The 139,240-nt window shown below is 36.9% G+C and overlaps 3 protein-coding genes across 3 annotated transcripts; 1 reads left to right on the top strand and 2 right to left on the bottom strand.

Moving 5' to 3' along the window:
- The first annotated feature begins 20,894 nt into the window (after positions 1-20,894).
- LOC121432005 (NFU1 iron-sulfur cluster scaffold homolog, mitochondrial-like) lies at positions 20,895-32,149 on the top strand. The gene is made up of 7 exons (XM_041629815.1): positions 20,895-21,044; positions 25,470-25,600; positions 26,384-26,519; positions 28,182-28,366; positions 29,157-29,260; positions 29,782-29,916; positions 31,364-32,149. Exons 1-7 carry the CDS (start codon positions 20,980-20,982, stop codon positions 31,439-31,441), a joined length of 834 nt encoding a protein of 277 aa, XP_041485749.1. The 5' UTR covers positions 20,895-20,979; the 3' UTR covers positions 31,442-32,149.
- Positions 32,150-39,360: 7,211 nt separating this feature from the next.
- Positions 39,361-100,889, bottom strand: LOC121432067 (tyrosine-protein phosphatase non-receptor type 13-like). The gene is made up of 46 exons (XM_041629898.1): positions 100,636-100,889; positions 96,154-96,301; positions 93,902-94,083; positions 93,154-93,312; positions 91,604-91,699; positions 90,626-90,731; positions 89,261-90,010; positions 88,760-89,001; positions 88,150-88,224; positions 87,482-87,656; positions 86,673-86,835; positions 85,167-85,455; positions 84,262-84,447; positions 83,735-83,808; positions 83,267-83,358; positions 82,208-82,455; positions 81,644-81,966; positions 81,213-81,289; positions 80,247-80,414; positions 77,989-78,216; positions 77,099-77,514; positions 76,083-76,538; positions 75,088-75,181; positions 74,098-74,394; positions 73,354-73,620; positions 70,608-71,738; positions 69,325-69,536; positions 61,219-61,311; positions 59,442-59,939; positions 58,564-58,722; positions 55,903-56,618; positions 55,257-55,545; positions 54,457-54,588; positions 53,678-54,217; positions 52,659-52,826; positions 51,731-51,822; positions 51,196-51,371; positions 48,813-48,971; positions 46,982-47,106; positions 45,710-45,988; positions 45,294-45,384; positions 43,359-43,567; positions 42,723-42,857; positions 41,297-41,515; positions 40,625-40,687; positions 39,361-40,207 (listed from the first exon to the last, which is right to left on the bottom strand). Exons 2-46 carry the CDS (start codon positions 96,281-96,283, stop codon positions 40,148-40,150), a joined length of 10,839 nt encoding a protein of 3,612 aa, XP_041485832.1. The 5' UTR covers positions 96,284-96,301; positions 100,636-100,889; the 3' UTR covers positions 39,361-40,147.
- Positions 100,890-104,264: 3,375 nt separating this feature from the next.
- Positions 104,265-116,183, bottom strand: LOC121431981 (hydroxyacyl-coenzyme A dehydrogenase, mitochondrial-like). Its single transcript, XM_041629784.1, has 8 exons — positions 115,972-116,183; positions 114,285-114,413; positions 113,415-113,572; positions 112,587-112,713; positions 111,703-111,792; positions 109,700-109,772; positions 106,046-106,162; positions 104,265-104,765 (listed from the first exon to the last, which is right to left on the bottom strand). Exons 1-8 carry the CDS (start codon positions 116,086-116,088, stop codon positions 104,644-104,646), a joined length of 933 nt encoding a protein of 310 aa, XP_041485718.1. The 5' UTR covers positions 116,089-116,183; the 3' UTR covers positions 104,265-104,643.
- Between the last annotated feature and the right edge of the window lie 23,057 nt (positions 116,184-139,240).

Genomic DNA, 139,240 nt, shown 5'->3' with positions numbered 1-139,240 from the left:
ACTATTATTATTCTATTATATTATTATTATTCTATTATTAATATTCTATTGCTATATAAGTAGTAATATATATATTGTTTCCCTTTTCCTTTTTTTAAACTGTACCTATAGCAAGAATGTCCGTTCTTATTGATTTATTTCCTGTTTAAGGATAACTTATGATTATTACATACTGTTATTTTAGGGAACTTGCCTTGTAACAAGCTTTGCTTTTTTTGCATGTTCCCCCCATATCCAAATCTGTTCATTATTATTATATGCTTTATCGTTCAGTAACATCAATTGTGTAATTTGTATGTATGAGTTATATTATATACTTTGTGATATCATGGATATGGAAATAAATGAAATGAAAATGAAATGAAATATCTTGTTTACACGGAAAAGACTTCAGTCTTTTTAGTTATACTGTAGGACTACATGTCCAGCAAAAATTAGCTTTTAGCAGAGGTGGCTGATCGGGGGAAATGTGGATGAAAATATCCCCCCCCCCGGCATTGTCAAAAGCTTGCAAGATGCTAATGACATACCTTTTTTATACTCTTACAAAATAAGTAATAAGGAATCTACTTTAACGCAAGCACGAAACGCGCGAGTTGAAATTGTTTAATAAAATTTTAATGAAAGGGAGAATTTTTCGCAACCATGAATGCTATAAGACACCTAAAAAGAGGACAGTTTACGAAACTTTTCTCATAATAGTGTGAGCGAGATCGAAGAGCTAGCAGGCGCTGTTTTAGGGGCCGGGGGAGCTTTGGGGACTAATAATATCCAAGTCCTTCGGAAGCGCATAGATACATTCAATGTGATATGCGCTATAATGAACTGTATCCTGAACAAGATTCGTATGTATAGATGGTTATGTTCTATCATTATCGAAAAGGGACCTGTTAAGGACTGATTAAAGTTACCCACGACGAAGACGGTATATTTTTTTGATATTCCGACCTAAAAATGGTAATTCTAAGCACTTTTTGTGTTAATAAATGGGATAGATATGTAACTAAACAATTTATATGAGCGCAAAAAAGAGGACGAAAATTTAGATTTTAGACCTAAAAGCGGGACACTCTTAAAATGCGATCGTGAAGCGTGCACATGAGCAGACAATTATTGATATTCTGATGTGAAACTGGATAATTTAAGTATACAGGGTACATTTTAAAGAACATGTAGGCTATCGCGCATGTTTTAGATTTAGACCTAGAATCTGGGCAGTCTGGATACAATTTTGTTTAATGGAACATTATGGAATACACGACAATATGAACTTGGCAAATCAAACAATGCGACCACGCAGCGCAGCGTGATATGCTGATATGTAGACCATAAAACGGACATTTTACAGAGCACTTCAATTTGTAAATGAAAAAAAAAATGATGAAAGCTCGTTGTCCGAGCTAAAAATGTGTTTTGTATATTGACTTCAAAACTTGCTTCATACCATCAGCCTATTGAGCAAGATATGAATCTCATCGAACAGGAAATTCTGGCGCGAAGTGCAAGCAAAACTTTTATATAGTAACATGAAAGTTTTTTTTTGCTGGTCTTCCCCTCTCATTATTTCATTCACTCGTCTTCCTCCTCTTATTTTCCTCTTCTTTTTTGTTCTTCTGTATTTTCTTCTTCTTATAGCACCTTTTTTTATTCTTTCTCCCTCTTTTTTTTTTGCTCGGTCAATTTTTAAGGGGGGCACTTGGGGGCACACCAAATATCAGGGGGGCACCCCAGGCCCCCAGTATAGCTACCCCACTGTAAAATGTTCTCTCTCGGTCGCTAAACGTACGCTCCCTCGCAAAACATCATCAAATGAAGAATACATTATCTCTCTTATAGTGCGAGTATAGAAAGTCAATGATCTCCTAAAATATAGTAGACTGTCTTTTTCACCAAAAAAATAAACTGCCTATATACTATACCCACCATGCACGATACTAATGCCAAACCTGTCGCGTTTTGGTCAAATGCGCTCCAAATTTTTGTCTTTCAGTAAGTGTTAAGCTCTATCTCCATGACTATCTGATTAAGGCTAAACTTATTGAAAACATATAAGTTAGAGTCAGGATTGCCGATCAATGTTTCAGGTGGCGAGAGGAGAGGGTGTAAAGACAATGTCCAAATTTTTCGGCGCGCTCTGCGCGCTAAATTATAATGCAGCATTTTGCACGTGAGGCACACCGATTACAATTTTATTTGTTTAATCATGTTAATAGTATTCACATGTCAAGTCTGGACTGTCTGGTGGTTTTAGGGCGCTTTCAGATGTTATGTCAAATACATTTTTTCATGGATTCTTCATTTTTTCATTTTGTCAGAATGATCGAGCAGGGCAAATCGATATGTTTGCCGCATCCCCAACATTTTCATGGCGATCGCCCCCTGCCCCTTCCCTATGATAGAAGCAATATGCAGAATGATTTGACACTATTCTCTGTGTGTACTTTTGTGTTATACAGGGCGGTGACCATGCTTGGGTCGTATTATTTTGCAGCCTTGCATGCTGAGTACCCCATTCAGTAATTGATGTTGCAGATGTTTATTTATTCATTACGTCCATACAGCTTCAAATGCTAGGTTTCACTTCAGAAAATTTCTCCCTGGTCACCACAATCCCTCATAATATTTCTAGGGGTGTCACTGACATAAACTCGGCCATCTCCTGCCATGTTCTATTATATCTTTGTACGTTAAAAAAAACACCTGGAGAGAGTAACACAAACACATTTCCTGATAACCAGTCCCCCCCCCTCCCCCCTTATCGTTAAATGCTCTCATCTACATCTAATACCATTCAGGCCCTGCATACTACAGATGAAAATTCTCAAGCATTATGAAAATGTTTTTTTTTTATTTCGCTCGGTCGCACGCTCACTCACATGATATTAGAAATATATATTTTTTACAGGAGGGGGAAGGGGACTATATAGCTGCTTGGTCTTCAGGCTGGTTCGCTTCGCAAACCAGTAGCAGATCCCACCTCACGAGCCATTCAGAGTCTGCATAGCAGACTAGCTGCCGACGGGCATCCCGAAGGCTTACCAAATATGATTTTCTTTAAGAACGAAACATAAAGGCTGCACTTTTATATTCCATTCATTTTCCTGTAATTCATCTTTAAAAATCATTGCTGTGTTTTAGTAACGGATTGGCACCCTAAAGTCCAAGGCCGTAGGCTGGTTTGAGCATCGGGAGGTGCACACCCTGGGCAGGTGGAAGTGGAAGGGGGGGGGGGGGTCTGTTACACCCACAAATGTAATAATCGCCCACAAATGTAATAACGCCCACAAATGTAATAACACTTTACCCACAAATGTAATAACGCCCACAAATGTAATAACACTTTACCCACAAATGTAATAATTTTTGATCGCCCACAAATGTAATAACACTTTACCCACAAATGTAATAACGCCCACAAATGTAATAACACTTTACCCACAAATGTAATAATGCACTTTACCCACAAATGTAATAATGACTTTACCTACAAATGCAATAAATTTGAAGTGATTTTGGGCGAATTCGTTCTAAACTTATAATGCGTTCTGGGGACCGTTTCATCAACATTTTTGTCTGACAAGTTGTCAGATCTGACATCTTTCCTTGATTCTGATTGGCTGAGTGGCACTGTTACTATAGTAACTGTCGGATAAAATGGGACTTGTCGGATAAAACGTCCGACAAGTCCTTTCATGAAACGCTCCCCAGATAGCACAAAAGTTCAAAGTCTTTCTTACAGACCCGGTTAATGAAATATTACAGTACAAATCCAAGTCTTTTTCCAGACCCGGTTTTTCAAAATTATAATATACGTCCAATGTCTTTTTACCAGACCCGGTTAATTCAAAAATTATAATGCAAGTCGAAAGTCTTTTTTTTCAGACCCGGTCGTTTCAAAAGTTATAACATACGTCGGTGAGGGGTAAAGACAACACTCTAAGCCCAAGCATTTTAAGTGGGTTTAATTTTGAAGATTGGTCTCAGCTGTCATTTTTTTCAATATTTCTTTATCTTTTAAATAACCGGGTCCAGACGAAAGACTAAGCATAATACTCGTGTTATTCCACAAGAATAAGAATATGAGTCTTTTGTTTTTAGGATTGTTTAAATCATTTTTAAATCACCGGGTCTGGAATAAAGACAACGCTCTAAACATGTGCTTTTCTGCATGCATGGTCTTAATTTGGAGGATTGTTGGTTCTTAGATTCGTTGTTGGGGGTTGAGTTTTATTGATTTTTTTATTCCTGAAATAATTGTGTCTGGAGGAAAGTCGATCTTCGACAATCGGTCTTCATGTTGTTCCACAGTAATTAGATTATTGGGTATTCGTTTTAGAATATTTGTAAAAACTATTTTATTTTTCAAATAGTAACCAAGTCTGGAGAAAGGATGTCTGCTTTACCCACGCGTTATTACAATGTTTTGTAGGGGTAGTAGTATTATTTAAAAAAAAACATATTTTTACTGGGTGAAACTTTGGAAATCTGGTCTTAGATTCGAAGTTTTTCCGTTACTTTTTTTTTAATAGCCGGGTCTGGAGGAAATAGTACGTTTTAAAACTCGTGTTATTCCACGAGAATAAGTATAAAAGGTCTTATGTTAGAAGATTTTTTTTCGTAACTGTTTTAGGTCTGGAATAAAGAAAAACACTCTAAACCTCTTTTAAAACAGGTTCTTAGGTTGAAGGTTTGTTTTTGTCTTAGATTTTGATTTTTTTAATTCTTACTATTAGCGTTTTTTTAAGAAAAAAATGGTCGGGCTGAAAGACTACGCTATATCCAGCATTAATAAGATTATGGGGTCTTTATAACGTTTTTAAACTGTTATTCATAATGTTTAAATAACGGGTAACCGGGTCTGGAGAAAAGACTACGCTTGATTCTCAATTTACTCTTAGTGCATATATTCACAATATACACCGTATAAATTGAAACAGCAACAAATACATTAATTCCACCAGTTTTAATTAACTGGGTCTGGAGAAAAGACTAAGCTCGATTCCCATTTTTTCCACAGGAATATCATTATTTTTAAAATAATTGGGTCAGGAAAAAGACTTTGGACTTATTAAAATTCTTGAAACAACCGGGTCTGGAAAAAAGACTTTGGACTTATATCACAATTTATTAAACAACCGGATCTGGAAAAAAAAGACTTTGTACTTTTATTATATTTTTTTAAACAACCGGGTCTGGAAAAAAGACTTTGGATTTATATTATAATTTTTGAAACAACCGGGTCTGGAAGAAAGACTTTGGACATGTACTTTGATGTTTTATTAACCCGGTCTGAAAAAAAGACTTTGCACTTTTGTGCTATATGAACGCATTACTATAGGAATTTTGTTTAGAACGGATTCGCTAAAAATCCCTTCAAATTTATTACATTTGTGGGTAAAGTCATTATTACATTTGTGGGTAAAGTGTTATTACATTTGTGGGCGTTATTACATTTGTGGGTGTTATTACATTTGTGGGCGTTATTACATTTGTGGGTGCAACAGGGTCACATCTTGAGGAGATGGAATTAAAGTGGTATGGGGGTATCCCGGGTGTATGGTTGAAAACAGAAGAAGTGGTACCAATTTCATTTTGTTTGCCAGTGTCGGAGCTCCATAGTGCCTCAGCGGAAGGGTGCACGTGCGCGCAGTGCACCCTCAGCCTACGCCCTTGAAGTCGCATTTTGATACCCCTATTTTTAAGAACAATTTGGGTTCCGTACCTCATTTTGGAGTCGATTTGATGCCACCGCCCCCCCCCCCCTTCCGAAGATCAACATCAATTCGATGCCCCGTGAGAAAAAATGTTGAATTAAAAAGCGAAATTATATAGCGCCCTAGCTAATTATAACCTATTTAATTTGGCGCCCCGATTTTAAGACCATTTTGCACCACCTCCCCAAGCTTAAAGGAGAATGAAACCATTGGAACAAGATAGCTTGTGTGAAAACAGAAAAATCAAAGAAACAGATCAACAAAAGTTTGAGAAAAATCGGACAAATAATGAGAAAGTTATGAGCATTTGAATATTGCGATCACTAATGCTATGGAGATAGCAAATTGGCAATGCGCCAAAGATGTGTGATGTAACTTGTGAACAACTCTCCCCATTACTTTAGTATATATTTCACTTGAATTGCCTCTTTTATCACATCTATCCATAGATCATGTGTTCTTTCTACATGAGGGCAAGTAATACATATTTTTCAAGAAAACATCATGGATAAAGAGTTTGTATCATCATAAGAAACAGCAAAAAGAGACATTTTGAGGGTATTTTATAGTCCACTAAAGGGAAAGTTGTTCATCAGTGACATCACACATCCTTGTCGCATTGCCAATGGGAGGATCTCCATAGCATTAGCGATTGCAATATTCAAATGCTCATAACTTTCTCATTATTTGAGCGATTTTTCTCAAACTTTCTTTATTCTTATTCTATGAATTTTCTGTTTCTACACAAGCCTATTTGTTCCAAAAGTTTCATTCCCCTTTAAGATTGAATACTGTCAGGACTGCTTGGCTCCAATCAACCTCAAATCAAGTTCATGCAGGGTATATATAGCTAACCCTGATAGGAGACATGGTCGTAATGACGTCATAAAGTGGTCGTCATTGCGACGCCATTGTGACCACTTCCAACGACAAGTTTACTAGTTTGCATTTTTAGACCAGATTATGACGTGATTGCGACGTCATTTATTAACCAATCTACGAAAAGTAAATTTATAATTATTATGATGTCAATTAAATTTATTTGTCAAATAACGACGAGGAAATTTACAATTTTATATGACCAGCTTATTACGTGATATGACGTCATTTATTAACCAATCAACGATGAGTATTAGCTTTACCGGGTAGCGATAGATCGGGTGTGGGTATTTATACTCCCAATCCCCTAAACGGCAACTACATTAACTAATATAAATTTGCAACCCTAAATGGCGTAACCCATGAGAAAAGCCACCCTAATTAGTGGTGTTAACAGGGAAAATCAAGCCCCTAATTCGATACCCTAAGTGGCGTAAACATATCAGACTCGATTAATTTGATACCATACTGATTACTGATGTTAAATTGATGTTACATACAACAGGTATAAATTCCCGGCATTATTTTAAAGTCATTGCAAGTAATGCCAGCACATTTTTCTCTCAATGACACCTCTCATAGCGACTTTGAATAGCCATCTTTTAGCCCTAATTAATGAATGCAAGTGAAAAATGTTGCTTGCTTTGACTGACTGATGCATCACTTACCATTCGTTTTACCAATTTCATCAAAGCTTGATAAAATGGAATCCATACCAGTTAATGTGTTGTAAAATACATACATTAATTAAACCTGTATCTTCTTCTTTTTTTAAATTGATAATTAAAAAAAAACGATCTAACTCTGTGTGCTAAAATTTTGGGACACCAAACATGTCAAAATTTTGTTTACATTCATATGCTTACTGTGCTCTTCCCTTAATTTTTGACGCTCAGACACTATTTATCCTCCCCAGACAGTTAATAATGGTTTGAGAGTTAAATGAGCTGCTTTATTGAACCTTATAAGGTTAAATATTTAGGTCACAAATGGCTAGTTAAACCACAACTTTAGACCAGAGTTTACCCGACTTCAGAATATGAGCCAGCGTGAGGGCAAATGCTGCATTTATTAATAATATAGGGTATTTATATTGCGCACATATCCACCTTGTTAGGTGCTCAAGGCGCTCCTATATTACCCGGCTAAGCTAGGCGTTCATAGCGCACGCAGCTTCTAAAGGAATCTCTTCCTACTGGTACCCATTTACCTCACCTGGGTTGAGTGCAGCACATTGTGGATCAGTTTCTAGCTGAAGGACATTACGCCATGGCTGGGATTCGAACCCACGACCCTCTGTTTCAAAGTCCGAGACTAATCCACTGGGCCACAACTGTAGAGCGCTTAGTATAGAGACTTCTGATAAAGCAAATGTTAAAGGTCAAGTCCACCTCAGAAAAAATGTTGATTTCAATCAATAGAGAAAAATCAGACAAGCACAATGCTGAAGATTTCATCAAAATCGGATGTAAAATAAGAAAGTTATGACATTTCAAAGTTTCGCTTATTTTTAACAAAATAGTTATATGAACGAGCCAGTTACATCCAAATGAAAGAGTTGATGATGTCACTCACTCACTATTTCTTTTGTTTTTTTATTGTTTGAATTATACAATATTTTAATTTTTACGAATTTGACGATTAGGACCTCCTTGCCTGAAGCACATAATGTTAAAATAATGGAATTCCACGCGTTCAGGGAGGAATGAAACTTCATTTCACATGACAATCACGAGAAAATCAAAATATTTCATATTTCAAACAATAAAAAAACAAAAGAAATAGTGAGTGAATGACATCATCGACTCTCTCATTTGGATGTAGCTGGCTCGTTCATATAACTGTTTTTGTGAAATGAAGCGAAATTTTGAAATGTCATAACTTTCTTATTTTACATCCGATTTTGATGAAATTTTCAGTGTTATGCTTGTTGAATTTTTCTCTTATTCAAATCAAGTTTTTTTGGGGGGTGGACTTGTCCTTTAAGCGTTATGAAAGCAAGTGTAACAATAATAATTATTATCATTACTATTATTATTTTTATCATCATCATTATTATTATTATTATCATTATTGTTATTAATGTCACCACTGGCGTAAATCCCGGGGGGATGGGGGCAGTGGCGGACTGTGACCCGGAGGAGACAAAGCATGGGGGGCACAGCATTGTTCACAAACAATGCAGTGCCCCCCAATGCTTTGTCTCCTCCGGGTCACGGTCCGCTACTGGATGGGGGGATATTTCCCCCCACTTTTCGAGGAGGGGGGGGGCTGGCCTGTACAAACATCCCCCCACTTTTTACGAAAGAAATGAAGAAAAAACACAAGAGATGTTTTATCGGTGAAAATTCTTCCTAAAATACCGCTTAACAAATAAAACAATATTATTGAATCATAAAATGCAAATAAAGAGCCAGTCCACCATTTCCAAACGAAATACTTATGTCCTTATTATTACATCGAAGAGAAACCCCAGTTTCTTCCGATTCATCAATGTTGGGGTCTTTGGATAGGGATAAAGATGGAATGTCAAAAAAAATGAATGTAATCTCTAATAAAACCATTAAACCATCATGGGGTAAAAAAAGACAATAATATTGGAGGGATACAGGGGCGTAGATAGCGGGGGGGGATGGGGGATGCATCCCCCCAGAATTTTAGGTGGGGGATGGTGTGTACAATCATCCCCCCCAGGTTTCTGTGGGGGAAGAAGCAAAACTATACAGTAATAAAGCAATGAATGCTAGTTAAAATCAATCAATAATAAAAGCAGTAATAATCATAACGTACAGCAATGACAAACATGATCAAAATTGGACTTTTATTCAGAGTCAATCATCTTATATGCATTTACAACTTGCAAGTTTTAAGTAATAACAACTGTCTTGCGTCGTCATATACATTTAAGGATCGTTATTCAGAGTTTCACCAAGTACATTTCCTTATAATAATTATGTATTTGTTAAGGAGATAAGTTCAAAATATTTCATTACAGATTTAAGAAAGTGTCGCTTAATCACTCCCTTTCAGAGCAATTGCTTTCATAACACATTAACACTGTTCAAACGAATTAATAAGAAATTACCTAGTATACACATACACTGACCCTTTTCCCTGCTGGCCATGTCCTCAACCCCTACTTTGCAAAGGAAAGGTGAAAATTTTCAGTCTCTTAGGAGCGAATTAGTATCGAGCGTGTTATCTGATACTGCCATATGAAGCATTAGTATGCCTGTTTTTCCTTCATGTTGGGCATTATAATCCTTTACTGTTAAGGACTGTTTTGCATAACTATATTGGGTGAAAATAAACGTCTTCCAGTTTCAAGAAGAAGTAAGTCGAGGTGCAATGTATTTTGGAATTACTTATACCAGTGATTTCTGTACGTGCGCATTCTTCTAGGTTTGAAGGTTATAAACTGTTACATTTCCTTACCTATGTTTTTATCATAATCATCATAACAAGGTACATAATAAGAAATGAATCGAAATTATAACAGGTTACTATCTATACAGTTTACTTCCGACAACCCGGTAAGGTTTATTTCATTTCCATACTTAATTCAATCAAGCCTTTGTAATCATGGTAATTTTAAACAGAGTGTGCTTATCATTTTAGTGTCCGCATATCTGCACGTGGATAAGAAATATAATGTTGAGCTTTTTTTTATTTTACCCCTATTACTATAATTGTAATTGATATTTTTTTTAGTTATTTGGCTGTTTATTTGTTTATTCCTTTAGTTGTTGATTCATTCGTTTGATCATTAACAATATCGCTACTTTTAAAAGAGTATACTACTATACTAGTAAAATAAGGAATACTAGTTATTCTAGATCATGTTTAGCAGGACTGACATCCGACAAATGACATTTCTCTTATGATCATCTTTACTCATTGTCATTAATCAAACAAAAGATTACTGCCATGAAAAATGTGCAAGGAAGTTTGTTTATTACTGGATGCCCTGTTTATTGCTGAAAGCAAAGTGATTAAAAGACACACGAGATAATCCATGAGGCAGATCGTGTTATTTTGTTATCTTTAACTCGTCTGCTTTGGCCCATGATATTTTGTTTTTATCGAGTACGTTATCTCCTTCATTCTTTATATTTATATATTAATTATATATATATATGTGGGATCATCCCCCCAGGTCTAAGGACCTGTCTACGCCACTGGAGGGGTATTTGCCGTGTGGCCATACAGTGGCGTAACTACGGGGGGCACGTGTCCCCCCAAAAAAAAAAAAAAAAAAACGGGGAAAGGGGAAAGGGGAAAAGGAGAAAAGAGGGAGAAAGAATAGAAACATAGTGGGAAAGATGAAACTATTATTCATTATAATGTTGTATTATAATATAATTATGTTATGTTACATTACATAAGAAACATTTTTTATCATAACTTATGAAACAATTTGCCCAAGGCCTACGTCTTCATTGTTCCTGGTGCTCACATAGTCTGTTTAACGAGATATATAATCCTGTTATACACTTAAACATCCCGTTATCAAATAAACCAAATATATTTCCTAGCACTTGAGTAATCATTGTTTTTTGTAGTGAAATATGATTCTTTTTCATGACTCAAAAAGTGATTGCCCCATGTTAAGGTCTTCGTATATATGTTTCCTGTCCATGATTACGTTCGCGTGGATTGGTGAGATATGTCTGCTCTTCATGAATCCCTAAAATCTTTCCTTAAAGGACAAGTCCACCCCAACAAAAACTTGACTTGAATAAAAAGAGAAAAATTCAACAAGCATAACACTGAAAATTTCATCAAAATCGGATGTAAAATAAGAAGTTTCGCTTCATTTTACAAAACAGTTATATGCACATCTTGGTCGGTATGCAAATGAGGAACTGATGACATAACTCACTCACTATTTCTTTTGTATGAAATATTTTTATTTTCTCGTCATTGACATGTGAAAAGAAGTTTTATTCCTCCTTGAACACGTGGAATTCCGGCCATTATTTTAACATTTTGTGCTTCAGGCAAGGAGGTCCTAATCGTCAAATTCGTAAAATTGAAATATTGTATAATTCAAACAATAAAAAACAAAAGAAACAGTGGGTGAGTGACATCATAGACTCTCTCATTTGGATGTAACTGGCTTGTTCATATAACTATTTTGTTAAAAATAAGCGAAACTTTGAAATGTCATAATTTTCTTATTTTACATCCGATTTTGATAAAAATTTCAGCATTGTGCTTGTCTGATTTTTTTCTATTGATTCTCTATTGATTCAAAAAAACATTTTTCTGAGGCGGACTTGACCTTTAAAATGTCCCTTCTTCTGATCTGAATATATCAAAAATGTTCAGCTCGCGCTTCGCGCTCGCATCATTTGGTTAATGATATACGTATGGTCCTAGTTAATTCCTACAAAGAAACCTTAGAATGCCCCACTTCAGGTCTGAATTATTTAAATTTTCAGCTCGCGCTCGCAATATTTGATTAGTGAGATGCGTATGATAATCATGATTGCAATGACTACAAAAAGTGTTTCATGTGTTCCGATGTAATTCTAATAAAATCAGCAAGCGCTTGGCACTCGCATTAGATGACTATGGTGAGATATGCATACTCTTAGTGGATTCGTAAAATAGGTTCCTTACAATCTCGCTGTTTGGGGTCAAAATATACGAAAATTTCAGCTCGAGCTTCGCGCTCGCATTGTTAAGCGAGACAGGTTTCTATCATGATTACACAAATTTGATTATAATGTCCCTTTTTAGGTGTGAATATATAAAAATTTCAGCTCGCGCTTCGCGCTCGTATTATTAGATCAGTGAGATACATATCCGTTTAATGACATTGTCCTTAAAATGTCTCTATTAGGTCAGTATAACTGGCAAATGAGCGCGCTCACTCAGTGATTCAAAAATTGTGCTGGTGCCCCCCCCCCCATGCCGTGACCCACGGTACGCCACTTATCAATGACAATTCCTTGCAAAAAATGCCAAAAAATGCCAAAATATTTCAGTCATCCCCCCACCCATCAACACGGATTTACGTCAGTGAATGTCACTCAGTGTAATCGTCGGTAAAACTGCAATCCCGTCGGGAAATGCAGGGAACATGTACATATTTTTCATTACAAATTGATGTATGATTGTATGAATTATTAATGTTTACGAAAAATGTAATGAAATGGGAGAGAATAAATGGAGCAAAAGGGAAAGAGGGAAAACATGAAGGAAGAAAGCAAATCAGATACACAATCTCATACAATCATGTTAAACAGTGCTTTCAAAAATGTTCTCTCTTTCGGGACAATATAGCTCGCGCTTCGCACTCTCATTGGTTGAGATACACTGCATGTTATTTACTTATTTAAAAACGTGCTTAAAATATCAAATTTTATATCGGAATATCAAAAACAAAATGTTGACCAAATAAGATATATTGGAAATCCAGGGCTATATAGTATTGTTAAAGCATAATCTTCTCAATTTCACTTGACGGTGAAGCGGCAGGAGTTAGTACTCACCTATATATACGATGGTTCAGCACGCAGGCGATATACTACATTATTAAGTTCCAGTTTCTGTCGCATTTGAAGTGCAGATGTGATGCAATATGCGTTGTTCAGTTAATTATAAAACAAGGGGATATATAAGGAGGTTAGATTTTTCAATATGTGAATAGTGGTGGACTGGTAGGATGAACACATAGGGGGAAAACCACTGGGGAAAACCAGTTTGAACAAGCGTGGTGTGCAGCGCCGCCCGTACATGACAACCTCAGGTATATACCCTTTAAGTCCATAAAACCAACAGTGGCGGCACCCAGGCGGGAAGGAGGCATTTGCCCACAGTCAGGATCGTTGCCCAACCCCCAAGAATTTTGAAACTGAAAAAATGTATAATAAATGTTGTCATAAGCATTCTTGGTCCTAATGGAACTGTAAAGTGCTCCAAAACAGAATTTTTGGCTTTAAATTTTGAAAATTTCCCGCCCAGTAACTGTTAGCTCTCAACAAAATATTTGAGGTCATTATGAAATGAGCTGATACATTGAACCTATATTGTTAGAGATTTATGTAACAACTGGCTTTCTATAGTTAAACCACAACTTAAAACCAGAGTTTAAATTAAACCCGACTTCAGAATACGGGCATAACAGTTTACTGGGTTATGTATTCAGGCAAAGAGAAAATGTGGGGACGTCGCCACGTCGTCTAATGTCTTTCAATCAGAGGGTCGTGGGTTCAAATCCTAGCCATGTCGCGTTTTCCTTCAGCAAGATACTTAGCCATATTGTGCTGCACTCGACCCAGGTGAAATGAATGGGTACCCGGGAGGATTAATTCTTTGAATGCACTAAACACCTTAAGCAGTTGGAGCTAAAGCAAGGGGTAGTGCGCCATTGGATAGGCAACTTTAGATAATCGGCGCTTTATGCTATTATGCATAATATCATTAAATAGATATCAATATTATATTTGTAGTACTTGGAAGCTTTTCATGAAAGAAACAATATAATTAGACATTTGCCAATCAAATTAACTTTCACGAAACGTTCTCCTAACGTATCCAAACTTTCTCAAACTCCTGACCCTATAGATGCAACATTTTGATTACGACAATGTAATGAATGATAAAACTGACTTTCTGTGTACTCGGTCAAGTCTACCCTAGAAAACAGTTGATATAAACATAGAAAAACTTTAAAGTTTCGCTTATATTCTCAAGACATTTCTATGCTCAACTCGGTGGTATGCAAATGAGAAAGTCGATGTCACTCACTCACTATTTCTTTTTTCCCCGAATTATTTGAATTATACAATATTTAATTTTTTACGAATTTGACAATTAGGACCTCCTTGCCTGAACCACAAAATGTTACAATAATGGAATTCCACGTGTTCAGGGAGGAATGAAACTTAGTTTCACATGTCAATGACTAGAAAATCAAAACACATTCGGCAAAAAAAAGTTCTTGGACAGTTATAAAAGTTAAAATATTCCATATAGATATTTGATTAAAGTCAAATTATTGTATGTCTATAAATGAGACAATATTCCTCTTCCAGTATGACATGACATTTTCATGTGAACAGTCATGCATGGGTGGTCAAATGCTTTAAACATGGACCTACAAGGTCCATGCTTTAAACAATAGCAATGTCAGTTAAATAAAAATTGCAAGAAATTGGCCAATCAAATGCTAATGATCATGGCCATCCTGTAGGCATATACATTCAACAATTTCAACATTTGAATCAAATGCTTAGGGATGCATCATGAGATGCATGAGATGGATCATTTGGACCCTCACTTTCAAGATAATGCTTTCCAAGCAGAGCGCGTGCTGGAGCAATAGGAATGCAGTCTGGGCAGTCATTTAGACGAGTGGCTCGATATTCCCAAGTTCCACCAACAACAATTTCAAATTTGAACCGCGGTATTTGGCTACTGATGAAGTTAGGGATGGTCGACCTAGGGCCACCACCCCTGCAGAAGATAGGAGGATAAGGATGCTTGCACTGCACCAACTCTCGGATCTGAAATTCATCGACTAACTTTGACTTCAAATTCCAGTGGAATAGTGATGCATCCAAGGTGGATATTTTTCTCCTCTCTTTTAGAGTGGTATTTGACTCCAAGTTTGCTTTTATCGTTTAATTGATATTAATGCCACAAAAACTTTCACAACTGAAAGAATGACTGATCGTCTTCTTGCAATTTCCTTTTTACTAACATTGCTATTGTTTCATGCCTGTAACCCGCCATGCACTGACTGATCCATTTCTTGCAATTTTCTTTTATTGACATTGCTATTGTTTAAGGCATTTAACCATCTATGCATGACTGTTCACATGAAAATGTCATGTCATACTGGAAGAGGAATATTTTCTGTTCATGTTGACATGCAATAATTTGCTTTTAATCAAATATCTGTATGGAATAATTTAACTTTTTCAAGTGTCCAAGAACTTTTTTTTTGCTGAGTGTATTTCATATTTCATATTATACATTTATATACAAAAGAAATAGTGGGTGATGTCATCGGTCTCCTCATTTGCATACCGAACAGGATGTGCATACAACTGTTTCGTGAAATTAAGCGAAACTTTAACATATAACTTTTTTTTACTTCCGATTTTGATGAAACTTTCAGTGTTATGCTTGTTTTAATTTTCCCTTTCTATTCAAATCAGCTTTTTGTTGGGGTGGACTTGTCCTTTAACACTATACATCATCCTTTTTTTTTTTGAGTGACAGAAAAGAGAAAAGGAGGGAGAAATGGAATTTAGTGTATATTAAAAAAAGGAGGGGGCGTCAACTCCATGTCTCTACATATAATATAAGGCTATAGACCAGTACTGCTATAGACCTTTATTTCCATTTTGAAGGGAAAATGACGTCACATTAGGTCGATTGTCTTGCCCCTCCCCCACACCCACATCAAAATACCCTGGCCCCGCGCCTTTGACCATAAATCATTTGTTCCGTGAACATTTCATGAAAATCGCAAAATTTTCCGTAAACATTACTTTTCTAGAACATTCTGTAAAAAAGCAATGAATATAAAGAAGGACATGATCACGCCATTATCAAGGGAAAAAGAGCGCCATCTCGAACAAGTTGACATCAATGTCATGTACTGGCAGACTGGTAAAGTTGTTATAAAAAATGTAGATTTTAGAACGTTCATAAAAACAGTGATACTGACATTAAAAAAGCGAATAAGCGAGAATCTCGTTTGACCGGATCTCTATCGACAATCTACTTCTGATTAAATGAATTAATTAAATACAGAATAATGAAACTGCGACTTGTCTAAAGTCAAACGGTTGTGACTCCCATGAACGGTCGCCGAAGATTTTGCAGATTACTTTGTAAGCCTAATTGTTCCCGATTATGTTTCGAAGATCTTACTTTAAGAAAACCCATTGCTGATTCATGGGCAGTGTGACACGTCATGTCTTTATCATGTTTACGAAATTTATCATATTTTAAAGAGTTTTTTTAATGATCTGATTTAATATTTCAAGTGTTTGTGATGTGAAAGTTTTAACCAATTCAAAAACTAATTCTTTTCTTCCCGCGCAGTGAGTATTGAAAAAAATATATCAAATCAACTCAAAGAATCTTAATGTCCTTCTTCACTCAGAAAAATGATTATAGGGTGCCCAAATTATATTGATGTAAACATGACAGCATTTCAAAGCTAGGAAGAGTCATTATAATTTATGACCCTCAGAAGTAATTATCAATAATGACGATAGGGAACTGATTATAGTGGCAAACGTACAGAGCCAATCGTCATGGCAAACCAAAATTAGGTAATCATTTTTTAAATGTTAACTGGAATGCAATTAATTTTGTAAATATTTATAGGGTATTATAGGCCATATGACGAGGCTTGACTTGAGTATATATCATTTCGATCATTAACATGATTTGTCAGTCCTAATTTTTTTTATATCAATCGTGATATCAATAAACGAATGTTCCATGGTCGAATGACTAACCATACGATTACGACAAAGTATGAAAGGAAAATATTTGGAATGATTTCCGACTTTGGCCAATAGGCCTATATATGCATGCAGGCGCGACAGGGCAAAGTTTCTGTCGGCAAATTTCGGGAATAAAAATTCACATGCATGATCAATGAGCATTAATGCAAATATTTCTTACCCGAATCATTGCTTGCATGAGGATGTTTTGTTGCATTGTCAGTATACTTTCCATAAAATGAATGAAATCCAAAATTAACCCTGTAAAGCCATGGTTCCTATACGACAACGTGAAATAGGAAAGTATATTCCCGTAGAATTTTGCAATATCTGATTATATACTAACAAAGCGAACCCGGTTCAATGACCAATGACGTAACGGGAAAGCTATTTCGCCATTTCAAAACCTCAACTGAAACCGCCAAAATTTCCAGGAAAATTTCGAAATAATAACTGTAAAAAATCTAATATTTGGCAACAGATTTGAATAACTAATTTAATACAAGGGACATTAAGATATTTGTATTTCGATCAATTTTTGATGGCACAAAACACACCATAGAGATCTCTTAATTGTGACATGTAAAGAGTTAACCACTATGTCCACAAAATGCGATTGCGAAATGTTTAGCGGGGCTTCCCCCATAGCTATGACAGTTGCCAATATATGGATACTCACAAATTAAGCGATTGCCTAATGGACATGATTATAGCCCGCCCGTACAAAAAACATTTTTCTTCTCTAAATATCAACTTTTTAGATTGTCTGAAATGTGATATATTTCCTTATCGATAAGGCTATTTCATTTGTCAGTCTCATTAAATTGATATGAATTAAAAGAATATGCATATAATGCGAGATATGTCATTTATGAATATGCATTAGGCTTGTACTGCTATATTGGTAATTTGTTTTCACACATTGTACTTTATAACCATGATATCTGATGAGATCAAACACAATTATTGGCAAATCAAATGCGTGCATGGACATGTATAGATAGCTACATTTATATATCATAATAATGCACCGTCCCAATGTATTTCAACCTCAAGCCCCCCCCCCTGCTTTCTCCCAAACTCCTCCGGCCCTCATCCATCTTTCTATGAATAGACTTTGGTAGGCCTTTTTAAGTGTTTCTAGTATTAGGATTACGTACTGTGGTAAAAATAGGAATTATACACAATTCTAAAATTTGCTATATATTCTGGCAACGTCATATGCATTGATAAAAACGGACTAAATGTTATGGAGAATTAAACCAACGTCATGCCAATTAATAAGTAGGATACATACTTTTTACTCGAAAATTATCGTTTTGAATAATTGATGAATAATTTATACCGAACGCTGCATGTTTTGTATCTGAGCTTCCATCACTCTATAAACCGCTGGTTCAAATTTTAAGGACGTTTTTTATGTCAATAACTCTTACTAATTTTAAAGTTTTAAACAAATTATTCACAATTTTATAAAAGTTGTTAAAAATTAAAACAATTTCAAAAAGTTTTGACATTTGTTTGAAGGTTTAAAATAACTTGTTGTTAGCGTGACGGACCTTTTGTGTCTTTTATTGATAAAACCTTTTTTTAAAACTAGACTTGGTCATGACAATAACAATTATTATGAAAGCATTTCACATTTTCATGTGAACTAGAAATGTGACATTATATTTCATGGACTCTGTGATTATGATGATTACAATGGTGATGATTGATGATGGTGGTCATGGTGATAATTATGATGATGTGATGATGATGGTGACGATGATGATCGTGATGATGATGATGATGATGGTGATGATTATGATGATGATGATGGTGATGATGATAATGATGATAATAATGGTAATGATGAAGTTGGTGACAACGACGACGATGATGATGATAATGATGGTGATGACGATGATGATGGTGATGATGGTGATGATGATGATGGTGATGATGGTGATGGTGCACGATGATGATAATGATGATGATAGTTATTAATTGGTAATGATGATGATGGTGTGGGGGTGGTGGTGGTGATCGATGATGATGATAATTATTGTGATGATGATCTTGGTGACGATGATGATGATGGTGGTGGTGGCGGTGGCGGTAATGAAGAAGATCACAATATGAGGAGTAATGATGACGAAGAATGGCGAAGACCGATGAAATTGAACAAAATGGGGAAAATTACTCACAGGTTAATCTTACCTTAAAATTATTTTGGAATATATTGGTCTAACTTCCTTGATGATTTACATTCCACTTTCTGTATATTCCACGGTACATTCCAATATATAATTCGTGATATATTCGAACCTCAGTATATATTCCACGGTATATATATTTCGCGATATATTCCACAGTAATATTCCACGGTATATCCCAATATATATTTCGCGATATCCACAGTATATTCCACGATATATTCCAAATAGTTATTTAAACAGGATATAAAATACAACAGAATGTAAATGTTTCCTATATCATGATCGTAGTTTATTTTCACTATGATTATGTAATCATTATTTTAGGTGATCGTATATAAAACAATGACTGTATAGTCGAAGTAGTCCCTGCGATAAGCCATATCTAGTCAAATGTCATCGATAAATCTTTAATATTTCCGAGAAGGAACCAGGATACAAAATCCGAAAGGTAAAGTCTATACGACATGATTTTAATTTTCCGGGAAAGTTCGGGGAAAATAATATTCCTATCATTCACGACCTATACTATAATTCCTATCGACAAGATTGTTTTTATACTGCCTATTTCATGGTTGCGGTGATATATATGCTACTTTAATAAGGAATTGTTTTGTGAAATAAGAATTCTAAAAATAAAATAAAAAATGATGAAGAAATTGGCAAATAGAATTGATCGATTCAGGTTTAAAGGAATCTGTAGGCCTATGATGTCAGCATATGACGAAGGGACAACGTGCAATGGAATCGAGTCAACCCGGATGCAAAAATGTATCGTCACTGTACGTGGCAGTTTCAATGATCATCATTCTTCCTTAATTTGAAAATTCTCGGGTGATTTGTTTTGTTGTTGTTCCGGGATACTGGAGGAGAATGGTTGGTGGGGGGGGGGGGGGGGGGCTGTTTAGGTGTCAGAACCAGTGATCTCCCCCACTAATATATTGGGGTGGTCATGTTGATTACTGACCTTATATTGTTTATGGCATTGACTTCTTACGATTGCATACTTGGTTTATTTTTTTCAACTTCAAATTTTTATTTTCATTTCCATCATTCACATTATAAACAGATACAAATCAAACATGCATTGTATTTTGTTGAACATGAAATAAATGAAATGAAAAAAAGGTTTTCATGTTTGTTACTGAAAATACAATTTTTATGATCTTTCTTTAACTGGATTATAGGCCTATGCGCATTTACATTTTCAGTTAATTTTTATGCCCTATGCGATCTCACAAATATTATAATAATTTGACATCCTGCATGTATAGTGGCTTATATTCAGCCAAAATAAACAAATAAATAAATAAATATATAAGTAAATAAGTAAACAAAGAAATAAGTGAATAAAACTGAATGAATAAATAAGTAAATAAATAAATGCATAAATGAATAAATGAATGAATAAATGAATGAATGAATGAATAAATGAATAAATATAAATAAATAAATAAATAAATAAAAAAGAGGGGCAGAACATGGGTTAGGCCTTAGGGCAAGATTGCTACAAGAATCTGGGAGCGCCGAGTCATTTAACGTGAAAGTAGCTATATATTTTGAAAACTTTTATCATGTACTTCAATCTATATTTTCCTTCATCTTTTCTTTTTGATCTTGTCATGACGTCATCAAGAGAATATTATCGTTGTTGATTGCGTAATCTCGTCGATTTTTGCCTTGCCAGGGACACACACAAATGCAGATAAAATGTCTTTTCAGCGACCTCTTTCTAAAATCGTCCGGGTCAATGCAGTTTTAGCACCTTATATCAGGTATAGTTGAAACAAGAGTCTATTCTTGCTATGTGATTCGATTTTATAGCTCTAAACAGATTACGGAATATGCCCTCCACTTCGGCCTACACTCTACAGTCCCACACGTTGTTGTCGGAGTTTGTTATTTGTGACTTTAGAATGGCTTCAGTTCACATGATATGGCACCTGAGCTGAGCCGGTCCTGCGTGAAAGACAAAGCAAAAGCTCTTGTCTCCGGAGTGAACTGCCTCTCATTACTGCCTTGTGGTGTGTGTGTTCATGGGGGGGGGGGCTGCGCGGCTGGGGTGTTTAGTTTTATGTCAAATGGTATTTTTGCACTTGTCATAACCCCCACGGATAGCGACCTGGGGTGGTATTCTGAGATCCATTTTATCTCAGATAAAATAAAATATTTTATCTCCGTTAAAATCAGTGCGATAAAATACCCGTAAAATCTCTCCGAATTGGTATTCTGAGAACAATTTTATCTTCATTTTATCTCTGTAAGACACACCTACTTTTTCATCAATATTATATCCAATTAGTAGCTACATGTATATTACATGATTTTTTTTTTAAAATACAGACAAATTATACATCACTTGAAAGGTTTTTTCAAGACAAATTCAATGGTGAAGACCAAATTACAATTGGAGCACCATAACTGAAGATATGGCCTCTTAAAGGGACGCTATGCGCAGAACTTTTCTGCCACCCAAGACAAGTACCCATTGGGTGGCAGATCTACAGGTACTTGTAGATCTAAGAAACTTCCATACTTTTTTTTCATGTAGGTTACTAAGTTAATTTGACTAAAATGCAACACAAGAGGTGATCTTGTAGAGCATGGCTGTGTTACCTTCATATTTTTCTTATTCAAACAGCTTCTATTTGTGAAAATATAGTATACAAGAAGAAAGATAACAAATTAGAATAAGACAAGAGAAGTGCATGGGACGCTTTGCGTTGTTAAAAAAAATTAATCAACTCTTGGGGGTCTCATTCCTCAACAGACTTTAATCAGAAAATAAAAATGAATGTCCCACTATACTTCCCGGTATCTGTAAGATTTATATCATTCAAAAGTAGAAAATTAAGTTTTGCAAGTAAATTTTTTTTTCTTTCTGTTTGTCCATGTTCACTCTGTATTCTGTATAATTACCATGATGTCTCTTTTTGTTTGCAGATCTGAGAATGCGAGATCAGACAGCTGGAGCTGCAACAGTAGCTAGAAATGTACTCCACTGCTTAGAATTATAGAATATATTAACATTAAATATATTGGAATATATAAAGTTAAAAAGCAAGTCTCTGACATCTGAATTTCTACTACATTTAAAATCACATTTACAAAATAATCTCCCTCCTAGTAAACATAATAAAACAGGGACCCATTATTGTGTACATCATGTGAATTGATGAGACAGCTTATTGATATGATGACACAAAACAACAGAATATAGATATAGTCATGTATCTATTCATTTTAATACCAGTACCAGGCAGCAGTCAATGCATGGTCTGCGCCTGTACACCATGAAAAAAAATGAGACGAATTAAACATGCTTTAATTCCCACCTGTTTTTTTTTTTTTTCTTGAAATATTAAGTTGAAATTATCATTAATTTATCATCAATACACATAATTCATGCAGAAATCAAATGCACAACTTATCACCTACAACTAATTTCAATGGGTTTAACAATAACATACATGCATCAAGTACCACACCCACGGCCACCACGCCCACTCACTCCTTTCGGTCAGCCATGGCACCAAAATCACACTCTAGGCGGCACAACATGGGCTTGCATTCGCCTCTTGCGCAGCTATGCGACACATTCTTATACATCAAAATTAGATTTTCTGATACAAATACACTTCAAAGAATTAATTTATATCTGATATTTGACTGTTCCCTGGGAAATTTTCTGTTTATACGGCTTTGAAGTAAGAAAATAGAAACACGATTTACCTTAAGTGTCCAAAAAACTCCTTTTTGTAACGAAAAACATTGCCAACATTGAACTGAAATCGTCACTAACTTGTAGAAGAAAGTCTGCCGATTTTAATGATACATAACACATGGTTATTTGATGCCCCTAGAGGGTGTCAACAAGTAAAAGTAACTTGCAAGATTAACCCGGTTCTTGAGTCATATTTTCCAAAATGGCGACTTCCATCGTGCGACGACGGACAGGTGGTGCTCTCGAAAACGGCCTTAAAAACAACATTTTGGCGATGCAAATGTGAGTAAATTGACTAGAAATAAGAAGTTTAGATATAATAGAAAAAGATCGTAACATTTTATGAAAAAAGGATTTGAAATGTTGATACACTGGCTCAATGAATTTTGCCCATTTTGTGTGTTGGCAGAATAGGAAATGTGTTAAACGCGAACCCGTTGCGATCGCTACAATTAGAAACGCGCTTTTATAGCTCTCTCGTGTCACTCAACCAATTGAAGTCCATTCCGCCAGGAGGTGTGGCAAAGGGGACAGATTGCGTCAATTTATTGACTTCAAAATACGCTTGCACTATACGCTTGCGCGTCTTTACAAAGATTTCTTTTTAACAAAAAGAACAATACTCTCATCTTTTTCGAAGTCTCTGTCGCATCATATGAACCATCATTTCAAAGACAATATTAGTCTTCTAATTTCTGGTTGTACAGGAATAGCGTTAAGGTGTTATTCTCAATAGATATGTAATTTTTATTCATTTTCACTTCAACATTTGGGGTTAATTCACCTAGAAATATTGGTGAATCAACGTCGCGGAGATAAAATAGCCCCTACCCTCTTTCAAGTTTATTTTATTTTTTCTTCAAAGTAACTGGGGCGCAAGCACATCATCCGCCTTGCAATACCCAGATACGCAATGGGTATGTCTACGCAGGCACTGTTCTGTTGCGTATCATCTAGTTACGTAGGATAAAATTTATATGCGAGATAAAATTGTAAATTTTATCTCAGAGATAAAATGTCATCTCGAAATACCCATTTCATTTTAAGAGAAAAAATGAAATATTTTAAAGATAAAATGACCTCAGAATACCACCCCTGAGGCTGAGCTGAGCGGAGGCTCATGCTTCTTAACTGGAGAATTCACAATGCCAAATTCACAATGCAAAATACAAAATGACAGTTGTTCCTAATCAAAATTATATATTGATTTGGGTTACATTAGAAGCCCATTTTAAAAGGGTACTTGTACTTGTGTGAGCAAATTTGTGTGTCAGTCACATTGCTGCTAACGAATCTCTTAAAGCAGAAATGTAAAGAAAGAAAATTGGTCTCCCAAGCATCACAACACTTTGATCAAAGAGTGAATAAGCTTTGGTTCTATTAGGAAAAAGATGTATTAAATTAGATTAAATTCAATAAAAAAATAACAATACAAATTAATATAATGCAATATTCGAAACATATCAGTGGGTGATAATAAAAAGCTCATATTGGCTTATTGAAAATGAGAAAAAATGAACGAAGAGAAAAAATGAAACAAGCATTATAAATTTATCCTGAAAATTAGATGTGAAGTAAGAAAGTTATGTTAAATTTCACAAAAGAGTTGATGGTGTACCTGTATGCACATTATTCATATGCATTTGAGGGAACCAATAACAATTGCCTTTCTTGTAATGTCTACAATGAAAGTTGTGATTTATATGGCATCACCCACTCACTATTTTGGTATTTTATTACATGAAATGTTTGATTTCTTTTCTTCATAAAAGTGTGCAACTAGGTTTGCTCCCTCACTGAACATTTAAAATTGACATTTTTCTAACCGAAAAGGTTTGATTGTGAATAAATGATGAGCTTCCTTGTCAAATCTGCATAAAATAATGAAATAAAAAAACAAATAGTGAATGTGTGACATCATTAAAGTTCTCATTTGCATAAAGGTCAGAACTGTTTTGTCAAAATAAAGTGAAAATTTTAGACGTCTTAATTTACTTATTCTTAATACAATTGGTATTAAATTCTCAGCATTATGTTTGTTACAAATATAATATGATTATTAGTATTTTTCGTTTGACATCACCTATGCCTGTGACCCGCAGGTGTCTTCTCCCGATAAAACTGGGGGATTGCAGGTGGACCACTACACCAGGGTTTCCCCCCTACTCTTATACAAATAGTGCAGTGGGTTCTTTACGTGCAAAGGTGGTGACTCTCCTCAACACGGGGCCGACATTTAACGTCTTATCCGAGGGACAGAGTATTTTCCACTGTAACATGACCTGCATCTATGGAACCGGGGAGAGACGCTTACATACAATGCACTGGCGTCAGTCATCTGCCCGGGATGGACTCGAACCCATGGTCTTTGGTTCGACAGTTATATATTTAGTTGAGGTTGACTTGACCCTTACTCATTAATACTGTATCTCCTTTCCCTCCCAGAAGAAATCATTCTGTCATATTTTTCCCTTAGACCCTCATCTCGAGCTCACCATGTCCTATCGACCAATCAGGTAGCTGCTTCGTCAAGAACAGGGCCATGTAGAAAGCAGCTTTTGAGAGATACAGCAAACAAGTATGCTATACACCCCCAGGTTCAACATGGTGAGTGTCATTTACTTTAATAATAATAATATATGTGATTTGTAATGTGCCAAATCCACTTGGCAGAGTACCCAAGGTGCAGTGAAAGAAAGAACGAAAGAGAAAAAGTACAAATAATAGTAATAGATTCAAGAACAATTAAGAGCAGGAAGCATTGTATAGAAGAGTCTGACAGCAGTGAAATACTGTTTGTGTTCACCCACTAAAATAGGTTACGTGTAGCTACCTTTCGGGAGGCAGCTGCGTGTATTTAATATGGGGTCTCCCAGATCCGAATAAAAAAATCCATTATCTGGATTGGTGCTGGTCCCAGTGTGTCCTGATAAGAGAGGTCGGACTGTATGATAACTGCCAGGATTTGTTTTTCTGCTGAATAAAACATCTAAATCCTTGTATGAAATGCTCACATGAATGGCTAAAATGTTGAATGAATTATTCTATTAATTGTGGATATAGCAATTGAAGTAGAAATGGAGAGATAAATTGAAGGTGTAGAATTAGGGGGGTAATTTTTGAAATAATATGAGACAGTATTTGTTTTATTCCTTGTGATTGAATGTAGATTAAAACACTTTAAAATGTACATTTTGAATGTAGATAATCAGAATTCAAACTACAATCAACTTTCACATTGTGCCTACCGGTATTTCCCATCAGCGTTCATCATTTCTACATTTTTCTAAAGCTGGATTGCATACTTCTCTGTTTGTATAAATGTATGCGTGCTTGCGTGGACCAACAGAATAATGTCAAAATCTTGAATAATCTTCTTCCTTGTCCCAGCCCGTACAATGTTCATACAGACCCAAGACACACCCAACCCAAATAGTCTCAAGTTCTTACCAGGCGTTGAGGTGTTGGGAACGGGCACCAAGGACTTCCCCAGCGCTATGAACGCCCATGGGTCTCCTCTAGCCAGGTAAATACTAAATCATTGCAAACTTCATCTGTGTCAAAACTGCAGGCCTATATATTTTGAACTCTGGTTTAACTTTGTGGAGCGTTGTGGCCCAGTGGATTAGTCTTCTGACTTTGAAAAATTCATCCACATTGTGCTGCACCCAACCCAGGTGAAGTGAATGGGTACCTGGCAGGATTAATTCCTTGAATGCATGAGTGCTGAAAGGCAGCTCGAGCTAAAGCTGGGGTAATAATAATAATAACCACGGGCCTCGGAATAGAATATTTCTAGATAGATAGTGCTATATAAATGCCTATTATTATCATTGTTAACTTTCACAGACAGATTTTAATTCCTGAGTGCCAATGTCCTAAGTTTAGCATCTGTTGTACAAGAATCACATTACATGTGTGTTTAGTTATAGTATTATAATAGTACATAATACTGGCTAGTGTGATTTATTTATTTGATTCATTTGTTGATGGTAAAAGCCCTATCCAGCTACTAGGCTGGATTACAAAGGAGCTGTGCAAAAGAACAACTACCCCCCAGAAAAACGTGCATGTCAATGAAATTACATATTGTACAGAACTTAATTCAATAAAATTACCAATGACACAGAGACGAAGAAAATTAAAGGTAAAATAAAATTGTGTACACGTAAAATGAAACAAATGATCCTAACATTTATTGAAATATTGCAATGTATACAAATTTATATACAGAGTTGCTAATTTTCCGGATTTTTCCGGAATTCCGGATTTTTTCCTTTGCTGAAAAATATTCCGGGAAAAAAATCGATTGTCAAAGTGAAATCCGTAAAAATTTCCCCTCCAAATCTTGTCACGGAGTTCGCTACGGAGAGCGCAATTTCAATTTTGGATGGCCAATTTGCGCAGACGGAAAATTATTAGCGTTGTGCGCAGCATGAAGTTTAGCTGGTACTGTACTTGCACAGTACGCGCGAGCAATACATTGTAGCAGTTGCAAACGCCGCTCTATACCCTGCAGGGATACGGGTGTCAGCGCTATCCATTCGGGCGATCGCCCGGTAGAACCGCTCGAAGCACGGCCCGGTGTGGCTGCAATTGCCTGCTGCTGCGTGAGTGATTGGTTGTCTGCCGCGGGATTTCAGCTGAAAACCTATTTGCTACCATGAAATATGTGTTCTCTGGTGCGTATTCATCAATTCATATGTGTGAACTATCCATCATTTTGATAGAAATTGTGATTTATGGATTTTCAATAGTATAGGATTGTCTTGTTGATGAGTACAGAGAGTGAAAAAGGGCACCCCAGCTGCTACATACACCCGTCCCGAGTCGCACCCATTGGCCGCAGCATATTAACCCGCAGCAGGTTGACCCGTACCGTAATGAGTACGGGTTACATGATTTTTTTTTTTTTAGCACCTTTCTTGCCTATGATATGAAGTTTATTATGTCATTAATTATTTGTTATGTACTACTGTAGATTAATGATTCAGCCCTCTAAAGAATAAGAAAACGTTCCAGCTTCAGGGGGCTTCGCCCTTGACCCCGCCAGGGGCCCTGGGCGGGCCCCTGGACCCCGGCCTGGGTTTTCAGGATTTTTTTGAGCTATCAGTTAGCATCTCTGTATATATAAAAACCTTTACCATAATACCATATAACGTAATATTTTTTTTATCTTCCTCTTAAGGCAATTATTCAGGATAGAAGGCATACAAAGTGTCTTCTTTGGACCCGATTTCATCACTGTCACGAAGATGGATGACGATAATGTCGACTGGAGGGTATTAAAGCCAGAGATCTACGCCACCGTCATGGACTTCTTCGCCTCTGGAGTTCCTATCCTTACAGATGAAACAGCACCAGCAGACACAGGTAGGTCCTCAGGTAGACCTAGCCTATAACCTAGTCAAAGGCTGCAGGTATTTCCTTTGCCTTTGCTAGACTGACGCTGTTACGCAAATTGTCGACCATACGTCTGATGCGAAAGACTAGTCACAGTGGCAAAGCAGCCACTGCCTATACACTTTGATCTCGCATTAGTTCTTGTTGTTTTTTATCGAAGACTGTCCGGTGGCAGTTTTTCGTAATGAATAATTTGCATCGAATCATAGTCAATAAAAATGTATGTATAGTCTTCTGCATCAGACGCATTGCCGACGTTTCGTGTATTAAACAGCTTCAGACTCGCAAAGGCAAAAAACTGCAGCCTCTGCCTAGACTAGGGGTATTTCTTAATTTGCAATCATAACTTTGAAAGTTCCTGGATACAGTTCATGAAACGTGGACATACATGTATGGGTAATCAAGTATTACTGCTCATCTTGCACAAGTCTTAGGTCACATGATCAATGTCAAAGGTCATTTATGGTTAATGAACAGTATTTTATTATCATGTTTAGTGTTTTTTGTAAATACCGTAATTATTTTATTTTTTTCAAAGTCAGCACTGCTGCTACCATTTATTGAATTGCGGAATTGTTTGTATACAGATTCAAACAGTTACTTAATAATCTTTGGCCTGTTTATTCAGTGTTATGTAGACAATCAAGAGTAGTTTGAACATAATTCTCTGTTTCAAAGGAAGCCAGTGAAGTGAGTTTAAGAGTGGTTTTGGTGGATGATCTTAAGAAATTAATGTGTATATTTCCTTGACCTACTTTAGAGATTCAAGAGGATGACGATGAGACGGTGATGATGATCAAAGAACTCCTTGACACGAGGATAAGACCGACTGTACAAGAAGATGGAGGGGACATAGTCTATATGGTGAGAAATTGAAATTGCTTTTTCGTTAAATTTCAGGGAGAAATGAAAAAGAAAGAAGAAGCAAAGTTGGGAATAAAAGGCAAATAAAAACAATAAAGATTAAAAAATGAACTGTAAATGGGGAAGTGTAAAAGAATGAAATAAAGGTTCTGACATAGCAGTCACATGACAAATAAAACATGGAAGAATCACGGTGTACTGGTTACAATTCTTTGAATTTCTTTCAATGAAATGGTTGTGGGCCCAAATCTGGAAGGAAATCAGATTGTGACTGCTCCTCTGAGCTCAATGAATTTTAATGATGCATATATCATTTTCGATACTTGAAATTCTTACTGCTAACCCATTTCATGTAACAAATAATGCACAGGTTGAAATTTCTGACTCTTTGTAGCAAGCAGGTAAAGCAATTGTGTTTTGTTTGTCACAACATTGTAAATATCCATAAATTTGCTGCGTCAAAATAACATGCTTTCATCTGTACGTTATTTTATGCTTTCTGTCTCACCTTCTCCTTGCAGGGTTTTGAGGATGGTGTTGTCAAGCTAAAGCTTCAAGGAGCCTGTACTAGCTGCCCTAGCTCTATCGTAACCCTCAAACATGGCGTCCAGAACATGTTGCAGTTCTATGTACCGGAAGTCCTCTCGGTGGAAGCGGTAAGATTCATACTCTTGCTACATTCCATTTTTATTCTCTCACCTGTGAAGCAGAGTGAGACTATAGGCGCCGCTTTTCCGACGGCGGCGTCAACATCAAATCTTAACCTGAGGTTAAGTTTTTGAAATGACATCATAACTTAGAAAGTATATGGACCTAGTTCATGAAACTTGGCCATAAGGTTAATCAAGTATTACTGAACATCCTATTAGAGTTTCATGTCACATGACCAAGGTCAAAGGTCATTTAGGGTCAATGAACTTAGACCATGTTGGAGGAATCATCGAAATCTTAATTAACCTGAGGTTAAGTTTTTGAAATGTCATCATAACTTAGAAAATATATGGACCTAGTTCATGAAACTTGGACATAAGGTTAATCAATTATCACTGAACATCCTGCGTAAGTTTTATGTCACATGACCAAGGTCAAAGGTCATTTAGGGTCAATGAACTTTGGCCGAATTGGGGGTATCTGTTGAATTCCCATCATAACTTTGAAAGTTTATGGATCTGATTCATGAAACATGGACATAATAGTAATCAAGCATCACTGAACATTTTGTGCAAGTTTCAGGTCTCATGATTAAGGTCAAAGGTCATTTAGGGTCAATGAACTTTGGCCGAATTGGGGGTATCTGTTGAATTACCATCATAACTTTGAAAATTTATTGGTCTAGTTCGTTAAACTTGGACATTAGAGTAATCAAGTATCACTGAACATCCTGTGCGCATTTCAGGTCACATGACCAAGGTCAAAGGTCAATGAACTTTGGCCGAATTGGGTGTAACTGTTGAATTACCATCATAACTTTGAAAGTTTATAGATCTGATTCATGAATCTTGGACATAAGAGTAATCAAGTATCATTGAACATCCTGTGCAAATTTCAAGTCACATGATCAAGGTCAAAGGTCATGTAAGGCCAATGAACTTTGGCCATGTTTGGTTTTTTTGTTGAATAACCATCATATCTCTGTAAGTTTATTGGTCTAGTTCATAAAAAGTGGACGTAAGAGTAACCATGTATCACTGAACATCTTGTGCGAGTTAGAGTAGTTTTCAAAGTCAGCACTGCTGCTATATTGAACTGCGTGATGCAGGTGAGACGGCCAGAGGCATTCCACTTGTTTAGATATTTATATTTATATTAAATATGTTATATAATTCTTACTCCCCCCCTAAAATTATATGGAATTGAATAAAGAAGCAAGGATTATTCCCTTTCAAGTATCATACATGTACATATGAATTTTCAAGTACAAAAAATCAAGGAATGGTTTAAAATTATATTTGGGTTAGGTTGCCATGGCACTTATACCCTGAAACAAAAGTCATTTTATCTGAAATTATTAATTCATGTACCAGAAGATCAATAATGATATCAAACAGAATTAGAATTTTTTGTTCAACCTGAAAATAAAATAATTTTATTGCCAATTTGCAGGTGGAAGATGAGCAAGACGACGTCTCCAACGAACAACTCAAGAAGTTAGAGGAGAAGATTGGAGATGTTCCGACCTGAAAGTCTGAAAGAAACAAAATCTTTCATCACAGGCAATCTCATCCCTCAAGGATGCCAGTCTGTTGTGCTTCATCAGTACATCTATACATGTGTGTGCTGTTAGATATATGAACTGCACAAAAATATTATCAATTGGTGTTTCAAGTATTTCACTTTTTTTAATATACATCTATTGACCCACAGGGCAGTGTTCTTATAGCCATGGTTTAGTTAAACCTGGGTTAACTTAGACCACACTATTGTGGAGTGCCAGTTGTCTACTCAATCACCAAGTAAACATTATTATAGTCCAACAGCAAAAGTTGTCAAATAGATTTTAATAGCTGTGTCATGAAATGAGAAAAATTGGAAAATGGGAAAAATAAAATGAATTTTGAATTATTGGTACGTTCTCTTTGCAATGAGTACGGAAGAAGTATTATGAGACCCAGCATTTCATAGAAGTTTGGTCTAAAATTCTAGTTTTGACTAGGGTTAAATCTTGGCTTGATTATTAGAAAACCACTCAAAGAGGTTGAAGGGGTTTTCCCTCTTCAACTTGGCAACAGTTATTTATATTGTAAATTCTTACAAACTGTGGAGGAAAGGAAATAAACATGAATCATTACAGGAATTGAAATTATGACAGTTTATCTTAAAGGACAATTCCACCCCAACAAAAACTTGAATAAAAAAAGAGAAAAATTTAACAAGCGTAACACTGAAAATTTCATCAAAATCAGATGTAAAATAAGAAAGTTATGGCATTTTAAAGTTTCGCTTCATTTCATTGCACATCTCGGTCGGTATACAAATGAGCAACTGATGACATAGCTCACTTTTTCTTTTGTATTTTATTATATGAAATATGAAATATTTTTATTTTCTCATCATTGTCATGTGAAATGAAGTTTCATTCCTCCCTTAACACGTGGAATTCCATTATTTAAACATTTTGTGATTCAGGCAAGGAGGTCCTAATCGTCAAATTCGTAAAAATTGAAATATTGTATAATTCAAACAATAAAAAAACAAAAGAAATAGTGAATGAGTGACATCGACTCTCTCATTTGGATGTAACTGGCTCGTTCATATAACTATTTTGTTAAAAATAAGCGAAACTTTGAAATGTCATAACTTTCTTATTTTACATCCGATTTTGATGAAATTTTCAGCATTGTCCTTGTCTGATATTTCTCTATTGATTCAAATCAACATTTTACTGGGGTGGACTTGACCTTTAAAGAAATGCATATTTTTAAGTTATATGTATATTTCTATCCCATTGCCAATTTAGAGAGTATAATGATTAGCTTATTTTTGTTCAGGATCTAAGGCGTAAATGTTTTCATGGGAGAGAAAAAGCAAGGTAATCCCTGTATATTGAGGGTGTGTTTATGCTTCCATTGCGCGGACAGAATCAGCGTTTTCAAACGTTGATTCAAAATGCCGATCGTAAATGTGGTTCTGGGACTGCTGTTTGTGCTGAACTTTTCAGAGGCGAAATCACGATCTCCAGCTGGCTTCGCATCGTAATTTTCGTTGAGCAGGAAAGCGAGGTCAAATTGGCTGCGCCCTTTTCAAAAGTTATTTTTTGAGTGTTGTTATGGGGGAGGTACGTCGACTGTTATATAAACGAACAACTATTTTAGTCATTGCATTGAGCTTCTTGATATAGCGATCTAATTTCCACCATGGTGAGGATAATAGTAAGAAAACTAAAGAATATTAAGTATACAAAATAAGAAAATATCTATTTGTTTATGCTATTGGGGCATCTGGCAATGTCTCCTCATTATAACTCATGTTCCAGTGGGGTTTTCGGTGTAAATCCCTCAATGTTCATCGTGATTTCAAATTGGAACACATGCAAAACAAGGGGGATGAGAGGTAATTCCATGGAGGTAACATGCGACCATTGAGCAATGCAACTGTATTTCCCCATTGATTTTCATTTCACCGGAAGCATGTACCAAATGACGTCATTTAAACGCTTTTACAATCGTGGTTCTGTTTATACTTCCCCAGAAAGCCTGAATCTGGTCAAACAACTTTTACAAATACACCGTTTTGTGAGTTTACGATCGGCGTTTTGAAACGGCGTTTAAGTGTAAGTAAGCATGGAAGCAACCGTGTTTTGGACTAATCACGTTTGGAAATGCTGATTCTGGCCTGAAAAGGGGAAGCATAAACACGGCCTTAAAATGATATGAACTGTTGGATGCAATTTGGAATTATCAATGATTCAAAGGCAATTCTGTCAATAAGAATGAAAAATTTTCACATTTGCGGCTTGTTTGTATTCTTGTCATCAGAGGCAGATGTTAGATCTTCGCTCTGAACACTTTATTGATTTCCTTATAAGAATTGACGAAGTCCATCTCGTGGCAAAATGGAGTGAAATGGGAAAATGTTACTTGAACTTGAGCCCATCGGTTGTATGTTAATATCCTGCAATTTTACCTAGAAGTTCCAAAAATGAAAAACTAAAAAAATCATCAGTTTAGTGAAACTACTTGTTTCATTTTTTCTTGATTTTGGGCTTAGGACATGCTTATATTCATACAGTCAATTGTATGATCATTGTTTATTTGATAATCAGATTGCAGGTTGGCAGTTTGATGCAAGCGTCAAATCTAAAGCCTGGGTTACACCGGAAATGTATCAGCTGTGAATCCATCCGAATACACGTAATTCAGGCAGAATCAGAAGTATTTTGTTCTCCCTCTGTGAATGCGAACAAATTTGGGATGGATTCAGGAACATTCGTGGAAGAATTTGGCTCGTTTTAAATGTTCAAAACAAGCAGGATACCCTCCAGAATACTCCCGAATGTGGCCACAACAAATTTCATTCGGGATGTACTCGCATGACATTCGGTTGGATTAGGGGAGGCATATGGAGTATTCTGGGAAGGTTAGGACCTATTCATATCAATCAGGGAGTAACGGTCTGAGCTTGGTGCATACGGCCACATAATTCCAATTTGGGTCAACAACATTCCGGTCGTAATTCGGTTGTAATTGGAGCAATCGGGCCACATTTGGCTCGATTCTGGGCACATTTATCTCGATTCTTGCCACTATTAGGGTGGAATTCGTCTTTATTCGGGATGGTCATAATTGATTCGGGTCAATTGGGGAGTCTGCAGTGAATAGGGAGGGACCCATTTGCCTCTGTTTGGAGAGCTCCCCGAATCAGAGACAAATAGGTACCGAATCTATCGAATTCATCCAAATCGGGCCATATTTTCGGGCAGAATCAGTTCAAAATTATTCAGAATTCGGCTTTGATGTAACCCTAGCTTTAACCCTCTTGCATCATTAAGCTGGTACAAATTTGGTAAGACAATCCCGTGGCAACACTTTTGGTATACTAGTCAATGTAGCGCAAAATGAAAATTGCTGCCGAGGTGTTTCTTTTATACTAAAAAAAAAATCATCTTAACAACATTAACCTTCTATCTTTCATTAAACACATGACGACTTTCACTCTTTATCTTGAAAAGCTCAAAATTCTTAATGCTCACACATGCTCACACATACGCAGGCTGGAGTCTATGGAGTCTACATGTATGTGTTGCATCAAAATCATTCAATCTCCAACAGGTCAAGATGTTGAAATAACAAAAAGGAACACATTTTTGTTTGTTTTTCCCTTCGGATAAGATATATTTGTACCTTTTGGAAGAAATATTCACAACCCTTGTTTAAATTCATACCACATAAAAAGATTGCATACATTTGTGTACATAATCTTTCTGTTACCAGCCATATATTATACATGTGACGCACAAGAGAAAGGCACAGGACAGTTTCATATATGTACCGTGAATAAAGGCTTACATAAGTTATACAATTGAAAATCAATGTATGATGCATGCATGCCAACCTCTTGTATTAAAAAAATTACCACATTGAACAGAAGTCTAATTTCAAGTAAATTGAAGGTTAATATCTTCTTTAGAAAATGTAAGAAATGAAGTAAAAGTATCTTAAAAACATATCGTCAATTTGTCATATCGGCAATCTTAATTAATTTTGCAACATCATACTTCAAGTTGGTCTGATGAAATTGAAATAGTTGACGTGTACAAAAATGACATATTTCAAGAGCTAATGCATGGATTAGAGATCTTATAATTATACAATGATTACTATACAGAATCCAGTATGCTAGAGTCACCTAAAAAAAAAACAAATAAGTGATATTGAATTACACTGCTTCGTTCGATATCAAGTACATATCATTGGTTCAAATTGCAACCCCAAGCGACATACATGTACATGTATGAAGTCTGATGCGCACCAGCTATTACACAATGGAAGTAATTAAATTTTGTAGAGATGGATGGCTTAAAATCGCTTGTAAATAAGAGTATGAAATAAACTTTGCTTTTAATTGCATAAAGTTTCAATGGGCCTGTTATTCTAAATTTCAACAATATAAAGAATGATGGTGATGACAGTGTTACTGCTGATGGTTGAATTGATGATGCTGAATATACTGATGATAATCATGATGATGATAACTGCGATGGTGGTTATTCTTTTGATTGTGATGATGATGGTGTCAACAATTAAAAGTATAGTGGGAAAAGCAGTTTTTTCTGCATTTTTAATCAAATAAAGGTCTATGATTAATTGCTTAAAATACAAGTACTACCATACTGAAAACATCCGAACAAAATCAGAAGACAAAGCTTATACTTTCAAATCATCAACTACCTACAGACACCAACAAAATGGGTGGATGAAATTTCATACAGTACACTTTAAAAAGGCATTTTGAGTATTCACTTTCAGAAAACCCCGAAAACCACTAAATAAATATAAAATCAAGTGTGTACAGTATACGTACATGATTCAACATTTTAAGTACATGATAGGAGGTAATGGCATTTGCTGCTTTCAAAGACTTACAACACTTCAAAAATAAATGCAACCATTTACATAGAGATAGATTCAGAAAGTGAGAAAAACATATTGTACATGTAAATTGGAGCAAAATCTACTTCATTCATAAACACATTGTGCCTTACGCAATATATCTATGCAATATATCAATTGACAGTCTTGCTTTGGAATTGTAAATTTCTATTATTTTAAAATGATTTTTCAGCCAGCTGTGTCCAAATTACAAGTAGCATCGCAATGCTGGAATAAAGACATCGTAATTATATAAAACAGGCTAATTTTAATATTTAGCAACCCTCCCTACTGGCAATCACCAAATATATTCAATTTTTAGCACTCTGGTAATTTATACAAATGGCAAAGTGGTACTTCCTCGAATAAAAAATATGTACACCAAACTTACGAAAACTGAGCACAGATATCAAATATACGTAATACATATTATGCTTTACATGGAGCACTTTGAATGTTGTACAAGCATGCAGTATATAATAAATAGGTAAATACATTACACCATTGGAGCACTTCATATTTTACATTGTATAAAATTACTCATAATAAATACATGTAAATGCGATTCAAGGAGCACTTTAATTGAATGATACACTGTATAAAACTGGCAATGCAATGTTGTACTCTATAGTATCCAAGAAAAACACAACATAAATGTAAAACATTGGTAAAAAAAATCTGAGCATATAACATGAATACATACAGCAATGCAGCAGTGCAAAGCCTTAAAGCTTTATTATCAAAAATGTGTTTTGCCTATGGAAACAATATTTCACAATCCTACAAGCTCAGACTCGCAGAGTCAAGGAAATAATCATGAAATTAACATAAATTCTTCAAGTACATACATGTTTGTGCCGATACATAGACTTACATGTATTCTGCATCGGTACTCGACTTTTTTATTGATAATATTTACAAACTGTTCATCCCCTCTTCAATATCACTTGAAAAATAAGATAAAATTATCATTAAAACAATATTTTGATTATATACATACAAGATATTCAATTTTGTCAGCCATCTAAACATAACCATACAAAATCAGTATAAAAAAAGTTATATCTACATTTACAGGTGAATTTGTATTCCTTCATTGGATTAATAACAACAATTAATAAATACATTTGTATAAAAATTCAAATTTGTCCAAATCATTTTTACATTGCTAAATCAATCATATATTAAAATGCAAAGATGAATGAAATAGAATAAACACAAGGACACATGAAATACTTTCAGAAGAAATGAAATGAATCTATAATGAACTGAATAAAAAATCACACTAAAAAATTGAGTTATTCAAATCAAATACAAATGGATCTGTTTAAATTGAAAATAACTTAAACATTATCAAAGGTGACCAAATGCAGCACTGTAGTCAAGAACTGTTTTTTAAGTTGTCTTGTGATTTGTTTGCAATCCTCTGGGGCCCCCTTTCGCAAAGCCTGTTATCAAACTACTGTAATAAGCTACTGAAATTTCATTGGCCAATAGCAAAATTCTCATTGATTATAAGCATTTGTTATTGATAAGTTTTATGAATTAAAACTTCATAAATTTCTTTTAGGTAGTACTGGTGTTCATTATTTAGCACCTGATGACTCATTAAGCACTTAAAAAGATTAAAAATTCCTCTCATTATGATTTTTAATGTTTTGTTTTGTGTAAATTGGGTCACAACAATCTTATCCTATAAACAGAGCTGCCAACCTGAAAAAGAACATTTCAGTATTTTTAAAGCTGAAAATCAGTATTTTGATGATGACATCAGTATTTTCAATGAAATACCATAAGACAACACATAAAACGGAAACTTAAGAAATCAGTATTTTGCATGAAACCATCAGTATTCTTCTTATTTTTCAGTACTAAATACTGAAAATCCGTACTACTTGGCAGCTCTGTATAAATCATTCTTCTACTTCCCCTATATCATTCATAAAACAAATGAAAATAGTCTAAAATGTAGCACAGGTCTCCTTTCCGAGAAGGATGTGGTCAACTCGTTTGAAGGAAAATATTCTTAGAAGGTTCCATGACATTTGCTCCAGTGACAATTTCTCCGATGGAAAATCTGCATGTTAAAGGTATTGTTTAACTTTGTGAGCAGCCAATTTAAAAAATTTCTCAAACCAAGATGAAACATGTGTACAAGTGCCTGTATTAGAACTAATAAACCCTGAAAACAACAATTATTGAGAATGAAAAGCTAAAACTACAAGGCAAACCCCGATTTTGTAATTAGGCGTCTTATAGACACTTAACATAGTACACATAAGTGTATGGGATGAAATTAAGATGGTGTTTCTGGTCACTTTATATTTCAATTTTTGAAGCACTAAATAATCATTTTCGAACGCAATTTTTTCTGGGCTTCATTTTTGGAACATATCACAGACAAAGGTGACAAGTGTGACCTTCTAGTTCAGATTTTTTAAAAGTCAAACCAATGTTAACCAATCACTTTAAGCCAATCATAAACCCCAACTTCCAAAACTAAATAAACCCTAATCCTTATCTTTACATTATTCTGAACCATAAACTGATTACATTAAAAACTCTAACCCTATGAGATATTGAAACCAGAGCAAATGTCGCAGGATCATACGTTGTGTCACCTCTTAAAAATGCATTCATCGTTATATGCACGCCTGTCCCTGCAAAAAATATATGTGCAATAAGGCAATCAAAGACCAGTATTTTTTTATGCATCTTTTCATTTACACAGGGATGCCAACCATTACGGGACATTAATGACGTGTTCTAATGTAAATTCAGTATTTACTTTCCGATTGACTGAGCAAAACACTTTTTGTTAACTTGTTTTGTCTCGTAAGAAAACATTTGGTTCAGCTTTTTGGTTATTCACATTGTAATTTCTTATCTGATTAATATTTCGTAATGGTTGGCATCCCTGTTTATGGGCCGAGTACCAAACGAGTTCCCTAGCATAATAATTAACCCTTCATGATAACTTTCCTGTCAACTAAAAAAAGGAAGTTGCACAAAAGAAGAGAGGATCAAAACCAATGTTGCCTTGGTAGTTACCATTGATGACAGAGTTCACAATAACACTATTAAATTTTGTGCAACCAGCACCAATTCAAAAGTTACTGAATGATTACTGTAAATGGGGTAGAACCATAATCTGAAAATAGCATTATTGTTGATGTATTTCCCATTTAATAGAACTAGTACACTAGTGTGAGTCTCTGAAGATCAGTTGCTTGAGCAGCAGTCTTAGAATCCAAACATCTGGGTTCATAATCTGAGCCAATTTGCTGATTCCCCGAAGGTATTGATCCTCATCAGCACGTCTCGCAGAGAGGACCCACAGCCATAAGTCCCTTGTTGCTAACTTAAAGCATTCATTCCTTCTCAGCAGCTTAACTGAGTTGGATTGGACATCAACTCCGCCCTAGCTGAGAGAGACTGCAGAGTCGACGTTAATCATTTTCAAGATAAATCCTCATAACCAGGCCCCTTGGAGCAAACTCAAATCCATGAGTCCTCTGTTGCTCACTAAAAATCATCTACTTTCTCTCAGCGGCTAGGTTAATTAAGCCATCAAATCAAACTCTTCTAGCTAAGAGAGAATACGGAGATCGAGGCACTCATCTGGGCACTTGACAAGCACAAACTTGTAGGATGATATTCCAACGGCAGTCTGTACTAATCGGGAAGAAGTACAGTAGAACCACCAATCATTTTACATTCCTTTGTCCAGCAACTTGCCATAAGAACACTGCATCATCATCAAGATTCATCATTGATCATCTCTCCCTTTCTCCGTTGGTCATGTGGTCACACTTTTCAGAGCCTCAAGAGCAGCTTTGTAACAGAACGTGTACTGGTCCTGTAAAAAACAAAGACATTGCAAAATTTTGTCAATTAAGTTTAAGTTTTGCTCTTGACGATCAAAACTGTTTCAAACATTCAGTCTTTATAACTTGAAAAATGGACAGATTCAGATTCATTCATTTATCGGTCCATATTTAAGATCATAGAAATTGGCCCTCCGCAGGTAGTACATACAGAAAGATGTGATAGTTATCTCTCTATTAAAGGACAGAGAAGGGAGAAACAGATGGTATGAAATATAACTAAAAAGTAATCAAAAGTAACATGTAACAAGAGAGAGGAAGAAAGAAACCGTGCAGAGAATAGAGCAAAATAAATGGGGAGTGGGGAGAAAGGTAGAAATCAAAATTGTGCAAAAACTCAAATTTTTCTTTTTCAAAAGAGAAATATACATGTATATAATTCAAGTTACCTTTGTTTGAATCATGCCCTGTCTCTGTTTCCGTAGACCCTTGACAATATTTAGTACCTTGAACTGTATAACAAAAAAAAAAAACGGATTAAGAAGTAAATAGCATGTTTAAATGGTTACCCGCACCACAATACCACAGGTGACAAATGCTCCTTCTTCATTTTTTAATAATAGTAATAATAATGATATTCAGATTTTATACAGCGCAATACATCGGGACGACATGTCTAAACGCTTTAGAGATACATTATTACCCCGGTCATCAGATTCAATCAGTCATTCCTGCACACAATGTGTGCACATCCTCCACTCCCTGGGGAGTATTCCAGTCAGTCGCCGGTGAGGCGCACACAGTACTGGACAAGCTACAATGACTTTCACATCCTACCGGGTACCCATTTAGCACCTGGGTCGAGAGTGGCAAAGTGTGGATTAACGCCGTGCCAAAGGACGCCAGACCGCGGTGGGATTCAAACACACGACCCTCTGTGTACAAGGCGAGAGTCAGAACCACTACACCACGGCTCCTCCACACAGAAGTAGAGTAATGTCTATTGTTGTGATAGGCATCTTGGTTCAGAATATTCTATAATTCATTTACTAATACTAAGTGCATAACTTTCTAATTAAAACATGACCAAAAAGGAAACGTCATGAAGACACTCCTCTCACCTCCTCATCGTGTTCTATGAGCCCCAGGATGACGTCGATGGTGATGAGGGTACCGGTCCTTCCGATGCCCGCACTGCAGTGGACGACGATGGGGAGGCGGTCGTCGTGGATACGCCTCATGTGGCAGGCATAGCGGAGGAGAGGGAGAGAGGTGGACGGCACGCTGTGGTCTGGCCAGGTCGCAAAGTTCATCTGGGTCACGTGGTGGACTTCACTAGTCTGGAAGAAAGTTGAAATAAGGCAACAGAATTTATAGGTTTAATAATCACAAAAATATGCTTGAAAGAATTGTAGAACAACATAATTGAGGGCAGTGGAAGCTGTCTGAAGGGAATTCTCCTCAGAAGGTCAAGTCCAGTCTGGACTCTGGGAACTATCCTTCCACAAAGTTTTACTGGGCCCCATCTTACAAAACTATGGAAAGCCAGCTACACCAACATCTATAATGCATACAACTGTTTTATAAATATAATGTATATTCTGACACGTATCACCTTGACCAGTCAATGAACTCCTTAGTCTCATGGAAGGAATGTGAACATTTTGTATCCAAAGAACTATGCCATTTATGGATGTCCATAGTTGAGATTAAGGAGGGGCCCGCGTCCTGAGCATTCAGATCAATGCAGTGATGCATTTCAGACCGCCAGCAATCAAGAATTTCAGTGTGGAATTTAGTCACACTGAAATCTTGTGACACACCCCTTGGTGTTAAATGCCCTTTGTCCATCCACCATTTACTGCCGTGTATTCGGGATCGGTATTATTTTAGAAGGGAAGCTTAAATGAACATCGATGATGAACTCTGAAAAAAAGTCATTTGCAGTTCAAATCTTAAGCACTTATTCAAAGTTTGAGTATAGTTGAAAAGATATTAATGAAGAATCAAAACACAGCAGGTATAGGATACAAATATTCAGAAGCATTATATAGTTGATGTCTAAACTTTAAAGTCTTGAAGTCAGTCAGTCTATCTGCATGAGTGCGGGACTTGTACAGTATGTACAGTTCGTCTGTATCTCTGTAGTCTCTCTCTAATAATCAAGAAGACTTATTTATATCATCAGTTTTGGGGGTGTAACAATTTAAGGTGGGAGTGATCTAAACTACTTCTGATTGGTCTAAAGGTAACGGTCTATCAAACTTTCTCTGGTAAAAGGGGTGTGGTGATGCTCTGCGCGAACTGAATGGGGCTGGAAGTGTGAGTCATACTCCTTATAACTTTTATTCCCTGAAGTTAGATGACATCACTGAGGGTTGGACTTTTATGGTCAGGGTTTAAAAGTTAAATGGTATTGGGGGTTTTGGAATTCTAAGATGACATTGGGGGAGTTTGTAAACAAGTGAAGATGAATGACTGAAAGGTTTACAGGAAGTTAAACTAAATACTACATAACATTACGTATGTGCAAGCTTATGACTTTACCTCTGTGTCGATCATAAGTAATCTCCTGATGCTGAAGTTCTCAAGGTTTTGATAATTCTCAAGCCTCACTTCAATCCGGTCGTAAACCATCAGGGGCGTGTTGGCCGACTCTGGCCAGTAGCGATGACACTTCACCTGTATTAAACACAGAGGAATGAAAATATGTCATGCAGACCCGATAATCAAAAGCAAAACCAGACTATGGACTTGAAATAAAGTAGTAAATACCCTTTACTTTGAAGTGCAATTCCATGAAGAGTGTATGTCTGGCCCCCACAGATGGGGAACCTCAGTGAAATGATTTGTATCTGTTTTCAAGATCATGTGGTAATTTCTAATACTCACATTATCAAAGTTTCAGTAGTTTGTGGTGTGATGTAAAAAAGGAGCAAAATGAGGGTTTCTCTGATCAACAAGGTTGATTATTTTACAGCATTGCTGTTTTATCACCAGCGCAACAAATCGGTAGAATCATCAACGTCACAACCATCATCATAAAATTAATTCATGCCAACAGAAACTTCAGCATGCAACTGCAGACTCAGAGTGATCAAAAGAATGTTTTGAGAACAAGTTAAATACAGACACAGCCGCAATTCAATCCTGTCCTGCACTATAAAGACTCCATCGTCTTACCTTCCCGCTCTCGACGTCCATTGTTACCATGGCGATGACATCTGCCCTCTGCTCCCAGACCATCAGCCAGAAATCCTGGGTGGTATTAGGGAGGGGTCCCTGGCAGGCGATGTATTCGTAGGTATCCTTGCCAACCTGTGTCTTGATGTGGCTGGCGTTGATGTAGTCCGACGGACCGCTATCCTCCAGGATCACTCTCGTCTTGTCATCTAGAGCAAAAAAGGAGGATGTATTAGCTAGAAAAACACATAAAGCCTAGGTATACTGACTCTATGAAAGGCTTGTATCCTTATATTTACCCACACTGTGCTGCACTCAACCCAGGTGAGGTGAACTGTGAATGGGTATTCAGCAGGACTAATTCCTTGAATGCACCAAGTGCTGTAAACAGCTTGCTCAAGCTTGAGCCGGTGTAATAATAATAGTGTACCTCTGGATAGATTATTGCTATTTAAATGGGTCTATATAAATGCTTGTTGTTATAATCACTTATTCAGCTGGGATTAAATTCATACTCCGGCCTAAACTTGTGATTTAACTTTGGATAGCCAATTGGGAGACTAAACTCCAATAGAAAGCAATAATGAAATAGTTTTGCCATGATCAATAATTATATAATATTGGATGGCCTTGAGGTTAATACAAGGAAATATTGGACGAGCTTTGCATAAATATTGGACGAGTCGAAGACGAGTCCAATATTTTGCAAAGCGAGTCCTATATTTCCTTGTATTTACCGAAAAATGGGACATCCAGTATTATGATTATTATTCATACAGAGAATTTTAGTAAATAATTTTTAACTTACCCTCCCGCCCTGAGACTCTGACTCTGCTGTATGATGGGGGGACCTAAAGCTACGCACTTTGTTTTCAAACAATAAAAACTGTCCCAATTTTAATATTTCAACAAATTACATTTCACTAATTTGTGGCAAACATTCTAAAGATCATTAACCAAGTAGATAATATCACAAAACTCACTAATACGAAAATCCCGTCGTGTTTTTCGAAAACCTCTTAATTTCGCCGCCCGATGTAGAAGGGGTCCTAAAGCTACGCACTCGATTTATCATGCAAAAAATAGTATTTCCTGTGCCTCAATTTCTAAAATATATTCAAATTATTATAGGATAAAATGAAATTAAAGCGAATATAACTCCAAACTTCCTAACAGTTGTTGGTTTTCTCTGCATTTAGAGATTTACTGCAGCCTCTGTGGAAAAAATTTAATAGGAATTGTTCATCACTCTGCAGTCACAGTTCCACACACAGTGCGCATTTGCCATTGAAAACTGCATGCGCGCGCGATGAGTGGTGCGTACACTTCGGGAATTCCCCTTCTAGTCGTCCAATATTTTCAATATTGTGTCACCTCGGAAAAAATATTAGGCGAGTTCAACAAACTTTTTAAGTGTGTCGAGTGCACCAAAAAAATAACACTTGTATTTGGGCTCTAAAATTGTCTGTATGGATAATAATATAGAATAAACACAATATACATAAAAAAACATGAAATAAAACAAAATTTGAGATTTTTAGCTTCCCATAATTTTAGAACAGCGTAAGACTTCATTCTGAAGTCGAGTTTAACTTAGACCATGGTCTAACTCTGTGCTAAAATTATGGGGAGCTAAAAACTCAAAAATTCTGCTTATACTGTATATTTCATGTATTTCCTATTTTGTTTTCATAATGAAGAAAATATTTCAGTTATAATTCTGAGACGGTTATAAATGATTTGATTGTCATAAGAGTTAATGAATTGAACATGCACTAATGGAGATTTGTGCCCCAATTGGGTTTCCATAGTAAAACCACAACTTTAAACCATGGTTTAATTTAAACCCGAATTCAGAATACAGACCCATATGTTAAAAGTTTAAACTGGACTTCAGACTGAAATAGAAACTTTACAAACAAAATATGAACTTACATGGTAGGACATTTCTGAAGCGATTCTTGTCCTTGTTTTGTGCCTTCTTTGCTTCTTCACAGTTGTCTATAGCCTTCACCTGACGGAGTGTCTGTAACATCAATACATGTAGATATTGCATAGAATTTGAGTGATTTACATAAATGAATGCATTATCCACACCAAATTCAAAGATACTCTCAAATAATCAGAGAGCTCATATAGAATATCTCTCCTCAAATCAGTCAAATCAGTAATTTTTAGATGTAATTCAAAGATTCCAAAACCTCACTGCATACAGTGATTCTTGGGTAGATTATAATGACAAATTTAAAACGTAATTAAAACTCATGCTTGAAACTACATGGATCTTTGAAAATACATGTTTCTATCTGTGTCTGAATGGGGCATAAATCCTCCCTGTGAGAACTACCCACCTTGAACTCCTCGGCCGGATCCTGCTTGTCAATCTGCTTCTGGATCTTCGCAATGCTGCTCCTCAGACTCCTACCCGAATAGCGCCCTCCCTCGATTGTTGTGACGATAGGCATGCTTTCAAGCTGGGCATCCGTGATGTCTTCTAGGATTTTCGTACTGGGTGTCCCTCGCATGGCCCCGTTGGCCCGTTCGCCGATGTCGTCATCATCAAGCGGTAGACTGTTGTCGGTACCCCAGGAAAGCGAATCATTGTCGCTCTCCTGTTTGCTACTTCGCTTCTGAAGAGAACAGAAATAAAACAGCAAGAACATAAATGTAAGAAGATGCATACCTGTAAAAAATTATAATGTACAAAATTTGAGATCTGTCTTGTCATTTCTAAACACAGATTACAGGAATTTAATTCGAATATGGTAGCAGTTCATCTATGGATAGACTATTAAAACATAAATTTAAGACATGAATCTAAAATAAAACAGGTTCAATTTATCAGCTCATTTAACTGTCCAGTTGCGCATTCTTTCTGCGCACTCTTTCTGCAACGGGCCCCTGGGGCCCGTTGCAGAAAGAGTTGCAATCAATCACAACTCTAAAAATCATGCGCAACTTGATTTTCAACCAATCAACAGCGCGCATTTGGTACTTGCGTTTGATTTTTTGACTTGCGTTTAAACGCAACTCTTTCTGCAACGGGCCCCTGGGTTAGGAATGATAACTACAAATAGCTATCTTCATCATATAGAATATAAGCTAAAGGGAAGAGCACAGTAAAACATAAGAAACATACAATGTAAACAAAGCTTTGACATCCCCCCTCCATAATTCTAGCACAGAGTTTGGCCATTGCCATTGAGAATACAGGCCCATGTTATCTCTTCTTCTGTTGTTTTTAAAGTGCCATATTACAGAAATAAATTCCAGTTGTGGAAATATACTCAAAAACAGTTTAATAAAGTGTTTGTACAGGTATCAATAACTCTTATGTTGCAAATGGTTCTGGTTGCTGAGAAATTTACAAAACAAGCATGGAATTCTGCCAGATGTAGGTCTTTTTCCAAGCAATGATACTACACTGTCCCACATGTACTTATCTGTGTTGGCAATCTTGAGTGCGATTTCATGACTTAAGTTAGGTTCATGTTAATGTACCAGAATTAGATCTGCAATAATATAGTTAAAATCAACCATCTATTTTAACTTTTTTGAATACTTCCTAATGGAATTCTTATTTTCCGCAACTACATTGCTCAAGCTTTAAACTTGTTACGAACCTGCAAGGCTCTCCCTAATCTCTGAGCCGCCAGAAGACTATCGGACTTCTTTCCTGCACCTTCTGGGCTCTCAAGGTCATTGGGAAGGTCAGCTGTGGAGTCTATATCGCTATCCGTGTCTTGTTCTATAGTGGTAGTATTGTAGATATATATATGCATGCAGATATAGAAGTGATTATAATGTCATAAACAGCAGTATATGTATATTTCTATATACTATATTCTATCTTTAACATGTATTGAACTTCGTGCCTTACACTCTTTATTATTAAACTAATTTAATTTCTTGATTTTCTATAATTGCATAGGGACATTCATTGAAATGTGTTATGGGTTATAAAAGGAATATTATCATTATATCTTGAAATGCGTTATAAGAGAACTAAATATTATTACTCTATATCGAAATGAGCTAAATATAAGATCATGGTACATGTATCCCTACAGTACCAGCAAAAGATTTATATTCATTTGCAGTGACTGTTAAAGTTCCTAGAAGAACTGTGTCAGTAACATTACCTAAGTCAAATCCTTTAAAGACCACTTAAATCTGTTTGATTGGGGCAAAATTTGACTAAGAAGCTGTAAATCAAACTTGTATTTATATATTCTGGTAGGAACATGTGTTTCAACTTATGGAAGATTATTCGTCTTAAAGTAGCTCATCTTTAGCAGAGCCTACTACATGTATGTACTGTACAATCCAAAGTGAGATTCTGATGGACGAGTTGCAAAGGTACGTCTCTTTGGCAAAAGAATAAATGAATGTTCAAATCAGATTGTTCTCACGGTTATAAGAATTCATTATCAATCTGTTTATTAAAGGAATAGGCAACTGTTTTATCTAAACATGATCTAAAAGTGATCCATAAGTTTTGGGATGGGTGAAAGAATTTACTGTGGGGCATTTTTATGATATTTAGAGAGATGACCCTTGAAAAAATATTACACTGTAAGGAATTGCTCTTCAATCATTCTCAAATTCAAATAATGATGCCCCCACAAAAAATAACTAGAAAAAAACAAGAAAAAAAAACAGATGACAATAATTTGGGTAGAAGCCCATTTAAACATGGCTTTGAAAAAGATTAGCAATATCATTAGTGCACACAGTTGTACAGGATATAGAAAACTTTGAAGAGGCGGGAAATTTAATTAATGACAAATACCGGTAGTTGCGGACCAATCACATTCTTTGAAATAGTACTAGTAAGTGCAAATAAAAGCAAATATGTGCAAAATGATCTGTCCATATTGGCATTAACAATGCATCTACTGACATCATTACACATGATCATGATGTTCTAATTAAATGACTATTGAGTCTAATACTAGTAATCAAACATAATTCCTCTGATAAAATGCAAATAATCATTGACATGTGTTTAGCTGCAACGCGACTTGTTCAATTTTAAGACCTTTGCTTGAATTCAAATGAATTTAAGGTTTTTTTTTGCATGCAATGATTATATAAGACAGGATATTATCACAACAGAGTCAATACAATGTTGTAATTTTTCTATGCCATTTAAAACCCTTTTTGAGGCTTTCTTTCAAATACAGAATAAGATGTTTTCATTGTCAATGATGCAATAATAATATGTATGTAAATTCAGTTGGTAATTTTGTTTATTCACACAAAAAGATTTGCAAGTTCTTATACAAACACTGTATATGTATACTGCATATTCAGTTCACCATATCTGAGCAACAGTATTGCTAAATTTTGCCACATCTTGTCTCAATTGAGCTTACCAGTACATATATAAATGTAAGTTGTGAAATACACGTATTCCCTAGAACAAACGCAACAGACGACAGTGCAAATTACCTGGGTAGCCCACCCTGAACTCTGGTGGGGGCGGGGTGATAGCAACGTCACCAAACGTGCGGGTACTGTGCAACCCTGCCAGACTGAAGGGGAGGGTGAATGACAGGGAGGAGTCAAAGGTCACACTGTCGATGATGTCGTCATGGTCAGAGAGGTCGTCTGTGAGGTCACAGGGGTCGTTGGAGAGGGGTCGATGGGGAAAGGGAAATGACGAAGGGGAGGGAGGACGGTTTGATTTCGGTCACGTAGATTAAATGACAAGATTCATTACCATAGCAACAGAGGAGATTGACAGTCAAGGTCGGGTAAAGTCAGGTCAGGAAAGGTCAAAGGTGAATGTGGGTGATTGCAAAAAGGAGGGGTAGAACTTAATGTTGGTTGTTTAGATAACATATCAAAAATAATAACCATCATTATGATGGTAAAAGATGAGACAAAAAAAGGTTTGTTTTATGAGGTCAGGACAGGTCATCAGGTCATAGGTCAAAGGTGAACATGCAAATACAACACAGGTGAAGGGTGCAAGGTGTAAGGTTAGGACAAGGATAGCACAAGTGACAACATGTGAACAGGTTAGGTGATGAACAAGGAAAGAAATAAAAAAGTAAAGTTTTAACATCATATCAGAGACACAAATGCACAAAGATCAGACTGAAAATAAATCACAAATATCAAAATAGTTACATTATTAAGAGATTACAGGATACTAGTACAGATAACAAATCTAAAGAAGATAGTGAGAAAATTTTTGTGCAAGAAAGATAAGATAAATATAAAGAGCCTTCTTTTAAGAAAATATTGATTTATTTCTAATGCTTTACATTTATTTTTATGCTTTATAAGCAACTTAAAGGTATAGGAATAATGAAGTAGGCTATTAAGTGTAAGGCTGAAAAGGTTATACATGTAGATCCTCATTGACTGATCAGTCTCATCCATTCTACCAAAGCTTGGACAAATAGGAATCTGTATCTCATATCTTCCATGTTATGTACTTAGTCATGCATCGTGTGAGTAAGGCCTGTCTCACACTACGCGTTGGTGCGACATGATTTTTCAAGAAATTGCATTTTGAATTAAATATGAAAGCTCCAAGAAGTATAATTATTTCATTTAAAGTTTGGCATATTGTTAGTAAAAAAATCATATTTTCACTTTGAGGCAAGCCCTATGGTCGGAGTAAAGTCCAAGTCGCAGCCGATAATGACATTGTTACGATTTAGAAATTAATTTGTTTTTATTCATTCAGGGAGGCTCTAACTGAACTGATAATGACGTCATTACGATTTAGAATTGAATTCATTTTTATTCGTTCAGGGAGGCTCTTACTGGTATGAATTTCAATTTCAGTAGTCCTTACGCCTTCTGAGCTCTGATCCGTAATATTTTATTAGTTGGAATATCCATATCAAATGTTATCACAATTAATTTGAAATTTAGATAGCAACGAATCCCAGAGTGTGAGAAGGGCTTAGGATATCAATAAAAAACGAGATTGTTCTTTCACATTATGATAAATTTGAATTGTAATATTCAATGAATATTTCATATTAGCCGTCGCAATTTGGATTACCTCTATTTTGATCCCCATCGTAGTTAAGTATTTTATAACAGGAAATCAAAGAGAAACAGGCTAGTTTACACATGCAAAAATAACAATATAACAAAGATTGACAAAAGTGCATGCAATATTAAAGGGCAGAGAAAACTACCCACGAGTATTACAACATGAAGGCACAACTCAAGAAAAACAAGGAGAAAATGATAATCAGTAAGTCTTCATCATGCATTTGTACATATCAAAACGAAACACAGACATGGGCCCTGCCTTACAAAGCGTTGTGATAGATCCAATCGATCTCAACTATGGAAAGCCACAGACATCATGTATAAAAAATCATGTCCATTCAAAAAGTTTTGTAAATTTGAAAAAAACATGAATGTCTTCAAATCCAAATTAAGAACATATCAGTTTACATGTAGCTGGAATATTCATTTGCTTTGCAGAAGTCAGTAATAAAGGGCTTCTGAATATGTACAACTGGAAAGATTTTGTATAAAATGTTGCGCCTTTTAAGTTTTGGCCTATTGTTATCACAAAGGCAAGCACACATGCTACCTAGAAGGAGAATCAGTGACACTGATGGCATTCCATAATTGCGATTGATTACTTCAATCGCGACTTGTTGTGAGACAGGGCCCTCAAAAACAAAGAGAAACATCAAGTGTGTGCAAATAAAGGAAAATGGTTGAAAGTAATCTGGTCATCTTTCATTTCACGTATGAAATAGCTACGACCTGTAGTTGTGCATACGTAGGAAGGGGATTAACTTTAATCTCTATAACCACCCAGTGCAAATTTGTGGTGTGAACTACTACCCACCGTGTGGCTTCCTGAATCCAGCATCCCGGGCCGATTCGGTGTAGGATTCAGCAGGCGACAGCTCGGCATCGCTGTTCTCGTCCTCCTCTATGGCACGGGAGAGACGATCTTGAACTACAGAGGGCGTCTGTCGTTCGGTATCCGTTCCGATCAGACTTGCTGGTCGAGAAAGCTGGCTGCTCCATTGAAAATACATATGAGTAAAAGCAAAATGATGAAATACAGTGGCTTTATCCATCAGTGATATGCATGGCATGGAACACGAAGAATCTTTGCTATTTATCAGATCAGTGACTCTCCTACATGCATATGCATACTCAGAACATGATTGAAGTTAATCTATCACATGGTAGAAGTTGATTGATCAATTGGTTTTTAATCATTGCCTTGCAAGAATGAAAATGGGAAAGAAAAATAGACGGATAACCCGAACAGGTGCCTCCGGCAACCACCAACAGAGGGGAGAGGAATATACATGTATATACATCACTACTAATACTTTTTTACTAACTTGGCAACACTCTTCATTACTTACCCTGTTACAGCAAGCCTGACGACGCCTTTACTTTTCCTCAGGATTGTAATGACCTTGTTCTGTGTCATTCCAACTAGACTCTGTCCATTGACCTGGAAGATAATAATGATTGTTTGTTACTCGTGATTATAACTATTTCATCATAATATTCATGACAAATAAGGTTTATCATCGCCTCATCAGTAACCATAATCACTATCAACATCATCACCACCACCACCCACACCACCACCATCATCATCATCGTCATCCTCATCCTCCTCCTCATCATCATCATCATCTTCCTCCTCCTCCTCATCGTCGTCGTCGTCGTCATCATCATCATCATCATCATCATCATCATCATCATCATCACCACCACCACCACCACCACCACCACCACCACCACCACCACCACCACCACCACCACCACCACCATCATCATCATCATCATCATCATCATCATCATCAACATCATCATCATCCTCCTCCTCATCATTCTCCTCCTCCTCATCATCATCGTCATCATCATCATCACCATCATCATCACCACCACCACCACCACCATTACCAACACCATTGCAATAGTCATCATCGTCATCTCCATCATTACAATCATGAACATGAATGATCAACAACACCAATATTACCAAAACTACCACCTACATTATTACCACCACAATCACTAACTGTTATCAACATCACCAGTGCCATCAGCAACACATATACCTAATGTCATTTATAAAAAAAATTTCAGTCAATTATGATAAATTGATGAATCGTTTGACTGCCTTTTTGTATATTAATTATATCTGTATTTTGTCAATTCATAATTGTAAAAAGCATAGAAAACTACAATAGTTATTATGCACTTAATAAGTACACTGTACCCTCTATCATCATTATTCTCATTGATTATGAGAAATACAAGAAAACATTAAAATACTACCTGCAGAAGCCTGTCTCCAACTTTGAGCCTTCCATCCCTGCAGGCTACACCGTCAGGGGTGACGGTCTTGATGAAGATACTGGTCTTGCCTCCCTTCTCGGCTCCCACCACACTGAAACCTAGCCCTCCTCCTTCTGGCTTCTCTAACTCTATCCATACTACACCACCCTGTAGGAGAGAAGGAAAGAGAAGGGGAGAGAAGGGAAGAGAAGAGGAAAGAAGCAGAGAGAAGGGGAGAAAAGGGGAGAGAGAGGCATAGAGAGTGAAAGGAGGGAGGGGGGTGGATTAAATAAGTTGAATATATTGTGTCTTTCTTATGTAACAACACATTTTATAATCATACACCTGTTTTCCAACAGAGCTATTGAGTGTTCTGACCAACGTTCTTACATTCCTCTCTCCCTTCTTTTCAATCAATTGCAGTTTTCCCTCACACCACCCTCTTCCTTCTTTTTTATTTCCTTGTTGATTTACTGTGAACTCATGAACTGCCATCGTAATTTCACAATCTGACATGATATATTATTGAAGGTCATCAAATCATATTTCTTAATAATGATATGTATTTGTAGTTATTAATCTCCTATAAATTATATTTCAATAAGCTTGTGGCTTCCATTTTGAATATTGGCTTTATTTCTCTCAATAAATTGATTGAAATCAAGTAATATATGTATCAAATCGTGGTCTGGAGACATAGGCCCATATTCTGAAGTCAGGTTTAACTTAAACTCAGGTTTAAAGATGTGGTTTAACTATGGATAGCCAATTGTTACATAAATCACTAACAGTAGATATATCATATTTCAGCTCATTTGGCTCTCAAAACATTCATAATTGTCTAGGAAGTATAAAAAGATGATTGTCTTCACCATGGATGAATCAGGAAAGAGCACAGTAAACATAAGAAACATACAACTTAATAAAATTTTTGACACTTTTGGCTTCCCATAATTTTAGCACAGAGTTAGACCATGGTCTAAGGAAACCTGACTTCAGAATACAGGCCACTAACTTACTTCTCCTATACTGAGGTTTCCCCCTTCACTTCCTTGGGCCGATGGAGGCCTGCCTGTTGGAGTCCCGATCCTAGCCGATGTTGAGAACTCACTCCCAGTGGGCGATTCCCTCGCATCGTTCAATGACATCTGCTTCCGGAAGTTACTCAGTGGAGACTTGATACCCCTCGGCGAGCCCGAGGACGGGTCATAGGCCGGTGACTTGCCTGACGGGAGCGGAGGGAGATGGGCGAGTTCCGGCTCTACCTCTGGTTCGGTGGAGTCGTGGCGGAGCCTCCGCGGGGAACCGCTGAATTGCTCAGGCGTTGATAGAGTCTGTGGGGTGGTGGATGGCGAGAAGGCCTCGTCGGAGCCAAAGCTGTTCAGGTCATCGTCAGGCTGGTCGCTTGCACCATTGGATATAGAGGGAGACGGGGCATCGGTCACAGATGATAAAGCCTTGACTGTGGATGGAACGGTGCTATGAGAAAGAGGGCTCAGCGGAGGAGAGGTGATGGAGGTAGGAGATGTAGGTATGTCATTGGGACTGGTAATGGATCGCTGGAAAACAAAAGAAAGAAGCCAATAAATATTCCACACCTGTACAGCTCAATCAAATAAACATCTCTATGGTGCCTTTGGATATTAATTTCTAACCTTTCATTTAAATTTTTTTTATAACCAGCTTGATGGGAACTGTTTAAGAACCGGAACTTTTCTCTATCTACTGTTATCAATAAACTTTTCATGGTTTTAGTTTCCTTTAATATTCTCAGACCAATTAGGAATTGAGAACTTACAGTGGAGCTCTTTCTTTCATTATCGCTTGACGGCCGAGGTGTATATCCTCCGTGACTCTGTTCTAGATCCTTCATGATGTCACCGACCTCGTCGAGTCGGCTAACCTCCTCTCGATCGCTCACAGACAAATCCTAAGCGAGAAGAAATGTGGGCTTGTTATGGTGGGGTCCCTTGATAAAAGGCAGCCAACAAAGATCATATTTATATGTGCGCTTTGGTAGAAACTAGAAATTGATGGGTACTACCATGGTAACAATGCTCAATAACTAATCACTACCAAAAAGTGTCCACAAAACAAAACTATCAGTTGGAATGTTATCATCAGATCAACAACCACTGTTCGTGACACAGAGCTCTGGGCTTATTGCCTAGAAGTGACTACAGTCGAACCTGTTTTAGCGACCACTAATCTATAGTTCAAACATGTCTTTGATAGCCACCAAATTGTCTCCCATTTAAAAGGAAGATGTGCTCCAAAACAAAACTATTAATTGGAATGTTATCAGATCAACAACTGTTCATGACACAGAGCTCTGGGCTTATTACCTAGAAGTGACTACAGTCGAACCTGTTTTAGCGACCACTTCAAACATGTCTTTGATGGCCACCAAATTGTCTCCCATTTAAAACAATAAAAGGAAGATGTGCTACAGGAACTTGTCTGTCAAGGTCACCTGCCTCCCATGGCCACTTTTCTGTTTCGCTTGGCAGGACTTAATTGACAGGTTTAAATGCATTACAGAAGATCCAACAATCAATTGTACGTTGAACAACAGCCAATCAAAAGCAAAGAACTCACCTCCCAGTCAGATTCTTCTTCGGACACATCACCAAGATCAAGGTCGAAACCTGCGGGAGAGACCTTCTTCCCTCCCACCTTCGGTTCCTCGCCCTTGGGCGTGGCAGGGAGGGTTAAGGGCACACCAATCTCTTTAACAGGCTCACTGGAGTCCGTCATCCATTCGTCATCATTATCCCCATCGGCCGAAGGGGTGATTCTATCATCATCATCTCCCGTCTCAGATGGCTCGAGGGTGGATGTTGTAGAGATTGGCCGCTGTCGTCTTGGTTGAACTGGGGTCTTATTTCTGAAGTGGTGGCAGTAGTGTGGGTTAGAAAATGAAAGAGGATATGCATGCAGTGTGATATAACTTCAACATTTATAAACTATGGTGACCTATTATTTGCTCCTGCAAGATTTACCTCTGCCTACCATACCATCTCTCCAAGTGTAATGGGTAAGGGTATTGGTTGTGATATGTTTTTCAATCCAGATTGCTATAAGATTTTAGATGAGGGTTTGGGAAAGGTTTGCGGAAGGGGCCTATGTTTTGGTTTCCAATGGGAGCACTTGTAAGTACAGCAAATGACACATGGATTCTTCCTACAATAAATTGTGAAAATTGTTGTGAAAATCAGTTATGAAAAGAGCAGCATTTTCTTACCGAGTTGCCTTAAGTTCAACAAGAGAGGGCACCCTTGCAAGAAGGCTCTTGGCCTTCTCCATGCTGATTCCACTAACAGACTGATCATTGATGAAGTGAATCTGATCGCCGACTTGAACGCTTCCGTCTTGGGCCATTGGAAGGCCGCTCACGACATCTTTTACAAACAGCCCTGACCCCTGGTCCGTAACCTCCAACCCCAGCAGTAACCCCAGTTGACCTTTGTCATTCTTCTTGATGCGTACTGTAGGTAGGTCCTCGAGCCGTGGCGCATCCGGTAGTGCGGACTCTTCCCCATCTCCTTCATCCACGCTGGTTTGCCGAGCATTCTCAAGCTTTGACCTCGCTTGGAATGCCTCTCTCAGGTTCAGATTAGCCGCTGGTGTCATGGACTCTACAGATGCTACATCTGACCAATCATCATCGTTCTCACTTGCGGATGGCAACGTTGCACCATCCTCGTCACTGCCATCATCCTTTGCTTTTGCAAGTGCTGGACTAGCTTCAACATCTACTGCCGCTTCAGGAACAATGGCATCTTCTTTCAGTGCAGGAGAAGCAGTGAAGTCAGCCTTGACTGGTTTTGTCGGGGATGGAGTGGCCTCGGCGGACTTGGGCGATGGGTGGACAATCTTCAGAGTGACCTCTCTAGAGGTCATACGGAGGAAGGAAACTGCATCGAAGTGGCTCATTCCTTTCATACTCCGACCATTAACCTGGAAACACAAGGAAAATATATTAAATGTACAATTACAACCAGTTTGCCATTTGTTTGACTGTTTATTCTACATGACAAAAATGTTCTATTGAGGAATGTGATATTTTTTCTCTGCAATCCAGAAAATTATTGCTTGCAAAATTACTTTTTGGTAACCTTTATGTATAAAACTGAGACCTTTTCTCACTGAAAATATTCATTCCATTGGTGTGATGACATATGAATAATTTTCTTTTTGCAATCACACAATTTTACTTGTTTTAGCAAGCTTTGTCAAACCTTTGATATCTAAATGTATAACAAAGTTTTGATGGAGCTTGCAGCCTCACAACCGAAAGCTTACCATAAAGGTAAATATCAAAGATTATTACCTGAATGAGGCATTTTGGAGACATGATATAAACGCGTATTTTGTCTGTCTAACTGATTAACTCAACATAAACTACGTCACAATGGCTCGGTCAGCAATCAGCTGAATGACGAGTGACCATAATATTCGTACACCCCTCCTCCCCGAAAAGAGTAATTTTCCTACTGCACCTACGTACAATAATTAGCGGTCCATAATATCCGTATTCCGAGCTCATCAATCCCCAGCGCATTTGTATCTATGCGTACAAAGAGATACGCTTCATAAGGATCTGCGCACCAACAATATACGTCATAATAAAGACAACGCTGGATCAGAGTGCTTGTAAGTACGTCATAATGGTAAAGTGCAGAATTGACACTAGAGGCTTGACCAAGGTAAGTCCAACAATTTAGTTATATAATCTATCAATATGTTAATTTAATGTACCAGAAAGAGGTAACAGGTAATAATAATAATATTGACTGGTGTTACTTTCGGGAGATACCAAAAATATTTCCCTCACTAGACCCATATAGCCCTCGTCTCCGACTCGGGGCAATATGAGACTAGTTTGGGAAATATATTTGGTATCTCCCTCAAGGCCAGTCAATATCATATAAATATTTTCTCAAAAAGACAATCAATATCACGTATCCAGCTTAATGTTAATGGTCAATGCATCCCCATCCCCACTAAAACTACTGTTCTTGGAGTATGCATTGATAACATGTTCACACTGTGCTCAAATAAATCAAGTTGTCCGTAATTGTAATTATCATCTCAGCAATTTGTGGGGCATCCATAGATTCATTGATCTTAAGACATGTCACCATGCTGTGTGAGCACTTATTCTTTCACAGTTAGATTACTGCAAAAGCTTGTATACTGTTTTGTCAGCTAGGGATAGAAGAAAACTTGAGGTTATTCAGAATCGTGCTGCTCGATAAATTTTTGGCTATGGATCCCGAACTCATACTACACCCCTACTTAAGGAACTCCACTGGCTACCTCTATACCAACGTTTTCAGTTTAAAGTCTGTTTATATGTATACAAAACTCTAAATCAGTTAGCACCTGAATATCTTAATAATACCATCAAATTATACACACCCTCTCGTAATCTTCGTTCAATCACTGACACATGCAGACTTTGCATTCCCTTGTCAAAACTCTCCTCTGCCAAAAAACGTTTTGCTGTAGCAGCTGCCAAGACTTGGAATGCTATCCCTCTTTCAATAAGAAATGCTTCCAGTGTACTTGGCTTCACAACTTCCCATTAGACATACATTTTTCCTCAATAATTGATTTCCCTTTTTATCTTTCATATTGTAGTAATAATTGCAAATGTTAAATCATCATTCATACATTGTACGCACTATGGTACTTTTTGTTTTTAGCGCCTCTAAAAATCCATTATTAATATATTATCAAAAGACCCAACCTTAACAAATATGTATCATTTGTTGATTAAAATTGTTTTTAAGTTGTGATAATAATCATTCATTTTGCATTTGCTGGTAATCAATGTCTTATGGATTCTGATAAAAAGGGAACAAAAAGAATTGAACATCTATCTTTGTCTCAACCATACCTCTAAGATCTTGTCGCCTCTCCTGAGTCTTGAATCTGATATAGCAGGTTCCTGCAGAATATCTTTGATATAACATCCTCCTGTATTGGCTCCTCCAGCCACCGTGAAGCCAAGGCCTCCACGCTGAGGCTTCACCAAGTCAACCTCAAAGACATCGGACTGAAGAAAAAAAAGAAAACAGAAAATTTGGACTACTGGTATGTTCCTAGTGACAAGGATGACAGCTTGTAAGAAACAACCTGAGGAGGAATGGCTTGGATGCTATATCTGGATAGCATTTGGTTATTGGTATGTCTGTTCAAAAAGAATGAAAGCTTGTTCCAGGCAACCAGAAGATCAAAACTTTGTTGCTATGTCAGCATAGTCAATTTTTTATTTGTATGTTCTTTACTGAAAGTATGAATGCTTGTAAGAAGCAACCAGATCAGAATACTTGATGCTATGTCAGGACTGGTATTTTATTATCAGTTTATTTGCTCTCTAACACCATGAATGATTGTAAGATGCAAACACAGAACCATGTCTTTGATGCTATGTTGGGAAAGTCATTGGTTCATTAGTGTGTTTTCATCCAGAAGCATGCATGTCTATAAGAAGCATTCAGACAACCAATAACTTTTATGCAATGTTGGGACAGCCATTGGGTTCTTGGAATGCTCTTTAATGAAAGCATGAATATTTGATCGAAGAAACAAGTCAAGCAACAGCTATGTTGCTAAGTCAGGACAGCCACTCTAGGCAACTTATAAAAAGCAACATATTTTTTCACTGAAGATGAATTACAACATTTTTCAATATAATCAAGCTAACATATATTTGTTTTTCTTGCATATGATACAGTGTCAAATTTTCCCCTTTAAAACTTCAACAGTTTTTACCTCATCAAAATCGATTGACGGCTCCGACATGATTTGCTGCATCTTTCGAGGAGAACTCTCCGTACTGGACGATGGAGAGAGGAGGGGTTTCCCCTTCACCCCCAAATCCTGAGACTTCCTCTTAGTAGTGATCGGGATCTTTGACTTGATGTCCACCGCTCCCAGCTTGGGAAGGGCAGGTGACACCTCCGAAAAGGCACTTCTCTCCACAGCTGCCAGTTTGGACACTGGAGACGGCCTGGACACGGGAGACAATCTCTCCGAAGGTGGACCTTGATCGGTGACATCCTCTCCGTCGTCTTCATCCTCTGAGTGAGGAGGGGAGGTAGGTGGTGGTGGGGGCGGGGGTTCGGTGGTGGTAGGGGTGACCTTGGGGTCCGGTGAGAGGGGCGGGGAGCTGAAAGGGCTAGAGAGGAGCGTTGAACTGTTGCCAGCGGGGGGAGTGTCCAAGGGAGCGGGAGGGGCTGCTTTTTGCTTAGATGGTGATTCTTCAAGTCTCTGCAGAAAACGAGACACGGTGAGGATGAAAAAGGAGCAATTCCTTTTCACATTCCAATTATTCCTTAATAATATTACTGTATATAGCATTTTATGAGGTGCTGATTATCAAGTTGCCTATTCAATGGCACACAAATGTATATACTACCCCAGCTTTAACTCCAGCTGCTAAAGTTCCTTGGTGCATTATAGGAATTGATCCTGCTGTGTAACCGTTTACCTCACCTGTGTTGAATGCAGCTACATGTAGCACAATGAAGAACCCATGACCCTCTGTTTTAAAGTCCAGACACTAATCCACTGGTCCACAAAGTTCCAAACACATACGTTTCTAACACATACCTGTAACTAAATTCATCATCCAGCAAAACCATGTCTTTGTTTCAAATATCATTGTGGAAAAAATGGCTTTTACAAGTTACTTTAGAAAGAGGGTGATATTTCCCTCGATATTTTATTAGTATAAATCTTTCTACTTTTTCAGTCATAATATATGATAAAAAAAACAAAGGAATAAAGACTAATTACACAATGCTTGCATACTGTACAATAAGTTTACCCCATCTGTTTTTTTTAAATCACATATTATGTAAACAATGCAGTATTGGTCCTTGGATGACTGTATTGTATTTGTTTTCTATTAATAAACCTCAATTAACTTTTTAAAACTTTCAGCAATGATGATCTGAGACATAAAATCAGAATGAAACCTATTTTTACATTATTGGAGGACAAAATTTAAATAAATACATTTTTTAAATAAATACAATTCTTTATTTAATTATTTTTTTTAAGTGCGAAAAGGACATCATCAGATATTCATGAAGATATTCATAGTTCACAGTTTCACCGAAATTATGCAAAATCAAAATATGTCATAACTTTGTAATTCCTTGTTCAATTTTGATGAAATTTTCAGTGTTTGGTTTATCATGATTTTACTCCATGATATCATTTTGAGCATGGGGTACCCTTTCAGCATCTTATATGTGGAGCGTTGTGGCCCAGTGGATTAGTCTTCTGACTTTGAAACAGAGGGTCGAGGGTTCAAATTCAGCCATGGTGTAGTTTCCTTCAGCAAGAAATTTATCCACATTATGCTGCACTCAACCCAGGTGAGGTGAATGGGTACCGGGCAGGAATTTATTCCTTGAAATGCACTGAGCGCTGGAAGGCAGCCCGAGCTAAAGCCAGGGTAATAATAACAATGCGCCTCGGAATAGATTATTTCTTGATAGATGGCGCAATATAAATGCCTATTATTATCATTATTATTTACCCTTTGAAGAAGTCTGAGAAGCTCCTCATCACTGGGTCGGCAAAGAAGAAGTTTCACATTCTGCTGGGCACCTCTCAGCTTCGCAACGGTCTCCTGCATTTTACAAAAATAAATTAAAATATCAAAGTACAAACACATAATGAATAAAACATATCTTCTTTAATCATTTGCCTCTATCAAAATACTCATTCCTTTCTTTAATATCCTAATACTACAACATGGTGGTTTAAAGTACATGTACACTATATTGGTCGATTAGCCCCCAAAACTGAGCCAGGATAAATGAAAAAGTGTAACAATTACATATTTCTGCCTATGGTTCACCATGCATCAAAGTCTCGGTAAATATTAGGAAGGAGTAACAGGGAAAAAATACAAAAGGGCCAAGGGCTATTTGCCCTACGAAAAGAAATAAACCCTTTTGAATGACAGAAGGGCCTCATTGTCAATGAATCAATCAAAAAAATATTTTGGAAGAATAAATTTTTATCCTGGTTCTGTCTAACTTCCTCAAGAAAGTTATAACAAATACAAAATATTATTTACCTTTTGCTTCCAAAAGCGAACCAATAAATCAACAGACTTCATTTAGATGTTTAAACAAAGTCTACTCGTCTGTAAAAATACACAAGAACTGAAAACCCCCAATGTCCGTCATTCTTTTAATAATCCATGATTCATAGGTCACACTTTTATTCAAATGAATAGCAAGACCATGAATATCAATTCCTTTGAAGCATTTGCATACTGAAATCGAAGGAGCATTAATCCAAATTATTCCAGAACCATAGAAGAAAGCGGTCTGTTCAAGAAATTATTTTTTTTCAACCAGTAGGGTTCACTTTTCCAAAGCATTATTCCACAAGCACAAACGAAGCAGGATTCTCCACAGAAATATTGATGTCATATTTCAATGCAAAATATTATTCAGGAATTCACACGTAGATTGTTAAAAAAAAATCTTTATTCAATCACACAAAAATAGAACCCGTCCAAACAAGAGAAGAAACTGTTACAGGAAAAGAAAATTTGCTTGGAAACATGTACACCCCTGAAGCATGTCACATGGGGAAATGTGTGATTCTTGGATTTTTTTTTTGGAGGTTGTTGAATCGTTGGCACATGAGAGGTTAAGTATGGGGTGTCCCAAACATGATAGCTCTATCAACACGGTATGTGTCAGTCGGTAGAGATAAATGAATTAAACAACATTTCCCCCTAAAGCAATAGGGTATGAACTCCAAGATGTTAGGTCCATTCACACTAGCATGTAAAACCAACAAATGCAGTCTGCAGAAATAAAAGGAATATTTACAACATTTCCCCTTATGAGAACTCAAAATAGGCCATTCACACTAGTCTGTAAAACCAACAAACGCAGTCTGCAGAGATACAAGAAATTTTACATCATTTCCCCTTTATGAGAACTCAAAATAGGCCATTCACACTAGTCTGTAAAACCAACAAACGTAGTCTGCAGCTACTATTTAAAATAGACTTTCACACTAGCCTGTAAAACCAACAAACTGTCTGCAGAGATAAAGGAATTTTCACAGCATTTCACTTTTAGAGAACTCATACGGCCATTTACACTAGCTTGTAAAACCCCAAATCTCAAAATTCCCCATACAACATGAGGTTATGAACTCTATGGCTTGAATTTACAAAGGTGGTTTTGAAAACCCACAGTTGAGTCCATGGTTTATGCAGATTTGCTGTATATATTACGCTTGATTTATCGTGTATCGGGCGCATGTATAAAAAGTGTCCAATGCTGATGCCTGTTACCGTTGCTAGATATGCTATTTTATTAATGAGTCCACTGTTTAAAGAGTGGACTCATTAATACAGAAGAGTGGACTCATGAATAAAATAGCGTATCTAACCATTTTTTGATACACGTGCCCAATATGCGCTATTAGTTACATGTAAAATGTAATTTATACAGGAAATCTACATGTACATAAACCATGGATTCAACCGTGGTTTTTCAAAACCACCTTTGTGAAATCGGGCCAATAAGATGGGTCCATTCACATGAGCTGGAAAATTCAGCAAACTAAATGAGTGTTCAGACACAAAAGTGAAAAAGCTCAGCCACATTATGCTGCAGGCTGAAAAGTGAATGATATAAAGCAATAATAATGCTCTGCCCAGATGAGCAACATTCATTTCTGATCAACAAATCCTGACAAAAGACAATGAAAAACTGTGGGCCAATCAAAGCCTTAAAGGTATTGTTTAACTTTGTGAGCAGCCGATTTAAAAAATTCTCAAACCAAGATGAAACATGTGTACAAGTGCATGTATTAGAACTAATAAACACTGAAAACAACCATTATTGAGAATGAAAAGCTCAAACTACAAGGCAAACCCTGATTTTGTAAATAGGCGTCTTATAGACACCTAAATAGTACACATAACTGTATGGGATGAAACTAAGATGGTGTTTCCGGTCACTTTATATTTCAATTTTTGAAGCACTAAATAATTATTTTCGAACGCAATTTTTTCAGGGCTTAATTTTTGGAACATATCACAGACACAGATGAAAAGTGTGACCTTCTCGCTCAGATTATTTAAAAGTCAAACCAATGTTAAACAATCACTTTAAAATAGAGAAAGCACAAATGAAAAAATATGTGTATAACAATCCATGATTTATTGGGAAGTGGAACATAAAGACGGACAGATTTAATTAAAAAATTGTGACGTCACTCCTTTGTTTGCAAAAATTTAGACTTATACGGATGTTTTGGACTTATACTTCTTATATGATTGATTAGATTTCAAAAGTTGTTTACTTTTAAAAAGTTTTTTTTTAAAGTGTGAATAGGCCTACTGTCACATGAGACAATGCACATTTCCTTGTTAGGATTACTAGTAGCAGGACACGAGCTCTCACAATTTGATTCAGAATATCCTAAAATAGGTATCAAGCCCCCCTGCATACTATAGAACCTGACTTTAATTCAATTTTGAAAGTAACTTCCAGGGATTGATTTTGATATGTTCCATGCACTATGGCCCTAGGGTAACATTGTGAGCACATATTCATTTGAAGAAAAAAAAATCCTTAAGATGAAATATGCAATGCAAATGGTACTATCAGATCTACAAACAATTTGAAAGAAATGACTTTATACTTGTAGGCATTAATTAATCAAATTCTATTTATGAATTGGAAATAAATCCTGAATTGAATTGCCAGCAATTTTGCATACATGTATTTCAAAACTTTGTCATTTTCAAACATGATATTTTGTACATACAGCCATACTCGTTAGCGTAGTTAGTGGCCAGTTCTCTAGAGCAGCCACCTGCCGATATGAAGTAACCACTATTATTCTTACTGAGCTGATATTATAAGAACCTTCATGTATCAATTCCTCCATTTGAAAATCATGGGGCAAAAAGGAAAGCAAATTTCAAAGAAAATATCTAAAGAAGAAAACAATCAATATTCCTTCATAACTAATTCAGCGTGCACAGAGCTTTGAAAAATAAAAAAAGTCAAATTCAGTGTAAATAAACTTAAGGCAAGATCAGGCGCAGATCGGGGGGGGGGGGTGGTCTACAAATTATAATGGTGCACCTCATAATTAAATGCCTTCGAATGTCGCGCAATCATGTGAAATGAGGGATTAACTTTTTCGAGAGACAAAATGTCCTTCATTTTGTACTGAAGACCTTTTTTTTTTATTTGTCAAATTTTGGGACAAAATTCGCACCCCATAAAATTCTGAATCTGGATCTGCACCTGCAGTAGAAACACTGAACACGAATTGACTAGAGCACCACATCTGTACAATATCAACATCACATTGATACATGAAAGGCCCAAAATATCCACTTTATCTTAATCCCTTCTTAATTACTCAAAATTTAATGATCCCTCACATCCAAGCTTGCATGTTTTCTCACAAACTGATCCCTCTCAAAATCATCAACATTTACTCCCAAGATGGCGATATCTATCCTAATCCGTTCATAACTATCTACGAACCAGACGTAGATTGAAACCATATTAAGGCAGAGTCCCACTCAAGGCTAAGCTCCCACTAATTATAGACAGCATGTTTGGAAGATTGCTCATTTTGCAATTGAAAGGAATTCTAACATGAATGCTGGCTTGTGATTTCTTGCAATATTACTTTTCTGGAATTTGAATGAAGTCAACATGTTACATTAATTTGCATTTTTCGAGAAATTATCATTTCTTGTCAATATCATGCAAGATTCATAGTCCTACATTGTATTTAACTAAATCACTGGATAAGCCTGCAACTAGGAATATTTTTAACAGAAATACGGTGCAATATAAATGCTGTGGATTACTACCATCATCATCATGCTTTTCTGGAAACTGTTACTTTTACAAAACATTCATGTTTTGCAATAACCCAAAAATTAAGTCCCAACAAAATAATGATTATAAAATCATGACATTCACTGTTATCTTTTTTCTCCACTACTTGAATAAAAAACCATACGGGAGCGGTGTCCACTTCTCTCCCCCTTCCCCTGTGTTGCAACCCCTTTCTACATGTTTCCATCATATGCCCAAAGCATAAGAATTTATCTTATTGTTCATTCAAGCTTTCATGAACTTCCTTGCATCTTTTCATGGGAAGACTTGCTACATATGTTCTTCATTTATAAGCAGACATGTACTTCAGCTTGAGATTACAACAATTGTAATGTAATTGATATCAGATGACTGAGGTCCCAATTAAGTACATGATTACTTCATATAGCAGAAAGAAATAGAAATACCCGAAACCATATCAGCAATTTCAAACCACAATACGATCCCTTGATTACAGAAAACGTGTTTATCATTTAAAACAAGAATTCTATTTCTTTTTTAAAATACATGCATCTAACCTAAACTAATACCCTACTGATTGTCACGTTTTCACAAAACATGTAAGGAAGCTATAATAAAGTTATTGAATATGTGTGTACAAGGGCATTGCTCGGGGGGGGGGGGGACACTATACCCACTGTGATTTTTTGAAGTGCTGAATATTGAATAAAGATCTTGTTTTAATTTTTTTTTTGTAAATAAAAGAGACCATAACTTACAATGCTATTCATTCTCATCTTATTTTATCTGTAGTTATTTCAATGATGATGGCTAATTACATGTACAGATGTCTCTTTCAAGAGCACTAAAAAAAATTGTAAAAACAAATTTATGAAACGACATGCCCAAGTACAGCGTGTAAAAACTTTTCTATTTGAAATTGTTTGCCTGATTTTCATGCAACACTACATCTGGATGAATAAAATTTCAGATTTTATCAAGAAATGAAGGAAAAAAAATCATCAATTTATTTCAAAATTCAGCCTAACCGTGTCAGTAAAAATTAATCATTGACATCCTGTAGTAATTATCAATGACTAAAAACGTAAAGTTTACACTGTATGTAATGCACATATCAATAATTGGAAATTCTATTAAAAACTGAATAGCATTCGGAAAGTGCAATCAATCAATCTATTTACGTAAACAATAAGCAGGACAAACGCATGATCTCTTTCCGCCTACAAAAATAGCTTGCGGTTTTGATTTTTTTTTTCTACGGATGAATTGGACAACTAATTGGAATGACACAAAAAGGGGTGGAAAAATAGGATCCCATCAATTATTCACTCAATAATAACAAGCTCGTAAAGAGCTGATGATCATGAGCATGTTCACATTACTCAATTTCCTGTTCCTTAAAGAAAGAAAAATGTGTGCACAGCCCCATTCCTTCACACATAATGTATCCTCTCCTCTCCAAGAACTTTATTATCACTATCATTTTTATTAATGAAAGATACAGATTTTGAGCTGCATAAAACTATGATACTAAAATTTCTTTCACTTTACCTTAGTTTGATATTCTAAATGAATAATGTCAATAAGCCCTAAGACAGCAGAGTGGTTGTTTTTCAGATTAATCCTTAATATAGAATTTTTCTTTAAAGTCTTGTTCCACTTCTGAGATCCACTTTGCAAACCCAGCATACACGGTTCCGAAACAACAGTGTACACTTTGTAAGTTCATGTCAAACCTCAAATTTCATGTACAAATCTAATGCAAATTGTGTTTTTAGAGAATTTTAATTTGTACTGATTAAACTGAATGCCCATAATCTGAAGTCTGGTTTGACTTTTACCATTATCACCTCTGCTAAAATTATGGGATGCTGAAAATGTCAAAAATTTGTTTACATCATTTGTCTCTGATGTTTACTTTGCTCTTTCCTCGGTCATGTATTAATGGTAAAGATTTTTTAAAAAATTTTGCAAATTTTTTTTATTTCCTGACAATTACAAATACTTTTGTGTCTCATGAGCAGAAAAAAAATTGAAATCGTCCTGGTACAAAATTGTTTTTTCACAGTTGGCCATCCATAATTAAATTGGACAAAAATTTAAATTAAACCCAAGTTACAAATGGAGGACCAGAATAGCATCCCCGACAATTTCCATAAAAAAAAAATAATAGAAATATGAAAGAAAAAATAAATATGTAATTATTATTTTTTAAAGATTAGATTGCAGCCAAAATGGGGAAAAATGTAATTTCCTGTTATCAGCTATTTGCAGTCTAGGATGTATAAGGCAATGTGGAAGGGGTAACAACATGAAATCAATACCTTGTTTTGAGGGGGATCATAGAGGAAATCTCTTATCACTGAGGGCTTTTCTTCTAATGAGCATTCAAACCTATATTCAGCACTTCATAATGATGTACATGTGCATGGAAGAAGGGTGTAACTGTAAGGGACAAGGTTTGGATGAATGACAAACTTGGCTGAATGAAGAATGTGGTTGACGTGATTCTTTAACATTCTTTAAGTTCTTATTTATCTTTCCTTGTTCTTTCTTTCTTTTCTTTTTTTGTCTTTCTTGTTCGTTTCTTCATTTTATTCTTATTTTGTCTTTCCGTCTTCACCTGTCTCTCTCTTTTTTCCTCTCCCTTCTTTCTTTCTTTCTTTCTTTCTTCATTTTAATCTTTCCATCTTCACCTCTCTCTCCTTTTCCCGTCCTTCATTTCCTTCCTTCCTTCCTATCCTTTCATTTTTATCCAGTCCATTCTCTTTTCTTTCCCTTCATTCCTTTCTCCAATCTCCATCCACTCATTTATTTTAGTTACATGTATTCTACCATTAAAATCTACCAATGCAATAGGCTCAGAAATGTAAAGGTACACTCTCACAGCCATCAAAGTCCATACTCTCTACCAGGGCCCTGTCTTACAAAGAGTTACAATTGATCCAATCAATCGTAACTCTATGAAAATCCATCACGTGTCATATTTTTTATACAGGAAATATGCAAAATGTCCTTTGTAAACAAAGAGGATCACACCAAAATTGTCAAGAAATCAATGAATTTATGGATATACATTCATATCTAGATTTGTAAAAAGTAAACATTAATTTTATATGTTGACTTTGCTGGCCTTCCATAGTTGCAATTGATTGGATCAATCGCAACTCTTTGTAAGACGGGGCCCAGATGTGCAAAAATGGATCATTGTGACTTACAATCTTTTGCAATCAATACAAATACAGAGGTATGTAAATGATACTACACCATGGCTTGGGAGGGGGTACAGTAGAAAACTAGGACAACCAACAGTTGATTTGGCATGTTGATCTGACGTGTAGAAGGGCAACATATTAAACAGACTCGATAAAAGCATCGCTCAGAAGCTGGAACGAATCTGGACACAACAACAGACCACTTGAAGCATCATGCTTTCCAAATTACACACGGAACATGCACTAGTCAATCACACCTACATGCAAGAACTGTATGTCACCGGACTGGAAACTTTAATTTACACTACTTTGATAACACGCCCAGGGAATTTTCACTGGCAGAATGAGTGACGAATATCATATTTTATCTAGAGGTTAACATCCTTATGTAGAGTATGAACCTATGCCATGCCTAAAATCTCACATTACAAAAGTTTAGGGGTATTCTTAAACGTTCACACAAAGCAAACAATTGTTATTCAAGTATTTTTTTTTATTCAAGGAGATTTTCTCTTATGTAGTTTATAATTACATAATAGAAAATTCTTGATATTGACTTACCGGATGCGTGGCATCGTGAATCAACTCTCCGTTGACAGCGAGGATGACGTCGCCTTCCTCGATGAGGCCACTCTGAGCCGCGGCCTGGCCGGCGAAGAGTTTCTTGACGCGGATGAGGCACTTTCTGGGGTCGGTATTGGTCCCCTTGCCTCCCATCACGCTGAAGCCGAGTCCCTGAGAGCCCTTGCTGAGTTGCACTTCAAAGGTGTTATCTGGATACAGGAAATATCATAGGTTAATAGCTGTCTGTAACAATAGGGATTAAAATATACTAAGTTTTAAGCAGAAATATAAAACAAATAATGTACTTGCCAAATCCACTCTGCAGAGTGTTCAAGGTGCACAGAAGATTAATAACTACAAATAATAAAGCATTTTAGCAGATTTATTTACATTCAACAGAGATACTGTACAAGTTTTGATGTGTTCAGGAAGGCTACTCAGGCATGTGTGACCTTTTCTTCAGTGATATGTTATAAAAATCTTTTACAAAATTATACTATTAATAACCAATTGAGGAAAGATCAAATTGACAACAATCTTTCATTTATTTTTCAAAATCATTAATTGATACTTCATAATTTAAATTAAAAAAAGAATACAATGGCATTCAAAATACTCCAGTCTTTTTTTTTTATTTCATGATATTTCATAATATAGATCCAATGCACCAAAAGACTTTTCATTTGGTAACTGGAATCTTGCCAAACAAACGCACTGGGTAATTACAAGCAACCAAGTCAAAATATCAGAAATCAACAAATATGACAATGAATGAATACTAAGAAAATATTTCATCATCATCATTGAGAAGAATTTGTGATTTGAAAGAGGCCTTTACTATCTAGTGTCAAAATATACAGTCATCAATTCAACCAAGCACGGGATACAAGAATTCTATGCAGACCTTTTTTTTTGGGGGGGGGCAGGTCCCATGCTTGAGTAGACTTCTAATTTCAATCAAATTTGTCTGATCCATTCTCCGAGAGGGTGTCATAAAGCATGCTCTATCAAAATGATCCACAATTTGTTTAATTGGGCGCCGAATATGCCGGCCACCTCTTCTTCCCCGTTTCCGCCTCTCAATACCTAGATCCTTGAACAATAAATTTGATGAAATCATGTTGCTTTTATGATTGAGTTCATCATACTTTTCAAACTAATAAATCATTGTGAAGGATAAAATGAAGACTTCTTTTTGCAAACTTTTGGAATTCAAACAAATTTTGGCTGATTTGCTGTAGGTTTTGAGCTTGGCAGTCACGTATTCCCTTTTTACCCACCTGCAGTAACGTAAGGCAGATTTGGCATGTCAATCTCCGTCATGTATCCAGTGGACATCATAGTCTGTGATAGCATCGTCTGTGTCAGGGTCAGGGCACCCACACTGCTCAAGGTGGAGTTAGGTGACATCACCTCCTCCTCCTCCTCCTGGGCAGTGGGGCTGGTGACCGATATCTGGCTGGCTTGGGATGCCGTTGGGGATGACGAACGGGAAGAGTGTGGCGGGGACATGGTCGGTAATGATGGAGCGGCTTCGTCGATGTTCACCGAAATGGGTTCCGGGCTTGTCGGCAACTTCATGGCTACTCGTGAAACAAAGTTCGGATCTTTAGGGGTGCTCTCTGCGGGCAGCTTGGGCTTGACCAGCCTGTGGTCCTCCTCATCTGACCAATGTCCGGCAATGTCATTATCGCTGAATGCCATGGACTCAGACTCTTCGCTCTCAGATTCTGCCGACTCGGAGAGAGGCGATGTCTGTGACCTTCGGCTTGATCGGGGAGAGGATTCTGTTCGTCCAAACTGTGTGCTTTCTGTCGGAGCAGGAGAGTGACTGCTTGCGATGCTTATCCAGGACTTCCGCTTTTCAGCCTTCCTCATCCCCGTCAGGTGTGCTGTCGGAGTCAGCGTGTCCGCCTCGCGAGTACTCAATGTAGGTGATGCAATCTCTGCCAGGTAATCGTCCACCTCATCTGAATAGCCATCAGATTGGTACGGGGATTCGGTGACAGAGCCGCGAGATGCAGGATCATCAATCTCATTCTCCGGTACATCTGGCATCTCATTCTCGCTTCCGAAGTCGTCATCCGTCAGAGGCGGGGTGCGGAAGTCGTCATCGTGCAATGCCTCGATGGTCGGTGTGGTTGCGTGCGACGCGAAAGACGGCATCATGAGGCTATTGGCATCGTCCGACTCTGTATGCTCCGAGTGTATTCCTAGTGACGCTGCCGATGATGTCCTCCGGAGAGAGTACATGGTGTTTTCCAGGTCGTGATGGAATATGACGCCGAGACTGTTCTTGCGCTGCGTGGCGAATCGAGGTGATCCTATTCTGTGTATGTCTGTAGGGGACAGGGCCACGTCGTCTGAGGAGGGACTAACTGGCGGCTCAGTGTCATCTATGTCTGGATCAACTACACAACCAGGGAAGGATAAACAGAAAACGTAATGAATTATAGGCGACCATTATCAAATCAATTACATGTATAAACTCACTATACTCAATCAAATTACTTAGGACCGCAGATATTCCTTGGCATTGAACTTCGACTTCGGGGCTTTGTATGAAACTTGCAATTAAGGCCCTAAAATCAGTCATGGCCTTGCAATTACACGTAATTGAAAATTTACCAGTAATTGCTGGACCCAATCTATTGAAGAGTTGAGATTGACTCAAATAACACTTAAAATTGCAACTGATTTAAATACACAATTTCAGATTAAACTCAGTTTGAGTGTCATTTGAATCTATCAAAACCCTTTGTAAGATGGGGCCCAAGTCTACTTCTTGCCATAGAAAGTGCAGATTATTTTGCTAGGGTAAAATTGATCTACGATATCCATTCACAACTGAGATTTTCAACCAATGCCCTTTTTTATAGAGGCTAAAATTACACAATTTTGCACATTCTAGAACTGTAACATACCGGTAATGCCAAACAAATGATAAACAAGAGGTAAATAATTTCATAAAATTATCATTATAATGGCACATATTTCACTCAGAACAAGACATAATAGACATGTACAGATTGGGTAACTTTGGTTAGACTAGCAACGTCAGAATTATTTCTCTAATATCTAATCTATTTAATCTGATCTATCACCTACTACAACAATATTACATATAAATTGTTACTTCAAAAAAAAAATGTAAAAACCTACTATTAAAAACATCAAGGAAAATAACTCAAAATCCACAATGACAGTAGGGAAGCACCAGAATCAAAATCTAAGTTACTTTACGGAAATAGACTGTAAAAAAAGACTAACTCATTGAAAAAATAAAAGTGATGAAAAGTAATTTTGACAAATAGTAAAGAAATCAATTTTACAGCACAACATGTGACTTCATGCAACAACAAATAACTGCTATTCTACATATAACAAGATTTATACAAGGGAAGAAAAGAGAAATACATGTATGTCTATAAAGTATAAAAGAAGCAAAAAATCAGGAGAAAACACATGTTCACTGTAAAGATAAAAAGATTTAGAAAAGAAATAAAGAAGCAATACGCCTAAGAATTCATTCTTTTATGCATTTTCTTGATTGCTTATTGACTTTAGTTATAATCAAATTCTTGAAAAGTATTCATTACTGAGCCAACAAAATGTCCCAAAATGCAAATACACCCTGTCCAGTTTTTGTGAAGTTTGTACTAGAATGAGAATTGCCCTGAACAAATCCTACACATTTAACAGTGAATTGCAACAGTTTTAAAGTTGTTTTAGGACAACTGGAAGTTCCATGCACAAAAGAAATATGAAAAAGAAAGAGGAAGAAAGAGATGAGAATGAATAATCATGAATACCTTCTTAGGACAGGTAAGAAAAACAATATGTTACAAACTAATCTACTTCTGTATTCTATTACTATTACTAAATTCCAAATTATGCTTCTACGTTACCACTCCATCTTCAGACAAAACTAGGAAAGCCATGCGAGGAGATTCCACAAGGATCTACAGGGTTACACCTTCACGGCAGTCATGACACCAAAATATCAAAAAGAATCTTGGAATTTACTTTTCTCGTTTTCTGAAGGATCACCTTTAATCTCTGGAAGCAATGTGCCCCCTCCAGGGGGCGCCATTGCTTGTTGGACCGTGCTCTGTGTACGCACGAAAGGCTCCTCGATGGATAATGCGTCACTTTTGCTGACCGCTGCATCGCCGTCGTCGTCATCGTCCCATCCCGTCTCGTATTCCTCGTCAGCGGTTCCGAGATCAAGGTCTTCGTTTTCGGTGGCAAAGTCGGTTTCGTGATGTTCATCGGCCGAGGTGAGATTGGGGTCTGCATTGGGAATGATCGTGAGAAATGAACTGAATTAGTGATAATAACAATATTCATGAAAACAATACTAGGTGGTTCAACTTCACATAATGAGATAGTACATCCCAACATACATACATGTAAATAAAGACAGAACATTAAGGTTGGAATAAAGCAAATATTCATGTGCAAGTTTTTAATATATTGCAGGAATGGTCAGAAAGCAATGTAGATTTTGAAACCATCATAATGTTAAAAATTGATAACCAAAAAATAATCATAACTTATGGTGAATAATACACTGGTGCTATTTGTGATCTTACAATGTCGATTCCTGCCTAAGCTGCATACATATATAATATATATATAAAGCTACATAGCATCATGGTCTAGTGGTTATGTCTCTTATCTTTCAATCTGAGGGATGTGGGCTTGATTTGACACAAAAAAAATGTTGATTACCTCATGGAATTGCTTACAAATTGAATATAAACTCACTTTCTTTTTCTGGCGAGATATTCGGGCTAGGACTGGTATCCAGCTGCCCCCCTCCACCACTACCACCACCGGTTTCCTTACCCCCTTCCGGCGCGGCATCCTCCCCCTGCTGCTCCTGCTGTTTCAGGGGCTGTTGGAAGTGGACCGGTGTCGGCGGAAGAGCACTGGTCGCCGCTGGAGGGATGCCGCGTTCGATGACGAGGGTACTGACGTCCTTGGCCCGGCGGAGGATCTCCACGGCCTGCCGGTGGGTGACCTGGGTCAGCGATGCCCCGTTGACCTCCAGCAATCGGTCACCTGATCGGAGTTCAAGAAAAGGAAAAAAAGTAAGTCTTTAAATTTCAACTTACCTGGGTCACATAACACAAAGGTTAGTGAGTGATCATACACTTCTTGATTTTTACGATTAATTGTACGTTGAGGTCAATGCAATCAATCGTTAAATATTCTTTGATTATTGCTAAGCATTGTGTTACAGGCCCAGGGGAGCATTTCATCAACATTTGTGATCTAAATAGTTGTCAGAACTCACAACATTCCTTGGTTATGATTGACTAAGAGGCCCAAGTGTCTGACTTTTACTATGGTAAATATTGCATAAAATATCTGACAATGTACTAAAGGCATGTGAAATTCAAATACAATATGAAAAATGTTGTTCTTTGGGTTTCACACATTTCTTTTCTTTTCTTTTTCAGTTTGTAGCAAATATCATGACACCTCTTTAATACATGAACTATATGTATGTACATCACGCATCCATGTAAAGTAGAATAGACTGGCAGTTTGATTTATGGCTGAAAATAAAGTATAAATCAGAAATGACAAATCAAATGTAGAAAATAGAGGCCATTTCATTTACCAAAATTTGATATCAACTATAAACAAAGATTTCCAACATCTAAATATCTTCACCAGGTTTTCAAAACATAAGCAAGGAAAAGTAAGAAGCAACATTAAGATAATGTTATCAAATGCTTTTGAACTCACCGGACTTGATGCGGCCATCTTGATCAGCGGCTCCTCTGGGAACCATAGTCTTGATGTAAATACCTCCATGCTTTACACTCGTGTTTACACCACCCTGAAATGGAAGAATAAAAGGTCAAAGTTCAAGGTACCAGAGTACTTAGTACATTTGATCTTTCTATTTCATTGCTTTTTCATTCATTCACACCAAAAGTAGACACATACCACAAATCTGAGATGATATAGAAGTAAATTAATCTGTAACCAATTTTATCAGCATACTATGAAAATGAAAGGTTTCATATCAAACCCTGATCATACTTGGTGGGCGCACGCTAGTGCAATCATAATTACAGCTACATTCTAAAAACAATGTGCATGTTAACATTTAAACATGACTTTCAAAATATGCACGTAAGCTTTTTGTGTGAGGGGCTTGTTCACAAAGATATAAGGGTGACTAAAATGGCACTTACATTCCTCATTGTGTGGTTTATAATGCATCTCATCATTGGTCAGATCATGCTCCGAGGTCACTCACTACTGCGTATACACCAATGATGTTATGTGTTAGATACAATGTGCGCATTGGCATTTAAGCATGACTTTTAGTCGCACTTAACTCTTAGTGAAACACCCACCAGGTGGGTGTTTCACAAAGATTTAAGTATGACTTAAATCGCACTTAAATGCCAATACGTACATGATATGCATCACGCAATCTCATGTTTATACTTTTTGTTACAATATGTTAATGTTTTATACTAACTATAGGACCCCATTGGAAATAAGCCTTTCATGGGCTATCCTGTCAAGGTATTCTTCAATTTCATTGTAATCTCCTGTGATATTCTTGACGAATAAAATAATATCAAATAAAATCAAATCCATCAGTACGCTGTAATACACGTCCTCTTGGCATGATCTGACCAATGCAGACATGTCTTTTATATCGTACACAACTAGACATCTAACTTTGTGAAACACCCCCAGGAGTTATATGATTTCTTCCCTACCGTTACACTGATGCCCAAAGAACCATTCACTTTCTTCAGCTGAACGGTATACTTGTCCCCAGGAAGTAGATCCAGTCCTTCGCTGGCCTCCTGAACCTCTTCATCCAACGTCTCCTGCTCCGCCTCCTTGTTCTTGACCTCCGTTTCCTGTGACCCCGCAGCCCTCACGGTTGTCGGCTTGTCGCTAGATGGCGGCATTGCGGCGGTCACAGTCGATGGTGTCGCTGTCACTGAAGATTCCAACCCAGAGCTGATCTTGCTGAAGTTCAGATTAGGTTTGTTCTTCTTCTCATCCATGTCTCCGAAGAGGTCCTCCATATCCGAGCTCTCAGGGGTCGTGACCTTTGAGTCATCGTCGCCGTCATTGTCCAGGTCTTCCCAATCGTCCGCTGAATGGTTGTCAAGAATGTCTGCGCTTATCGGATCATCCTTGTCAGATTGCTTGGAATGGGTGTTCTATTGCAATGAAAGGTAATTTGCATAAATTAAATTGTCTTATATCATAACTTCATTAGTATTTTTCTGAGAGATGCGATAGGATACTGTTTTTGCTATACTAAATATCATGTTATGCTTGTATTCAATTTCATAGAATATGAAATAGGAATCTCATCGCAATCTCTGTACAAAGAGGCGACTGTAGCCAGACATTTATTTGTAAATCATTTGTAAAAGGAGTTATATCAGATTGAAATACTACAAAATACATATCAAATGACAGCAGATCATATCAACCCTCTGAAAATATACAGAAATGTTTCGACCATTGAAGCATTATGAGTTACACTTCAGTCACCACAGAAAAATAATATGCATAATCACATCTGGATTATGATTTGTAATTAGATGGGAAAAATAGGCCACACATTTGTCTTTCATATAAAATGCAAATATGTAATTCATTCAATTTCATTAAAGCCAGATAGGAATTTTTCTAATTATAGTTCATCTTCTCCTTTTACACTGTTGTTAACGCAAAGTGTACAAATAATTTCTGTAGACACTGTATATATTACCTCTGGAGTCTTCCTTGAAGCATCCTCCTCCTTCTCTGTTATCCTCCCACCATCGTCGTCCCTCGCACCATCTTCATAATCCATGGCTCCCCTTCTCCTCGCAATCTTCGGCTTCTCAACCGACAGATACCTCCCATGCTTCCTCTCTCCCTGCCCGTTCTCCTGGTCCGAATTCAGGCTGTAGTTGGACCCGAAGCTCTCGGGGCGGCGTCGCGGCTTCGTCGGCGGGAACTGCTTGGGGTTGCGAAGCTTGGGAGAGTTGTTCTCGCTTGCCGAGGATTCGTGGGGGAGGTCTTCGATGTTTTCAAGGGATCCTTGGCTGGGGGCAAGGGTTGCTGGCTGGGTGTTGGCAGGCTGGTGGACGTTGGCATACACGACCTCGGAGCTTGGGGCAGACGAGAGTTTGGAGTTCAATCCTGCAATAACATGAGCAGTTCATATCAATGCAAATCTAATTTCTATACCAGGGTCTAGATGCAAAGACTTGCTTATATGATAGCTTTGCAACATCACTCCTGTCTTTCTAGTCAGAAAGTTTGATTTGATTTCATTTGGAATAAGCAAAATTATTTTTCTCAAGGCACCTTGGAAGTTATAAGAGTACATCATAATGCATATAAATGATAACTATAATTCTGTTTATATATATATATATTATCACCCAAATCTTGGCTAGCTGCAAACAGTGTATGCATGATCTCCACATGCTGGGGAGTATTCTTGTAATCTACTGTCATGATGCTCCAATCGCTAATCCAACAGCACTGACGATCTAGCATCCTACTCAGTACCCATACATCTGGGTTCAGGGTGACCAATTCTGAATTGTCGCCTTGCAAAAGGGCGCTAACGCCTTGATGGGATTCAAACAATGTATGGATTGTATTTACCTGTTTTCGGCTGCGACACAATCAGCTGCACGACCTCTGGTGAATTCTTGATGATATCCACGGCAACCCGATGCCCCACCCCCTCCAGACTCTGGCCGTTGATTGAGATGATCCGGTCCCCAACGTGGAGCCTGCCATCTCTGTGGGCAGGGCCATGAGGCTCGATGGAACGGACGAAGATCCCAAGGTCTAGACTTCGGGAGTTTTCTCCTCCGACAATGGTAAGGCCTGAGAAAAAAAAGTGAGAAGGGTCAAATCACAATAAATACCATAAGTAACAGACTGAAAAGCACACTTTTTCCTCTGCTGGGATGAAGCACGGAGTCAGAAGTGAGGTTAATTCATGGGTGCAGTTTATAGTCTATTACTTACGGTAATAACCTTTGCATTCAGACTCTTGTGAAAAGCAAGAATTGTAATCAACCAAGATCGAATTCAACTTTGATTCATAGGATTCAACATCATTGAGAATCTCATTCGAGAAAGAAGAACATGTTCCGCTTTAATGTTTTCAGTCATGTTTAACTTAAAAGCAGCTTTATGAAACACTACTCTCTAGTGCCATACTTAAAGGTCAAGTCCACCTCAGAAAAATGTTGAATAAAATCAATAGAGAAAAATCAAACAAGCACAATGCTGAAAATTTCATCAAAATCGGATGTAAGATAAGTTATGACATTTCAAAGTTTTGCTCATTCTCAACAAAATAGTTATATGAACGAGCCAGTTACGTCCAAATGAGAGAGTCGATGACGTCAATCACTCAATATTTCTTTTGTTTTTTATTGTTTGAATTATACAATATTTCAATTTTTACGAATTTGATGATAAGGTCCTCATTGCCTGAAGCACAAAATGTTAAAATAATGGAATTCCACGTGTTCAGGGAGGAATGAAACTTCATTTCACATGACAATGACGAGAAAATAAAAATATTTCATAATTCAAATAATAAAATACAAAAGAAATAGTGAGTGAGTGATGTCATCAACTCTCTCATTTGGATGTAACTGGCTCGTTCATATAACTATTTTGTTGAAAATAAGCGAAACTTTAAAATGCTGTAACTTTCTTATTTTACATCCGATTTTGATGAAATTTTCAGTGTTATGCTTGTTGAATTTTTCTCTTTTTATTCAAATCAAGTTTTTGTTGGGGTGGACTTGTCCTTTAAAGATAACTAGAAATTCTATGGCATCACCAAAGTATTTCATGGGAGGGGATGGATGCAGAGACAATCTATTTTATTTTTCTTAATAGAATAAAAGGAGTATTATTGAGTTACACAGCAAAGGCCTTTATGTTTATTATCTACTTTCTTCAGTATTCTTCCTCTTTTCCTTTCTTTTTCTTTCCTATCGTTGAGGAAAAAAGTGGAGGGCGAAAACAGGAGGTATTTACTTGGTGTATATGAAAGCATGTGTGGCATTCTCTAGGGGTCGTAAGTCTGTAAGCATACCCTTTGAATATAGAAAGAGCCATAAAGCCAGGGTGATAATAGCTGTGCTTTGTATCCTATGAAAAAATATGCTCTATAAATGCAGCTTTTGTAATTATTATAATAAACAAATTCTGTTGAATGTTGAAGACTGTCTAGATTGGAGTCACTTTTTGATCAGTTCAAGATTGTAGAGTGGACATGGATGATTAACCCCTTGCTTGCTTTTTTCTCTTTCTGTGATGAAAACTCGCATCAAATCCATATTAATATCAAGAAGATCGAGGACTTGATGTAGATGATGGGTTTGGAAGAAGTAGTGGGGTATGTGGGGTATGTTGGTATGGGCACATGATGAAGAGAGATGATGGGCATGTTTTAAGAAGGGCTTTTGGGTTTGAGCTGGGTGGTTCAAGGAGGGGGTGGTCAAACAGACAGAAGAGGCAAGTGAAGATGATGATGAGGACGATGCACAGCATTTGTATAGCGCCATATATCTGTCAAAGACATTCAAAGGCACATTGGAGGAGCCAGCCAATCTGGGTCGTCAAGAAGGGCGTGCACACAGAACTGTGACCCGCAGGTCTCTCCTCCCGATAACTGGTTTGGGAATGCAGGTTGACCACTACAACGGGGTTTCCCCCCGAAGGAGGATAGTAGGAGGGTTGGGATGAGCATAGAGGATGCACTGAATTAGGCAAAGAGGAGGAAGGGGCAAGGGCGATTGCTAAGAGTGTGAGGTGAATCTGGCCACCCCCTCCTCATGGGACAAAAATGGATTTAACATTTTGGATTTACTACTACTAATACTACTACTCACCAAGCCCTTTCTGAGGGCTCTTCTTGAGAGTGACGATGATGATATCCCGCTCAGGTCGCTCGGAAGGTGGAAGATCTTCTAGACGCTCCCTCAGGGATTCGCTGATAGACTCATCCTGGTCTAGAGACTTGCGAGACTGCGCTTGAGTGTTGTTATGTATGCTCGTGCCTGAAAATATGAAAATAAACACTTTATCATCATCATCCTCATTTGTTAAGTCAGCATTTTCCCTCTAACAAAGGGTTGCTGACTCTCCCGCCGTTATGACAACAATGCACGCTTCTAAATACAAATGTGATGGGTTACAAAATGGAATTACACATGAGTGCGTGCATCCAAACATATAATTTTGATCTTGGAGTGGGTTGCTTAATATTTTTTATAACCAGAATTGGGCATTCAGACCAGTAGACCAGATATAGATGCATATTTTTTCTGTCCAATTTGTTACTCCACATAAAAATGTGTCACAATGGCTCAGCCAAGGCTCGGATATATGGCTAGTGAAATAATATTCCTACACCCCTCTTCCACAAAATTTTTATTTTGCCATTGCACATCTGTACTAGTCAATCGATTTACATTATCCGTATTGTGCTTGATCAAACCTAAGCAAAATAATGTGCATGTGGGTCTATGTGTGCAGTAAAGTGACATAACTGCTTAGACGGAATTACAAGGCTACTTGAACAATATCAAACCAGATGCTCCGACAGGAAAACGGACAAATAAATTGCTACAAATGATGATAGCTAGAATTACACATAATAATAATGATAATCACTGGCAATAATTTTGGGGATACCACAAATATTTCATTCCCTAGACCAATACTGCCCTCAGGGAGATATGAGACTACTTCATGGGAAATATATCAGCCGTCTCCCTCAAGGCCAATCAAGATTGTATGAATATAATCAAGTAGCCCAATTAGTGAATAATCAGGTAAAGGAGAGAGATATTTACCTAGGACGTAAGGTTTCTCGCTGTCTATAGGTCCGATCTCTGCATACCCATTCTCTTCACCTCTTATCTTTGGAGTTCTGCAAAAAAGAACAAAAAACAAATAGTGGTTGGATATGAAGCAAATATGAGAGAATACCAGAAGCCCAACAGTCTTATGAATTATTTTGTAAATGACCAAATGTTGAAAAATATTATAGATACCAGGTAATACCTTGGTGAATTCAATAATGTACATACTTGAAAATTACATCAGCAATCAACATTCTTAAATCACATTTCATTTCATTCACACTTAAGCTTAGCAATCATCATATTCTCTTTTTACGATCGTTGACATTGAAACAATATACAATTAATTGTAAAAATCAAGCATGCTATTAATCGCTAACCTTTGTGTTACATGACCCAGAATATAAAGTTTTAAATATTACCTCCTATTTTGCTTGTTCTTCTTTCTGTTTTCTTTTATGCTTTCGATCGTGGCATAAGGAGGGTCATCCAGAACCTCTTGGGACTCCTGCCGTGACCTTCTCTTCGACCTTGGCGGCACCCTGCCGACTTCCTCGTATCCATTCTCAACATAATCGTTGCCATCGAATTCATCTCGAGGTTGTGTCCGTTCTCGGAGCACACGTTGTTGATTGACATTTGACCTTGACCCTGTTGTCTGGTTCCTGTATGGCTGATTCGTTTGATGTGACCTTGGGTGTCTGCTGTCCTCTGTTGTTGTGGAATGAGGTTGTCTCTCAAGGCTCTGCTTGTTTATGACAAATTGAGACAAGATGAGAAATTTATTGAATAAGGACATAAATATTAAATTGAAGTGACTGTATGGTTGATAAATTCAATAACAATGTCACTCATTATTAAGCTATTGCAATCCTATACATGTTTCATATTGCAAGAACATAACTGCAATCATAATTCTGACTGACAACATAAACTTAACAAAATAAACCCTGCAATCTTTTTATGCAGATTACAAAATAATTTACCTTATTCCGAGGGGGTGGTCTCCCGATCCTAACTTCCTCGTAACCTGTGTTTGACCTCTTGGCCTCCGGTATCCCATGATGCCTCATGCTATCAATCGTGTATGAGGAAGCGCCAAGATCACTGGGTACAGATCCCATCATGCTTTGCTCGCCATCGCTGTAATCAAACTCGTCCTTTGGCTCGTAGTGGTTGGCGTAGCGCAATGACCCGCTTGCTAAGCTGTAACTATCCCCTTCCAAGCCATAGTCTAAAAATCAGAAAATTAGAACTTCATTTATATATTCATGTAAAAAAAAAAGAGCAATATATCCTTCAGTCTTGTTGCAGGTTATATGGGTCGACCATACTTAAAGACAGATTTGGGAAAATCTTGGATTGATGAAGATTTGCTCACTTTCAACAAAACAAAGCATATGGGATCACAAACATCTCTCGTTGATATTTCAGTCTGATTCATTTTTTTAAAAGTATTTCTTAAAAAAATACAAAATTTGGTAGTGGGTCTTTTAACTATATTATTCCCAAATTTCATTTACTAGGAACTACATGTACTATTCCTTTTTTTAATAAACTTTTTTGTAGTTTCCATTTTTCTCTACTAATATTCGTCATTCCTTTACATATTGTATATACATCATATTTTATGCTGAGAAAGTAAATAAACTGACCAGGGGGGTGTTTCACAAAGATTTAAGTATGACTTAGAGTCGCACTTAAATGTCTAGTTGCGCGCAGTATAAAAGGCATGACAGCATTGGTCAGATCATGCCAAGAGGACGCGCACTACTGCGTATTGATCAATAAGATTGCGCGTTGCATATCATGTACGCGTCGACATTTAAGTGCGACCTAAGTCATACTTAAATCTTTGTGAAACACCCCCCTGAACTGAATTGAGCTGAACTGAACTACATGACACAATCTATAAACTGTCCATGAAAATGCAGTATTACAATATAATTTTATGAATTTAACAGAATTTTCTTAATATATGAAATTCTTGTTCCAAATTTGCAAATGGTCATCAAATGATAATGAACAATGTCGGGACTACTTACCATTCTGGAACTGATGCGCAATATTGGTCTTTGTCCTCACAGCCATATGGAATCTATGCTGAGATTTGCAGAGCTGCACTAAATAGCGACCCCTGTAGCAAAGAATACAAAAACAGTATAAACTAACGTAGTATTGAAACTTCTCTATCCTTGAGATTAATACATGTAGCTGATTATTAAAGCAAGGGCCTTATTACTATGATTACATTACTACATGTAAGTAATACATTAAAAAAAATAGCGGGTGCTTTAATGTCATAATACTAGGGGTCGATAAAACAAAGCAAAGCAATAAATAAAACAATTGAAAAGACCAATCAAGATCATTGTTTCATGCATTTATTGTTCAAAGGTAGACCAGCAACCAATCACAATTGTTGTTTCATATTTCATGAATTGATCAAAAGCCTATGTGTTAAGAGTTGCATCAGCATTTAGATTGATAATTCATCCTTTTTTGTTACTTACTTCTTGTAACTCTCTGTGAAGTGAACAAACTTCATACCAGTTCTGTCAAAGGGCTCAACGACAAATTTCCTCCTCTGTCAAAATAGCAAAAACACATCCCATTAATTACATAAACTTCAATTTCAATATGTATACTCTGTCAGTAGGAAAAATGAAAAATAGGAGTGAATGTGGACGTAGTACTCACTCTGACAACTGAAGAGGCATAATCATTCTCTGACACAATGTAGGTCCTTGCAATTGCAACAAAAGTTCATTTCCATTTCCCCAGAGCTACTACATGTACCTCAATAATTGAAATTTTCATAAAATTTCTTGAAAGAAACTGGATGCATTCTTAACAGCAGGAAACCATTTGTGCCACCACCATTGTCAGCAAAGGACATATTCCCCATCTAACTTTTGGAAGCTTGATATAATGACCTCTGTGACCTTTGACCCCCCCCCAATGAATGAGAATGGAAAATAGGATGGATGGATGGAGTTATACCAATGTGACAACAGTGATTAAGATACTATGTACTCACATCAAACGCAATCTTCTTAGTCTTGTTCCAGGGATGGGCATGGACCTGTTTGCGAGCTTTGCCGCTCTTCTCGTAGACAATGATCCCACGGGTGCAGACACCGAGCCACACCCCCCTCGAGCTCTCCTTCTTGTTGTGGGTGACCCGATGGAAGTGGATTCCATACTCGGGCAATTTTCTGGCTTCCTGTAATATTCAAAGAAAATGAAAATACATGTACATGTGCATGTGGTTAAATGAACCTAGGATCGTGACCATTAGCTTTTGAAGGGAGAGTGAAGTGTGTGTGGTCTCTCATTGACTGTGTGTTATAAATACATAGTCTTAAAATATACGTTTTCAGATATCCACTAATACTTAAGAGAATAAATTGACCTATAATTGTACTTGTATAGAGAAACTAAAATGTTTTGAGTGGAAAAGTAATTGTTTTGCTACTCGGTAACATAATTATTGCGGTACATGTGTAAATGTATTGAGTAGTTAATTCGCATGTTATCATTAAAGTGGGTCTATATTACTAGAACACACTAGCAAAATGGGTCAGGAAACTGGCCAGGTATGAGTAGTTGAGGACTCGTTGAGGACTATCTGCTTTAAGATCTCTTTAATAACTACAGAAAAGTTTTGATTTCACACTTTTTTTAACGGGAAAACAAGCTTTAAACCACAAATTAGCAAAATAATATGAAATCATAATTATTGATTCAGAATCAAATCAGGCATATACCTTTTTAAGCTACTAGTAATCTATGTTCTCACCGAAAAAAATTGAAAGATGAATTTTCCGCTGTGTGAAATCAACTTAACACACTCTGAAATCTATCACAGAAACATTGCAGGGATGGAGGTACATGCATATAGATCGAAAAGATGCTCGTTGTGTCATAGTACAATATACATACCATCAAAAAGTCAAATTCTGCTTCCACGTCAGACATCCCTTTCTGAGCTTCGTGCATAGAGGGCAGTCTATCCCTGATATTCGCCACACCGATCGATTCAATCATGCTTGCAGCGACGTAGTGCTCTGGCAGGAAGTAGTTCCGGGAGGTGCCATCGCCGTGATCTCCCATTTCTGCTTGGAGTGCTAAGGCGGCGAGCTGTAATGAGGATCTCTCATCACATTTGGTTCTCTCTTCAAGAATATCCCTACGCAACTGCAAGTAGTACTGGTGTCTGGTGAGTTGATCTCTGTAAATGGTAAATGGTGGTGAGTTTTTTTACCTGATTGCTATGAAAGCATGAATGCCTGTAAGCAAGCAATCAAAAGTCCAATGGCTCGACGTCCTCCCCGAGGGACCTGGGAATGAGTATAAATGCCTTACCAAAGGGCACTAGCACATCAAGTGGGAATCGAACCCGGGTCACAATAATCTGGAACCCCCGCTCTACCAACTGAGCTATCGCGCCTCCAAGAAAATTTACCAAAAGGATTAAACAGTACTGAAGTTGTTTGAGGAGTGTTGAGCCATCAATAATGATGTTGATATTATGTTTAGAAATCTTAATTTTGTCAGTCTCTGGTAAAAGGTCACAGAGCATGCACACTGTTAGAAAAGTTGAATGAATACACTCATGTAATCTTTCCATCTGTATGGTGTATACTGTACAAGCAACTTATGTGGTTTTGTGGTTGTACCACAAAAGTGGCTTTCCCCTTACTCTTGTAAAAGAAGTGCATGGTTTTAGAACTTTCGAAGGTGGTGAATCTCCTCTGCAAAGGACTTTGATTAAACACCTTATCCACAGGACAAAATGAGCTCCAAGTCAACATGTACTGAAAAAAAACACAATGCTTATCAGCTTGTTTTTGTTACAGTTCTTTATACTGCACTCTGCTCATTAAGTTTTAATGGTTTGCACACAAAAATGCAGAAAACTATTTCATTTTATGCTTATTTTACATACACATATGACATGATGTACAAATTATCACTAGCAGTATACCTCATGTTTGATATAATTATACTTTCCATAAATACAAGTTTCTACTTACAATTGACCACAAACATGAATATGTGCTCTTCGTAAGTAAACAAGCTCATGCCGTTTTGTTGATTTGACATAGTACTATGTACATGTAATAGAGACCAACTGTATTTCCTCATTCCACCCCTGAACAATAGCCCTTCCAAAGGATTAGAGAGAGAGAGAGAGAGAGAAGGGGTGGGGGGCGGAGTCACAAAAACTAAACATGAGAACACCATAAGCCATTCATGAGAAGGGCCACTATCACAATGAGGATTTCAGTAGATAATTCTTAGACATTTCTTCATCCATGAATGGTAAATCAAGATGAAACATTAAGGAGAATGAATACGGTGACCATTCAATCTTTTTGTTTCACAGACTTTCTCATCAAATTGGTGTTAACTGCAACCACTTTCATTAATCTTTTGGGCTCTTACCTCAGTAAGCTGATATTCTCTACATAATATTTGACCCTGAAGAACACGGTGAACTTCTCCTTCGACCCAACCTTCTTTGATCTCTTCTTGGCCTCTTCACGCCATGACTCTGGTCCCACCTTATAGAGTTTCGTGTCAGGGTCTATGAAAAGATACTCCCCATCTAGATAAAGAAATAATAAAAAAAATAAATTGTTATTTTATCTTCTCACATCTGAATATATGATTTCCAGTGGCTATAAAGTCTGTTATGAAACTGGCCCCAGGTCTCTAGTCCCACCTAATTGAGTTCCGTGTCTGGGTCAATGAAAAGATAATCCCCATTTAAAGAAAAAATAAACAAATTGGACATGGAATTGTTCTTTCTTCTCTTATCTGAATGTTGAGAGATGATTTTTGTATAAACACCAGTTGCCTGTTTCATAAATAGATATAATTATAGTAAAATTTGGCATTATTATCACTAAAATGAAAACCTTGATGTTGATTGGCTAATGCCTGTCACCATGGTAACTATACTGCACCAGAATGGCAAAGTCACCATAATCAGAAGTCCTTTCAAAATTCCAGATTATCAGGGATTTTCACATGCTTTTAAACAATTTTCAATGAAACTCTAATCTAAAAATCAACTGTGAATAATAATCAAATAATCAATAATCAACAATAATAAAATATCTTCAATAGAATATTAAAACTATTTCTAACTATTCTAATAATTTGATTTAAATCATTTTCATCAGCAATCCTAGACAGATAATCATCACTACAAATTTTCATGCCCGAGTTCTTCATAAAAAATACTATACCTCTTATGTAGGCAAGCCCAAAGTATGATCTTTCGTTGAGACCAAGGTGCGATGCGATCAGGTCAAATAGCTCCTGACCCGAGGTCCCAAGGTCACATAAAAGGTCAAGTCTACGGCCATTTAGCATGACGGCTGTGACCCTCTTCTTCTCTGGTGGAATCTTGCCAGCTTTGCTCTTCGGTGGAAGGAAACATGAAATTTGAAATTGGTTAGTAACTGATCAAGTACTTATAGTAGTTAGATGTCACAAAGAAATTTCTTGAACAATGTGCTTACTCAGATATAAAGAGGTCTCTTTTAGATTGTACATAAATTGCAGATTAAAAGACAGCACCAAAATAAAAAACACCATCAGCAATTTTTTGAAGGCATTCAGGAAATATGTCTCTACGTATAATCTTGATTTCTGAAAAAAGAATATGTTTCTCAATTGTAATGAAATTCTCAAATTACCAAGGTGTTGTGTGGCAAAAATAGGGACTATTCTAATTTGTGCAGTGCTACAAAACTTATGGAATAATTCAATCGCCTATCAACCCCATGCACAATTTGGTACCATCACACACAATGTCTTTTTACTAATTGTGCAAAAAAAAATGAATTGGGTGATTAAATCCCCATCTCATTTGACATGCTATGTAAATCTTCTCAAAATAAAACATACTTACCAAGAACGAGATCGGCATTGTAATGGACTCGTTCGGCTCACCGCTCATCACAACAAATTCTGGTCCAAAGAATTTCTATAAGATAGAAGTCAGAAGCAAAATTCAAAATGATGTTTCTGATGTTAATGATGAAAATTATTCATCAATCACTTGCACAAGTGCAGACAGATACTCATGGGGGGTGGGTATGATTACCCCATATGTATTCATACGTACATACATGCATACATTTCACCATTTATAAAGCATTTTTGACATTTAAACATGCTCGAAGCACTTCACAATATAAAGTAAGAATCAATAATTAGCTACTCTCCAAGTGCTTACAAAATATAAAGTGGATGTTGTAGAGAAAAATAATAGGTTCCAACTTGTTTTTTAATAATTGTACTGAAGGACATGAACGGATGTTGCTGGGAAAACTATTATAAATTCTAGGATCAGTGAAACTCATGTATTGACATTTCCTGGAGTTCATTTTGTGAATTTGTAAACAAAAAGGCAAAGAGCAAACTGTTCCTCTTCATACCTGTGACCTATGCTCTTGTATTTTGCCAAAGAGGTTAGCATCTCACATATATTACAGACCTTAAAATAAAACGCAACTTACTTTTAATTTCTTCCTGGAAGGCAAGGTGTTTCGCTTGTGTTCGTTACTAGAGGGCGCTGTCTGTAGCCGTCTTTCCGCTGGATCTCTACTGGGCACGCCATCGTACTGATCTGCCGTCCTCTGTTGGTGGACGTTGGGTACACTCCGACTCTGGTGCTGAGGCGTGGAGCCCTGTAGCCCTTGGCCGAAGGGAAATGACGCTACAGAAGAGTACTGGGAATACTGGTCCGGGTGATAGCTCCCTAGGAAAACAATGAGTGTGAGCATTAGTAAAGATGTGACCAGGGCCATGTTTTATACAGGGTTGCAGCGATTGTAACTGTGCTATTATGACATGCTATGCTTGTTTTGTCAATTTCTCTGCATTTACATATTTTGTGCAAAAATTGCTTGGCATATATTTTTTACTTCTACTTACAAATACTTAGGTTATCAATTCATTGGATTCTGTTAAACTCATTCTTAGTTTGTTGCCAATATTAGACGCAACTTCTTCTGTACCTTGTCTGGCCGACTCCACTGAGTTGAGGGATTTGTAGGACCTAGCCTCTGACCTCCCATCTCCATACTGACTCTCATCCTCCGTCATTGTGTCCGTTTCGCTCTCATAATCCGACACAGACCTTGTCAGTTCTCTACCATACCGTGGTCGAAGCCCTAGTTGATCTCGAAGACGACCCAACCTCTCCCTCCTCTCTCTTAACCGTTCATAAACCAGATTAGTCCTGCTGGATTTGCCACGGGGCGGTGGCGATCGCTGCTTCGAGCGACTCGGCGGCCTGTCTGGCATGGATTCGTAGCCCCGCGATGACGTAGAATGCGATTTGGAATGCTTAGACGTGGCACGGCGAGAATGGCCACTCCTTTCGCTCAACGCCTGATAACCATTTGATTTCTCTGTTCTGTTCGCAGGGGAGAAAATATCCGACATGTGATAGGAGCGTCCTTCGGGAGAGTTAGATTTATGTGAGGTATCCCTGCGACTTGATCTTTCATCCAGTATTTCTCGTGAGCTCCTTGTAGAGCGGCTACGTGGTAACGAGTCCTTGTACGAGCGCATGTCGCTGTAACTGTCCTGAGAGTCTATGGTACTGCTACTGAGGTTAGAATATCCAGCGCGTCTGTGTTTCGATTTTGACCCTCTCCTTGCGTCCGGTTCGTCATGGTCTTGCATGGTCCGCTTTGGCTTGTGATCAGTGGAGTCGCTGGAATTTAGGTGCTGGTGATTCCTTTTGCCAGGACTCACTCGACCTGTTATCAGCACAGAGAAAAAAAATTGATAAAACTAACATGACTTTCATTTTTTATAGTAACGACAAAAACATTTCGCTTCATAAGCACTTTTTACATCAGAACAACATCAAGAAGTGCTTTCATATAATATTTGGTCATCGGATCATAGAAGGCCTGCACACAATGTATGTACTTCTCCCACTCCCTGGGGAGCACTCCAACATGAATAAAGACACATGCAGACTCTTAACACTCCAGTCAAAAGAAGAAGGCCTCATGGGAGATCCAGAAAAAGGGCATCCATTGAAGAAGATGGTAAAACATAAGAGCCCTCTTCCATAAAATTTACTATTATGCCAACTCTGACATTCAATGGTTACTACCATGGCAACAATGTCCAACATCCAATCATAATCAAGGATTCCATTGGATGAAAGAAAATTATGCTCTTTTCCAGTTGAAAAATAATCAGTAAAATCCCCAAAATGTGTAAAACATCAAATTTTATCTACAAATTTGAAAAACACTACAGCATTTACATACAAAGTGGGTCTGTAGATTTCTACTGTAAACTGAAATAAAGATCTATGAATTCATTAACATACTACCAAAATGTGTCATTAAAGGATGTACCTGATCGCCTGTGTTCTGGTGACCCGTTGCGAGACATGGGTGACCCTGTTACCGTGGAAACACTGTTGTTTGTATTACTATTGAAGCTGTCTCCCATTTGGTCCAGCTGTTACCAAGACAAACATGCAACCTCCATACATCAATATTCAACAGATGACAAAGGTAAAGAGGGTGTATAATAAGAGTACAAAGATATACATGTACATTTTTTTCCTCATCTACTATATTATTGTACATGAATTATGAAATGCATTTTTGTTTTCTGCTCTCTTTATGTATGTAAATATTTAATGACTAGAAATGCATTTATAATGTTATGTGTTGTAAATATGAATTTGATTTTTTACTGATATGGAAATAAAGACATTGAACTTGAAAAAACTTGTATTACTAATTAATATCAAAGGAAAATGGTGGTTACACATTTACTGTATGTGTGCGTGCATGTAAAATGCACTGATATGCAATATCTTGGTCAGGGGGTCTCAAGTTTTTATGATAAAGGAGGAGGAGAAAAGGGAATGAGAAAAGGAGAGGAGAAAACTGAGGGAGAGCAAGTAAGGAGAGAGGATAATGTTTAAAACTGAAGGAAGGAAAGGAAGGAGAAGAAGGATGAATAGGAAGAGGAAGAGGAAAAAGGGAGACAAAGACGAAGAGAAAGAAGAGGAAAGGGAGAAAAAAATTCTGGAGAAAAATAAAAGATAAAAAGAAAGAATAGTAAAAGGAAGAGGAAGGCAAAGCAGAGGAAAGGGAAAATATGAAGAGGATTATGGCAAGGAAGAAGAAAATAAGACAAAAAAAGTATAACAAAGGAAGATGTAGAGGAAAAGGAAGATGAAAATAATAAAAATAAGAAAAAGGACAAAGAATGATAAGCCAAAGAAAGATGAAAGAAGGATAACCACGAAATGGCAGCATGATTCACCGATATAGATCCCGTCAATATCACACGAGTTCTCCAAGATCTTCAGAACTTACCGCAAATATGCTACCAAGTACAATTTTACTAAGCTGGATGATATGACGAGCATAAGGCATGCCATAGCCAAGACTCTGAGCGTGGATGGTACATGCCTGAAATAAAAATAAAAGTTAAAAAAGTTTATGTATTTAGTTTTATTTGTGAATAATCAATACTTTTCAACAATACATGTGCACATTTAAAAGTACTTCCTAATACTATACGTTTATCTAAGTAACATTTGAAATTACAAGGTTTACAATGAAACCATAACAATGACAACTTACAACTACTGCTTTTGTTATTGTTGCTACTAATACTAGTTAAACGAGTACTACTTTATCATTTATATGTTACATGTACGTTAAATCATACAAATATACCAAATCTTTTACAAGAAGTTAGTAGAAATCATTTTCAACATTGTTTACAAATAAATGTCAAAATTATTATTCATTGTTTAACAAAGTCTTGTATTTTCATTGTTGTTTTTATAGTTTATTGCTTTTCAGGCTAAATATGCTCCAAATTTCTATTTTGATCAGTTTTGAATTATATGAGTAAGTATAATTGAAATGGCTCAGCATGTGAAAAAAGCAGCATTCTGTCCCAGCTGATGATATTGGTATTTGTTTGTAAACAAACTGCAAACTGCAAAAAAAAAACACAAGCCAGTGTGCAAGTGCATCAAACAATGTGTCATGATGTAGGGTAGTTGATTTAAGGTTAACCCTAAATAGACTGGGCTATTTCGACGCCTAAGAAGACTGGGGGGGGGCTGATTCAGCCCCCCCTTATGATCTCGGCCGTCGATCGCGCGATCGCGACGAAAATTGGCACACGCGTTACCCATGGCATTATCTACAAAAGTATAACATCAAATTCTGCAAAAAATCTCATGTCTCATTAATTATGCTAATTTATGCGTAAAATCATAAGTTTGCTCTAATTAATAAAATAATGCCCCTGAAATGCTAATTTTTGTTTCACATACTCTAGATAGGCATCTGATCAAATTGATTTCAAAATCACATTTATTTTCTTATGTATTCTATTGTTTTCTAAATTTCTTATGTATTTCTTTGTTTTTTGACTTTTTGTTTTTTATTGTTTTTTCAATGGAAATTGTCGGGGAATTTATTTTGACCATAAAAAAGATAAAATTGATTGATTTTAAGCAGTAAAAGGAAAAATAATGATACATTTATGAATTTTGGCTAAGAACACTATTTGCATTGGATTTGTACACAAATTCACGTTTTTGAGTAATTTTGGGTCTGCATGCACTTACGAAATGTTGCGTAATTTTGGAACCGCGTACCCGGGGGTCACAATTTTGGTCTCAAAAGTTGCGCAAGACTTGAAAGTAAAATGTCAGTGAGCGACGCGGTCAAAAAATTTTGCGCGGCGGATTTATCGCGAAAAATGTCGAGGGGGGGGCTGAATCAGCCCCCCAGTCTTTTTAGGGTTAAGACAATGTCTTCTGCAACTCAATTTCACATTAAGAACTTATCGTAACCTCTTACTTCTGGATTCTGTTGACTGAAAACACCCTAACTCAACCTACCTCTAATATCTGCACCAGTGCTAGGCGGGTGACTGGGTTGTTGTCCGACATGCCCATCAACAGCGACTGTAGGCTGGTACTGAGGACCGCACTGCTGTACGGAACACGCATGTAATCGGATGCCCACAAAAGAGACTTGCCAAGTGCGTAGACATACATCTGTATGCAGAGGAGGGGGGGAGGGGTTAACACAAAGATACATTACAGAATAATATGCATATATGCAGAAATAAATAGGATTTTTGTATAGAAGGAGGTGGGGAGGGTTTGTACATATATATTTTTTCTGTTTACTCAAAATTACAATTCGCATGGCACCAAACAACATTTTATCTTTTGTGCATTTCCCCTGAAAGTACATGTATTTCTATTTGAATGTTATGTAATAAGATTTTTACATGGGAAGTACGAAGGGTTTGTATTTTTTTTATTCTGTTTACTCGAAATTACAATTTGCATTGCACCAAACGGCAATTTATCCATTGAACATTTAGCCAGAGTTTATTTCGCAGAATGTTACAGTATTGAGAATCCTTGGATGAGTAGCATTTTTAATCAGCATCACCATACCTTAACTTCAGGTAATGCAATTTAAAAATAATGATGCAGCATTTGGCTTGCTATACCCTAGCTCCTTACACAACAGCAGTGTGAAACAACCACTGGAAGTGTCTATGGGAGCATTCAGACAAAAAATAATTAAACAATTAACCAAACAAATAACTACAAATCACATGTTGGATAATACCTTTTCAACAGTAGCATTTGAGAATGACCTCTGACCTCCGATTCCCTCTGGAGGGAGGTAGTTGGCGATGTTCGGGAGCGTGACATCGATGCTTTCGGCAAACTGAACCGTGCCGCTAGGACTGAAGAGAACGGTATACGGGCTGACAACAAAGCTGGGACCGTCTGATTCTATGGCACGACCTTCAGGTTGATTTGGATGTAAAAGAAATTACAAAAATAAATCAGAAATTAAGAGGCAGCTGATTTGATGCAATGAAGCATTCAATAAGGAACAGATTATCCAGTTTCTATAGGGAGGGACTGAGTTGTGAAAGTGAGTAGAATCAGATGTATACATTTATGAGGCATAATACTTTTATCTACCGTATATGGGAATCTATATGTGGAGCGTTGTGGTCCAGCGGATTAGTCTTCTGACTTTGAAACAGAGGGTCGTGGGTTCGAATCCCAGCCATGGCATAATTTCCTTCAGTAAGAAATTCATCACATTGTGCTGCACTCAACCCAGGTGAGATGAATGGATACCTGACAGGAATTTATTCCTTGAAATGCCACCACACTGTAAAAGGCTGCGGGGATAAAGCCAGGGTAATAATATGCAATTCCTTTTGAAGCACTTAGAGACGTTTTGACATGTGATATGCTCTACACAACAAGTGGAATGCCTCTGGCCGTCTCACCTGCATCACGCGGTTCAATATAGCAGCAGTGCTGACTTTGCATACTACTCTAACTCGCACAAGATGTTCAGTGATACATGGTTACTCTTATGTCCTCTTTTTATGAACTAGACCAATAAACTTACAGAGATATGATGGTTATTCAACAAAAAACCCTAACATGGCCAAAGTTCATTGACCTTACATGACCTTTGACCTTGATCATGTGACCTGAAACTGGAACAGGATGTTCAGTGATACTTGATTACTCTTATGTACAAGTTTCATGAATCAGATCCATAAACTTTCAAAGTTATGATGGTAATTCAACAGATACACCCAATTCGGCTAAAGTTCATTGACCTTTGACCTTGGACATGTGACCTGAAACACGCACAGGATGTTCAGTGATACTTGATTACTCTAATGTCCAAGTTTAACGAACTAGACCAATAAACTTTCAAAGTTATGATGGTAATTCAACAGATACCCCCGATTCGGCCAAAGTTCATTGACCCTAAATGACCTTTGACCTTAATCATGAGACCTGAAACTTGCACAAAATGTTCAGTGATGCTTGATTACTATTATGTCCAAGTTTCATGAATCAGATCCATAAACTTTCAAAGTTATGATGGGAATTCAGCAGATATCCCCAATTCGGCCAAAGTTCATTGACCCTAAATGACCTTTGACCTTGATCATGTGACCTGAAACTTGCACAAAATGTTCAGTGATGCTTGATTACTATTATGTCCAAGTGTCATGAATCAGATCCATAAACTTTCAAAGTTATGATGGGAATTCAACAGATATCCCCAATTCGTCCAAAGTTCATTGACCCTAAATGACCTTTGACCTTGGTCATGTGACGTGAAACTCATGCAGGATGTTCAGTGATACTTGATTAACCTTATGTTCAAGTTTCATGAACTAGGTCCATATATTTTCTAAGTTATGATGACATTTCAAAAACTTAACCTCAGGTTAAGATTTTGATGTTGATTCCTCCAACATGGTCTAAGTTCATTGACCCTAAATGACCTTTGACCTTGGTCATGTGACATGAAACTCTGATAGGATGTTCAGTAATACTTGATTAACCTTATGGCCAAGTTTTATTAACTAGGTCCATATACTTTCTAAGTTATGATGTCATTTCAAAAACTTAACATCAGGTTAAGATTTGATGTTGACGCCGCCGCCGTCGGAAAAGCGGCGCCTATAGTCTCACTTTGCTTCGCAGGTGAGACAAAAACTGTATTATGATTATTACTGTTATTATATTTTCCAAACATGCTGGTCAAGAAAATGGCACCAGTGATTCAGAAAATGATATGAATCTTCAAACTTATCTTGGAACAGTTATACATCATTTTTCTTTCTTCTGTTCCTGCCAAATCAAACTCTGTAATGAACCCAATAGCAACTTAAACAGGCAATTTCTCATTTTTATTAGGGCATTTTTAAATGAAAATTTCATGGGCTAATCGCCCATGGCCCCAAAGATTCGTTTTGCTTGCTACATATATTATACATGTACTTGCTGTATAATAAAAAATTACAAAACATTTTCATAAACTGAAATTACCTTGAATGAATATGTCCTGTATGGCCTTGCAGCTCTGACAGAGTATGCTCCAGAGCTCCTCCTCTTCCAGGGGTCCTCCTCTCACCTGGAGCACCTCACTCAAGGAGACCTGGATACTACTGACAGGCATGATGGTGGATCACTGGATCTGGTTAACAGAAGGAGACAGAAACCAAAATGATTTTTCATTAAATGTATGAGGCATTTACGGGCTCAAAACTCTGACTTAGGATGCTCCACCTCCTCCAGGGACCTCCTCAAACCTGGAGCACCTCACTCAAGGAGACCCGGGAGGTGTTTCATGAAAGGACTTGTCGGACATTTTATCCGACAAGTCCCATTTTATTCGACAGTTACCATAGGAACAGTGCCTCTCAGCCGATCAAAATCATGGAAAGATGTCAGATAGATCTGATAACTTGCCAGATGAAAATATTGATGAAACGCTCCCCAGGATACTACTACTGACAATTCATGATGGTGGATCACTGGATCTGGGTATATATATTCTCCTCCTGCTGACCAGGGGACCTCCAATTGGAGATCTGGAGACCTGGATAATACTACAACCAACAGGTAATGGTAAGGTACAGTGAAAGTATGGTATTACAGATCTGACCGAGATCCTCCACTTCTACTCTTATTTTCATAGTAAAAGAGCTTTATTTGCACACAACCTCAAGGAATAATTGCAAATCAAACACAGATGAAATTAAAATAAACAATCAAAAGCGATATCCAAATACGTTGTACAAGTGGTAGGCATTAATTTGCTTTTCTAACAAGTTGTTCACCCACCCTTAACGGACGATCAGGAACATTTTAAAATTGTTTTAGGTGCTAACAATAAACAAGTGGAATGCCTCTGGCCGTCTCACCTGCATCACGCGGTTCAATATAGCAGCAGTGCTCACTTTGAATACTACTCTAACTCGCACGAGATGTTCAGTGATACATGGTTACTCTTATCTCCCTTTTTTATGAACTAGACCAATAAACTTACAGAGATATGATGGTTATTCAACAAAAAACCCCAACATGGCCAAAGTTCATTGACCTTACATGACCTTTGACCTTGATCATGTGACCTGAAACTGGAACAGGATGTTCAGTGATACTTGATTACTCTTATGTACAAGTTTCATGAATCAGATCCATAAACTTTCAAAGTTATGATGGTAATTCAACAGATACACCCAATTCGGCCAAAGTTCATTGACCTTTGACCTTGGTCATGTGACCTGAAACGCGCACAGGATGTTCAGTGATACTTGATTACTCTAATGTCCAAGTTTAATGAACTAGACCAATAAACTTTCAAAGTTATGATGGTAATTCAACAGATACCCCCGATTCGGCCAAAGTTCATTGACCCAAAATGACCTTTGACCTTAATCATGAGACCTGAAACTTGCACAAAATTTTCAGTGATGCTTGATTACTATTATGTCCAAGTTTCATGAATCAGATCCATAAACTTTCAAAGTTATGATGGGAATTCAACAGATATCCCCAATTCGTCCAAAGTTCATTGACCCTAAATGACCTTTGACCTTGGTCATGTGATGTGAAACTCATGCAGGATGTTCAGTGATACTTGATTAACCTTATGTCCAAGTTTCATGAACTACATGTAGGTCCATATATTTTCTAAGTTATGATGACATTTCAAAAACTTAACCTCAGGTTAAGATTTCGATGTTGATCCCTCCAACATGGTCTAAGTTCATTGACCCTAAATGACCTTTGACCTTGGTCATGTGACATGAAACTCTACTAGGATGTTCAGTAATACTTGATTAACCTTATGGCCAAGTTTTATTAACTAGGTCCATATACTTTCTAAGTTATGACATCATTTCAAAAACTTAACCTCAGGTTAAGATTTGATGTTGACGCCGCCGCCGCCGTCGGAAAAGCGGCGCCTTTAGTCTCACTTTGCTTCGCAGGTGAGACAAAAATCCATTTTATACACCTTTCGATGTGAACTCCCATCCTCCAAAAGAAATACAAATGAGGGTTTATTCAAACAACAGCGGAAAATGAAAATAAAACAGAATTGAAGTTGTAAATATCTAAGATTGCTAAAAGGATGATAAGGAACATTTTAAAATTGTTTTTAAGTGCTAACAAGTAAAAATCTATCTTATAAACCTTTCGATGTGAATTCCCATCCTCCAAAAAAGAAATATAAATGACGTATCATTCAGACAACAGTGGAAAAGCAAAATAATTTACTAAACGGACGATCAGGAACATTTAAAAAAAATTTGAGGTGCTTATGTTTCACATTGTTGATCACTAACGTTATGGACCCGGTGGGGGGGGTCACTCTCCACGTGGCCTGCTACGCACCCGCGTCCAGAAAAAGCGTTGATTGAAAAGGGTCCCCATTTCGGGCACTCGGGCGGCGTCAACGTCTTTAGCAAAAAGGGTTGCATTTCAGCACCATTCGCTGGTAAATCGCTAGCTATAAGGGTAGCCTTTTCTTTCTCTCTTCACGCCATTTAGCTTATTTGGTTATCAAAATTACGCCATTTAGGGGTGCAAATTTGAGGAAACCCGGGAGCAGACCTAAGCCAACACCATGAAGGGCGATTTTAAGGGTTACAAAATAATCCATGCACATGCATGCCGGCGCAGCCAGCGCAGCACTTGATTTACCCCCGTACAGTCCTATTAATCTCTTACACCTGGCTCTATACTCGCGTTACCCACACGCCCACATGTATAACATCGATTTTGATGTTTACGCCACTTAGGGTATCAAATTAGGGGATCTCCCTGTTCACGCCACTAAGGGTGGCTTTTCTCATGGGTTACGCCATTTAGGGTTGTAAATTTACTTAATGTCATTACGCCATTTCGGATGCATTTCTGAGGTTTTCAGACACGGGTGGGTAGAAGTCCATGTGGTAATTGACCCCCCCCCCTTTCGGGGTTACGGTGCGACACCGCGTCCATAAAACATTCGGGCAAGTCTCCCCCGTCTTTTCATATTTTTCTCTTATTTTTTATGAATTCTTGTTTAAAAATTAAATCGATAGCGTAGAAACATTGGACATTAAGTTGTTTCCCATTTACATGATTTAGGGCTAGATTTTTTAGAAGGAATATCTCGGGGGCGAAAGTTTTAGGTTTTTTGGCGGTATTTGTAGATGAATGCAATAGAATCCCTGGCTCCGTGTGAGAGTAAGCATACGTTAGAAAATGATTTTTACTCTCTAGGAGCCTCCTGGCTAGGCCTACAGAGTACCGATACACTTTGTTACTTTGTATCATCAGCATGATCAGCCGTGATTAGATCGTTATCGGCTGCCTATCTGATGATGATCGGTGACTTACAGGGTATAGTCTTTTCACGTCTTTTCATTTAGATCTATCTTTAATTCGTGACAGTGTCAATGACATGATGCGCGACATTCACTTTTTTTTACCCAAAAGTTGACACTGACACTTGACAGTACTGCTAGTAACTGAGTAGTATTCACACATAAATCTAAGAATAAGATCTAACGTTAATGTACGTGCGTTAGCTTAGTCTTAACGTTTTTAGACCTAACTTAACGGTTTGTTAACCATTAAGTTAATGGTTAAGGCTTACGTTAACTTAGACTAAGCTAGATGATGATTCCTATTGTACAACGCCTACTTAGCTTGTTGTACGCAAGCAAATGGGAGGCTGAATGTCACACATTCGCACCGTTGCACACAAGACATACCATCCAAAATGTACCATTGCACGGCTTTAGGAGGTGACGTCACAATGCGATTTCATTGATTAAATAAGGGGACAATCAATGCGCGTACAGCCTGCTGGCTAAATGCGCAATGCTGTCCAAGAAATGTGAGCTTGTGGGCCCGGCTTGTGGGATTTTGCTTTTCGCTTTCAATATTTTTGCTCCCTTTTTATAGATAACTGCAGGGAAAAACTCTTTTTTTTCATATTTTCGCTAGATTCCGAGGCGGTGTACAACACAAATAACGAATATTCTTATTCGTGCAATGGTGCGAGATTTCGCATTCGGTGAAAGAAAGAAACGCATCTTTCTTTCACCTCATGCGAAATCTTGCACCATCGCACTCATGCCTAATCGCTATTTGTATATTGTATTGGAGTCACAATTTAATAGAGGTTTAACACACACGACACAGTCACAGTCAGTGAGTCACATTATTAAATCTCAAAATGAATTAATACAAGAAATGCATGATAAAAAAGGGGGAAAAAATAAAATAAAAATAATGAATAAAATTGTTACCCTACTCTTTATACAGTGAGTGGCAAAAATAGTCAATCATGACTTATTGCCAAATAAAAACAAGGAATGGAATGGATCAGTCTCAATTCTCAGTTCAAATTTCAATATTCAATTCATCATGCTGCGAGTGCAATGGCATGCCAATGCAAAATGAACTGGGTTCAAAAATCAAACTGTGTGAAGAAAAATGCTCTTTTTGACGGCACAGCCAACAACTTACCGGCTACCGAGACTATATCCTGAAATAGTTGATGGTATTGCTCATGGGTGTAGCATTCAAATTCTTCCATTGCAAACAAGGGTCTCCATGTTGGCTATTTGAGAGAAAAAACATCCCATTTCGATTGTAAACAACGATCTGCAGCCGCAACTTTATGGCTTCACAGTACGTACGAATTCATCCTCGTCAATCGCCCGATCCGACCCCGGTGTACGGTAGCAAGCAGGTGCATTTTTCATGTATGTAACGCATACCATTTCAAAGACTCATAGCGTTATTGACAACGGTAGACGCGTCGACTTTTGCATAGGGGTGTACAAACTTCAAATCTGAGAATCTATTTAAATTTCTTCATTATTCCTTCATTTGTATGTATTACAAAATATTTAAAAATCTTATTTTAAGGAAATGATAGTATTAAAATTTTGTAAAATTTACACAAAAATTGATTCTGTGTTACAATCGAACGGATCGAAATTTTTTGAACCCCATAATCATAATGGACTAATCAAAAATCCTCTGTTCAAAGCTAATTACTGAGTACCGTATACTGTAATAAAAGCTCCTTGAATTCTGACTGTACGGAACCGCGCCCACGTATGGAAGCTTCTTCCATACCCACGAAAGGAAATATTGCTCATATATAATGATGAAAGTAATTAAGATTATAAACAAGGCCATATGCGTTTCCTCATCTTAACATATGTAACTCTAAATTTTTTTATCATTAACATTAAAAAATTAAATGCCACATAAAACAGGGGAAATAATATACCCCCATTCCAATTCACTTAATTATTTCTATATTATATCGAGCTATTACAGAGAAATTAAGCTCTATGATTATATAAATGTGTATGACCTATCACAGTTACGATGGAGAGGATATGAAATAAATGTCAGTTTAATTGGACAAGTTTATCAAACTTACATGACAATCTATTTTGAGTGGGTGCCCGATCTAAATCTAGTTCATGTTTTTATTTTCATTTCCATAACCAATTCTCAAACATGGAATGTTTAAAAAAAAAATCAAGATCTAACTTGTAATTTTCTGATATTTATTCATTGAATTTATAACCATGTCCTAATAAATCGAAATGTGATTTTCACAAAGAAAAAGTTCCAAAAAAAAATCTCTCGTCACACAAATAAGTGAGCCTGAAATACAACCCCCAGGGGTGCGTGGGGGGCACTTCCACTGATGATTGGATACCATGCGCGACTATGGGGCCTCGAAAAGCATGTATTTCCCATATTCTGAAAATGCACCCCTTAACAAATATTGGCATGTTAAACCCTACCCTTAACAAGTATTGGCAACAAAACGATACTCTTCAATGCCAAGTATTCCCTGAATTGACCCATTAAACAAGTACAGCGATATTTTCATTGTACGTCGGTTTTACCTTTACCTACAACATTGGTTTAGTACAGCCCCACCTCTACATCCCGTGCAAATCATACCCTAAACACGTAGTGTTGACTATAGGGGCAAAAAGTAGGTCCTTTATTAATAGATTAATAGATATCCTTTTTTCATGATTTAAGTGTTTTTGACACCCTTATTACATTACATGTTTTTTTGGTCACGCATGGTATCCACTCGCTGATGTAGGTGCCCCCCCCTCGGGCATACAACATAATATCAAAACAAAGAGAATTAATTTACTGCACTGAAAGTTTTTTTTTTATTTCCTTCATTGGAATATTATATCACACATTCAATGACATTTGATCAAATATGATAAAATTTAGGCACAAACTACAACAGAAATAAAACATCAAAACATTTTCCGGTGAATAAAGACGGATTTCCATAAACGCTCTCATCTCATCAGTATCTCAAGATAATTCGGTCTGGCGGTAATCAAATTCATGCAACGATAAATCAAAATGTATCATGAAGTAAGAGAGATGGGGGAGGGGGAGAAAATGAGAGAAATAGAACATAGAGTTGTGATAAAGATAGCTATAAATAATCATTGTGAGCTAATTAAACAATTGTATTTTGCAAATTAAGGCTGGATTTGTCTTCAAATGGACCTGTATTGTATTCCCTCACACAGAGGCTTGTTGGGATAGTGGCCAATTGTGCTTAGTCCAATGCATGCCTTTCTGTGTAGAGAGCATGAACATGGATGTAAGCAAAAGTAAGGAAGTTACTCCTTTATCATCATCCTTTTAGTGGTTCTAATGCCTTCCTATTCCCAACAAACCACAGTTCTTAATAATAAGATTAATTAGCGATTATCTTGAGACAATTGTGAATACTATTCAATGATCAGGAACAAAATTAATTCTATACATGTATTTTTCATTCAATATGTGAAATTGAAGCCTTTAATAATTATACCCTGCATACTTCTAATATAAAAAAATGTGAATACATGAGCTTCATCAAAGGAGCATCTAACCGAATCCATTAACATCCAAATCATGCATTTATACGGGTAAAAATAAGTGTTAAATTGTTTAATTCCTCAAATTTATCTCATATTCTGTTGTCAATGCAAGACTGTATTGGGAAGTGCTAAAATGAGAGTCCAAAGTTAATCTTGCTTTTGTTCTAGTAATCTCATTTAACTTGTAACTACAAGTTAATGGCAGGAATTTATTCCTTGAAATGCTTGTGCAGTGAAAAAGGCCTGCTGGAGCTAAAGCCAGGTTCATAATATCAAAGGCCTCTTTGGAAGCTCATAGAGATTTTAAGTGGTACATGATATGTGCTATACAAGACCTGAATATTACTATTATCATTTTGATTACAATGACAATATCATCTTTCATTTTACAAGACATTGAGATTACCCTTTTGCCAGATAACAACTTGATGCCTTACTCATTTCAAGAATCAGAATCACATTCAAAGAAAAATATCAGAAGAAACCTTACGCACTCGGATGAATACTGTATGAAAATCTTTTAAAAAATGATTAAAAACTCAAATATCCAAGATATGTGAAATGAATTTGATCATAAAACATAAAACAAATAATCAACTTTAAAAGAAAGACAAATATAAAGAATACATATATTGGTTTAGGGTTAGGGTTAACCCTAACCCTAACTTATATTAATGAAATCATGAAAACAAATATTACAAGCACAAAGAAAAGTGCAAACATATACTCTTTGAGTTATTGCTTGTTGCATTCTAAAATCGCACAGTAATGTATTACTTGGATTACAGAGAGCGAAACTCAACATGAGTTTATTATGTAATTTTATGATAATTGATTGTAAAAGGACCAAGATAAAGAACTGTTGCAGTTCAAATAAGACTAGATTGCAAGGTCTGATGCCATATTCACATGTATGAAACAGAGTCCAAACCAACCAAAGGTCCCACATACAGTGGCTCGGACATCCATATTTTATGAAGTTACCCATATATTGTGGCTGGGCTGATAAAACTTTGGATCTCAACATTAAAAAAGAAAATTTATAGCAGCTTAGAAAAAGCTGCATTTTAAACATATAGCAATGGTGGCAGTTCTCTTATTGTCTGAAGATAGTCCCCTGATACCTGTGAAGAACTCTTTGAGGAAGGTTGCTACCCATATCAAAACTCTGAGATCTATCTTATTCTGAGCTGTCAACAAGATGTTTAAATTTGGAGATTTTATCAGCCAAGCCACAACCTGTCGGCTTCTAACCAGCATGTACCGAGGTCCTGTAGGGTGTTTAAAGAAAGTTGTCTGACACTTAATTGATATCCTTGGTTTTGATTGGCTGAGAAGCACTGGTCTCTAACTGTGACTACGGTATTACAGTCAGTGCTGACAACTTTCTAAAAACACCCCAAGTCTTCAAGACATTGACTGTTTTTAGAGTGCAAGATATGGGGAGCATTCCTGAAAAGTTTTGTCAGTGACTTTCACTACTAATTCACTCTCAGCCAATCAGATGAAGTCAGTCATAGTAGCTTATAACAAGAGTCGGTGAAAATCACTGACATTCTGCTTCGTGAAATACTCCCATGGAATGTAGAATGAATAGATCTATTTATTTGTTGTATTTGTAGAAACCCTCGCCCGTTTTCACACCGAGCTTGCCCTCTGCTACGAGGTCATTGATCATCTTGCTTGGTTTGAAGAGAGGCTCATCGGGGAAAGATTCGCTCCATCCTGTATTGAAAAATAGAAATAAACCATTCAAAGATGAATTTATGACCAAAAGGATACAACATCTTGATACCTATTGGTATTCTTATAATATATCCAAACTGGAATGAACTAAATAGATTCTCGACCTCACACAGTCAAATTTATGCATCTGCAATAAAAAATCATTGTACTCGACTTCTAAATTTTCAAGCAATGACCTCTGTGATCTTTGACTTTGACCTTGTGACCCCAAAATCAATCAGGGCCCCGTCTTACAAAGAGTTGCGATTGATCCAATCAACCACAACTATGGAAAGCCAGCAACGTCAATATCTAATGGCACGTTTGTTCAAAAATATTTTCTGGATATGCTGTTTATTCATACATTTTTTCATTGCCTTCTTGAAAAGGATGCTTCTCTTTGCTTACAAAGGACATTGCGCAAACTTCCTGTAGAAAAAAATATGACACTGATGGATTCCATAAATTTGAGATTGATTGGATCAATCGTTACTCTTTGTAAGATGGGGCTCAGATCATAATCCCTCTCACATAATGTACATAAATAAGCTAAGTGTAAAGTTGAACCCTAAAACAACTTCAGTTACGAACAAGGCATTTTCAGTTACACATATATAATGATCTCTGTGACCTCGACCTTTGACATCATTTGTACTAGAATCCACTGTATATATTTCTACATTTGGTATAAAAGGGACATATATACAACACTATTCTAATGCATGATGGCCTACAGGGGCAATTAAATGTGTGTTATGGCTCTTTCGAGATCAGTTCCCCTCTAATAGAAGTCTGAAAATTGAATTTGTAAAACATTTAGGAAGCGAAGTTGGCTCAGTCGGTAAAGCGTCTACCTGTCAAACCAAAGGTCATTGGGTCGAGTCCTACCAGGTGGATGACTGAAGCCTGCATTGTGTGTGCACGTCCCTCCCCTGTTCCATAGATGCAGGCTATGTTACAGTGAAAAACACTGTCCCTCGGATAGAATGTTAAATGGAGGCCCAGTGTAGAGGAGAGTCATCACCTTTGCACGTTAAGAACCCACTGCACTATTCGTATAAGAGTAGGGGTAAACCCCGGTGTAGTGGTCCACCTGCATTCCCCCATCAGTTTTATTGGGAGGAGAGACGTCTGGGTCATAGTAATTCAGTTCGCTTTTCACCTCCCAGGCACAGGTAACACCAAACAAATAATAATTTTGGTCATTTTCGTGTCAAATTTTCTTTTCCATCATAATTGAACATTTTCTTGAATATGTCTTTGATTCATTTGTTTCTCACCATCCAGAATAAACTTAATGACGTCTACACCAACGTAGTCCACCAGCTCAAATGGTCCCATGGGATAACCTGCTCCGAGCTTCATACCAATGTCCACATCCTTCATGGTAGCATCACCTAGAAAATAAAAAAGAAAAACAAAATGAAAATCCAAGTGACAGGCAAATCTATGGGCTGGTTGAGCTCCAAACCCTACTTTGTTTTTCTCTCATATGTGGAGTGTTCCAGCCCAGTGGATTAGTCCTGGGACTTTGTAACAGAGGGTTGTAGGTTCAAATCCCAGCCATGGCATGTTTTCTTTCAGCAAAAATAAATTTACTCACAATGTGCTGCATTCAACCCAGGTGAGGTTTTCTTTCAGTAAGAAATTTATCCACACTGTGCTGCACTTGACCCAGGTGAGGTAAATGGGTACCGGCAAGAAGTAATTCCTCAAAAAGCTGTGTGCACGAAAATCGGTAGACTAGCTTAGCCGGGGTAATATAGGAGCGACTTGAGCACCTAGCAAGGTGGATAAGTGCACTATACAATACTATATTATCTATTTATTTATTATTTGGCAGCACATAGAGATGTTAGATAACATGATATGCACTTTATACAAGAACTGATTATTATCATTATCAGATTTTTCATATCTTCTGTAAAAATATTGATGAACTTGTCATTATAAGGAGACACTTTTGCATTTTCACTTGATTGTGAATGTAAGCAAATATGCATGAAATATGATTAAAATGAGAAAAAATTATTAATATAGGAGTTGTGGTATTGTCTCTTTTTGCTATTAAAGTGTAATGTGCAAATTTAGGCATTAAGATATGACAAGATACCCAGTAATTGCAAAATTGTTACACAAATTTTGCTACTAGACGTAACTACATATGCATGTTTTCATACCCACTCTACAACCACGGTTTGCATTAGAGCTTAGAGAAATCCTATACTCACAGTTTCTTCTCAAACTCCTATTAAACCAGTTCTTATTAGTAGGGGATTAACCTTTGGACAGTAAATAAAATTCTTCCTAATCTACCACATTTTGGATTGTATTGTTGTGTTTCATCAATTTTCTAGTTTGTCATACAAGTGCATGTACATGTAATTCTATAAAAGGTATCCACCCCCCTTGACTGTGAATCTACCTGAATCACAGAAAATGAAGTGAAATGAAAGTAGGAGATTTCTTTATAATCATTTTCCTTATCAAACACAGGTTTGTTAAAGGTCAATTCCACCCCAGAAAAATGTTGATTTGAATAAATAGAGAAAAATCTAACGAGCATAACGCTGAAAACTTCATCAAAATCGGATGTTAAATAAGAAAGTTATGACATTTTAAACTCTCGCATATTTTTCTCAAAACAGTTGTATGCACAACTCAGTAATATGCAACTGCAAGAGACTATGATTTTATTTATGATTCTATATTATTTTATTGTTTTAATTAGACAATATTTCAATTTATACAGAATTGACAATAATGTAAAACTTGACTGAACTACATAATGTTAAACAATGTTAATTCCACAGGTTCAGGGAGAAAAAAGGCTCGATTTCAAATGACATGGGTGAGAATATCAGAATATTTCATATTACAGATAATAAAATACAAAAGAAATAGTGAGTGCATGATGTCATCAGTCCCCTCCTTTGCATACTGGCCAGGATGTGCATGTAACTGATGTGTGAAATTAAGCGAAACTGTAAATGTCATAACTTTCTTATTTTACATCCGATATTGATAAAATTTTCAGTGTTATAATTGTTGGATTTTTCTCTTTTTATTCAAATCAACTTTTTGTCGGGGTGGACTTGTCCTTTAACTTTGCAAAACTACCTGGCTGGAGATTCAAAAGCTTTTATGAGAAGAGAAGCATTGGAATTGAAATTTGAAATTGAAATTAAAATTGAAATTTTATTAACCATTATTTCATAAAAAAACAAAAAAGGACATATGGAAAATATGAAAAATGTTACCCCCTTAAAAGTTACCCTTGAAATGAAAGAAATAGCCCCCAAATTTCTGCAATCGCTCCAATGTGGAAATAGAAGATAGCCCCTAAAAAAATTATTCCTTCCCTGACTATGATGCAGAGTTATATTCATTTAGTCTCGAGGCAGTTCGTCTACCTCTTAGACATCAAAATACCACATGGGTTTAACCCATTTCATCTATTATCAATTGGGTCTAATTAATGTTTGGTCAACACTACACTTGGTCTAATACCCAAGTCAAATTCTCATTTAGCCTAATGTCCAGGGTCCCGTAACACAAATAGCGATTGATCGCTAATTTCAAAGGACAATTCTGATTGGTTCATAGTCGGGCTACTTAGCAAAATGCACATGCAACGATGATCTTGATTGGCCATTTCATTTAGCGATTAATCGCTAACCTTTGTGTTACGGTGCCCAGATGGTCTAATAAGTAATGACCACTTTGACCCCTTTAATATCAATTTGCCAAATTAATATTTCATCATTTACATGTACATAGACCAAGTAGATCATTAGACAAGATGGGTATAGCCTAGCTGGAATTAGACGAAACTGTAATGAAATAGCGATTAGAACAAATAGACAAGCTTATTGTAGATGAACTAGGATAAGACAATGAGGGATGGGTGACACGACATTTGCTCCTGTGACAATCACTATGAGATCAATTTTGTCTTAGATATAGGGTTAGGTTAAGTTGCAATAGGGTTTAATGTTAGGTTTAGGGTAGGGTATAGCGTTAAATCCAAGGTTGAAGTTGATCATTTGATTAGTGTGTGGAATTTACAGCAGAGCAATTGTCGCCAGAGCAAATGTCATGGAACCGTGGGACAAGACCAAATGAAAAGTAAACAAAGTAAGTAGAGCCACAGTGGCAATTTCCCTGACGTAGCTGGGACGGCGGAGGATGAGAGTGGCAGTGCGAGGTATTAGATCCCTGACAATAAACAAAAAAAATGACATTAATGGCGCAGTCACATTTCCCCTACGGCAGCCGTATGGCGAGTCAAAAACAGCCATTTTTACATTTTTTGTATCAGGTACATATAGGTGGTTGGAATAAAAAGCGGCTGTTTTTTACTCGCCGTACGGCCGCCATAGGGGAAATGTGACTGCAGCATTAGGGAATATTTCGTGTTGGAGTGTCAACCCCTCCACCCAGACCTGCCGAACCTTCTACAACCCAAAAAAGTATTCTTATAAGGAAAAAAAGAGTATTTTCTGACAAAAAAAGAATATTTTTAAAAGTTTGTCTCAAGTTCAACTTAACAATCGCCAGTCAGTTGTAGGGAAATTGGTGAAAAAACATGTGAAATGACTCTACTTGAAAACTTAATAATTCACCCTTTAAACATGTGCTCGTAGGCAGGAATTTACTTGTTCTTTTCATGCAACAAGTTACTGGCCCGACAGTGATTTTTACCGGTCTGGGACTGTCGGAGTGGTGCTAGTGTCCCGTGCTGTGTATAATACATACTCCATGATCAGTAATTTAAAAAAAGTAACAAATCATACAAAAAAAGTATTGGTGTATTTATAGTAAAAAAGAGGAACAAATACTCCAAAAAGGGAATGCTTGGCATGTCTGTACACTCGAATGTATACCTTGCTGCCTCAGGGTTTCCTGACATAGCACCACTCGATTCTACTCACCTCTTTCTACCATCCTTATTGCTTCACCCATGTATGGCACGAGCAGCCTGTTCACAACAAAGCCTGGGGTGTCCTAAAAGAGAAATATGAAAAGGGCATATTTTTCAATTCAATTCATTTATTTTCCATTTTCGACATTATTTGAACACTATTTATTCATACATAAACGTACATTAATTACAAGTCATGTTCACATTACATGTATATTTAATTTCAGCAAAATCAAATAGAATTTAAATAAACTGAAATGAAAAACTAACTGAAGTACTAGAGTCTGCATAAAATTCCACCTTCCATTATTAAGGCCAGGGGTATGTTACACAAAGTGACTTACAAATAAATTCCAAGTTGTGTGCCAAATGTAATGTATCACTGCATTAGTCAAATTGTGCTTTAGAGGGAACATGCACCATGGCATCTTCATCAGATTATAATGCACTCAATACCGCGTGGGTGTTGGTGCTTATTTAAGCATGAATTTTTGTGAAACTGAACCCACATTTTTCCAAACATACACAATTCACTTCCTCTCAGAATAATTTATCAAAAGTCAAACCGCTTCTGTTCTGTAGTTCCCCAAGATTCAACATAGTAATAATATTCCGCTTTTATGTAGCACTTTACATCAGAATGACATCGCTAAGCGCTTTACAAATATATTATTACCATGGACATCAGATCCTGGCATGCCTGTACACAATGTATGCACTTACCGGTAAACAAGAATTATCTGTAGTTTCTCTCCTACTCTTCACGCTCAATGCCCAAAATGATTTCCATTTTACGATGAATTAAATCAGTTTGTTACACATTAAGCAATCTAAGAACATTTCTGCACCGTATCATACATGCTGATTGCATGCTGGACCATGCTACTCAAAATGCCTTACTCCTGTTCACCAGAGGATGACTTGGCCTAATATTGTTTCTCGAATCGTTATGCTTTTATTAAAGCTAAATGATAGTAGTTGCAGTAAAACACTAATTTCGTGAGAAAGTCTGTAAAATCAAGGTTAAGTATGACTGTATCATTGTGGATCTAGATCTAGTACAGTTACATAAACTGAACTTTGTGAAATTATAAAATGAAGATCGCCAATAGTGATAGGCACACGTGGGACAGTGTATTATTATTGCTGGAATAAAGACCCGACGGAGATGACCGAATGCACTTATTTTGCTTATTTCTCAGCAATTACATAATTTCTTCCAGAATCCTTTGGCACATATTTTTTATTCATACAAACAGACACTTGGGTGGTCATTATATTAGATTCTGTAAAAAGTTATTTTGAGATCGTTACCAGAACTGGTATTTATCTTTAAATCAACCTGTTAGGGTGAATTTCCCCTTTAAGGTGATTAGGTGAATAACATGTGGTAGTTTTATTTTAACGACTTCAGCAACCAGCATTTTTTTTTATTTCCCCACATACATATACAAAGTGAATAAAAAAGCAATAAAAATATTTTTCATGATTTAAACAACCAGTAAAATTTTCAGTTCCTGGCATAAATGTATAGAGTTAATGAAAATGCAATAACATCATCGAAATACACTCTCCCTAATGTCCCCTCTCCAATAGAGGTATATAATCTTATTCAGGAGGCAGTTTTGCAGTTTCTCTTTATCTTAGCAATGATCACATATGGAATATGATTAGAAAGTGAAAAAAAATGAAAATAATGATACCATTTCCAGTATAAAAACTGTGTGATGTTCTTCCATATCAGCTTTTTAACTTAATGTAATCATCATGCACACTAAATTGGTGATGTAATAAAAAGAACAAAATCACAGCTTAAATAATAATATGCAAATTGGCAACTTTTTGTTTGAATCTTGCTTTCATCTCTCATTTAGACTCATGTTACATCCATATTTAATTTATTAGAATAAGAAAATGAATATACATGTAAAATTGATGATCACTGCCAATTTGAGGAGAAAGAGCAGATTAACTTGATTTTATGTGGCATATAAAGAAAGAAAAAGAACTCACTCTGCATGTGATTGGTGTCTTGCCAACAGCTTTTGAGAAATCCATAAGGCTGTTATACGTATCATCGCTTGTATCGTTTATTCTCACCACCTACAGAAAAGGAAAGAAATAGAGAGGAAAATTAAAAATAGTTTTGAATGCTAAATGGTTTAGAGATCTCCTCCTTCTTCTTTCTTTCTTTCTTCTTTTCCTTCTCCTCCTCCTCCTTCTTTTCCTTCTCTTCCTCCTCCTTCTTTTTCTTTCTTTCTTCTTTTCCATCTCCTCCTCCTCCTTCTTCTTTTTCTTCTTTCTTTCTTCTTCTTTTTCTCTTCTATAGTCTTCTAATTCTAATTTCTTCTTTAAATTATTTTCCCCATTAACTTTTAGTTTTTTATGCTTTTATATGATCGTTTATCATTTATTCTCACCACCTACAGAAGAGGAAAGAAATAAAGAGAGGAAACTAAAAATAGTTTTGAATGCTTAATGGTTTCGAGATCTCCTCCTCCTTCTTCATTCTTGTTCTTTCTTTCTTTCTTCCTTCCTTCCTTCCTTCCTTGCTTTCTTTTTTTTTCTTCTTCTTCCTTCTTCTCCTCTTCTTCTTCTTCCTTTTCATCTTTTTCATCTTCCCCTTCTTCTTCCCCTTCCTCTTCTCCTTCTTTTCATCTTTTTCATCTTCCCCCTTCTTCTTCTTCATCTTTTTCATCTTCCTCCTCTTCTTCTTCTCCTCCTGGATGTTTGCATTTATAGCAAGTGAGCACTTAGTTGTTTGTTTTACATGGTTGTAACATTTGTTCTGGTAAAATGGCCAGAAAATTGCCCCCGCCCCTCCACTTGCCAGATGGGGGGGGGGGGGCAACACACACAGTCTAAACAATTAGAATGTATACACAAAGATAAATTACCTCAACTAGTTTCATCATGGATACTGGATTGAAGAAATGAAGTCCACCAAATCTGTCTTTTCTCGATGTTACACTGGCGATGTCTGAGATTTGTAATGATGATGTGTTGCTTGCAAAGATTGTGTTACTGTACAGAATGAAGGCGAGATGGAAAGGATATTTTAATTCTACAATGATAACAACTGGAGTGAGACCACGCCACAAGTAAAAAAAGAACCATATTTCATCTTGACTAATTTTACAAATTATAATGATATAATTTACTCAAGTTAACAAATACAATGCTGATAATAAGGTAAGTTTTTAAAGTGTCAAATTCACTCTGCAGAGTGCTCAAGGCACATTCATATTGTCGGGCTAAAATAGAAAAGGTTTTGAGATTTTGAAAGTGAAATATTCAACTGATATGCAGCATGGCACACAGTATTTTAAGTCTAAAAGATACATATAATTCCTTCTCCATTTATTTCTTATTCACTCCTACAGCATAAATATACTATTTTAAGTCTAAAAGATACATATAATTCCTTCTCCATTGATTTCTTATTCACTCCTACAGCATGAATATACTATTTTGTCAATATGCCCTCCTAATCCTTTTGAAGGCCTTAAAGAAATACATATTTATATCATGGTTTGGACCTAGTTGCGATGGAAATGATCATTTTTGCATTTCATGAAACAAACAGTCAGCAATTTTCACTGGCTGTTTGTTTTAAGCTACTGAAATCCTTGCATGTGATTGGCTCAGAACAAATTAGTGAGTGGAAAGCAGTGACAAGATGTTTCAGTGAAACACTCCCCTGGACAATTTCATAAACTACTTACGCTGGTGCTATTTTGTCTAACTTGCTGAATAGGTCTTGTTTGATCTTGATGTTTTCAATGATGGCTTCTATCACAAGGTCTGCTGTGCCCACCGGGCCCTCCGCATCGGTAACCATACTGATATTTCCCAAGACGGAGTTCACAAACTCTTTGCCGCCCTAGACAGAAAAGCAGGGAATTTTTAAAAGGAATGAAATGGTACAATGCTGATATTACAACTGCTTTACACATTTTTTTGTTCCATCTCACCCACATGGTCTAATGCTAGTTTGTCTACATGTATTAACTATTTTGTCTTTAACTAGTTTGTCTACATGTACTAAATATTTAGTCTAATTGAGATGAGGCTAATTGCGATTAAGTCAATTTACCATTTTATTTAATTTCAAGTTAGGCTATGCCCATGGATCTCATCTAATATCGACTGGTCTACCATCAATTAATCTATGGCTAGCCGAAATGTTTATCAACCAAAATTTCATTGACAAATTTAGCTTGGAACTTACAAGAATTCAAATACAATGCCAATTTATCGCTTTAGAGTATGATTATTTTTTGTAGAACAAACTGATTGATGCAATCAATTGTAAAATGTCATCCTGCAATTAATCCCTGGGCTTTTTATTACAGGACTCCCCCCTCCAACCCCCCCCCCAAAACACTCATAAAATAATGCACATAATAGCACTTCATATTGACTTACATGTGGACAGAGAGCAGAGAAAATGTCTTGTACCTGCAGCTAGAGTATGGTTCCTTTCAATGTAATAGAATTCTAATTCATTTTAATTACGTTCTTAAATTGCAAAGAGGCTAAACAGGAAAATATCTATTTCTGGTTGAGCTTGGGAATTAAGAAATAAATCTTACATCTGGGTCTTCAGCGTATTTCTTTTTAGCGACACGGGCCAAGCTCTTCTGGATGTAGGCCTTGGAGTTGTCCAAGACATCTTGACTCAGATCCACAACAGTGACTGCATGTCCACTCTGTGCTGCTACCTGTTGAATGATAAATTAACAATAAAGAAGAGTTTGACAAAATCTGAAACAGCAATTACAGTGATGTTATTCAAAATGCAATTTCTTTTTGTTCCACATGGATGAAAAGCAAAAGAAAAGAATAAAGAGACATTTTTGGTACCACATTAACCAGTGCGCGCACACCTTCCTTCAGATAAGACATCCAGAATCTCACTTGAGATCACTTGTTCACTGCTACCATCCTGTCTGTGGAGAATCTACAACTAGGACTATGGTATGCCAATGCTGTATTGAGCACACACTTTAAAAAATCATTAAAATTTCACTTTTGTGACCAAAATTATTTATTTCCATACAGTTGTAATTCAATTTTCATTAGTAACTTAGAATAATTTTTGTATTAACCAGAGCGCTCAAAATCTTGAATTTTTGGCATATTTTTGTGTACGCCCTCTATTAATGGAAAGTAATTTTCATTTTTCAAGTTCTATTTTTAATAAAGAAAAAAATAATTCAAAGAATCAAATTTACTTATGAGCCAAGTTATATAATGAAAAGCCGTAATGGAAACTGACAGTGTAAAAAAATCAAGCATTTGTCCAAAAGTAAAAGAGAAAATAAACCATATATTGTCAACCTTATTTTGCCACACATAGAGATGTAACTGAGAACAAGGTTATATCATAACCTTGTTCACTGAATGAGTGCTTGAGATTGAATAAATGTAAATAAGTACCTGATGCTGGTGATAGAGCCAGAAGAATAAAAAGGACAAGATTCAAGAACTTGAAAAGGAGGAGGGGAAAAATGGAATGTCAGAATTTAGCGTTTGTCAAATGAGGACTCAGGAGTCAGGGCAAGCCAAGCTAGGCTCAAGCTCTGAGGAGGCTAGACCAAAAGCTTCGGTCTCTGTTAATATGTTGGTTGATCAGCTGAACCCTGCTGGCTTCACACACCAAATACAGAGACTGAAGTTCTAACGCGATCTGTACAAGGGACTCCATGGCCACATGTTTATGTCCCAAGTTCGGATGAAACAGAGGTGAAGTTACGTTAGAGCCGAGGAAATTGACTGTTATGTTCCTTTTAACTTGATTTTTTTCAGTTTTTTAGCGATTAATGGCAATAATAGGGAATTAATTTGCATTTCGGTTGCGTTAATTTTCAAAAGTTTGAATCATTAATGACAAAAATTTGAAGAGCCCTGACGGGGAAATTTTGCATTGTAAGTCCCCTAATGGTGGCTGCACGATAGCAAGCCGTCTGTGTACAAGGAGAAATTAAAAAAATTTAAATAATAAAAAAAACTCCTCGAAAGACGAAACAGACAGCTGGCAGCTGTCTACGACTCAGCCTGTAGTGTCAGAGGCATGCTTGCGCTTGGCAGAAAAAAATCAGAAATAAGATAAATCATACCTAGAATCGAAGAGGGGAAGAAAGATGAAGAGGAGGAGGAGACAAAAGAAAATGAGAAGTAAGATTGAGAGAAGAACATGATGACTTGATGTTGATTTATGATTTACACACAAATTCCACACACAAGAACGCTCACATGGGACTACAAAATCCGTTTTACCTGAGCAATACCGGCACCCATTTGACCTCCTCCTATGATTGTTACATTCTTAATAGCTGCCATTCTTGCTGCAGATGTTACCATACTACGGGAGATTACTTTCGTAGCAAATGCCATCTTGAAGATGATGTTAAAAGGGTCAGAAAATAGGCCTAGACGATTTCTGCCGGACTCGGGTTCGGTTTCGCTGCACACGCTCGACGGTGTCTGTGTACGATGACGTGCATGCAGCAAATCAAGAAAGAAAATACCAAAAACAAACAAACTAACAGAGTGGGCGTGTCGGCCGCTCTACAATTATTACTAATATTTTTTCCGGAGGGGGGGGGGGGTCAGGCGCGGATCCAGGAGGGGGCCGAGCCGGCCCCGGCCCCCTATTTTTTGACAACCTGTAGAAAAAAAGTGTACTCTTTAACTTGATAGAAACTATGAAAAACAGAAAGAATAGTAAGAAAGAGTATTTCATACCCATGATGTGTAATTTACAGCCTCGTAACGGCCGGCCCGACCCCGAAAGGAAACAAGAAAAAGGTGAGGGGAAGAATTGGAAAATATACTTTATATCAAAATTTTCGCTCGCGCTTCGCGCTCGCGTTGCCTGTGTAATGAATCCCATTCAAGAGGATTAAATGGCACTTATATATCCAGTTCTGAAATCAATTTTCACACAATATTTTAGCTCGCACATCCGAAGCTTTCATTATTTTGTTTGATTTACACAAATTGTTTATATGTATCAAAATTTTGTTTGATTTGTGAGTTACCTATCCTCTTTGGAAATTCTTACCAAAATTTGTCAAAATGCTCCTTTATCATGTCAGTATATCAAAAAATTAAGCTCGTGCTTCGCGCTCGCATTTAATAGTTTGAGACACACAGCTTGTTCTTTATTTGAATAAAAACGCACTTAGACTGTCCAGTTTTCAGGTCGGAATATCATAATATACTCTCATTATTTAATTGTTGATACCTTTATCCTCTTCATTTATCACTAAAAAACAGTCCTAATTGAGTCCCTTTTCACGTTGTTATAGTAAAATTTCGGCTCGCGCTTCGCGCTCGCATTGTTGAGCTGGATGCTTTTCTTTTTTCATGATGATAAGATCTCCTTAGAATCTTCGGGTCTAAGAACAAAAAATATCAAAGAATTTTAGCTCGCGCTTCGCGCTCGCATTATATATTAAGACCACATGAGATACCTTATCTTGTCTATAACAATAAAACAACATACACGTAAAATTTTAGTCTTTAATTAGGACTACCCCCAGAAAAACCAACAAAATAAATCAGATTACAGCGGTCAATCGAGAAAAAAATGTTGATGAAAATATTTTCGGCCCCCCCCCCCTATTGGCGAAAGCTGGATCCGCCCCTGGGGGTTGAATTGATTTGAATTTAAGTACTACGACTCTTTGGTGTAATCTATAGCTGTTTTACTAACAGATCTATGTAAAAGGAGTAATGTACATTCGATTGCTTCTTCATTGAGTTTTTGTTTAGATTAATATCAAGATAGTCTTTTTTTTTCAATCTTTATTGATCAAAAAATAAATTTCAGTACAAATCAAACAAATCAACAAGCTATTTACATGATTAAACAGAGCAGCACTGACATACATGTAGGCATATACTTGTCAAGACACATAAAACAAATTAGATATCAAATCTCCACTTTTTAAAATGTACAGGTAATTTACCATTTTTCTTCGCCAAAACATATTCAATATCCTTAATACCTTTGATAAATATCAAGATAGTCTTTATAGTGCCCCTTCTTTTTGTTCACTTTACTTGTGTTCACTTACCCCTTCTCTTTTACGTAGTGATTTATTGCTTTGAAAGGGATTGGTATATTAAGCCTATCCAATTAATTTGATGTGTAATCCATCTCTCTCTCTCTAAAAAGCTACCATAATTATTTTCTCTATGAATAAGCAGACAAGCGATTAATTGCAAAATTTGATTGCCATGCGTTTCGATATGACTTCAAATTGAGTTGTATACAGCCTATATAATATGAAGGTTCCTATCAAGAAGCAGAAAATAACAACAACATTAGGGACATTTTATAGATTACATAAGTGAAAATGTAGGATTCAAAATGCACAATAAGTTTGTGGATTCTTTTCAGGGGGCGGTGATCCTAGGGGGTGGGGGCTCAGTGCCCCCGCTTTTTAAAGCACTGGAAATAGTGCCCTTTTTACGCAAGAAAAATACTCCATCACGAACGTGTACTGTCCCCTTTCACCTGAGAAGCCGAGGACTCGTTTAAGGTGTTACCAAGTGCCTTTTCTCGTATCAGTGCCAATATTTTAAAGGGAAAATGCCCCATCTCAAACATGTTCTTGCCCCTTTTACCTGAGAAGTACCCGTTTTATGTGCTGGGAAGTGCCATTTCTCGTCAGTGCCCTTATTTACTCGGTGCTCCTCACGTACGTGTATGTGCACATTTCACCTGAGAAGGACCCGTTTTGTGTGTGAGCAAGTGCCCCCTTGCCTTCTTGTAAATGCCCTTTCTGGAATCAGTGCACCTATTTAGGCCCGAAAAAGGTGCCGCTCACGAACGTGTATGTGCCCCTTTCACCTGAGAAGGACCCGTTTCGTGTGTGAGCAAGTGCCCCCTTGCCTTCTTGTAAATGCCCTTTCTGGAATCAGTCCCCCAATTTTGCCCAAGAAAAGAACCCCACGCGAACGTGTTCTGTGCCCAACCCTTTCACCTGTCCGAGAAGGACCCATTTTACGTGTTAACGAGTGCCCATTTGAAACAAGAAAACAATATTCTCATTACTACAAAACTTGTAAGGATAATCCGACGTGCCTTAGAAGCTTCATGAGTCATGTGAGTGGGGTAAATAAGCAGAGAGGCGTACAGATGGGAGGCTTTTGTCCCCTCCCAAAAAAAATCACGACCAAGAAAAAAAGAGAGAAGGGTAAGATATTTTATTATTTTTATCATTAGTTGTCAAAATATATCACAAAATCGGATTTTCGTTATAAAAATTTCAAAAATTTTGCTCGTTCGCTTCGCTCGCTCGCAGCTTCTTATCAATTTACGAGATACGATATTTCTAGCTTCCTCAACATTTTTGCCCCGTAACGCCACTGTGGATAAGTCATTTTCTTTGTTTTAAGTGCCCTTTTAAAAAGAATAGGTGCCCCTTTTCCCTGTGCCCTCCACTCTCAACTTTGCTTTGCCGCCCCTCTTTAATGTAATATTTTTAGTAAAATTCACTGACGTAAATCATTGCGTCACCCCCCCCCCCTCTGAACAATAGATGTGACGCAAGGATTTCGCAAGTGATTAACATGCGTAAGTTTTCAGTATTTGTCACTTTTTGAAAGACTGAATAGGGAAAGAAGAGGAAACGAAAGAGAAAAAGAAGAAGATGGTTAAGGAGAAAATACTAGAAGAAGATGAAGAAGCGGGCGGCGGGTTTTTTTGCTACCCTTTGCAAAACTATCTATTTTTAATGATTGAATCTGACTATAATTTGACATTTGACAGTCAAGGAGTAATATCGCATGTCACTCGTATCCTTTCGTTTTTAAAACTATTTTCCCCCTTTTATTTATTGGTCGTGTAGAGTTGGGGCCCATGTTCTCAAGCCACCCCCCCCCCTCTGAACACCAGTGCTTGAAAACTCGAGCGAGTGAAACGAAAAAAACCAACATCTTCAGCATCATTGAAAAGTCCATAATTTTAGCGGTGTGAATTAAAAGGGCGACTGCGACTACATCTCTGTTACATACAGAGGAAACGGAAATGCATTGACGAATAAAATAGTTGTAGTAGTTATATATATAGTTACACTTTTGGAAATCACTGATATCAAGTTCAGAAATAAATGTGGATTTGGAGCCCAAATGGGTTACAATAAACATTCTTTGTCAGGCACAACAATGCAGCCCATACACCCTTTAAAATAACATCTTATAATGTCTATATAAAATATATATGTGATAAACAATGGTTGATATAAGCTGTATCGACAGCTGCTGAACTCTATAGTGCTAAAAATATCTTATTACTGCCATTATCTTAAAAAAAACATGGATGTCAAAAGTAGGAAACCATATAATACTACAAAGTATCCCCACGGGAGAACAGCATAAGGCTTCAACTACAATAAATGTTGCAATGATCACTGTATATATAACAGGCAGATGAGAAATAGTTCCTCACAGGGGAAACAGACCCACATGAAAGAGAATTTTCATCCATAAAACTCCCGGCATCGTAAAAAAAAATCGTTAGAATGCAAGGTGACTCAAGTAATATAAATGGACCACTATTTATTCATTGCACGCAGCAAAAGAACTCGGGACAATGGGTATGTTGAAATTCGTTTGAGATGCGAAAGTCATGACTGCAAAAGAGTTTGGTTTCTATTCCATTTTTTTTACATACTTTGAAATGAATTTTTCAAAGATGTATAGCTGTTGACTGCCTTTGGGAAATGTGATCAGGCTGAGAGTCAATGATACGCCATATTCTTTTCTTCTCGCCGGAGAGAGATCGTTTTGACGTGGAATATTGATAAACTAAGTGAAGGTAAACCCTTTATTCAACCCTATATTTTTTAGATACTGAAAACCTTTCAAACACGATCCGTATCATACTACTGATTAAAAGTATGGTGCCATTCATAAGTCATTTTTCTTTTTTGTTGAAAACTTATTTATATTCATGAAAGACCTTGGCTGGTAGAGTGGAAATGTGCATAGCGACGAGTGAATGCACATTGTTAAAATGAATTTTTAAAGATTGATGGTGGCGATTCTATCGCGTTTTAAAAGAGTTTGATTACTATGTTGACTAGCTTCACACAACCAGTGGCGTAGATACGGGGGTGGGGTGATTAGTGGGGCAAAAAGTAGAAGAAACAAATATCAACATAAAGAAAGGAAAATACAAGAGTGAAATAGTGTATTTTAGTTGTAATATTATGCCAAAATATCTCACAAATTTCTTGTTAGACAATGAGATTTTTATTTTAAAAAGGACAAGATTTTCACTCTCTCGTATCTTCTTGAAATATATAAATTTTGTCACATATACGCCTAATTGTAGTCCTAATCTTTTTTATTGGCTCAATACGCCTCCGTTCACAACGACAGCGAAAATTTAGTTAATAATAATAATAATATAGGGTATTTATATTGCGCACATATCCACCTTGTTAGGTGCTCAAGGCGCTCCTATATTACCCGGCTAAGCTAGGCGTTCATAGCGCACACAGCTTTGTAAGGAATTACTTCCTACCGGTACCCATTTACCTCACCTGGGTTGAGTGCAGCACATTGTGGATCAGTTTTTTGCTGAAGGAAATAACGCCATGGTGTGTTAGGTGTGTGTCTTTCGTGTATCTGTCTGTCAGGCTCCATCTGCGTAACAGATTGTGTCATGGAGAGAAAGGGAGAGAGAGAGCGGGGGGGGGGGGGATCTCCTCTTACGTAGAATGATTCCGTGACAAGGTTAACATACACATATGACAAGACCATTTTTCTTCCAGTCATCGTGGTCATGACAGAATCTAAATCGTTCTCAAAATATCGATTTATGTCATTGTAAAGGAAACCCATCCACCAATCGAGCGTAAAGGAACAAACATCCACGAATGATCCTCTCCACCAGAGTAAAAATACCACGGGTTGATATCTGTTTTTGTTAATGTCAAAGCCACTGCTACGAAAACAAAAACATATTTATTATTGGCGATGCCAGGAGACGATGCTATAGATACTTGAGTTTGCTGTACCATCAATGATTTTCAAGAACTAGCCATCATGAAGTTTTCCACCTCCGTTTTTCTTTCTAACCAACTGTTGATCCCCTAATTCCCTCTTTCCAATCACTTGAAACTCTTTTTTCTTTCTTTCTCTCTCTCTCTCTGTAGCGCCCTCTCCCTGCAATCATCCGAATTTCGTTTTCTACTTCTACATGAATCAATTTGATATTATTTTCACTTTCCAATAAAAAAATGTACATGTATAGGCCTATATAGGCCTGTATAGGCCTATTTCCACATAACATGCCATAAGCAAACAGCCTAATGATTAACATACATTCCATCATTCTAATAAAAATATAATTATAATTGGAAGATTTTCTCTTTTTTAAATCATTGAAACATGTATACGTCTTGAATAGAAAAAAAAAATATATGTATATACCGTATCACTTAAAAAATCCTGCAACAGATTCACGAAAACACCTGTAATCTCACTGCACTGTGTAAACTAACATGCATTTGTGTAAAATCTAAAAAAAAATAATGTAAGTAACTTTACAAATTGATCGTAATAAAACTGTTTCCCTTTTTTTAAAACAGACTCGTTTTAAGCAGACCTGTTCTGTAAAGTTGTAGAAAAATTGTAAAATAATCTTTCCTTTTATAACAATTTACCGAATTATTTTGTTATTTCTTTCTGTAAAATCTTCTGTTCTTTTTTTTATAGCAGTGTACATATGAAATGTGAGAGACCGTCATCTTAAGCCATGGAGCTTGAAATTGATGGAGGTTAAGCCACGCTTGAAATCGAGTAGAACGATACATCATATTATATTGAGCTTTATTGATTTCTATGTTGACAAACGCGGAGATATATTGCTTTTGAGTCAACGTGACAAATTAAACATATGCATTCTGATCACCTTGGCATCGGGCGGCACACGATGTATCAATCATCTGAAGACATAATACTACGCGTTTTCTCTTGACAGTGCATCGCTATATCCATTGCTCTTTAAGCCTCCATGCAACAAATGACACATTTTAAAGTCTGAAATATAGAATATAAAATCAGTGCAATTCAGGGGTGGTTGCCGAAATGATACTTATCACGTAGGGGGGGGGGGCAGTATGCCCCCTGACGAGCTTGAAAACCTTTTTGCTCCCCCCCTGACCAGCTTGAATACCTTTTTTGCCCCCCCTGAGGAGCTTTTTCTTTTTTTTCTGGTACGATTTAAGACCTTTTTCAAAGAAGACTTTTTTTGGTTGCTTTTTTTTCGGCGGGCGGTTTTGCCCCCCTGTGGAAAATCCTAGGTACGCCACTGCCTGCTGCCCCTGTATGTATGATCAAATTTATATGTTTTATCGATTTCGTCTGATTCTTACATGACTCGACACTCGTCACACACACCCACCCCCACACACAAACACACTCTAAAAATGAAAAGTTCAATCGACATTTGAAACGATGGAGAAGTGGCAATCTTTCCCAAATGTTACATGCAATCTTGCATGTAGCTGAACCTAACATTTTTAGTGTTGGAATTGGGTCGAACCATTCAAGTGGTAAATGCAACACTTAGAAAAGGCTGTGACTCCTCCAGCCTTTTTAAATGTTGATTTAACATTTCATTTTTCTAGAGTGCAAGGGAAGTACATTTTCCACTCCCGGCTATAGCGTCAAACTTCTTGTGGGGACCAGACATGCCGTATGGGGGAACATTTCTAAAAAGCTGCAAGAGAGCCTGCGATAAAAAATAACCTTTTCAAAACGATAGTGATAGATATTTACATAATCTTCATAAAATAATCTCCTATTTCACCATCTTCGTTTTCCCTTTCTTTCGTTTTGCCGTTTTCCCCACTTGGTCCTGAACGTTCGGGAAGTTTATGGGGGAGGGGGTCTTCCAAGCTCCTATATGTACGCCAGTAACTCCCTGCTATTATTCCTACCTACAGAGTAGACTGGGGCGCTCTTATCTTTCTTTTTTTGCAACGATCACATCTTGGCTTCTATTGTGGTGACTCACGAAAGGGACACTCGTGCTGGTGACAGCTTGTGATTCCGAAGGTTCGAATAGTCCAAATAAACGTCGAATAGTTCGATATTCCAAATGTTCATTAGTACGAATACGAAAAGGTTCGCTATAACGAATGTTCGATATTCCGAAAATGGAGCAAGTTTTGAAAAATTCTTTACTTAATTTCATACCAACCAGAAAAACAAACCCCTAATTCATTTTCGTATTCAACGAACATCTCGGTATAACGAATTCGCATATTATGGAACAATGAGAGTTTACCCTATCGGTTTGATTGGGATTCGAACAACGGGCCTCGTAGATTGAGACCCGGAGACTTATCCTCTGCACATGAGCACCTCGACAGTTATTAAACGATCAAGAAACTCAATTTTTGTTTGTCTTATTATTCATTTTTTCACAAGAGCTGACTTGTTTGTTTCAAGGGTCTCATTCTCATACACCCTTAAACTTTAGAATTCTGGCTGTAATGGCTGAAAGCCTTATTATTCGAAGACAATAAGAAAAATAAAAAATATGGCTTTAGGGCTTCTTCGTAATTATTTTGATCATGCACGATGACACAATATACTCAAGTGACATGGAATTAGAGAGATGGAGAGAGAATAACTATAATTGTCCACCTCATGTACCTGTATTGTGCTAGTGTGTAGTGTTATTTCAATATTCTTTATATCTAACTTTTTGAGGGGTCCACATTCTACAAGCTTTGCTTTTCAGTGGACCCCTCCATTCTTCTCATGATATATAACTATATTGATTTAAGTATATTTAATTAAATTGATTACACTGATTTAATTTTGACATGCATGTTAATTTACATTTGAATCACTCATTGAATCATTTATTCAATGTTGAATTTTGTTCAAGCCTTTTTTTAAATTGAATTAATTTATCATGAACTTATTTGTATTATGTTGAAGAATGAAAAATGAATTGAATTGAATAAGAGGGAGAGAGAGCATGAGAGGGAGGGGAGAAGAAAAAGGGAGCAAGCAAGAAGTGGATGTAAAAAGAAAATATGCAGGAGATGGGGAGTGTGTGTGTGTGAGGGGGGTGGGTGGGTGAGGATGGGTTCGGTGGCCCAGTGGATTAGTCTTCGGACTTTCAAACAGAGGGTCGTAGGTTCGAATCCTAGCCATGGCGTAATTTCCCTCAGCAAGAAATTCATCTACATTGTGCTGCACTCAACCCATGCAGGTGAGGTGAATGGATACCCGGCAGAATTTATTCCTTGAATGCATGAGCGCTGAAAGGCAGCTCGAGCTAAAGCCGGGGAAATAATCATAACATCGCGCCTTGGAATAGAACATTTCTAGATAGATGCATGGCGCTATATAAATGCCTATTATCATTATTATTATTAGAATTAAAGGGACAATTTTCATGGGACAAACAAACCGATCTGTGGTATCGCATTTACTCTGTCACCTTAGACAGTTTAAGTGGAAGTTTCAATGGAATACCATTTTTTACGTCATGAATTGCAGCTAAACCCACTGAATTAATTCTGTATATAAGCATTGCTCTTATCTGCTTATCTTTGTTTAATAAACAATTGTAGAAATGAATTATCAATACTCACGATCACCTATACTATTACGCTATAGAGGAAGTCAAATGGTGAATTAATATTTTTATCCAGGATGAAAGATTAATGAACATATAGAAATTTCAACCAACATCATGTTAAACTTTACACAACACTTGGTTTTCTTTTTAACCCAACAATCATTCGTCAACAGATCCATTATTATGATTCAAATGTGATTAATTTGGTGCTTTATGCTTTCAAACCGTATGTCCGTGTGAATCTCTTCCTGATCATAGGCAAATAGAAACCCTATTTCGTCGGAATGGGATGATGAAAGGGGAAAGGTGCTTTCTTATACCAATTGTTTTATACGTGGAAACTTGGAATCCATGTTTTCACAACGTTGATAGATTTATCAGAATATTAAACTTTAGTAAAGTAGAAATCAAGCAATGTTGACTTAAGCATTACAGAATGTAAGATATTGGATAATTTTACTGAATTAAAATTAATCAATTTATTCATCAACATAATATATCTGGAAAAGGTTGACTTCTTAACATGATCCTGTTAAGTGGTTAACATAAAAACAAAACAAAAAATACTTGCAGTTTATCTTAGACATATTAGATACGAATATAATATAAATAATCTAATTCCATTCGGCGCATATATTCATTTTTTTAATGAGAGCGCCGTTAATTAACAACAACAACAACAGCATTAAAGAAACACAATATAGGTAGCATTACCACATAATCATTACTGAACAATTTTTCTGCATTTTCGTAGAAATTTGGTCAAATTTGAATTATTTGATAACCCAAATGCAGTAAATATGGTAAAATAGAAATGAATATGGACCTAAGTATCATGGAATATAACATTGAATAAGTATACCTAATTTAAGTAGAAAATCTATACAAATAAAATAAAAATATATTCTACAAACCCAACATTTGCATGATTTGATTGTACCATTACGAGTTTAAGATCATTGACCATCATTTCGGCCTCATCCCTGACTTTAAACGGTAAATTGCCAGTTCGTCTATTGCCAGCTCGTTTACTCGTCATATGGTCTATCAATGCAATTCCGTCTATCAACATTTCGTCTACGAACCATTTGGTCCAATAACCAATAGAAATTGTTCCAATCATCATTTCGTCTATGACAATGTCATCTCATAACCGGTTGGTCAACGCTTAGCCCTATTAGACAAATGGTATATGGACCGGATGACAGTTAGACCAACTGGTTATTAGACGAAATGATGAGTGGGCGAAGGATAATGGAAGAACTGATGGCAGACCAAATGATAGTAGACGAGTTGGTAATTGGACGAATTGGCATTAGACCATTTGATAATGAACTCTTCATACAGCTATTACTACCGCGACAGGTCATCTGATGATATTATAATACGACATATCTGAGGACTTTTCTATGAATTATGTCATGAAAGTGATAGAAGGAACCACCACCTGTCGTTTTGAGGTATAAATTAAGCTATAATTTATGGTCTATATTCTTTATGTCAAAGTTGTCAAACTTTACTTATTCCAAAGGTTCAAATATACCGAAGTTTGGGATCCCGAAAAAACGCAAATTTTACATCGCCGAAGATGTTGTGAAAAGGGTTCGTTAATCCAGACATTTTTAAACATTATTCCGGAGGTTCGGGAGGGGGGGGGTGTTACGAATGTTCGTCATCCAGAAAGGAAAATATAATGATCATAATTCCAAACACAGCAAAAACTGTCGTGTTAATCGGTGTACATAGAGGACCACACCAGTTATTTTACACCGGTGTTAAATTGGTGGTGTTAGTTTTACACCTATAGGTGTTATTACAACATTTTTGTTGTTACATTTACACTCTTTGGTGTTATGTTCAATCTCTAGGGTGTAATTTTAACACCTCATGGTGTGGTCCTCTATTAACACCAATTGGTGTCAGTTTTAACACCACAGTTTTACAGTGAAGGTTTTACTAAAATTAGATTCGTCATTACCAAAATAATTAATGTTCATTACTTTTGAAGGTGAATAACGTCTATGCTTTCATTTTAATTCATATCTGTATCTATATAATAATTCTGTTCAAATTCTGTTTAAATACATATTTATTATTTTCATCTGATAGCTCATTTTTTACTATTTTCTTGTTATAAATCAAGAATTAACAAGTGCATACAACTATCCTTTATTGAAGACAATGAATAATGAAATGAAAAATACAGCGTCTTGAATGAATACAAAGAAAATCAACCAATAGATAAATCATCAAACAAAGAAATTAATTAATGAATAAACAAAGATTAATGAAGAATTAGATAAATAAATTAATCAATAAGCGATTGAATTAATAATAAAACAAAAACATACGTGATGATTGGGACTTCCCCCTTTCCCCTTAATATCAATAAACGGATGAAAGTTTTTTTTTGTCTGAACGAATTGCACTTTTTATCATAGTCGGTAAAACGTTGCCGTTGGTGATTAATTCAATTTGATATGGATCTGATTGTCGGCATTTATATGTACGCGTTAATTTGATCATGTATGCGTAATATATAAAACCGAGCAATTTATCATGTCTAAAGGCGGGAATGAAATATCATAAAGTGTTTGTCGCGAGCGACGCAAAACAAGCAAGGCAGACCGTTTTTTCAATAAATTAATTCCTTTGTTAAAAGCCCCCCCGGTGGCGGCCATCTATACAATGACAATGTGTTTCATTACAACGCGTAAATTTACAAAAGAGGTAATATGAATTAGAGATTTGCAATATTGTTTTTGATAATGACAATATATTGTGTCTTCAGCTCAGCTTTCGACTTTCTACAGGTTGTTGTTTTTGCCTTAAATTTTCGTTATCGGTTGTTAACCTTGGCCGCGTGGTCTAACACGCCTGACTATATATGGAAAGTCCGGGGTTCGATCCCCGGCCGCGGCAAAGCTTAACGCATTCTTAATAACTAGGTGTGCACTTGTTAAAAATATTGTAGTTACCGAGCACATTTTACGATATTTCTATTTTGGTCTACATGCTTATTTAGAGTGCATCCTATTGTTATGAGCATGATGTCATTTTTAAATTATATGCTAGTATTGCTAGTGTTGATGTTCAATAGCGTTAGATCATTTCAAGTGGATCGTAATTGGCCCCAGTTTTCAGTTGATCTATAAGTGCCACTTTCTATATAAAAACTTCTTGTACCCTCGAAATCATCGATTGAGCGCATGCGAATAATACCATAAGAAAGGATTCTCTGCTCCAACAAACTTTTTGTCAAGTTGTCCCACTTGTGTACACATACAGGTACATGAAGGCGTTATGTAATGACTTCCACCCGCCACAAAGGCGGTTGACGCGGGGGTTGACTGCTCTTTAATGCGGTATGTATGGTGGTTTACACACTGCGCTCGTCCGCTCTCAAAGCTCGGCTTTATACCACCATTCGCGGGCGCCGCCCAGATGATGTACAGTCCTATCACACGATTTACTTTTGCACTGCTCCGTCGACGACACTTTGTGAGCGGACGTCTACTCACACACCACATTTCGCAGTGGGCTCTCCATTCTGTAATGGAATAGGTCTCTCGCGTTCTGTTTTCTCCTCTAAAACAATTTGCTCGTTGGTTCTGCAACGGCTATTTATCTTTCGCATTAAATCCACAATCGATTAATTTAAGAATAGGATTAAACCCGTTGTCTTGTGTCGGAGAGGGAACAATAATTGCCGGAGAAGTGAAAAAGCGAAGGCTGCTCTTCTTAACCGTGAGAAGAGTTTATAGGATCGGAGTGGGAGTTCTACTCGCGTCTGAAAGTTCCTAGGGTTCTTTAGTCGACCATTGAGATAAATAGTCTTTGGTTGTGATTCTGCGGAGGAGCGATCTTGGACACACTTTCATCTCGTCCAGGTGAGTGTTTATACAAATAACCAGCTAGAGGAAGTATAATCAAAAGTGTCACTAAATATTCAACAAAGTTCAGCTCGAACTTGAAATCAGTTTCATTTAGTTTATACATGTTTTACCAACATTTATACCTTGTGTGGCATCGAGGGCATGGTATCTTTTAAGAGTTGTTTACCAACTGTTATTAGTATGCATACATTCAAAAGTGTGTTCTTGACAGCTCAAAACCTTGCCCAATGTTGTGTGACACAGCATAAAGTAATACAACCTGGATTCTAAATATTGGTTCTCCATCGTTACTCAGTCGTAAGGAAAGTGCCCTTGGCTTAATGAATCACTCAGCAGACCAATTGCTACATTCTATTAATTACATTCTGTTTGGCATGTAAAAATAGGTTTCTTCTTCTGTTGTTCATCTGGTGAAACCTCTGTTTGCGAAGCCAAATACTTTAGTAATAAAAAATGTAGAAGTATATGCATAGCACTCATTCAACAAGGTTATATGCATATGTTAGTTTTTTCTTTTAGCTTTATGCAAAAGACGTTTTGAACACTAGAGGGGTGACTGCCCCCCCCCCCTCGCTGATTAAGGTCATGATATTTGATAGGTTCAAGGGCGGCCCCAATGTATTTTGAAAGGGGGCAAAACGACAAACGTCATTTACTAATTTTCATCAGTTGGATAATCATGACAATATAGGGTTATAAGAGTTACATGAATACGTCAAATACGTCTCTTTTTGATGATCAACTTGCTTCCATTTTCAGCCCCCCCCCATTTTCACTGCTTCAAACAATCTATTAGGGGTGAGTGATTGGCCCCCGAGTTTCCCTGAAAGTTCCGCTGACCGTGGTCAGATCACTTACTACAATAAAATTGTACAAAGTGGAGCTGAAAGATACTGTTCATGTTCAAGTTCAATTTATTAAAAAAAACCAGGGGGGCGTTTCATAAAGCTGTTCGTAAGTTAAAAGCGACTTTAAGAACGACTGGTGATCCTTTCTTACGCGCTAAACCATCGCCTATGAATATACCATTTACAACAAGACAGGATAACCAGTCGTTCTTAAAGTCGCTCTTAACTTACGAACAGCTTTATGAAACACCCACCTGACATATTATGAGTACAAATAAATGATCAGATGGTACAAAAGAATACATGATACAATATGAACGGTTTTCTAGGACTCTGAAGAAGCACAGCTTCTAAATAAGATGTAGATCTAAATGTATAAAATGACAAAGGAGAATACATTATAAACAGATATATCGACTACAAATATGTACAAAATGTACATTAAAAAAGTGTCAGCATAAACACACACACCCTAACACACATGACTAGGGTGGCCAACTATGAGCTACATGTAAAACATAATAGACTCTATGGAAGAAAAACTTTCTAAGTTAACTAAGATAAAAGATTGTCAAAGAGGTATTTTTACATTGCACCGATAAAGGGTTGTACGGTTCCTAATATCAGCAGGTAACCTGGGGCCCGTTTCTCAACACCGTCATAAGACTAACTTCTTGACTAAATCCGAGATAGTGAGCTACTTGTCCGTTAACCGTTTCACGAAGCCCTCTTTACCAAGATCGGGTACAACAACCTCACTAAATATTTATGACACCTCCGAACCTGTCACAACTTCTTTCTTAATGACGTAATGGCATCACGTGGGTAGACTATGACATGCAAAAGTGCCGAGAAATTTGAAAATTATAATCTTGCGTAATCGATTATAGATGTTGAAATTACATCCAAAAACAAGTGGGATAATGCATTCTATGATCATTGTAACACAAATAATCCACAAAATCTGTTGGTAATACTCCGCAAAACCATTCATTTTGAAATGGTAAAATAATTTAATCGATAAAGATTTTACCACGTCAGGCCATCCATAAATGGACTCGTATTTGTAATTTTCAGACCCCTATTAACATTTAGATAAATTCTATCTCTAATTTATGCATAGAATTTGTCAAATCGTAAGTTTCAGTATCTAAGATTTAAAAGAAAACTGTTAAACTATATTTTGATGATGTTTGGAATCGTAAAATACCGTATAATTATCATCATTTTACAACGAAAACCGTTATGGTTTTACTTTCGTAAACTATTAAAATTGGATATCCCGGGGGTACCCATCTCAACGTCCACATGTGATTTTTTAGTCACGAGATCAATTATTCATAATTCCATATTCTCAGCAATTGAATGCTCTAGTCTTCATGGTCTAAGTATGTATGGTGCATTATATACCTGTGCTATTATTTTTAAAAGATGAAATTCCCAATTTATCACAATATTTGCAATTTTGTTGTAATTTTTCTTTTTGAAAATTATGCTATTTTGTGACTAAGGCTACGTCTCGTCTGCTCTTTTTACCGATAATATCGATATCAAGGTATTTTAGTTAGAAAGCCTTTCGAGAAACGGATTTAGTAAGATTGGAACTAACTCCGTGGTTGGTGGATAAAGATATGACTAACTTGTCCAGGTGTTGAGAAACGGGCCCCAGTTCCACTCCTTTATACAAGTTGTTATGAAAGAAGGGGAATCCAGCCTTGGCCATAAAATGTTGCGTTGGGAAGGAGAAAAATGAATTAAACAGAATGGTGAAAGTTTGAAAGAAATCGGACAAGCAATAACAAAGTTATAGCTGCTTTAAAATGGAGATCACTAATACTACATAGATTTCAAATTGGCAACTGGGTAAGTAAATTATGACAAGGGGCAAGGACAACTTTCCCATAGGCCATGTACTTTATTATCAGGGATTTGTGGTTTTCTTCTAAGTACCCATTCCCCTGGGGCAGTAATCTAAATATAACCCAGGTAGTATATTGTTTTATGTCCTCATGAAAGAAAAATATAATTTGAAATGAAACTTTTTGGAAAAATGACATTTTAGCCATAATATGTACTGGAGTACATGGAAGAGTAGTCCTTGCCTTACATCACTATGCCATCCCATATGCGACCAATTTGAAGTCTCCATGGGTATAGTGATTACCAATATTAACATCTTTTAAAAATTCATAACTTTCTTGTTGTTTGTCCAATATTGATCAAACTTTCACCTATCAACTTGTCTGATTTTTCTTTTCCTTATAAAAACAAGTTTTTATTTGGGTTGGATTCCCCTTTAAGGATACATTACTGTTTCTTTTGCAATGGGTGACGCGACATTTTCTCCGGGCTTTATTTCGTCTAAGATATAGGGTCAGGATTGCAATGTTTTTTTATTTAGGATAGGGTATGTTAAATCCAGGGTTGGAGTTGGTCAGTCTATCAATGTATGGAATTTGCAGCGGAGCAATATTGTCGCCGGAGCAAATGTCATGGGTATTGTGGCATGCGCCTGTAATCTATAAGGGAGATGGAGAATAGTTGAAACTTGAATCATAGGTTCGAAGGTTCAAGCTCCGGTTGGATAGTGACAATAGAGGTTGGTCCCAGATATAAATAATTATCTGATCGATGCACGTCTATAATAAACGCATTTATATACATATATCTGTTAACTGATGGTTAAGATTGGTGATGACGATATCAGCGGTAAGGGTGGTGGAATACGATGTTTAGTTTACCCGAATCATTAGATTGCTGGCTAGATAAGGGAGATTATCTGTCTAGAGATTTTTAAGGCTATTAATCACTTACCAAATAGTATATTTTGTAGCGTAATTAGTGCCAATCTTGAAGTAAACAAGACCAACATTACGACGTAAGGGTTCTGACTCACGCCTTTTGATCAGAGCAAGGAGCTTGAAAGCTCCTTGATCAGAGGGTCATGGGTTCGAGTCTATACGGGACGCGACGGGAATTGCCTCCGCAAGAAATCCATCTTGAGTGTGCTGCACTTGACCCAGGCATAGTTCATGGGGATCCGACAGGTATTTCGTCCTGAAACACCAATTGCTATATGGTTCAATTATACCAATCCACATTAGGCCCCTAATTTAAAATTTCCTATTTGATATAAAAATACTGGGGGTGTGTGCGTATGTGTGTGTGTGTGTGTAATTGAGTTTTTACGGACAAGAAATAAGCAAATATGAATATTTACATTTGGAAACGACGCTCAACATCAGGCATGAACTGGGACTTGAACTGCTTCATCGATGCATTCTCCCAAAAGCTTGGAATACAAACGCACACCACAGTGCGATCGATTACCATATTGAGTAATAACTTTATTTATACAATAAGTTATAGCAGTAATAGTGATGATAATTGAAGAGCGATTGAAATTTTTACCTATAGAAAAATCAAACTGATTCAACGTGAAAAAAATACGTCAAAAAGGAACATTGTAAAGGTCATGACAATGATGAAAAGATCATCTGTCATATTAATGATTTTACAATACAAAGCTACAATATACTTTTAATCTGTGGGATAAGAAAACCTTTGTACACGATATTGACAATAGTAGTCATTTTCCTACTTGTAATTGAAATGTGCTGAATATACGGGGCATAATAGTATAGTGGCTAAGTGGAAGAGCGCTAGCCTCATGAACGGGAGATCGGGGGTTCGATCCCTGGCCGATTCATGGCAAAGAGCTCCAATGACGAGAAGTGGGACCCTCCGCCTGCCGGTCAGGCGCTCGTTGTATTTAGATCGGAGAAGGGTAATAACGACCCTCTAGTAGGTCAGCTAACTGAAGTGGTCACCCTGGGTAAATACAAGCTATTAATTATTATTCATTATACCAGCATGTAGACCTAGACATAATCAGAAAAGCTATAAATCTTTCTCCTAAAATTTGATAGATTTCTCCTTCATAAGAAACTGGTAGTCTTTACTTATTTGTAGTATGGTCCGGCGAACTCCCTCAATAATAATAATTGTATGGATTCTCGGAAAACATAATAAATGTCCGTATTTGCAATATGTGCGGTCAGGCATTCAATTGTCATGTTTGTCTTTTTGCCAATTCTTTGATTTATTGACATGAAATTTCATCCATAGTATTCATTGATTGTGGTTTGTAATGCCTTTAGCCAATTTTCATCATTCATTTTCTTCAGCTTATAGTTATTTTTCCACCATACAAAAACTGTCATGTATAAATAATAAAGTACTCCACCAGTCATTTTACTCTGATGAAAAATGTGTGGTGTTATTACAACACCTTCATATAATACGATTGGTAGCTTACAACCTTTGGTGTTTATTTTCAATCTCTGGTGTACAATTTAACACCTTGGGTTGGGGTTCTCAAGAGATGTGGAACGGTTTTGAATGTGGGAACTGACTATGCAAAAAAGGAACACAACCATATGGCTATTTTTACATTTATGTACAAGTTTATAAAAAAGGAAAAACAGGGAAGGGGGCTGGAGGCACTCTCCCCGGTCCCCGGTTCCGCGGCCCCTGATCAGAAACAAGCATTTTTCAGTGTACACTTCCTTTTTTTATTTTACACTAATCAACTTACAACATCTTAATATTAAACACTCTTTATTTTCTGTAACAAACTAAATGAACCTTACAAACGTTTGTAAAACGGATAATGTATATACTTGCAACTCTGCTTTCTACTATAGTAAATGCAGTTCATATCTTGGTCAACCTATTTATTTCTTTAAGAGTGTAATGCTTCAAAAGCACATTGTATAATACTACCTAGAATTGCAATAATGGTTATGTCATGCAAGAGTGATGGTAAACTGGAAGCTGTATACAATATGTAATGTAAATAGCAAATCTCTCTTTTGTTGCATTATATCTCGGTCACATTTGCTCTACAGCGGCCCTACGGCGAGTCGAAAACGGCGTTTTAACATTTCTTGTACCAGCTACATACAGGTGGTTCGAATAAAAATGAATAAAACGGCTGTATTCGACTCGCCATACTGCCACCGTAAAGCAAATGTGACCGAGGTGTAACATCAATGAATCGGTGGAGTATTTCATGAGCGGATATAGGGAGAAGGATGTCACTCTTCGCACATTGCAATGAGACGTTTCTATTGCAATGGCTTATCCTTTAAAGGAAAATGAAACTTTTGGAATAAGACAACTTTTGTGAAAACAGAAAAATCAAAGAAAAGATCAACGAAAGTTTGATAAAGCTTACACAAATAATACGAAAGTTGTGAGCATATGAAGTTTATATCATTATTGTAATGTAGCTCATCCCATTGGTAATGCGGCAAAGATGTGTGATGTCATATGTGAACAACTTTCCCCATTACTTTTGTATATATTTCACTCAATCTGCCTCGTTTATCACATTTACCAGTAGATCTTTTATTCTTTCTACAGAATTTTAAAGAATACATTATGGATACAGAGTTTGTATCACCATATAAGAAAGAGCAAAAAGTGACATTTGGGGATGTTTAACACTGTAACAAATATTAGGTAAAATTTTACCACCAAGAGGGGAATTATGTGTCCAACCAATTTGGGGCAGTATTTTACCAAATGCGGGAAGCATATTGTCCAGTTAGGTTAAAACATAAGCACCAGTTACTTTACAATGGGCAAAATTTTCATCACACTGAATAGAATAAAGAAAAATGCCCAAAAGAAATGCCCAATGTTGGTTTGACAAATAATTACCCTCATGGAGCACTTTTACCCAATATTTTTTTTAGAGTGTATAGTCCGACATCAGATATCTTTGTTGCATTGCCAATGGGAGGATCTCCATAGCAATAGTAATCGCGATATTCAAATGCTCATAACTTTCCCATTATTTGTCCGATTTTCCTCAAACTCTCTTTGATGTTATTCTTTAATTTGTCTGTTTCCACACGAGGCCACTTATTCCAAGGTTTCATTCCCTTTAAAGGTAATCAATGTAAAAAAAAACCGAAACAAATCTTCCACACTGAAGATGTGTTACTTGTAATTGTGAATGGCTATCATTTTATAATGCTGCCTTTGGCAATGTTCGGGGAATCAAAATGTATTTCCACTCAGTTTAACTTCTAGAAGTATTAAAGGTGACTCCATTGTGGCAGGGGTGTGGTATTGCACATGAGATAGACGATATCATTCTGCCACTCTAATGACAAGGAATGAAGAAGGCTGTCTGAAATGGCATGATTGGTTGTTTGTAAAGTTATCTTCATCAGACGACTCTTCCATCCATTTCCCGGACCAGTTCAACATTTGATGGGGAGAGGGGGGGGGGGGCATCGCCCCTGAATTCAAGACCTGGGCCCCGTAACACAAAGGTTTGCGATGAATTGCAAATACGAAAGAACCGCACTGATTGGTCACTGGTTAGTATTTCTAATCTAATGCGCGTGTAACATTGATAGTGATTGGTCAGTTCATTTAGCTATTGATCGCTAATCTTTGTGTTACGGAGCCCTAGTTGACCCATGGTCCTGCATGGTTACACAAATTAATTAGAACGTCACTCATATATGGAACAAATTTATGACTGAATTCTTCGCGAGTAAGTGATATGAAGACGTGTTTTTTCAAGAGGTTGATGACCCAAATACCAAATATGGATAGATTGTGGAATCAGATGATCGATCTTAAGTAAGCAAAGTCGATTTAAACCTTTAAAGTACAAAAGAAATAATGCAAATGTTGAAAATGAATATGTAAAAAAAACTCCCACAAAGTACAAAATCTATTATAATCATTATTGCTCAGTGGGTAGCTCATTCATATCATGTCATAATATCCAAAATATGCACCGCTCAAACACTCTATATACGATATAGATAGTAATATTATTGGTTTTCGCCATTGCTAAATCCAGCATTAAGAGGATGAAAATCAAGAAATACAACAACAACAACAGTCGCAGCAGCAATAACAGCAATAACAGAGCTTAGCCATTTCACCATCGTCTCTCCAAACGGTTATTTGACATTATGATGATTTTTATGCATTTAATACCTTTCAATCACTCTAAAACCCTAAGTAATCCATCTTTCGCTTATAAGTCCTTAACAAAGTGACAGTTTCGTAGATAAACTAAATTGGATGTATTTCTAGCCTTGATCCAGAAAGCGGTCATCTGTGAAATCCCATCCGTTGAAAAGCTCTGTTAATAATACCTTTGGGATCGTTTTAAGAGCAAGGCTCTTCGTCAATAATAGTATTCGAACATAAATTTGTTATTGTAAAAGGCCATTATATTTTGTTATGGAATAGTGTCAATTTCACGTTGAATCGGTAGAGTAAAAATACAATAATTGGATGAGGTTAATTTATATCTAGACTAGACACACAAAATATGCAACCGAGGTATGGCCATATTGATCATAAGTAATTATTATTGATGGTGGATAATACTTAGTGTACGTATCCGCCACGGACAATGCCCTACGTTTCACAATGTTACTCGAAATTTATTTGGCATACCAAAATTACACCAGACCTGTGGGCTGTTTCATAAAGCTGTTCGTAAGTTAAGAGCTACTTTACGAACGACTGGTGAAGTTTTCTTACGCCCTAAATAATCACCAATGAACATTGATGGTGATTGGTGAATATTATTTATCATAAGAAAGGATCACCAGTCGTTCTTGAAGTCGCTCTTAACTTACGAACAGCTTAATGAAATACCTGCCAGGATGGAGAGCGACAAATGTAAACTAGCAATCATTTCATGATAATAAATGACAATGAATTTCCAAAAAACAATTGTCATGATTATGGAGCATTGTCTACCAATAATGCTCTAATGCGTGGATGTAATGAAAGCAGACCCCCAATTGGTTAACAATTGCCCATAATATTTCTATATATTTTTACCAACATAAATTACCCAAGACAGGGGACAAAGTTGCCCCTGACATCTTAAGTGTACAGAATGCAAGAGTAAGCTAGTTGCAACTGTTGTTTTAGTCATGTTTGACTATTTTGTAATCAGATTTGATCAGAACTCATTCATTTCTGAAAAAAAGAAAGTAGTAAGAAAAATGATTACACATATCGGTTTCAACCAGATGACTATACTAAACTAGTCAATTTATCAAGTTTATTTTCTTTGGAGTGTAAACTATTGAAGAATACGAGAATGATCGAATGTTGTCAGGCAAACATCAAGTCGGAAATGGGCCTCGATAACGTTAATTTAACTTAAAGCAGACTCAAAACAGCAGCCTTCGATAGCGCCACTTATAGTCCGCAACTATTCACATCTGGCTAGTATACTGCAACGTTCTATCTATAAGTAGTAAAACAATACTTTCGTTTAAAAATCTTTTTAGTTTCTCTGTATGAATGAAGTATTTTTATGGTTATCTCGGAATGTATATTTTTAAAGACAAGTCATTTAAACACACACTCGATGAGAGAAAACATAAAGTGTTGGTCACTTTTATCCCCCTTTAAAAGCCAAGTTCACCCCAGAAAAGTGTCGATATACAGCACTGAAAATTCCATCAAAATCGGATGTAAAATAAGAAAGTTATGACAAAGTTACGCATATTTTTCACAAAACATTTATATGCACTGACATGCAAATGAGAGAGTCGATGATGTCCCTCACTCACTATTTCTTTTGTTTTGTATTGTTTGAATTATACAATATTTCCATTTTTACAGATTTGACAATAAGGACCAACTCGACTGAATCTTAAAATGATAAAACAATGGTAATACCACATGTTAAGAGAGGAATAAGACTTTGTTTCACAGGACAACGGGGAGAAAATCGGAATATTTCATTTAATGAAATGCGAAAGAAATAGTGGGTGAGTGATGTCATCAGTCCCCTCTTTTGCACACCGACCAGGATGTGAATATAACTGTTTTGTGAAGTTAAGCGAAACATTTAAATGTCATAACTTTCTTATTTTACATCCGATTTTTTGAAATTTTCAGTGCGATGCTTGTTAAATTAAAAAAAAATTATTTCAATTTTATTTTAAATTTAAATCAACTTTTTGTTGCGGTGGACTTGTTCTTTAAAGTTCACCCTGAAGCGTTTTAAGAACTGTAGGCTGATTATATTAAATTATGGGAATTATTGAGAATCCTCATTCTTAATGGGAAAGTTCGATCTGACCAATTTATTGTAAAGATAGCAGTAAATGAAA

This window comes from Lytechinus variegatus, chromosome 18, assembly GCF_018143015.1.
Source record: "Lytechinus variegatus isolate NC3 chromosome 18, Lvar_3.0, whole genome shotgun sequence".
Classification (NCBI taxonomy): domain Eukaryota; kingdom Metazoa; phylum Echinodermata; class Echinoidea; order Temnopleuroida; family Toxopneustidae; genus Lytechinus; species Lytechinus variegatus.
The sequence above is the reverse complement of the archived record's forward strand: the minus strand, read 5'-3'. Positions and strand labels throughout refer to the sequence as shown.

Bases quoted from the DNA above. Each gene is read 5' to 3' on its own strand.
- LOC121432005 (XM_041629815.1), top strand. From the start codon at position 20,980: ATGTCTTTTCAGCGACCTCTTTCTAAAATCGTCCGGGTCAATGCAGTT. The intron at 21,045-25,469 runs GTATAGTTGAAA...TTTTTCCCTTAG, and splicing joins GTTTTAGCACCTTATATCAG to ACCCTCATCTCGAGCTCACC. The intron at 29,261-29,781 runs GTGAGAAATTGA...TTCTCCTTGCAG, and splicing joins GAGGGGACATAGTCTATATG to GGTTTTGAGGATGGTGTTGT.
- LOC121431981 (XM_041629784.1), bottom strand. From the start codon at position 116,088: ATGGCATTTGCTACGAAAGTAATCTCCCGTAGTATGGTAACATCTGCA. The intron at 114,414-115,971 runs GTAAAACGGATT...ATCATTCAACAG, and splicing joins TGGGTGCCGGTATTGCTCAG to GTAGCAGCACAGAGTGGACA. The intron at 109,773-111,702 runs GTGAGTTCTTTT...TTTCTCTTTTAG, and splicing joins AGACACCAATCACATGCAGA to GACACCCCAGGCTTTGTTGT.
- LOC121432067 (XM_041629898.1), bottom strand. From the start codon at position 96,283: ATGCCTGTCAGTAGTATCCAGGTCTCCTTGAGTGAGGTGCTCCAGGTG. The intron at 90,011-90,625 runs GTACATCCTTTA...TGCTGATAACAG, and splicing joins ACCAGAACACAGGCGATCAG to GTCGAGTGAGTCCTGGCAAA. The intron at 40,688-41,296 runs GTGAGAGGAGTG...TTTGTTATACAG, and splicing joins TCATAGAACACGATGAGGAG to TTCAAGGTACTAAATATTGT.